The following is a 116,744-nucleotide window of genomic DNA, read 5'->3' on the forward strand; positions in this document are numbered from 1 at the left end:
AATTAGGAGAGCAAAGAGGGGATATGAGAAAGCTCTGGCTGGTAAAAGTAGGGAAAATCCCAAGATATTCTATAATTATATCAATGGGAAGAGGATAATCAGGGAAAGAGTAGGACCCATTAGGGACCAAGGGGGAAATCTGTGTGTGGAGCCAGAGGACATTGGTAGGGTGTTGAACAAATACTTCACATCTGTCTTCACCCAAGAGAATGAGGATGTAGATATGGAACTTAGAGAGACTGTGAGGTTCTTGAGCAAATTGTCATAGGGAATGACAAGGTATTGGAGGTTTTGGAAGGCTTAAAAGTGGGCAAATCTCCAGGTCCGGACGATTTGTGTCCCAGGATGCTGTGGGAGGCGAGGGTGGAGATTGCAGGGGCTCTGACCCAAATTTTTAATTCCTCTCTGGCCACGGGGGAGGTGCCAGAGGACTGGAGAACAGCTAATGTGGTCCCACTATTTAAGAAAGGTTGTAGTGATAAGCCAGGGAACTACAGACCAGTGAGTCTCATGTCAGTGGTAGGGAAACTATTGGAGAAAATTCTGAAGGAGAGAATCTATCTCCACTTGGAGAAGCAAAATTTGATTAGGAATAGTCAGCATGGCTTTGTCAGAGGGAGGTCATGCCTAACAAATTTGATTGAATGTTTAGAGCATGTGACCAGGTGTGTAGATGAGGGTAGTGCAGTTGATGTAGTTTACATGGATTTCAGCAAAGCCTTTGACAAGGTTCCACATGGGAGACTTATCAAGAAAGCAAATGCACATGGGATACAGGGTAACTTGATAAGGTGGATTCAAAATTGGCTTAGCTGTAGGAGACAGAGAGTGATGACAGACGGCTGTTTTAGTGACTGGAAGCCAGTGTCCAGTGGCGTACCACAGGGATCTGTGCTGGGTCCCCTATTGTTTGTCATTTATATAAATGACATAGATGACTATGTGGGGGGTAGGATCAGTATGTTCGTGGATGATGCAAAGATTGGCCGAGTGGTTAACAGTGAGGTTGAGTGTCTTAGGTTACAGGAAGATATAGACGGGACGGTCAAATGGGCAGAAAAGTGGCAGATGGAATTTAATGCTGAAAAGTGTGAGGTGATACACTTTGGAAGGAGTAATGTGACACGGAAGTATTCAATGAATGGCCTGACACTGGGAAGTTCCGAGGAACAAAGGGACCTTGGCGTGTTTGTCCATAGATCTCTGAAGGCAGAAGGGCAGGTTAATAGGGTGGTGAAAAAGGCATATGGGACACTTGCCTTTATGGGCGGCACAGTGGCGCAGTGGTTAGCACCGCAGCCTCACAGCTCCAGGGACCCGGGTTCAATTCTGGGTACTGCCTGTGCGGAATTTACAAGTTCTCCCTGTGACCGCGTGGGTTTTCGTCGGGTGCTCCGGTTTCCTCCCACTGCCAAAGACTTGCAGGTTGATAGGTAAATTGGCCATTGTAAATTGCCCCTAGTGTAGGTAGGTGGTAGGGAATATGGGATTACTGTAGGGTTAGTATAAATGGGTGGTTCTTGGTCGGCACAGGCTCGGTGGGCGGAAGGGCCTGTTTCAGTGCTGTATCTCTCAATAAAATAAAATAAAAATAAATCAAAATCGAGGCGTAGATTACAAAAGCAGGGAGGTCATGTTGGAGTTGTATAGAACTTTGGTAAGGCCACTGCTGGAGTACTGTGTGCAATTCTGGTCGCCACATTATAGAAAGGATGTGATTGCACTGGAGGGGGTGCAGAGGTGATTCACCAGGATGTTGCCTGGGATGGAACATTTAAGCTATGAAGAGAGGTTGGATAGGCTTGGGTTGTTTTCACTGGAGCAGAGAAGACTGAGGGGTGACCTGATCGAGGTGTACAAGATTATGAGGGGCATGGACAGGGTGGATAGGGAGCAGCTGTTCCCCTTAGTTGAAGGGTCAGTTGCGAGGGGACACAAGTTTAAGGTGAGGGGCCGGAGGTTTAAGGGGGATTTGTGGAAGAACTTTTTTACCCAGAGGGTGGTGACGGTCTGGAATGCACTGCCTGGGAGGGTGGTAGAGGCAGGTTGCCTCACATCCTTTAAAAAGTACCTGGATGAGCACTTGGCACGTCATAACATTCAAGGCTATGGGCCAAGTGCTGGCAAATGGGATTTGGTAGACAGGTCAGGTGTCTTTAATGCATCGGTGCAGACTCGATGGGCCGAAGGGCCTCTTCTGCACTGTATTATTCTGTGATTCTGTGACTTCTGCCTCCACCATCGTTCCTGGCAGTGAATTCCAGACACCCACCACCGTCTGGGTGAGAAAGCTTTTCCTCTTGTCCCCTCTAATACTTCCACCAATCACCTTAAATCTGTGCCCCCTGGTAATTGACCTCTCCGCTAGGGGAAACAGGTCCTTCCTGTCTACTCTGTCTAGGCCTCTCATAATTTTGTACACCTCAATTAAGTCACCCCTCAGCCTCCTCCGTTCTGAGGAAAACAACCCCAGCTGATCCAATCTTTCCTCATAGCTGCAACTTTCAAGCCCTGACAACATTCTTGTAAATCTCCTCTGTACTCTCTCTCTCCAGAGAAATTATGTCCTTCCTGTAATGTGGTGACCAGAACTGTACGCAATACTCCAACTGTGGCTTCACCAGCATTTTATACAGTTCCAGCACTACATCCCTGCTTTTGTATTCGATACCTCGGCCTAATTTGACCTAACAATCAGCCTCAAAAAAACGAACATCATGGGACAGGACTTCAGAAATGCTCCATCCATCAATATCAGCGACCACGCTCTGGAAGTGGTTCAAGAGTTCACCTACCTCGGCTCAACTATCACCAGTAACCTGTCTCTAGATGCAGAAATCAACAAGCGCATGGGAAAGGCTTCCACTGCTATGTCCAGACTGGTCAAGAGAGTGTGGGAAAATGGCGCACTGACACGGAACACAAAAGTCCGAGTGTATCAAGCCTGTGTCCTCAGTACCTTGCTCTACAGCAGCGAGGCCTGGATAACATATGTCAGCTAAGAGCGACGTCTCAATTCATTCCATCTTTGCTGCCTTGCCTCCGGAGAATCCTTGGCATCAGGCGGCAGGACCGTATCTCCAACTCAGAAGTCCTCGAAGCAGCCAACATCCCCAGCTTGTACACCCTACTGAGTCAGCGGCGCTTGAGATGGCTTGGCCATGTGAGCCGCATGGAAGATGGCAGGATCCCCAAGGACACATTGTACAGTGAGCTCGCCACTGGTATCAGACCCACCGGCCGTCCATGTCTCCGCTTTAAAGACGTCTGCAAACGCGACATGAAGTCCTGTGACATTGATCACAAGTCGTGGGAGTCAGTTGCCAGTGATTGCCAGAGCTGGCCGGCAGCCATAAAGGCGGGGCTAAAGTGTGGCGAGTCTAAGAGACTTAGCAGTTGGCAGGAAAAAAGACAAGCGCAAGGGGAGAGCCAACTCTGTAACAGCCCCGACAAACAATTTTATCTGCAGCACCTGTGGAAGAGTCTGTCACTCTAGAACTGACCTTTATAGTCACTCCAGGCACTGCTTCACAAATCACTGACCACCTCCAGGCGCTTACCCATTGTCTCTCGAGACAAGGAGGCCAAAGAAGAAGAAGTACCTAGGCCAATAAAGGAAAGCATTCCATATGCCTTCTTCACCACTCTATCTACCTGTCCTCCCACCTTCAGGGACCTGTGGACATGCACTTCAAGGTCTCTCACTTCTTCTACCCCTCTCAATATCCTCCCGTTTATTGTGTATTCCCTCGCTTTATTTGCCTCCCCAAGTGCATTACCTCACACTTCTCCAGATTGAATTCCATTTGCCACTTTTCCGCTCACTCAACTAAACCATTGATATCATTCTGGAGTCTACAGCTATCCTCTTCACTATCAACTACACGACAAATTTTTGTGTCATCAGCAAATTTCCCAATCATGCCTCCCATATTTAAGTCCAAATCATTAATATATACCAAAAACAGCAAAGGGACCCAACACTGAGCCCTGTGGAACACCACTGGAAACTGTTTTCCATTCATAAAAACATCCGTTGACTCCTATCCTTTGTTTCCTGTCACTGAGCCAATTGTGGATCCAACCTGCCACATTCCCCTGTCTCCCATGGTCTTTCACTTTACTGACCATTCTGCCATGTGGGACCTTGTCAAATGCCTTACTAAAATCCATGTAGACCACATCCACTGTACTGCTCATTGATCCTCCTTGTTACTGCCTCAAAAAACTCAATCAAGTTAGTTCGACATGACCTCCCCCTATAAATCCACGCTGACTATCCCTGATTAATCCGTGCCTTTCTAAATGGCAGTTTATCCTGTCTCTCAGAATTGATTCTAATAATTTACTCGTCACCGAGGTCAGACTGACCGGCCTATAATTGTTTGGCCTATCCCTCACACCCTTTTTAAACAATGGTACAACGTTCGCAGACCTCCAATCCTCTGGTACCTTGCCCATATCCAGTGAGGATTTGAAGATGATCCTCGGAGCATCCGCTATTTTCTCCCTGGCTTCCTTTAACAACCTGGTATGCAATCCATCCGGCCCTGGTGATTTATCCACTTTCAAGGATGTCAGACCCTCTAGTACTTCCTCTGTTTGAGTTCTGACTTAAGTTTCTCAAGTTGTCAAGACGAATGTTTTAAGAATGGAGAATGCAAAGGAAGCTTCTGGTAATGATGTATGTGTGTGAGTTTTGATGTGTTTCTTGGCACTTTGAGTTTATAACTTATTAGAGGAATTCACAAGAGTGCAGGGGATATGAAAGTGTGCATGTGATTATTGAGTGTGCCTGTGTCAATTTCAATCTCTATCTATCTATCTTTGGCCTCTCGATGCAGAAATCAACAAGTGCATGGGTAAGGCTTCCGCTGCTATGTCCAGACTGGCCAAGAGAGTGTGGGAAAATGGCGCACTGACACGGAACACAAAAGTCCGAGTGTATCAGGCCTGTGTCCTCAGTACCTTGCTCTATGGCAGCGAGGCCTGGACAACGTATGTCAGCCAAGAGCGACGTCTCAATTCATTCCATCTTCGCTGCCTCTGGAGAATACTTGGCATCAGGTGGCAGGACCGTATCTCCAACACAGAAGTCCTCGAGGCGGCCAACACCCACAGCTTATAAACACTACTGAGTCAGCAGCGCTTGAGATGGCTTGGCCATGTGAGCCGCATGGAAGATGGCAGGATCCCCAAAGACACATTGTACAGCGAGCTCGCCACTGGTATCAGACCCACCGGCCGTCCATGTCTCCGCTATAAAGACGTCTGCAAACGCGACATGAAATCCTGTGACATTGATCACAAGTCGTGGGAGTCAGTTGCCAGGGTTCGCCAGAGTTGGCGGGCAGCCATAAAGACAGGGCTAAAATGTGGCGAGTCGAAGAGACTTAGTAGTTGGCAGGAAAAAAGACAGAGGCGCAAGGGAAGAGCCAACTGTGCAACAGCCCCGACAAACAAATTTCTCTGCAGCACCTGTGGAAAAGCCTGTCACTCTAGAATTGGCCTTTATAGCCACTCCAGGCGCTGCTTCACAAACCACTGACCACCTCCAGGCGCGTATCCATTGTCTCTCGAGATAAGGAGGCCCAAAAGAAAGATAGTTCCCCCACCACCTGCCGCAGACCCAGTCTAGCAGATATGTCCTTTAGGACTCGGCCAGCTCGGTCAGTATTGGTGCTACTGAGCCACTCTTGGTGATGGACATTGAAGTCCCCCACCCAGAGTACATTTTGTGCCCTTGCTACCCTCAGTGCTTCAACCAAATGGTATGTTAGCCTTTGTTGTGAGGGGATATGAGTAGAGGAGTAAAGATGCATTGCTGCAATTGTATAGAGTCTTGGTGAAACAGCACCTGGAGTATTGTGTACAGTTTTGGTCTCCTTATCTAAGGAATGATATACTTGCCATAGAGGCAATGCAATGGAGGTTCACCAGACTAATCCCTGGGATGGTGGGATTGTCCTATGAGGAGAGATTGAGGAAACTGGGTCTGTAATTTCTCGAGTTTAGAAGAATGCGAGGTCATCTCATTGAAGTATACAAACTTCTTGCAGGGCTCGATAGGGTGGATGCAGGAAGGATGTTTCCCCTGGCTGGTGAGTCTAGAACCAGGGAACACAGTCTCAGAATAAGGGGCAGGCCATTTAGGACTAAGATGAGGAGGAATTTCTTCACCCAGAGGGTGGTGGATCTTTGGAATTTTCTCCCCCAGAGGGCTGTGGAGGCTCAATCATTGAGTATGTTCAAGATTGAAATTGATAGATATCTAGTTATTAAAGATATCCAGGGATATGTGGGATAGTACAGTAAAATGACATTGAGGTAGATGATCAGCCATGATCTAGCAGGCTCGAGGGGCCGAATGGCCTACTCCTATTTATTATAACCAGGGGGCATAGATTTAAAGTAAGTGGTAGAAGGATTAAAGGGTATTTGAGGTGGTGGGGACTGGAACTCATTGCCTGAAAGGATGGTAGATACTGTTTTACAATTGGCACAGACACAATGGGCCAACTGTCTCTGTCTGCTGTGTAAATGTTTCTATATTAACTTGTAATCTTACCACCACACTAACGTTCCAAGATTCTCCCCAACTCCTCTCTGCGGAATGCAATCCATGGGCACTGGTCATCATGCCCTGTCTCAGCAACTGGCCTTTCTTCCTAGAATCAGAGAATCATAGAACATTCACGGCACAGAAAGAGGCCACTTGGCCCATCGCGTCTGTGCCGGCCAAAAAAAGCTTCCACACATTCTAATCCCACCTTCCAGCATTTGGTCCGTAGCCCTGCAGATTACAGCATTTGAGGTGCATATCCAGACACCTTTTCAATGAGTTGAGGGTCTCTGCCTCAACTACCCTTTCAGGCAGTGAGTTCCAGACCATCACCACCCTCTGAGTGAAAGGTTTTTCCTCATCTCCCCTCCAATTTTTCTACCAATCACTTTAAATCTATGCCCCCTCATCACTGACCTCTCTGCTAAGGTGAATAGACCCTTCACCTCCACTCTATCCAGGCCCCTCAAAATTTTGTACATTTCAATCAGATCTCTCCTCAGCCTTCTCTGTTCCAAGGAGAACAACCCCAGCCTATCCAATCTTTCCTCATAGCTGCATTTTTCCAGTCCTGGCAACATCCTCGTAAATCTCCTCTGTACCCTCTCTAGTGTAATTACATCCTTTCTGTAATGAGGTGACCAGAACTGGACACAGTACTCAAGTTGTGGCCTAACCAATGATTTATACAGTTCTAGCATAACCTCCCTGCTCTTGTATTCTATACCTCGGCTAATAAAGGAAAGGATTCCATTTGCCTTCTTAACCACATTATCGACCTTCAGGGATCTGTGGACATTCACTCCAAGGTCCCTCACTTCCTCGACACATCTCAGTGTTTTCCCATTAATCGTGTATTCCTTTGCCTTGTTTGATCTCCCCAAATGCATCACCTCACACTTCTCCAGGTTGAATTCCATTTGCCATTTTTCTGCCCAACTGACCAGACATCAATATCTTCCTGCAGCCTACAGCTATCCTCCTCCCTATCTACCTTCGTGGGGAGCCTTGATATTTAACAAGAGGAATCGCAGACGCACTCCCCCTCTCACACAAATACTCTCTCTCTCTCTCATGTTCACTGGATAATGAAGTGTAGGAGCCACTAGCTGATTTTCACTCCTCACCCAATGGTACTGAGGACAACTAGAACAACTCTACCCCCAACTGGACTAAAATCAGCACAGACTGGTATAGCATCCAAACCCCTGAATACCAAAATAAAAGCAAAATACTGCGGATGCTGGAAATCTGAAACAAAAACAAGAAAGGTGGCACAGTGGCGCAGTGGTTAGCACCGCAGCCTCACAGCTCCAGGGACCCGGGTTCGATTCTGGGTACTGCCTGTGTGGAGTTTGCAAGTTCTCCCTGTGTCTGCGTGGGTTTTCGCCGGGTGCTCTGGTTTCCTCCCACAAACCAAAAGACTTGCAGGTTGATAGGTAAATTGGCCATTATAAATTGTCACTAGTATAGGTAGGTGGTAGGGAAATATAGGGACAGGTGGGGATGTTTGGTAGGAATATGGGATTAGTGTAGGGTTAGTATAAATGGGTGGTTGATGTTCGGCACAGACTCGGTGGGCCGAAGGGCCTGTTTCAGTGCTCTATCTCTAAACTAAATGCTGGAATCACTCAGCAGGTCTGGCAGCATCTGTGGAAAGAGAAGCAGAGTTAACGTTTCGGGTCAGTGACCCTTCTTCGGAACTGACAAATATTAGAAAAGTCACAGATTATAAGCAAGTGAGGTGGGGGTGGGGCAAGAGATAACAAAGGAGAAGGTGCAGATTATTGAACAGCAGCAAGTGCAAACCTGAAAAAAACAGTGGGTAAGCCAACTGAACAAACTAAGATGAAATGAAATAAATGCAAAAAAAGATAGTAAAAAATGTAAAAAAGAATGTAAAAAAAAGGAAGAAAAAATAACTAAAAATGAAAGTAAAATGGGGGGCTGTTATGCTCTGAAATTATTGAACTCAATGTTCAGTCCGGCAGGCTGTAGTGTGCCTAATCGGTAGATGAGATGCTGTTCCTCGAGCTTGCGTTGATGTTCACTGGAACACTGCAGCAATCCCAGGACAGAGATGTGAGCATGAGAGCAGGGGGGAGTGTTGAAATGGCAAGCAACCGGAAGCTCAGGGTCCTGCTTGCGGACTGAGCGGAGATGTTCCGCAAAGCGGTCACCCAGTCTGCGCTTGGTCTCCCCAATGTAGAGGAGACCACACTGTGAGCAGCGAATACAGTATACTACATTGAAAGAAGTACAAGTAAATCGCTGCTTCACCTGAAAGGAGTGTTTGGGGCCTGGGATAGTGAGGAGAGAGGAGGTAAATGGGCAGGTATTACACCTCCTGCGATAATCTGCACCTTCTCCTTTGTTATCTCTTGCCCCACCCCCACTTCACTTGTTTACAATCTGTGACTTTTCTAATATTTGTCAGTTCCGAAGAAGGGTCACTGACCCGAAACGTTAACTCTGCTTCTCTTTCCACAGATGCTGCCAGACCTGCTGAGTGATTCCAGCATTTCTTGTTTTTGTCCCTGAATACCAAACTCTACTCCGACCCCAACCCTGATCCCAAACACCACCCGTTTCCCCATCACCGCCAGACCCAACCCTAGACCCAAAAACCGCTCGGACCCCAAACACTGCCCCGACCTGTACACGAGTGGGGGGTGGGGGGCAGGAAATGTACTTGCGCCGGGGGAGGGGGATTATCCTCGGGCGGGGGTGGAGGGTAGAGGGGAAGGGGGAATGTCCTCAGGTGGAGGGGGAAGGGGGAATGTCCTCAGGTGGAAGTGGGAATGTCCTCGGACGGAGGGAGAATAACCTCGGGCGGAGGGGAAGGGGGAATGTCCTCGGACGGAGGGGGAAGGGGGAATGTCCTCGGTTGGAGGGGGAAGGGGGAATGTCCTTGGACGGAGGGGAAGGGGGAATGTCCTCAGGTGGAGGGGGAAGGGGGAATGTCCTTGGACGGAGGGGAAGGGGGAATGTCCTCAGGTGGAGGGGGAAGGGGGAATGTCCTCAGGTGGAGGGGGAAGGGGGAATGTCCTTGGAAGGAGGGGAAGGGGGAATGTCCTCGGAAGGAGGGGAAGGGGGAATGTCCTCAGGTGGAGGGGGAAGGGGGAATGTCCTCGGACGGAGGGGAAGGGGGAATGTCCTCAGGTGGAGGGGGAAGGTGGAATGTCCTCGGACAGAGGGGGAAGGGGGAATGTCCTCGGATGGAGGGGAAGGGGGAATGTCCTCGGATGGAGGGGAAGGGGGAATGTCCTCGGACGGAGGGGGAAGGGGGAATGTCCTCAGGTGGAGGGGGAAGGGGGAATGTCCTCAGGTGGAGGGAGAAGGGGGAATGTCCTCGGACAGAGGGGGAAGGGGGAATGTCCTCAGGTGGAGGGGGAAGGGGGAATGTCCTCGGACGGAGGGGGAAGGGGGAATGTCCTCGGACGGAGGGGAAAGGGGGAATGTCCTCAGGTGGAGGGGGAAGGGGGAATGTCCTCGGACGGAGGGGGAAGGGGGAATGTCCTCGGACGGAGGGGGAATGTCCTCAGGTGGAGGGGGAAATGTCCTCAGGGGGAAGGGGAAAGGGGGAATGTCCTCAGGTGGAGGGGGAAGGGGGAATGTCCTCAGGTGGAGGGGAATGGTCCTCGGACGGAGGGGGAAGGGGGAATGTCCTCGGACAGAGGGGGAAGGGGGAATGTCCTCGGACGGAGGGGGAAGGGGGAATGTCCTCGGACGGAGGGGGAAGGGGGAATGTCCTCGGATGGAGGGGGAATGTCCTCGGACAGAGGGGGAAGGGGGAATGTCCTCAGGTGGAGGGGGAAGGGGGAATGTCCTCGGGCGGAGGGGGAATGTCCTCGGACAGAGGGGGAAGGGGGAATGTCCTCGGATGGAGGGGGAAGGGGGAATGTCCTCAGGTGGAGGGGGATGGGGGAATGTCCTCGGATGGAGGGGGAAGGGGGAATGTCCTCAGGTGGAGGGGGACGTGGGAATGTCCTCGGACAGAGGGGGAAGGGGGAATGTCCTCAGGTGGAGGGGGAAGGGGGAATGTCCTTGGACGGAGGGGAAGGGGGACTGTCCTCAGGTGGAGGGGGAATGTCCTTGGGCGGAGGGGGAAGGGGGAATGTCCTCGGACGGAGGGGAAGGGGGAATGTCCTCAGGTGGAGGGGGACGGGGGAATGTCCTCGGACGGAGGGGAAGGGGGAATGTCCTCAGGTGGAGGGGGAATGTCCTCGGACGGAGGGGGAAGGGGGAATGTCCTCGGGTGGAGGGGGAATGTCTTTGGACGGAGGGGAAGGGGGAATGTCCTCGGGTGGAGGGGGAATGTCCTCGGACAGAGGGGGAAGGGGGAATGTCCTCAGGTGGAGGGGGAAGGGGGAATGTCCGCGGAGGGGGAAGGGGGAATGTCCTCGGACGGAGGGGGAAGGGGGAATGTCCTCGGGTGGAGGGGGAAGGGGGAATGTCTTTGGACGGAGGGGAAGGGGGAATGTCCTCGGGTGGAGGGGGAATGTCCTCGGACAGAGGGGGAAGGGGGAATGTCCTCAGGTGGAGGGGGAAGGGGGAATGTCCGCGGAGGTGGAAGGGGGAATGTCCTCGGACAGAGGGGGAAGGGGGAATGTCCTCAGATGGAGGGGGAAGGGGGAATGTCCTCAGGTGGATGGGGATGGGGGAATGTCCTCGGATGGAGGGGGAAGGGGGAATGTCCTCAGGTGGAGGGGGAAGGGGGAATGTCCTCGGACAGAGGGGGAAGGGGGAATGTCCTCAGGTGGAGGGGGAAGGGGGAATGTCCTTGGACGGAGGGGAAGGGGGAATGTCCTCAGGTGGAGGGGGAAGGGGGAATGTCCTCGGGCGGAGGGGGAAGGGGGAATGTCCTCGGGTGGAGGGGGAAGGGGGAATGTGCTCGGGTGGAGGGGGAAGGGGGAATGTCTTTGGACGGAGGGGAAGGGGGAATGTCCTCGGGTGGAGGGGGAATGTCCTCGGACAGAGGGGGAAGGGGGAATGTCCTCAGGTGGAGGGGGAAGGGGGAATGTCCTCAGGTAGAGGGGGGAAGGGGGAATGTCCTCAAGTAGAGGGGGGAAGGGGGAATGTCCTCAGGTGGAGGGGGAAGGGGGAATGTCCTCGGACGGAGGGGGAAGGGGGAATGTCCTCGGATGGAGGGGGAAGGGGGAATGTCCTCAGGTGGAGGGGGAAGGGGGAATGTCCTTGGATGGAGGGGGAAGGGGGAATGTCCTCGGATGGAGGGGGAAGGGGGAATGTCCTCAGGTGGAGGGGGAAGGGGGAATGTCCTCGGATGGAGGGGGAAGGGGGAATGTCCTCAGGTGGAGGGGGAAGGGGGAATGTCCTCGGATGGAGGGGGAAGGGGGAATGTCCTCAGGTGGAGGGGGAAGGGGGAATTTCCTCGGATGGAGGGGGAAGGGGGAATGTACTCAAGGGGAGGGGGAAGGGGGAATGTACTCAAGGGGAGGGGGAAGGGGGAATGTCCTCGGATGGAGGGGGAAGGGGGAATGTCCTCGGACGGACGGGGAAGGGGGAATGTCCTGGGACGGAGGGGGAAGGGGGAATGTCCTCGGACGGAGGGGGAAGGGAGAATGTCCTCGGACGGAGGGGGAAGGGGGAATGTCCTTGGACGGAGGGGGAAGGGGGAATGTCCTCAGGCGGAAGGTGAGGGAGAATGATTTTGGGCGGAGGGTGAGGCAGAGTGGGAATGTTCCCTTGAAGCTTCCTTGCATCCTCCTCACAAATTACATTCCCACCTAGTTTTATGTCATCAGCAAATTTGGAAACATTACAAATCATTTCTATAAATTGTGAACAGCTGTGACCCAGCACTGATCCTTGCGTTACCCACTAGTAACAGCCTGCCATCCTGAGAATGACCCATTTATTCCTACTCTCTGTTTTCTGTCTGTTAACCAATTCTCAATCCATATCAGTATATTTTCCCCAATTCCATGTGCTCTAATTTTACTTACTAATCTCCTGTGTGGGACCTTATCAAAAGCTTTCTGAAAATCCAAATACACCACATCTACTGGTTCTCCTTTATCTGTGCTACAAGTAACATCCTCAAAAAACCCCAACAGGTTTGTCAAACATGATTTCCCTTTCATAATCCATATTGACTCTGCCCAATCATATAATTATTTTCCAAGTGTCCAGTTATCTCATCCTTTAAAATAGATTCGAACATTTTCTCTACTACTGATGTCAAACTAACAGGTCTGTAGTTCTCCATTCTCCCTCTCCCTCCCTTCTTAAATAGTGGGTTTACATTTGCTACTTTCCAGTCTGCAGGAACCTTTCCAGAATCTGTAGAATTTTGAAAGATAATCACCAATGCATCCACTATCTCTATAGTCACCTCCTTCAATACTCTGGGATGTAGCTCATCTGGTCCAGGGGATTTATCAACTTTCGATCCAATTAATTTTTCGACTACTAACTGTTCAATAATTACTTTCAGTTCCTCATTTTTACAAGTCCCTTTGTTCCCTAGTATTTCTGGCTGTCCATGTCTCTGCTTTAAAGACGTCTGCAAACGCGACATGAAGTCCTGTGACATTGATCACAAGTCGTGGGAGTCAGTTGCCAGCGATTGCCAGAGCTGGTGGGCAGCCATAAAGGCAGGGCTAAAGTGTGGCAAGTCGAAGAGACTTAGCAGTTGGCAGGAAAAAAAGATAGAAGCACAGGGGGAGAGCCAACTGTGTAACAGCCCCGACAACCAATTTTATCTGCAGCACCAGTGGAAGAGTCTGTCACTCTAGTATTGGCCTTTATAGCCACTCCAGGCGCTGCTCCACAAACCACTGACCACCTCCAGGCGCTTATCCTTTGTCTCTCGAGCCAAGGTGGCCAAAGAAGAACAATAATAATTATTTCTGGGAGATTTTCTGTGTTTCCTCCATCAAGACAGACCAAAGTAATTGTTCAGTATAAATTGTTTAGGTGAAGCAGCGATTTACTTGTACTTCTTTCAATGTAGTATACTGTATTCGCTGCTCACAATGTGGTCTCTACATTGGGTGACCGCTTTGCGGAATACCTCCGTTCAGTCCGAAAGCACGACCCCGAGCTTCCGGTTTCTGGCCATTTCAACACCACCCCCTGCCCCTGCTCTATCTCTGTCCTGGGCTTGCTGCAGTGTTCCAGTGAACATCAATGCAAGCTCGAGGAATAGCATCTCATTTACTGATTAGGCACTCTACAGCCTACCGGACTGAACATTGAGTTCAATCATTTCAGAGCATGACAGGCCCATTTTCTTTTTAGTTTTTTTTTCTTTTTTATTTATCTTATTTTAGTTTGTTTCTACTGCGCCTACCCACTGTTTTATTTCACGTTTGTGCTTGGGGCCAGAGCTGTTCAGTTTTCTGTCAATTAACACCCTCTCTGCACTAACGCTTTGTCTTTCAGCACACCATTAACATACCGTTTGCCTTTGCTCCATGACCTTCTGGTCAGTTATTCTCTGTGACCTTGTCCTATCAACACCTCATTCGTTATCTCTTGCCCCATTCCCACTTTACTTGCTTAAAATCTTTTACATTTCTAATATTTGCCAGTTCTGAAGAAGGGTCACTGACCTGAAACGTTAACTCTGCTTCTCTCTCCACAGATGCTGCCAGACCTGCTGAGTATTTCCAGCATTTCTTGTTTTTATTTCAGATTTCTAGCCTCTGCAGTATTTTGCTTTTATATTATAATCATTTAGTTTCTCTGCCATTTCCGTATTCTCCATTATAAATTCTCCTGTCTCCGCCTGTAATGGACCCACATTTGTCCTTGATAATCTTTTCCTTTTCTCATATATAGAGAAGCTTTTACAATCTGCCTTTATGTTTCTCGCTCGCTTGCATTCATAATCTCTTTTCCCTTTATCAGTTTCTTGGTCATCCTTTGCTGAATTCTAAATTACTCCCAATCCTTATGTTTATCACTTTTTCTGGTGACTCTGTAAACCACTTCCTTCTCTCTAATGCAACCTTTAACTTCTTTTGTTCGCCACAGTTGGGTTTTTCTGTCTTAGAGGAATGTATATTTGTTGTAAACTGTGTAATACAAACTGAACACAGTGACTTCAAGACCCCGTCCCCTCCCCTCCTACCATCACTCCCACTCCTTCCCCTCCCCCAACACCCCTTCCCCCCCCACCTCCCCTCCCCCTCCCGCCCCCACCTCCCCTCCCCCTCCCGCCACCCCCACTTCCCCTCCCGCCATCCGTTAACAGGCTGGCTAAGTAAGAAATCTCACTGCCTCTTCGAAGAGTTACTGAGCAGGTTACAGAAAGACACAAGTCAGTCAGTCATTGCATGCAAGGTGTTCAGAATGTAGATTTTATAATGTGTATATAATGCTTACAGTTCACTGAACATCCATCATTTCACTTGTAGTCTGGAATGACATTGGAAGGATGAAATTTACAGGGTGACAAGCTGCAAGATTACCACTTCATTCATTGTGAATATTGAACGTGAATTTCTGCTAACTCCTTCTGTAGCAGTTTGATGATCTGGTGCCCCCTGACCAGACTCGCAGCTATTTACAAAGTCCCTCGGGCTCTGGGGAATGTGTCTAAATTGAGCTGTAGGGAGTGTCACAGGTTCCTGGTGAACTAGCTTGCACCAATGTCCCAATCTCGGACAATGTGATCAGCCCCAGATCCCACTCACATCAACACAAGCTTCAAAACTTTATATTACTCTCTCTCTCTCAATATATATATATTTATATTTATATAATTAAACCTGGATGAACAATTAAGAATTATGTAAATAAATAAAGATTTATTCATTGACACCACAGTCTGAAATCAATAAAAAGCAAACAGGAGGTAAGGAGGGGTGAACAATCACAGTAAGTGTGAACAGTCTTGGCAGCAGTCCCGTCACAGGGCAGCTCAGTGCATCCCACACAGTTTGGCAGTTGCACTCCCAGACTGGTGCTAACCTTTCTCCAGAGGGGAATGGGAAATCAGGAGCAGGCATCATGCTGAGTAGGCACTCACTTCCGATCCCTGAATGTCAGGATGTGTCCAGCTGGTGCCCAGAGACAATGCACGTTTTGTTGGGTGTATGAGGGGGTTGAAGAGCTCCTGATTTTCAGGTTTTAAACTTGCTATCAGAATGTGATTTTACACCAAATCACATCTTCCGTTCTCATAAAAAAATCACTAACTTTTCAGTGTAACTTATACAAAGACAGAACATAATTACACCATCACTCTCACATCAGCTCACTGTACAGTAACATTTACAGACAGTTAACAGCTCCTGTCACGTCACATTACAGAGCAGGGTCAAATCACTGACTGCTGTCACGTCACATTAACCTCCAACATGTGGTTGTCCTGGCTTGGAATGACAAGGATCTGCATGCTGGCACTGGTGTTGAAGACCTGGCCAGTTGAGAACGGTAACAAGCGTGGCATCGGCACCCCCTTGTGCTCACTGCTGCCCGAGGAATGGGTGCTGCCCCGACTCCTCAAACTGCTGCTCTCCACCTGGTCATCGAGGTTCTTGTCCAAGGACAAGCTATCGTTCTCAATCCAACTATCTGCAAGGGGCACAAACAACACAATTAAACACCCAATATCACTGGTAATGGAGAGGGAAACATCACCCCAATAATACCCCAAACCCACCAGTACTGTACCACAGTGTTATATAGTGACAGACCCTGTACCCACCAGTACTGTACCCCAGTGTTATACAGTGACAGACCCATCCCCACCAGTACTGTACCCCAGTGTTATACAGTGACAGACCCATCCCCACCAGTACTGTACCCCGGTGTTATACAGTGACAGACCCATCCCCACCAGTACTGTACCCCGGTGTTATACAGTGACAGACCCATCCCCACCAGTACTGTACCCCGGTGTTATACAGTGACAGACCCATCCCCACCAGTACTGTACCCCAGTGTTATACAGTGACAGACCCATCCCCACCAGTACTGTACCCCAGTGTTATACAGTGACAGACCCATCCCCACCAGTACTGTACCCCGGTGTTATACAGTGACAGACCCATCCCCACCAGTACTGTACCCCGGTGTTATACAGTGACAGACCCATCCCCACCAGTACTGTACCCCGGTGTTATACAGTGACAGACCCATCCCCACCAGTACTGTACCCCGGTGTTATACAGTGACAGACCCATCCCCACCAGTACTGTACCCAGTGTTATACAGTGACAGACCCATCCCCACCAGTACTGTACCCCAGTGTTATACAGTGACAGACCTGTACCCACCAGTACTGTACCCCGGTGTTATACAGTGACAAACCTGTTCCCACCAGTACTGTACCCCAGTGTTATACAGTGACAGACCTGTCCCCACCAGTACTGTACCCCAGTGTTATACAGTGACAGACCCATCCCCACCAGTACTGTACCCCGGTGTTATACAGTGACAGACCTGTACCCACCAGTACTGTACCCCAGTGTTATACAGTGACAGACCCATCCCCACCAGTACTGTACCCCGGTGTTATACAGTGACAAACCTGTTCCCACCAGTACTGTACCCCAGTGTTATACAGTGACAAACCTGTTCCCACCAGTACTGTACCCCGGTGTTATACAGTGACAGACCTGTACCCACCAGTACTGTACCCCGGTGTTATACAGTGACAGACCCATCCCCACCAGTACTGTACCCCGGTGTTATACAGTGACAGACCCATCCCCACCAGTACTGTACACCAGTGTTATACAGTGACAGACCCATCCCCACCAGTACTGTACCCCGGTGTTATACAGTGACAGACCCATCCCCACCAGTACTGTACCCCAGTGTTATACAGACAGACCCATCCCCACCAGTACTGTACCCCAGTGTTATACAGACAGACCCATCCCCACCAGTACTGTACCCCAGTGTTATACAGTGACAGACCTGTACCCACCAGTACTGTACCCCAGTGTTATACAGTGACAGACCCATCCCCACCAGTACTGTACCCCAATGTTATACAGTGACAGACCCATCCCCACCAGTACTGTACCCCGGTGTTATACAGTGACAGACCCACCCCCACCAGTACTGTACCCCGGTGTTATACAGTGACAGACCCACCCCCACCAGTACTGTACCCCGGTGTTATACAGTGACAGACCCACCCCCACCAGTACTGTACCCCAGTGTTATACAGTGACCCTCGTCTCCTGCTGTCCCCTCCATCCTTCCCCTCTCCCACATCAAACCTGCTCTTTGCTTTTATCAATAAAAATCTAGTCTCAGTAATGATGGCCATGAAACTATCGATTGTTGTAAAAACCCATCTTGTTAATAATGTCCTTCAGGGTAGGAAATCTGTTGCCCTTACCTGGTCTGGCCTACATGTGACTCCAGACACAGCAATGTGGTTAATGTTATCTGTCGTCTGAAATGGCCGAGCAAGCCACTCAGTTGTATAAAACCACTACAGAGAAGTTGAAGAATAAAATAGGACAGATCACCTGGCGTCAACTGCGACAACGGCAAACCCAGCCCTGTTGGCCCTGCAAAGTTCTCCTCACTAACAACTGGGGGCTTGTGTCAAAATTGGGAGGGTTATCCCACAGACGAGTCAAGCAATAGCCTGACATTGTTATACACTCAGAAACATATCTTACAGACAATGTCCCAGACATGACCATCACCATCCCCGGGTATGTCCTGTCCCACCAGCAGGACAGACCCACCAGAGGTGGTGGCACAGTGGTATATAGTTGGGAGGGAGTTGCCTTGGGAGTCCTCAACATCGACTCCAGACCCCATGAAGTCTCATAGCAAACATGGGCAAGGAAACCTCCTGCTGATTACCACCTACTGCCCTCCCTCAGCTGATGAATCAGTCCTCCACCATGTTGAACACCAATTGGAAGAAGCACTGAGGGTGGCAAGGATACTCTGGGTGGGGGACTTCAATGTTCTTCACCAAGAGTGGCTCAGTAGAACCACTACTGACCGAGCCCTAAAGGACTGCTAGACTGGGTCTGCGGCAGGTGGTGAGGGAACCAAGAGGGAAAAACATACTTGACCTCGTCCTCACCAATCTGCCTATTGCAGATGCAACATGTTCATGACAGTATTGGTAGGAGTAACCACCGCACAGTCTTTGTGAAAATGAAGTCCCGCCTTCACACTGAGGGTACCCATCATCGTGTTGTGTGGCACTACCACCGTGCTAAACGGGGTAGACTCTCGGTACTACATGCATGCCAAAGAGTGGAAGCAGCATGCGCTAGACAGAGCTAGGCGATCCCACAAACAACAGTTCAGATCTCAGCTCTGCAGTTCCAGCACATGCAGTTGTGAATGGTGGTGGACAATTAAACAACAAACAGGAAGAGAAGGTTCTACAAATATCCCCATCCTCAATGATGGGGGAACCCAGCAAATCAGTGCGAAAGATAAGGCTGAAGCATTTGCAACCATCTTAAGCCAGAAGTGCCGAGTTGATGATCCATCTCGGCCTCCTCCTGAGGACCCCAGCATCACAGATGCCAGACTTCAGCCAATTCGATTCACTCCATGTGACATCAAGAATTATCTGAGTGCACTGGATACTGCAAAAGCTATGGGCCCTGACAATATTCCGGCAATAGTACTGAAGACCTGTGTTCCAGAACTTGCCGCACCCCTAGCCAAGCTGTTCCAGTACAGCTACAACACTGGCATCTACCCTGCAATGTGGAAAATTGGCCAGGTATGTCTTGTACACAAAAAAGGACAAAGTAAAGCTGGCCATTTACCGCCCCATCAGTCTACTCTCCATCATCAGTAAAGCAATGAAAGGTGTTGTCGACAGTGCCATCAAGCAGCACTTGCTTAGCAATAACCTGCTCAGTGATGCTCAGTTTGGGTTCTGCCAGGGCCACTCAGCTCCTGACCTCATTACAGCCTTGGTTCAAACATGGACAAAACAGCTGAACTCAAGAGGTGAGGTGAGAGTTACTGCCCTTGACATCAAAGCAGCATTTGACCGAGTATGGCATCAAGGAGCCCTAGCAAAACTGAGGTCAGGGGGAAAACCCTCCGCTGGCTGGAGTCATACCTAGCGCAAAGGAAGATGGTTGTGGTTTTTGGAGGTCAATCATCTCAGCTCCAGGACATCACTGCAGGAGTTCCTCAGGGTAGTGTCCTGGGCCCAACCATCTTCAGCTGCTTCATCAATGACCTTCCCTCCATCATAAGGTCAGAAGTGGGGATGTTCGCTGATGATTGCGCAATGTTCAGCACCATTCGCAACGACTCAGATACTGAAGCAGTCCGTGTCCATATGCAACAAGACCTGGACAATATCCAGAGTTGGGCTGATAACTGGCAAAGAACCTCCACCAACTAGAAGGACAAAGGCAGCAGATGCATGGGAACACCATCACCTGCAAGTTCCCCTCCATGTCACACACCATCCTGACTTGGAACTATATTGCCGTTCCTTCACTGTCGCTGGGTCAAAATCCTGGAACTCTCTTCCTAACAGCACTGTGGGTGTCCCTGCACCAAATGGACTGCAGCGGTGCAAGGAGGCAGCTCACCACCACCTTCTCAAGGGCGATTAGTGATGGGCAATAAATATCTTGCCTGTGATGCCCCTATCCTGGGAAAGGAATAAAAAAAAAAATGGAGGCCAAAACTGTACACTATGCTGAAGTGTGCTCTTCACAAGGTTTTATAGAAATTCCATCTTGACTTTTGTATTCTCGAACTCTTGCCATAAAACTCAGTATTCCATTAGGTTTGTTTTGACCATTTCCACTCGAGGTGCTGTTTTTAAGTTTTGGTCAATCTGAACCCCTAAATCTCTGTGTGCTTCCACATCACCCAACCTCCCCCTGTTAAAAGTATAATTATTACTTTAATAAAGAAAAGTACCACCCCAAACTAACTGAATTCCATTTGCTCCTTTACTCCCCTATTCCACCATCTTATCAATGTCTCCTTGCAGCTTCCTCTCGCTCTCAGAATTATTTATTCAGCCTGCTAATTTAGTTTTGTCTAATTTAGACCCCGCTCCCTGTGTCCCCAGATCCAAATCAGCAATGTGCACAGTAATCAGAAGCAGTCCCAGGATTGAACCTGTAAGATAGTTACCCACACCCACCCACCCTGAAATACTGCCCTGATCTCCTACTCTGCATTCCTTCCCTTCTAACCAGCTTTTTAAGCCAACTTGGAACCCTCCGCCTAGTTCCACACCCTTTACCCTCTCCAATGGTCTCATGTGTGGAACCTAGTCAAAGGTAGATTGCTCAATCTCTTACCCGTGTCCATTTGCCCAGATTGGCAAGGCTGAAAGGGCAGGTACTTGAAGAGTTTAACGTCAGGGAATGGGAGGAATCCGGCAAACAGAGGCATCACTTCCATGTGCACTTTGTGAGTGGCTCGGGCAGCAACGGGCATGGAAATAACCCCTGAACTCTTGCCACACACCGCCCAGTTACTGCTGTTGTCAACAACTGCAAAGAAAAAACACACCATTTTAAAGCTCTACAAAGCCGCAGGGATCAACACTGCAGGACTGAGGGACCAGGGCAGTGCGGTCTCCTCCAAATCATTTTTAAACAATATTTCTGCTGTAGACTATGTGGCATCAGTGTCAGGGAATGAATCTACATTTGTGTGCCAGCATGAATCATGGGTTAATTACAGAGTAAAGCTCCCTCTACACTGTCCCATCAAACACTCCCCAGACAGGTACAGCACTGGGATTGGCTGCTCTCTGATTTGGGAGCCTGAGTGCATCAACAAGGTGCAGCTGACTGTGGCTGTGTGCACAGGTTGGAGGCTGCAGGCTGTGTGACTGCTGCAAGAGGGAGATTCAAACTGAAACAAAAGTTTGTTCCAAATTTCAACAAAGGAAGGAAGGCAGAGAACTGGAAGAACTGGAAGCTCTTTTGTGAGTTTGTTTTATCCTGAAGTCTTTTTCATTGATTGTTGGGGGTGGGGAAAGAAGAGACCTGAAGACCTTGGGTGGGGCTGCATTGTTCAATAGGGAGCTCCTGTGTTTAACATCTTTGGCTAGGGAGCTCCCTCCCCACCTACTAAGCCTGGGACAGCTGGAGCTGCCCAGGTGAAGAGACTTCTCTTCTCTTTTCTCTTATCTGAACATCGAAGAAGGCGTGTGCCTTGGCAGCTTACAGCTGACCCAGGTGAAGACATCACCCCACCCTCCCAACTGGAAGACCAGCTACAAGACTTCTTTAAAATACCAACAAAGACTGATTCCTCCTGGCCTTCCTCTCCCCCTATGCTACATCCTTTAAATGTTGCTTTTTTGATTTATTGTATTTGCTCTTTTTTTCTCTCAGCAAAGTGCCTGTAACTCTTCTACCCCATGACTTCTCAGTCCTCTCCGGTGGCGGGGCCCTCCTATGCTGCAGCAGCTGCGACTGTGGCCCCGTCACCATTTAAAATCTTAACATCAAAGCATGGGGTGAAGAGTTACACCCATCCTAATATGACTATTGAGGCTTGTGTTAAGGCAATGGCCGTGGTTGTCGGCCCCTCGGCCATTGTTGCAGCCTCAAAGATGTATGGGAAGGCTGTGTTCTTCCTGAAGACCGAGCAGGCTGTGTCCCTCTCCCTAAGTACGGGGCTCACAGTGGGTGGGATTTTCCTGCCAGTGGACCCTCTGGGGCCACTGCACATCGGGTAACCTTGTCGAACGTCCCACCCTTCATTCCTGATGAGCTCCTCTTCCCCCACCTACACCATCTGGGGGAGGTGAGGTCAGGGATCACCCCAGTCCCGCTCGGTCTTCGGGAGCACAGCCTCCGACATGTCTACTCCTTCCGCCGCCAGCGATTCATGCAGCTGGCGCAGGAGGAGGTCTTGGAGGGCCACTTCGGTATAGAGTTTCAGGGGACGGCCTACCGTGTCTTCTGGACCTCGGATGGGGCGCGGTGCCACGTCTGCAAGGGGGTGGGGCATGTTCGTAAGAACTGCCCCAACCTCCCGGCCGCCAGCTCCACCTCGGCGGCCCAGAGTGGTTCCACAGCACCTCCTCCCACTCCCCCCACACATCCAATAGACGCCGCTCAGTCGGTTCCGGAGGCTGTGGTTTTCACAGCCTCCGGCGGGGAGGGGAGCGTCCGTCTGAGCAGAAGGAAGACGCGGGGAAAAAAGAAACATCAGGAGGTGCGTCCCCTGGACACTTTGACTCAACCCGAGCCTGAGCTCAGCCCAAAGCCCATTCCCATGGAATCCACCTGTCCCAGGGCTGGGCTCAGGCCCAGGGTGACTAAAAAGGAAAAAATGGGTTCGGAGGCGGAGGTCTCTGATGAGATGGAGGTCTCTGAGCCTCCGCGCCCTAGTGGGAAAAAGAGGAGAAGGCACCCCTCCACAGAAATAACACAGGGCCCTGAGGTGCAGGGCCCATCTGTTGGGGGAGAGCTGTCTCCTGTTTCTGATCCTCAGGTTCCCCCTACCGCCACCACCAAGGCTGCAAAGTCCGGGCAGGAGCTCCCTATTCCTCAGGATGGAGGGGAGGGGAAGGCCCCGGTACAGGAGGCCCCTCCTGAAGGAGTAAGTGGGGCCCTGCTTGTGGTGGGGGAGCCTGGGGACGCCGCCCATTCTGCCACTGCTACTGGGTCGGGTGCCCTGAATGAAGGGGAGGGCGACGCCCCAGAGGGTCAGCCCTCCCAGCCGGAGTCCACCACCAACCAGGAGACACCCGACCTGGTGAAAACTGAGAATGCTGCCCCATCTGCTGGACCTGTGGGTGCTGGCAGAGCGGGAGATGGCCTCCTCTCTCCGCCTCCGGTCTCGGCTCCGGCTGGATTTCCGGAGTCGGGATCTTATGTCTCCCCTGGACCACTCGTTGGCCTGGAGGTGGAGAAGGGTCCTGGGCTGCTGGCGCCCACAGGCTCCAGTTTTACAATAGAACCCAGAGAGGACTCCTCCGTCATCGATCCTGGGGGTGGGATCGTGACGGAGGCGGGACCAGCTGGCGCGGCCTGGACGTCCGCCCCACAGTGTGTGGTGGATGTGTCGGCCGCTGGCGGTGACGACCCGGAGGAGGATGGGGATTCGCTGTGGGGCACGGAGGATGATCTTGATTCCATCGCCAGTGAGGTGGTGGAGTCCCTCGTGCATCCCACCGAATCTCCTCTCATCCCCACGGCGGAACTCCGGGATTTCCTCGTGGTTTGCAGGGGCTGCCACAATAAAGTTCAGCTGGCCCTCGACCGCTGGTCGAATCTGGCGCTGATCATCCAGTCCGTCCGTGCTGCCCTGAAGATAACGGGCAAGCGCGCGGGCGTGAAACTGGTTGAGAGGCGCCGTTTTAATGTGTTCCTCAATGGGTTGCTGGGGGAGTGGAAGGCCAGGTGCACTTCCACTCCCTCCTCACAGTGAGCTGTTGGTGACGGGTTTTAAGTACCTTTGACATGAAGATAACCATAGCCAGCCTCAACATCAACGGCAGCAGAGGGTCTCACCGCAGATTTCACAATCTCTCAGTCCTTAGGGAAGGGAGATACGCAGTGAGCTTTCTGCAGGAAACCCACACCGTTCCGGGAGACGAAGCCACCTGGCTCCTGGAGTGGCAGGGTGGGGTCTACATGAGTCACCTCACCCCTATTTCTAGTGGGGTGGCTATCTTGTTGGCCCCGACTTTTCAGCCGGAGATCTTGGGGGTCAAGGAGCTAGTGCCGGGCCGCTTGCTCCACCTCGCCGTTCGCCTGGGTAGCGTGCCGCTCCACTTTGTGAACGTGTACGCGCCCAGGCCCGGCGCGTTGCAAGCGCGCTTCTTTGAAGAAGTGTCCGCTCTCTTGAGCTCCATCGATAGCGGCGAGTGCATCATCCTCGGGGGGGATTTTAACTGCACCCTCGAGGTGGGGGATCGCTCCGGTCCCCAGCGCGGCCAAGCGTCGGTGGAGAAGTTGAGGGGACTGATCAGCTCCCTTAACTTGGTGGACGTCTGGCGGAATCTCCATCCCGACTCCAGCGCCTTCACGTGGAGGTCTGGAGGAGGGGGGTCGCGAATCGACCGCCTCTACATTTCGCAGGCGTACGTCTCCCGCGTTTCGGCGGCCTCCATGCGGCTGGTGCCGTGCTCGGACCACCGCCTGGTGTGGCGGAGTTTACTCCGCTCCGCACGCGGGCGGGGTCCGCGTACTGGCACTTTAACAACCGGCTGCTGGAGGACGTGCGATTTCGGGACTCGTTCTGTCGATTCTGGGCCGACTGGAGAAGGAAGCAGGGGGGCTTCCCCTCCTTGAGGCTATGGTGGGATGTGGGCAAGATTCACATCCGCGTCTTCTGTCAGGAGTACGCGAAGGGGTCGACCAAGAGGCGGGAAGCCGAGATCGGGCGCCTTGAGAGGGAGGTGCTCGACTTGGAATCCCGCCTCGGTCTTGCCGTCGTGGACCCGGCCCTGTGGCAGGCGTACAAAGAGAAGAAGGGCGCGCTGAGGAACCTGCAGCTCATAGGGTCCCGAGGCGTGTACGTGAGGTCGCGGATCCAGATCCTGGAAGATTTGGACCGCGCCTCACCCTTCTTCTACTCGCTGGAAAAATGGCGGGGGGTCCGTAAGCAGCTCGTTGAGCTGCTGGCCGACGACGGATCCTCCATCACGGATCCGGAGGGAATGGGCCTCCTGGTCCGGACGTATTACAGTGCGTTGTTCTCTCCGGATCCGTCCAGCGAGGATGCGCGCAGAGTTTTGTGGGAGGACCTGCCGCAGGTCAGCCCGGAGGGCGCCGAAGGATTGGAGGCTCCGCTCACGTTGGCGGAGCTGACTGGCGCCCTCCACCAGCTCTCGAGGGGCAAATCCCCAGGGCTGGATGGGTTGACCGTGGAGCTCCTCAGGGCGTTCTGGGACGTCCTGGGGGACGATTACGCGCGGGTCCTGGGGGAAAGCCTGGCGACCGGGGAGATGCCCCTCTCGTGGCGCAGGGCGGTCATTGTCCTGCTGCCGAAGAGGGGCGATCTCCGCCTGCTTAAAAACTGGTGTCCGGTCTCCCTCCTCAGCACGGATTATAAGATCTTTGCCCGGGCTATGTCTACCCACCTGGGCTCCGTGCTGGCCCACATGATCCACCCCGACCAGTCCTACACGGTCCCGGGCCGGTCCATCCAGGACAACATCCACCTGGTCCGGGACCTGATCCATCTTTCCCAGAGGACTGGTCAGTCGGTCGCCTTTCTCTCCCTCGATCAGGAGAAGGCGTTCGACAGGGTGGATCACGATTACCTTTTCGGGACTCTGCGCGCTTTCGGACTCGGGCCGCATTTTGTGGCCCGGGTCCGACTTTTATACGCCGCCGCAGAGTGTCTAGTCAAAGTTAACGGGTCCTTGACGGCGCCCCTTCGCTTTGGGAGAGGAGTGCGTCAGGGGTGCCCCATGTCCGGCCAATTGTATACCATCTGCGTGGAGCCCTTCCTGTGCCTGCTTCGCAGGAGGTTGACGGGATTGGCTCTGCGCGAGCCGGCCATGCGGGTCGTCCTCTCGGCTTACGCCGACGACGTGCTCCTCGCAATCACAGATCCCGTTGACTTGCGGAGGATGCGCGACTGCCAGCAGACCTTTTCTGCCGCGTCCTCCGCGAGGATCAATTGGGAGAAATGTTCCGGACTCCTGGTTGGTCAGTGGCGGGTGGACTCCCTGCCAGAGGAGATGACACCTTTTGCGTGGAGCACCACGCACCTCCTCTGTCTGGGAGTCCACCTTAGCCCCGCTGAGGAAGCCTGGCCGGCAAACTGGCAGGAGTTGGAGGCGAAAGTCACCGCTCGGCTGGGGCGCTGGACAGGACTGCTCCGAGTGCTTTCCTACAGGGGCCGAGCGTTGGTCATAAACCAACTGGTGGCCTCCATGCTGTGGTACCGGTTGGTCACTTTGGCCCCGCCCCCTGTATTTGCCACCAAGATCCAGAAGAAACTCGTCGATTTCTTCTGGGGCAAGAGGAAACACTGGGTCTCTGCCGCGGTCCTGAGTCTCCCGATCGAGGAGGGCGGTCAGTCGCTGGTGTGCGTCCGCACCCAGGCTGCGACTCTCCGCCTTCGGACCCTGCAGAGATACCTGTACGTCGAGCGTCCTCCCAGATGGTGTGCGCTGGCGACGTATTTTTTCCGCCAGTGTCACTGCCTTCAAGACGACACGCAGCTCCCGGTGGAGTCCGTTAGCCGCGCCTCTCTGAGGGAGTTGCCTGTCTTTTACCGGGATCTTTTCCGAGTCTGGAACATGGTCTCCTCCAGTCAGGGCGCTCCCCCGCCGGCGGAGGAGAGCGCCTCGGCTGTCCGGGCGGCCGACTCCGGGGACGGTCCGGCGGGCGGAGGAGTAGCCGAAACCCCCGGGACGTCCCTCACTGCGGGTGGCGAGGGTGCTCGGGAGTGCGGAGCGATCCCAGCCGAGCTGACCCCCGCTCGGCCGGAACTGCTCATCGGACCCAGGCCCCGAAACCCTCCTCGGGAGCCGGTCCCGCACAACACGAGCCGCCTCTCGGAAATGCCCTCCGTGCCATTCCAATCGGCGCGGAGGGGTTTCCTGTACGGGCTGCTCCTGCACACTCTCCACTTCCTCGCCCTCGTCAGCCGGCCGGACACGCCCTGGCGGTCCGCGTTGCCATCTGGCGGCGAGGGGAAACCCCGATGGAGGTCTCTCTACGCGGGAGTCTCCCCCCTTTACATCGGGGACCTGGGGTGGAGGGTGCTGCACAGAGCAGTCCCGTGCAATAGGCTTTTAAGTAGGTTCACGGACTCCCAGGCCACCTGTACTTTCTGCGGCCTGGACGAGTCCGTGTTCCACATTTATACGGAGTGTGCGAGGTTGCAGCCCCTATTTGAGTATCTGAAGGGGCTGCTCCTCAAATTCTGGCTGCACTTCAGTCCCACGCTCCTGATCTTTGGGCACCCGGTGCGGAGGGGCTTGGGCCGGGAGGAGGATCTCCTCGTCGGTCTGCTCCTGGGCCTGGCCAAGGTGGCAATTCACAGGTCCAGGTTGCGGGCCGTCGGGGGGTCCGTCCTCCCCGATTGCCTGCCCCTCTTCCGCGGTTACGTTCGCGCCCGGGTGTCCCTGGAAAAGGAGCATGCGGTGTCCGCCGGTACGCTTGAGGCCTTCCGCGACCGGTGGGCACCGCAGGGACTGGAGTGCATTGTCGACGCCGAGAATGGCATTTTAATTTGAGTTTTTTGTTTATTTATCTGGTTTTAATAAAGTTATTTTAAAACTGTAAATATGTACATAAAGGGGGCCTGAGGAATAAAGGCCCCCTCGACGTGAAAAATATAAAAGGGGCCTGGGGTATAAAGGTCACCTTATATAAAAAAAAACGGGGGGAAAAAAAAAAACGGGGTTAGATACAGAGTAAAGCTCTCTCTACACTGTCCCATCAAACACTCCCAGGACAGGTACAGCACGGGGTTAGATACAGAGTAAAGCTCCCTCTACACTGTCCTCATCAAACACTCCCAGGACAGGTACAGCACGGGGTTAGATACAGAGTAAAGCTCCCTCTACACTGTCCTCATCAAACACTCCCAGGACAGGTACAGCACGGGGTTAGATACAGAGTAAAGCTCCCTCTGCACTGTCCCCATCAAACACTCCCAGGACAGGTACAGCACAGCGTTAGATAGAGTAAAACTTCCTCGACAATCCCCTTAATTTGAGCTCAGGTACCAGTCCAGAGACCCGTGTCCATAATCTGGTCTGACACTCCTACTGCAGTACTGAAGGAGTACATCATTTTCGGAGGTGCGGCCTTTCAGTTTAGATATTTAACCGATGTCACATCTGCCCTGTCGGCTGGATGTAAAGATCCCATGGCACGAGGTTGGAGAGGAGCAGGGCCGTTCTCACGACCAATAATATTTATCCCTCAATCAACATTACTAAAACAGCTTATAAAAAAAAAGAAAAAAAGAAAAAAAAAACGGGGTCAGATACAGTGTGAAGTTTTTTCTGGAAGGGTGGTCGTGGATGCCTAGGTACAGTAAGGAAAAGGTGTTGTATTAGAATACAAGAATAAGAATCCTGGGGCCAACCATCTTCAGCTGCTTCATCAATGACCTTCCCTCCATCATAAGGTCAGAAGTGGGGATGTTCGCTGATGATTGCACAATGTTCAGCACCATTCGTGACTCCTCAGATACTGAAGCAGTCCGTGTAGAAATGCAGCAAGACCTGGACAATATCCAGTCTTGGGCTGATAAGTGGCAAGTAACATTGGCGCCACACAAATGCCAGGCAATGACCATCTCCAACAAGAGAGAATCTAACCATCTCCCCTTGACATTCAATGGTATTACCATCGCTGAATCCCCCACTATCAACATCCTGGGGTTACCATTGACCAGAAATGGAACTGGACCAGCTACACAGATGCTGTGGCCCCAGTACTGGGGAAAGTGGGGGCTGTACCGTTGGGACGGTCTGGATCTGAACCGTGCTGGGACCAGTGTTCGAGCAAACTTTATAACTAGGGAAGTAGAGAGGGCTTTAAATTAAACAAGGGGGGGTTGAGGGATCAAGCCTGGGTAGATGTAGCAAACCAAGGGGTAGAGTCAAGGCAGGACAGCAGAATTATAACATGGGAAATGAAGATCAGAGAATGGCAGGAAGGGACAGAGACAAAACCTAATAACACACCAACAGTCAAGACTAGATGTTACAAGGATAACAAAAAGACAAACTGATGGCTCTGTATCTGAATGCACATAGCATTCATAACAAAGTAGATGAACTGATAGCGCACATTGAAGTAAATAAATATGATCTGATAGCCATTCCGGAGAGATGACAAGGATTGGGTCCTGAATATTCAGGGGTATATAATATTCAAGAAGAATAGGAAGCTAGGTAAAGGTGGAAGGGTAGCACTGTTAATCTAGGATGGCATTGGTGCAATAGTTAGAGATGATCTTGGTTCAGGAGATCAGGATGTAGAATCGGTTTGGGTGGAGATGAGGAATGGTTGGGGAAAGAAGTCATTAGTGGGAGTGGTCTACAGGCCCCGTAACAGTAACCACAGTGTAGGACTAAGTATACAAGAAATATTGGGTGTCTGTGATAAAGGGACGGCAATAATCATGGGTGATTTTAATCTACATATAAACTGGAAAAAACAGATTGGCAATAGTATCCTGGATGAGGAGTTCATAGAATGCTTTTGAGATAGTTTCTTAGAGCAGCATGTTCTGGAACCAACTCGAGAGCAGGTTATATTAGACTTGGTATTGTGTAATGTGACAGGATTAATTAAGGACCTCAGAGTAAAGGCACCTCTAGGTAGCAGTGACCACAATATGACTGAATTTTAAATCCAGTTTGAAAGAGAGAAGAGCGGGTCTAAGACTAGTATTTTAAACTTAAATAAGGGCAACTATGTGGGCATGAAAGCTGAGCTAGCTGACGTGAACTGGGTTACTAAGCTTGGAGAAAGATCAATAGAGAAGCAGTGACAGGCATTTAAGGGGATATTTCAGAATACTCAGAATAAGTATATTCCTACTATAAAGAAAAACTCTAAGTGGAGGACTCACCATCCATGGTTAACTAAAGAAATTAAAGAAAGCATCAAACTTAAGGAAAAACCATCACATTGCGCAAAGATGAGTGGCAGGTCGGATGATTGGTCAGAATATAAAGAGCAGCAGAGAATGACAAGATTAATCAAGAGAAAGAAATTAGAGTATGAGAATAAGCTAGCTAGAAATGTAAAAATGGATAGCAAGAGTTTCTACAGGTATTTAAAAAGGAAAAGAGTAAGTAAAGTGAGTGTTGGTCCTCTAGAGAGTGAGAATGGGGAGTTAATAGTAGATAATAAGGAAAAGGCAGACGAAATGAAAAAATATTTTGCTTCTGTCTTCACTATAGAGGATACAAAAAACATTCCAGTAATAACTGTAAATCAGGAGGTGGAAGGAAGGGAGGAACTTGGGGAAATTACAATCACCAGGGAAGCGTGACTGAGCAAACTGATGGAGTTGTAGGCTGACAAGTCCCCGGGTCCTGATAGGCTTCATTCTAGGGTCTTAAAAGAGGTGGATAATGAGGTAGTAGATGCATTGGTGTTAATTTTTCAAAATTTGCTGGATTCTGGTAAGGTTCCATCAGATTGGAAAGTAGCAAATATAACCCCTCTATTCAAGAAGATGGGGGGGGGGGGGGGGGGGGGCAAAAAACAGGTAACTACAGGCCAGTTAGCTTGACGTCTGTCATGGGGAAGGTGTTAGAATCGATTATTGAGGCTATAGTTGGGCATTTAGAAAAACTCAAGGTAATTGGGAATAGTCAGCATGGCTTTGTGAAAGGGCAATCATGTTTACCCAATTTATTGGAGTTCTTTGAAGGAGTGATATGCTCTGTGGATAAAGGGGAGCCCGTTGACATACTGTACTTGGATTTCCAGAAGGCATTTGACAAGGTGCCACATAAAAGGTTATTGTGCAAAGTAGGAGCTCATGGTGTAGGGGTAACATATTAACATGAATAGAAGATTGGCTGGATGGCAGAAAACAGAGAGTATGCATAAATGAGTCCTTTTCTGATTGGCAGGATGTGATGAGTGAAGTCCACAGGGGTCTGTGCTGGGGCCTCAACATTTTACAATTTATATCAATGACTTAGATGAGGGGAGTGATGGCATGGTAGCTAAATTTGCAGATAACACAAAGATAGGTAGGAAAGTATATTGTGAAGAGGACATAAGGAGCTTGCAGACTGATATAGATAGGTTGAGTGAGTGGGCAAAAATCTGGCAGATGGAGTATAATGTGGGAAATTGTGAAGTTGTTCACTTTGGCAGGAAGAATAAAAAAGCAGAGTATTACTTAAATGGAGAACGACTTCAGAATTCCGAGGTGCAGAGGGATCTAGGTGTTCTAGTGCATGAGTCACAAAAAGTTAGTATACAGATACAGCAAGTAATAAAGAAGGCTAATGGAATGCTATCCTTTATTACGAGAGGAATTGAAAATAAAAGTAAGGATGTTATGCTTCAGTTATACAGGGCATTGGTGAGACCACATCTCGAATACTGAGTGCAGTTTTGGTCTCCTTATTTAAGGAAGGATGTAAATGCATTAGAGGCAGTTCAGAGGAGGTTTACTAGATTGATATCTGGAATGAGCGGGTTGTCTTATGAGGAAAGGCTGGACAGACTGGGCTTGTTTTCACTGGAGTTTAGAAGAGTGAGGGGAGACTTGATGGAAGTTTATAAGATCCTCAACAGTCTTGACAAGGTGGATGTGGAAAGGATGTTTCCTCTTGTGGTTGAGTCCAGAACCAGGGGGCACTGTTTTAAAATTAGGGGTCGCGCTTTTAGGACCGAGATGAGGAGAAGTTTTTTCTCTGAGGGTTGTGTGACTTTGGAACTCTGCCTCAGAGGGTGGTGGAGGCGGGGTCATTGAATATTTTTAAGGCAGGGGTAGATAGATTCTTGTTAGGCAAAGAATCAAAGATTATCGGGGGTAGATGGGAGTGTGGAATTCGAAACACTAACAGATCAGCCATGATCTTATTGAATGATGGAGCAAGCTCGAGGGGCTGAATGGCCTACTTCTGCTCCTAATTCATATGTAACAGCAGGTCAGAGGTTCGGAATTCTGTGGTGAGTAACTCACCTCCTGTTTCCCCACAGCCTGTCCAGCATCTGTAAGGCAAAAGTCAGGAGTGTGATGGAATACTCTCCACTTGCCTGGATGGGTGCAGCTCCAACAACACTCAAGAAGATCGACACCATTCAGGACAAAGCAGCCCGCTTGATTGGCACCCCATCTGCAAACATTCACTCCCTCCACCACCGACGCACAGTGGCAGCTGTGTGTACCATCTACAAGATGCACTGCAGCAATGCACCAAGGCTCCTTCGACAGCACCTTCCAAACCCACGACCTCTACTAACTAGAAGGACAAGGGCAGCAAATGCATGGGAACACCACCACCTGCAAGTTCCCCTCCAAGTCACACACCATCCTGACTTGGAACTATATCGCCGTTCCTTCACTATCGCTGGGTCAAAATCCTGGAACTCCCTTCCTAACAGCACTGTCTACCCCACACGGTCTGCAACGGTTCAAGAAGGCAGCTCACCACCACCATCTCAAGGACAATTAAAGACGGGCAATAAATGCTGGCCTAGCCAGCAATGCCCACAGCCTCCGACCGAAAAAAAAAGATACAGGGGTAGGAATAAGCCATATTGCATCTCAAGAGATCATGGCCGAACTCCCATATGAACTCTACTTTCCCAACCAATCCTTTGTCTCCCTTAGTGCCCAAAAATCTATCATAGAGTCATAGCGTTATACAGCACAGAAACAGGCCCTTCGGCCCATCGTGTCTGTGCCGGCCATCCTGCACCCAACTATTCTAATCCCATATTCCTGCACTTGGCCATTTCGTCTCAGTCCTGAATATACTCAATAACTGAGCATCCACAACCCTCTGGGGTAGAGAATTCCAAAAGATTCACAGCCCTTTGAGTGAAGAAATGTCTCCTCAGCTCTGTCCTAAATGGCTGAGTCTTATTCTGAGACTGTGCCCAGTACTTTAGATTCCCCAGTCAGCAGAAACAAGCTCTCAGTGCCTACCCTGTCAAGCCCCTGCTGAATCTTATATATTTCAATCAGATCACCTCTCATTCTTCAAAACTCTGGAGAGTACAGACCCAATGTACTCAATGTAGAATTAGAGGGTAACGAGAATTGAGTAGAAGCACAATGTTTGGAACCATTCTTTCCTTTTGCCACTGATACTGGTTAACCATTGAAGCTTGCAGGATAAAATGGGAACTTGGAAATGCAGGTATTAGGAGAGCAGACGGGACAGTGCCCCACGAGTAGTCCTACCTTCATACATCAGTTTCGTGGTACAATACCCGTCGCACTCCACTAACGCTTCATCCTTATCCACCTCGGTGAGGTCAGAGAGACGAACAATAGACACTTCCAGATTGCACAGCGTTCCTGTTTTACACATGTCGGCTCCGAGAGGAGGAAAGATTTCAGCTTTAACATCGTACAGTGTCTGGAGAGAGAGGGCAGCGTTACTGCACAGTACAGGGACAAGGGAAAGGGGGTAAATGTTACTACACAGACAGGGTCTGGGGAAAGGGGGTAAATGTTACTGCACAGTACAGGGACAGGGGAAAGGGGGTAAATGTTACTGCACAGGACAGGGACAAGGGAAAGGGGGTAAATGTTACTACACAGACAGGGTCTGGGGAAAGGGGGTAAATGTTACTACACAGACAGGGTCTGGGGAAAGGGGGTAAATGTTACTACACAGACAGGGTCTGGGGAAAGGGGGTAAATGTACTACACAGACAGGGTCTGGGGAAAGGGGGTAAATGTTACTGCACAGGACAGGGACAAGGGAAAGGGGGTAAATGTTACTGCACAGTACAGGGACAGGGGAAAGGGGGTAAATGTTACTGCACAGACAGGGTCTGGGGAAAGGGGGTAATGTTACTGCACAGTACAGGGACAAGGGAAAGGGGGTAAATGTTACTACACAGACAGGGTCTGGGGAAAGGGGGTAAATGTTACTACACAGACAGGGTCTGGGGAAAGGGGGTAAATGTTACTACACAGACAGGGTCTGGGGAAAGGGGGTAAATGTTACTACACAGACAGGGTCTGGGGAAAGGGGGTAAATGTTACTGCACAGACAGGGTCTGGGGAAAGGTGGTAAATGTTACTGCACAGGACAGGGACAAGGGAAAGGGGGTAAATGTTACTGCACAGTACAGGGACAGGGGAAAGGGGGTAAATGTTACTGCACAGACAGGGTCTGGGGAAAGGGGGTAATGTTACTGCACAGACAGGGTCTGGGGAAAGGGGGTAATGTTACTGCACAGACAGGGTCTGGGGAAAGGGGGTAATGTTACTGCACAGACAGGGTCTGGGGAAAGGGGGTAATGTTACGTCACAGAGTCTGGGGAAAGGGGGTAATGTTACGACACTGACAGGGTCTGGGGAAATGGGGTAATGTTACTGCACAGACAGGGTCTGGGGAAAGGGGGTAATGTTACGTCACAGAGTCTGGGGAAAGGGGGTAATGTTACTGCACAGACAGGGTCTGGGGAAAGGGAGTAATGTTACTGCACAGACAGGGTCTGGGGAAAGGGGGTAATGTTACTGCACAGACAGGGTCTGGGGAAAGGGGGTAATGTGACTGCACAGACAGGGTCTGGGGAAAGGGGGTAATGTTACTACAAGACAGGGTCTGGGGAAAGGGGGTAATGTTACTGCACAGACAGGGTCTGGGGAAAGGGGGTAATGTTACTACAAGACAGGGTCTGTGGGAAGGGGGTAATGTTACTGCACAGACAGGGTCTGGAAAACAGCAGGTACAGTACACACACTGTGCACTGTGAGCAAAGAGGAAGTTAGTGCAATTGGAGCTAAGGAAGGCTTCAAACTCAAATGGAAACATCGGAAAAAGCAGAGAAATAGTTAAGGTACACAAAGAAACTGGACATCACCATTATAGCCACGAGGTGGGCGGCACAGTGGCGCAGTTGTTAGCACCGCAGCCTCACAGCTCCAGTGACCCGGGTTCGATTCTGGGTACTGCCTGTGTGGAGTTTGCAAGTTCTCCCTGTGTCTGCGTGGGTTTCCTCCGGGTGCTCCGGTTTCCTCCCACCTCCAAAAGACTTGCAGGTTGATAGGTAAATTGGCCATTTTAAATTGCCCCTAATGTAGGTAGGTGGTAGGAGAATAGTGGGGATGTGGTAGAGAATATGGGGTCAGTGTCAGGTTAGTATAAATGGGTGGTTGTTGGTCGGCACAGACTCGGTGGGCCGAAGGGCCTGTTTCAGTGCTGTATCTCTAAAAGTATCAATGAGTGATCCATGCAGATCCCGAGTGCACATTGTTCATTCCTTACACAGTTACTTGAAGACTGAGGATTTGTGATTTGTTTCACTTACATAGAAGCTACCCAGTTTGAACTCGTAGGTGTACGGTTTCATCGATCCAAGTTCCTGGCTTGATCGTGGTGTGAAGGCCACACTGAACTGACAGTGCAGAGAGGGTCCCGGCTCCTGGCTCCATGTCAACTCCCACAGGAAGAAGGTGGCCTGCTTGCTGTAGATGTGCTGAGGCAATAAAACAGAGCTCATGAAGATCACATACAAGCAAACATGGCCAATGTTGGCCTCTCCCCAGCTGCTGCCCCCAAAGCTCATGGGTACTGCATTAAAATAGGTTAATGGGACTGAATGCAGATAAACTGTCAGACCCAGATTACTGAGGCAGGGAGGGCAGGAGACAGCAGAGGCACTACCTAGAATTCTACAAATATTATTGCCAAACAGAAGAAACAGCAACAAAAGTAGGCCATGCAATCCTTCGAGCCTGCTCTGCCATTCAGTATGATAATGGCTGAACATCTACCTCCATATTCCCGCCCAATCCCCCATCTCCTGAATCCCTTAGTGCCCAAATATCTATTCATCTCAGTCTTGAATCTGCTCAATGACTGAGCATCCACAGTTCTCCAGGGTACAGAATTCCAAAGATTCACAACCCTCAATGAAGAAATTTGTCATCTCAGTCCTAAATGATAGACTCTTATTCTGAAACTGTGACCCCGTGCTCCAGATTCCTCAGCCAGGGGAAACAACTTCCTGGCATCTACCCCATCAAACCCCCGAAGAATCTTATCCATTTCTATGAGATCACCTCTAATTTTTCTAACCTCCAGAGAGCAGAGGCCCATTGAAATCAACAGGAATTGGGCCAAAGATCAGGAGGGTGAAAACTTTTACAACCCTCTTCAAGGAAAGGGATAAACAGATAACTTCTGTCTGACAGTTCAGTACAGCCCCTTCCCAGTCTCAGGACCTTCATACTGGCCAATGGACCGGGAAAATCCAGGAATGGCTGAGCAGGCCACATCCCTCATTGGAGTAGGAATGCCTGCACCTTGACCTTCACTGTGCAGGGACCTCTCCACTGTGCCGGGGCAGAGCAGAGCAGATTGATTCCCAGTCACCTCTCCAGACTCAGTCGTCCTCAATCCATGGGAAGCCAGCGGGAAGAATCCTGAGAGCGTGCGAGAGTACATTCCGAAAAGTCTGGGGTCTGGGTTTTATACATGGGGGCACAAGGAAGGAGGTTGAATTTGTACAAGCTATTGGTTGGACTGAAGCTGGAGTCTCGTGTGCTGTTCTAGGTACCCCATAGTAGGGAGAATATTAGAGTCATGGGAATGGAACAGTGAAGGTTCACTAAAATGGACCAAGAATGAAAGGATATAATTAGAGAGAGGCTCAAAAAATTAGAGGTTTTCTCATTTGAATAGAGAAAATTAAGGGGTAGTGGGAATTTAAGAGGTTTTCAAAGTAATGAAAGTTAAATTGAGAAGATAAAATAGTGAGATTGTTTTAGTAACTAGCAGCACAGATCGAGGATCATTGGTCAGCGAATCAGTAACTAGCAACACAGATTGAGGGTTATCACTGGTTGGTGAATCAGTAACTAGCAGCACAGATTGAGGGTTATCACTGGTCGGTGAATCAGTAACTAGCAGCACAGATTGAGGGTTATCACTGGTTACTGAGTCAGTAACTAGCAGCACAGATTGAGGGTTATCACTGGTTGGTGAATCAGTAACTAGCAGCACAGATTGAGGGTTATCACTGGTCAATGAATCAATAACTAGCAGTACAGATTGAGGGTTATCACTGGTTAGTGATTCAGTAACTAGCAGCACAGATTGAGGGTTATCACTGGTTGGTGAATCAGTAACTAGCAGCACAGATTGAGGGTTATCACTGGTTAGTGATTCAGTAACTAGCAGCACAGATTGAGGGTTATCACTGGTCGGTGAATCAGTAACTAGCAGTACAGATTGAGGGTTATCACTGGTTAGTGATTCAGTAACTAGCAGCACAGATTGAGGGTTATCACTGGTTGGTGAATCAGTAACTAGCAGCACAGATTGAGGGTTATCACTGGTTAGTGATTCAGTAACTAGCAGCACAGATTGAGGGTTATCACTGGTCGGTGAATCAGTAACTAGCAGTACAGATTGAGGGTTATCACTGGTTGGTGAATCAGTAACTAGCAGCACAGATTGAGGGTTATCACTGGTTGGTGAATCAGTAACTAGCAGCACAGATTGAGGGTTATCACTGGTTAGTGATTCAGTAACACGCAGCACAGATTGAGGGTTATCACTGGTTGGTGAATCAGTAACTAGCAGTACAGATTGAGGGTTATCACTGGTTGGTGAATCAGTAACTAGCAGCACAGATTGAGGGTTATCACTGGTTAGTGATTCAGTAACTAGCAGCACAGATTGAGGGTTATCACTGGTCGGTGAATCAGTAACTAGCAGCACAGATTGAGGGTTATCATTGGTTAGTGATTCAGTAACTAGCAGTACAGATTGAGGGTTATCACTGGTCGATGAATCAGTAACTAGCAGCACAGATTGAGGGTTATCACTGGTTACTGAGTCATTAACTAGCAGTACAGATTGAGGATTATCACTGGTCAGCGAATCAGTAATTTAATTTGGGAGATTTCCTTTCTCTCCAGCTTTTGTTTCAATCCAGTGAGTTCAATACGTAGTCTTTTCTCACTCACACATTTTGTAAAGTGTACTTTGTCCCACAAAAAATGATTATCCACATAACATTCAAGGGTGTCCTATCTTCAGTATGTCCCTTGTTCAGAATTTCACCCAAAATATTTGACAAATAGAACCCATATCCACTGCCTCCACAAGACCCAGTGTTTCTGCAGCTAAAATGCTTATAACAACCTTTTTTATTTTTTTAGCCTCCCAAGCAAAAGGACAACATTTCCCATTTTCACCCATCAGAAATATTATGAAGCCAGCCGCACTCGAATACCCATCAGCAAGATTAGCATGTGAAGCATCACAAAAAATTATTAGCTTCATTTTCTTTGGGTCATCTAAGGATGGGAACTTCAGTACACATTTCTCCAGATTTAGTTTTTTTAATGTTTTATTTGTCCTTAAAGTATTCTCAACTTTTGGATGTTTCATCATCGTGCTTAATTCCAGAACCTCAAAACTATCAGGCCTAGTCTGAGAGCCCAACCAGTTTAATTGACCCACCAGACTTCGCAATTGCTCAATCTCTGTTTTAGATAGATCATCATCTTTCTGTGATGACTGAACAGGATTAACCGGGATGGGAGTAACCCTCTCTAAATAGGATTGTTGATTCAAACTTATTCCAGACTTACTCTGTTTAATATCGAAACCAATATATTTAAGTGCCCCACAAGCCTGACTCCCAAACTTAAATTCTACCCTAATCTTATTAATAACATATTTGAGTATTGCTGAAAATAGAGACATGTTGTCGAAGCTTTTCGCCTGACTGGTGGATCGTATCAAACATGTCCCTTTCTGTTCCCGATGGGCAAGGTACAGGCCGAACCCAACTAGGCCGTGCTTGCAAAACTCAAAACGCAGTGTCCAACATTAGATGTGATTTCTTGATTGGACAACATTTGCTAAATAATCCTCAGTGTGCTAAGAATTACACTGACTACTAATTTAAGATTGTCAGTAGGGCTCGCAGTGTGGCACATTTGTGTGTACTAGAAGCTACATATATTAATGTACAGGGCCTGTTCTTTGCAGACAGAAAGAACATGTACACACATTGTGCCTGCTTCAGCTGAACAAAATAAGTGACAGCCATTCGCTGGTTTATTCCTCAGGGCAATGCCTTGACCAATCAGAGTCAAGCTGCCTGGTTTAAATTTCAAACAAAGCTTGGCAGTTAACTGTCAGTCACCGTAAACTGGTGTGTTCTCCATGGCAATGCCTCTACCAATCAGAGTTCATTTGCCAACCTATCAGCACTCTCTTCTCATGCAGTATAAGTTGTTGTTTTCCCTTACATTGGGTATTCTTGCATATTGTCCTGATGAGTGCAAAACGAAAAGTTTCGACAACATGTCTCTGTTTTCAGCAACTCAAGTTCTGTACAACTAAACAACTATTTAATAACATATTTCTCAAAACCCGCAGTTCCACCTCATAAGAGATCATCAACGTGTATCATGAAGATGTCTGAAAGTTTCCCTTTATATACCAATGAAACATTGCGGGATCTGCTTTTAGTTGAACACAACCAATTTTCAACAAAACAGATCTCGCCGAGAAATAACACACTCTGGAAGCATCATTAAGGCCATAGATACATTTGTTCAGTTTCCTTCTGTATCTGCTGCCTCTTTGGATGGTTTCAGAAACACCTCTCTCTGAAAAGTATCACCCTGCAGCAATGTGGCGTTTATGTCAATTGATCTACACTCCCATGAATATGTGACCAAAACAGCCAAAAAGATTTTGAAGGTTACTTTTCCAGCTGTGGGAGAGTCCACTCTAACTTTGGTTTCACCCAGTCACTCTTCAAAACCGCTCACAACTAGCCTCGCTTTAGCCTTATAAGTTCCATTGGGAAGGGCTTGTTCAGTACAAATTCATCTATGTGACAAGGCTGGCTGTCTCCTATCTGATACCCCAGAATAAACTCCAAACTCTCTAATTTCTTATGCTTTGCTTCTCTCATTAGTTTATCCTCAAGTTTATTGGCGGCCACAAAAACTTCACGATCATGAGGACTTCTGCTTCGAGTTTTACTCTGAGATTGCTCTCTAGTCCTCGTTTCATTGTGGAATCTGTTCAAACCACAGCCTCTGTTAGCACTTTGATATCTTTCGGAACTACTGCTAGAAGATCTCCCTCGTACATTATCGGAGGCTCTTTCTCCTGTACACGATTGCTTCCTTACGCAAGACTCACTATTAGAACTTGCACTGTGCTTTCCTACCCTCCACTCTTTCACCCCATTCTGCCAGTCCATGGACCTTGCTTCTTGGTCATCACCTTGAACATTTAAACTTGCCTGTAGATTTGCCTGCACGTCCCACAATTGTTGCATCCCTCCATCTATTAGACCTCTCTGGAATATATGTTACCCCAGTACCTACTCGGGGCAATTGTCCTTTGGATGCGATAGCTCTTTCCATGACATCATGATTGCTCACATTACTATCCAACTCTTTATCTACTGTATTCTGTTTCTCAGGACATTCATCACAAAACACACAGGTATTTGAGGTACAAGGTGCATTGTTTCCCTCTATCAGCTGCTCAGATTCTGAGATTTTGTAATGAACCCCGATTAATCGCGAGAAATGAACCTTAACAATTTGATTGCTTGATAATCCTGTCTCACCATCCCGACCGATTACCTTACCAAGGGCCTTCCATTCTCTATGACCCTCTATTTTATAATACACCAAATCTCCCGAATTAAATTCTGCCTCAGTTGACCTTATACAATTCCTCAGAGCTCTCCGAATTTTCTCAGAGACCTCAGCCTTGATGAAAGCCCATCTCCCTGCATGTAAAGCATTCAAATGTGCAGAAAAAATATAACTAATTGTAGTATCTTCTAGTGCAGGAGGGCTATCGCCCAGTACAGAAGGCAATTTGGATTCTGCCCATAAACTAATTGATAGGGACTGTATCCCCCAACCATCCGAAGCAAATTCTTCGCGTGAATCGCCCATGCCAGGGCAGTTGTCAACTTGCAGTTTGGCTGGTCAGCTAAGGTTTTATACAGAATTTCATCAACCACTGTGTGATTCCTTTCACAAAGCCCATTGCTGAAAGGACCTTCAGCTGCAGTATTCATAACCAAAATGTTCATGTTTTCACACATGTCTCTGAACTCATCATTGGCAAATTCCTCTCCATTATCAGTCAGAAACTTAGCTGGAGCCCAGGTCCAATCCCTATCCATCTCTCCATAACTTTGACTATAATCACCCTTTCGTCCTTGATATTTATTATTGTAGAAAGACTAAATCTAGTTGCTAAATGTAAAATGAAAATATTCTTGCCTTTGTCCCACACCTTTAAATCCATGGCAACTACCTCGTTAAAGTCACCTGCCAATGGAAGGCTGACATTAGGATGTGATGGTGTCCTCTGATACTTCTGACAAATTTCACACTTTTCACTAATCTCTTCTATTATCCTTTTCCTTTTTGGCCTCCTTGTCTCGAGAGACAATGGGTAAGTGCCTAGAGGTGTCAGTGGTTTGTGGAGCAGCACCTGGAGTGACTATAAAGGCCAATTCTAGAGTGACAGACTCTTCCACAGGCGCTGCAGGTAAAGTTGGTTGTCAGGGCTGTTACACAGTTGGCTCTCCCCTTGCGCTTCTGTCTCTTTTCCTGCCAACAGCCGAGTCTCTTCGACTTGCCTCTCTTCAGCCCCACCTTTATAGCTGTCCTCCAGTTCTGGCGATCGCTGGCAACTGGCTCCCATGATTTGCAGTTAATGTCGCAGGACTTCATATCACGTTTGCAGACGTCTTTAAAGCGGAGACATGGACGGCCGGTGGGTCTGATACCAGTGACGAGCTCGCTGTACAATACGTCCTTGGGGATCCTGCCATCTTCCATGTGGTTCACATGGCCAAGCCATCTCAAGCGCCGCTGGCTCAGTAGGGCATACATGCTGGGGATGTTAGCTGCCTTGAGGACTTCTGCGTTGGAGGTACGGTCCTGCCACCCGATGCCAAGGTTCTCCGGAGGCAGCGAAGATGGAATGTGGTGAGACGTCGCTCTTGGCTGACATACGTTGTCCAGACCTCGCTACCATAGAGCAAGGTACTGAGGACACAGGCTTGATACACTCGAACTTTTGTGTTCCGTGTCAGTGTGCCATTTTCCCACACTCTCTTGGCCAGTCTGGACATAGCAGTGGACGCCTTTCCCATGCATTTGTTGATTTCTGCATCGAAGGACATGTTACTGGTGATGGTTGAGCCTAGGTAGGTGAACTCTTGAACCACTTCCAGGGCGTGGTCGCCGATATTGATGGATGGAGCATTTCTGACGTCCTGTCCCATGATGTTCATTTTCTTGAAACTGATGGTTTGGCCAAATTCATTGCAGGCAGCCGCAAGCCTGTTGATGAGTCTCTGCAGACACTCTTCTGTGTGAGATGTTAATGCAGCATCGTCAGCAAAGAGGAGTTCCCTGATGAGGACTTTCCATACTTTGGTCTTCGCTCTTAGACGGGCAAGGTTGAACAACCTGCCATCTGATCTTGTGTGGAGGAATATTCCTTCTTCTGAAGACTTAAATGCGTGAGAAAGTAGCAGTGAGAAGATGATCCCAAACAGTGTGGGTGCAAGAACACAGCCCTGTTTCACACTACTCAGGATAGGAAAGGGGTCTGATGAGGCACTGCTATGCTGAATTTTGCCTTTCATATTGTCATGGAATGAGGTGATGATACTTAGCTTTGGTGGACATCCGATCTTTGCGGCACAGTAGTTAGCATCGCAGCCTCACAGCTCCAGCGACCCAGGTTCAATTCTGGGTACTGCCTGTGTGGAGTTTGCAAGTTCTCCCTGTGTCTGCGTGGGTTTTCTCCGGGTGCTCCGGTTTCCTCCCACAAGCCAAAAGACTTGCAGGTTGGTAGGTAAATTGGCCATTATAAATTGCCCCTAGTATAGGTAGGTGGTAGGGAAATATAGGGACAGGTGGGGATGTGGTAGGAATATGGAATTAGTGTAGGATTAGTATAAATGGGTGGTTGATGGTCGGCACAGACTCGGTGGGCCGAAGGGCCTGTTTCAGTGCTGTATCACTAAACTAAAAAACTAAACTAAACTAGACCACGTCTGCTGACGAGGTCAAAGGCTTTTGTGAGATCTATGAAAGCGACGTAGAGGGGCATCTGTTGTTCGCAGCATTTCTCCTGTAGCTGGCGAAGGGAGAACAGCATATCAATGGTGGATCTCTCTGCTCGAAATCCTCATATACTCTTCATCGATCACACCTGCATCCTTTAGCAGGGTGTTTAATCCCTGACAAGAAGGATGAGCAAGAGCAGGTCAGAGGCTAGGAATCCTGAGGCGAGTAATTCACCTCCTGACTCCCCAATGCCTGTCCACCATCTCCAAGGCACAAGTCAGGTGTGTGATGGAATACTCTCCACTTGCCTGGATGGGTGCAGCTCCAACAACAATCAAGAAGATCGACACCATCCAGGACAAAGCAGCCCACTTGATTGGCAACCCATTCACAAACATTCACTCCCTTCACCACCGACGCACAGTGGCAGCAGTGTGTACCATCTACAAGATGCACTGCAGCAATGCACCAAGACTGCTTAGACTGCACCTTCCAAACCCGCGACCTCGACCAACTAGAAGGACAAGTGCAGCAGATGCATGGGAACACCACCATCTGCAAGTTCCCCTCCAAGTCACACACCATCCTGATTTGGAACTATATCGCCGTTCCTTCACTGTCGCTGGGTCAAAATCCTGGAACTCCCTTCCTAACAGCACTGTGGGTGTACCTACCCCACAAGGACTGCAGCGGTTCAAAAAGGAAGCTCACCATCACCTTTTCAAGGGCAATTAGGGATGTGCAATAAATGCTGGTCTAGTCAGCAACACCTACATCCTACAAATGAATAAAAAAAAATTGTCTGTGTAACTTTAAGACAATTTGCTTGTTATCGCTCTGATTCTTAACACCTGATGCCATCAACACTTCTCTAACATTGACTAGAAATATCAGGTTTTGTTAAGGGTATACACTAATGCCCTGACTGGGTAAACTGCAAATTCACTGACTTTCCAAAAACAATTGCCTCATCATGCTCCATATCAAGTTCAGTTGTGCCTTTTTCATTGAAGGTTTATTCAAGAGTAAAGGTATCTCACTGGAGACTACATCAGTACTGATAAAGTGACTTACCTCAGCTATTTTACATGGAATTACTACTCTCTTCAGCAACTTCAATGTGTTATCATCACCAAACCTAAAGCTAGTAGTACTTTTATACTCCTTAACCTTGTGTTAATCCTCACTACTGAGTGAATCCAGATAATATTGCAATCAATCAGTTCCACATACTGTCGACGTACAAGCACTATCCAATACAGCACAGTTGAATGAATCTGCAATTAACACATTCATCACAGGACTAAAACTCCTCGTCACTAGTACAATTCTTTCAGATTCATCAGGATCTTCCTCTTCTGCCTCAGAATTCTCTGCGTCTTGTATTAGTTCGAGGACTCTGTCCCTCCTCTTACAGTAGTTCATTGCATAATGATACTTTAAGTCACATCTGAAGCACCTACTAACTGTTCCTTGGGCATTCCTGGGATTCATTCGCCTATGATTGCTGTTCCAATTCTGTCTTCCACCGTAATATTCAGACCTGCTAATGGTGCTTTCATCCTCATTCCTCCTGTCTTTAACATTTCCATTGTACTGATACCTGCTTCCAGTATCTAGATTATTTCAAAATCTAGTAAACATGGAGTTCTCCATTCTTTTTCTCACCACAGAATTCCTTGTTTGTTCTACTAGAGCTGCAGGAAAAGACTGTTTTCCCAAGAAATTCTTTAAGGCAGTGGGGGTCCATAACCATTATCACCGTTTATCGAAGACCTGAGGACAGGAGCGGGATCCACTATGCTGCCCTCCACAGTCAAATATCTTGCCACATACCCTGTCTCAGTTCACACAGGAAGGATGGAGACTTGGCAGATACACCAGAGACTGCTTGGCTCCTGTGGAACCTGCACCCCAGCATTAGACAGCATCTCTGAGGAGGATTGGGAATAAACAACACATGCAACCTCAGTTAAAGACACAATTCTTGTTTAACAGGTCACCCACCCATTGGAACCTTACCTGCTGTTTGATGAAATTCATTGACATAAAATTCAGCTCCGAACTATTGGAAACTTCCCTCAATTGGGGGTCAAACAACTGGAAACCAACGTCAGACAGGTTGCGGACACACACCTGCAGATACTTCCTACACAGCAGGAGAGAGAGGGAGAGAAAGTCAACAATCAGTAAAGCACCACAAGAACAGATCATTAAACATTCAGCAGGCCCAGTGAGACAAACCAGATTCGACTGAGTTTGTGCAATTCCATTAAGCAGCAGCATGACTGTGATCTATACTTTTCAGCGACAGTGACAGAGACGGGCAGACAGAGAGAGCGAGCAACAGACGGGGCGATGGGGGAAACCGGGCAGAGAGACGGAGAGCGAGCGCTGGCGACGGAGGGGCGGCTGACTGACAGTAGGGGGGGGGGGGGACCGACGGACATAGAGGCAGAGGGAGGGAGAGAGAGGGGCCGAGGGAGGGAGACAGCGGGGCCGAGGGAGGGAGACAGAGGGGCCGAGGGAGGGAGACAGAGGGGCCGAGGGAGGGAGACAGAGGGGCCGAGGGAGGGAGACAGAGGGGCCGAGGGAGGGAGACAGAGGGGCCGAGGGAGGGAGACAGAGGGGCCGAGGGAGGGAGACAGAGGGGCCGAGGGAGGGAGACAGAGGGGCCGAGGGACGGAGAGAGAGGGGCCGAGGGACGGAGAGAGAGGGGCCGAGGGACGGAGAGAGAGGGGCCGAGGGACGGAGAGAGAGGGGCCGAGGGACGGAGAGAGAGGGGCCGAGGGACGGAGAGAGAGAGGCCGAGGGACGGAGAGAGAGAGGCCGAGGGACGGAGAGAGAGAGGCCGAGGGACGGAGAGAGAGAGGCCGAGGGACGGAGAGAGAGAGGCCGAGGGACGGAGAGAGAGAGGCCGAGGGACGGAGAGAGAGAGGCCGAGGGACAGAGAGAGAGAGGCCGAGGGACAGAGAGAGAGAGGCCGAGGGACAGAGAGAGAGAGGCCGAGGGACAGAGAGAGAGAGGCCGAGGGACAGAGAGAGAGAGGCCGAGGGACAGAGAGAGAGAGGCAGAGGGACAGAGAGAGAGAGGCAGAGGGACAGAGAGAGGCAGAGGGACAGAGAGAGATAGGCAGAGGGACAGAGAGACAGAGGCAGAGGGACAGAGAGACAGAGGCAGAGGGACAGAGAGACAGAGGCAGAGGGACAGAGAGACAGAGGCAGAGGGACAGAGAGACAGAGGCAGAGGGACAGAGAGACAGAGGCAGAGGGACAGAGGCAGAGGGACATGCAAGATGGTGACTCACTGACCCTCACCCTGCTGAAGAATGAGGCAGAACGTGGTAAACAACTGAAACAGTGAATAGGACAACACAACCTCTCTCACACTGGCACAACTGGCTAAAATAACTCAACAATCGCCCGATCTCCAGCCAAAGGACGCTTCTGGGAAGAGGAAGCACCTGGCTCCTCCGTGGAGGTTATAAAGCAACTCTCCCATTCTCAGTGGGGGGGATTTCCCCCCACTGTGGTTGACAGGGCCCTCAACCGTGTCCGACCCATTCCCCGCACCTCTACCCTCACCCCTTCCCCTCCCTCCCAGAACCGTGACAGGGTTCCCCTTGTCCTCACTTTTCATCCCACCAGCCTCCATATCCAAAGGATCATCCTCCGCCATTTTCGCCACCTCCAGCGTGATGCCACTACCAGTCGCATCTTCCCCTCCCTTCCCCTGTCAGCATTCCGAAGGGATCGTTCCCTCCGCGACACCCTGGTCCACTCCTCCATTACCCCCACCACCTCGTCCCCGTCCCAGGGCACCTTCCCCTGCAATCGCAGGAGGTGTAATACCTGCCCATTTACCTCCTCTCTCCTCACTATCCCAGGCCCCAAACACTCCTTTCAGGTGAAGCAGCGATTTACTTGTACTTCTCTCAATGTAGTATACTGTATTCGCTGCTCACAGTGTGGTCTCCCCAATGTAGAGGACTACAAGCGCAGACTGGGTGACCGCTTTGCGGAACATCTCCGCTCAGTCCGCAAGCAGGACCCTGAGCTTCCGGTTGCTTGCCATTTCAACACTCCCCCCTGCTCTCATGCTCACAGCTCTGTCCTGGGATTGCTGCAGTGTTCCAGTGAACATCAACGCAAGCTCGAGGAACAGCATCTCATCTACCGATTAGGCACACTACAGCCTGCAGGACTGAACATTGAGTTCAATAATTTCAGAGCATGACAGCCCCCCACTTTACTTTCATTTTTAGTCATTTTTAGTTATTTTTTCTTCCCTTTTTTTTTACATTCCTTTTTACATTTTTTACAATCTTTTTTTGCATTTATTTCATTTCATCTTAGTTTGTTCAGTTTGCTTACCCACTGTTTTTTTCAGGTTGTTTTTCTTCAGGTTTGCACTTGCTGCTGTTCAATATTCAGTATATTCACACCTAATCTGTACTAATGCTTTGTCTTTCAACACACCATTAACATATTGTTTGCCTTTGCTCCGTGACCTTTTGGTCAGCTATGTGGCCTGGTCCAATCTGCACCTTCTCCTTTGTTATCTCTTGCCCAACCCCCACCTCACTTGTTTATAATCTGTGACTTTTCTAATATTTGTCAGTTCCGAAGAAGGGTCACTGACCCGAAACGTTAACTCTGCTTCTCTTTCCACAGATGCTGCCAGACCTGCTGAGTGATTCCAGCATTTCTTGTTTTTGTCTCCCATTCTCAGGATGTCCTAAAACTACTTCACAACCCATTCAATTTTTTTTTAGGTGTTTAGATGCTGTTATAATGTATGAATCCAGGCAGCCCATTTGCCCATGGCAAAGTCTCCGGGTAATCTCTTCTCAAAATGTTGGTTGAAGGACAAAGATTGGAGAGGACACAGCAGGGAGCTCCCCTGCTCCTTTTCAGAATAGTACAATGGCAGCCAGGGCCTCAGTTCAAACTTTTATCCACATGATGGCACCTCCGACAGTGCGGCACTCCCTCAGTACTGACCCACCGCCAGTGCAGCGCTACCTCAGTACTGACCCACCGCCAGTGCAGCGCTCCCTCAGTACTGACCCACCGCCAGTGCAGCGCTCCCTCAGTACTGACCCACCGCCAGTGCAGCGCTCCCTCAGTACTGACCCTCCGCCAGTGCAGCGCTCCCTCAGCACTGACCCTCCGCCAGTGCAGCGCTCCCTCAGCACTGACCCTCCGACAGTGCAGCACTCCCTCAGCACTGACCCTCCGACAGTGCAGCACTCCCTCAGCACTGACCCTCCGACAGTGCAGCACTCCCTCAGCACTGACCCTCCGACAGTGCAGCACTCCCTCAGCACTGACCCTCCGACAGTGCAGCACTCCCTCAGCACTGACCCTCCGACAGTGCAGCACTCCCTCAGCACTGACCCTCCGACAGTGCAGCACTCCCTCAGCACTGACCCTCCGACAGTGCAGCACTCCCTCAGCACTGACCCTCCGACAGTGCAGCACTCCCTCAGTGTTGCTCAGGGACTGTCTGCATGCATTACGGCTCAGAGGTGGAACTTGATCCTAAAACATTCTGGCGCAGTTTGTGATAGGGTAAGATGGTGGTGCAGTTGTAATGTCACTTAACTAGTAATCCAGAGGCCCAGGCTAATGTCCTGGGGACATGGGGTCAAACCCCACCATGGCAGCTGGTGGAATTTAAATTCAATTAATTAGAAGTCTGAAATTGAAAGCTCATCTCAGTAATGGTGACCATGAAACTATCATCGATTGTTGTAAAAACCCATCTGGTTCACTAATGTCCTTCAGGGAAGGAAATCTGCTGTCCTTACCTGGTCTGGCCTACATGTGACTCCAGACTCTCAGTAATGTGACTGACTCTGAACTGCCACTCAGTTGTTGAGGGCAATTAGGGATGGGCAACAAATGCTGGTCTTGCCAGCGATGCCCACATCCCGTGAAACAAATAAAAACATTTCAGGAGAAAGGCAGCTGGCAAACGATGGGAAAGCCACCCAGTCCGTCCCCCTCCCCCTCCCCCAGTCTGTCCCCTCCCCCAATCCGTTCTCGCCTCCGCGCCCTCCCCCAGTCCGTCCCCGCTCCCTCCCCCTCCCCCTCCATCATCATGGATCCCCTAATCTGTCCCCATCCCCCTCCATCCGAGTCTGTAATCGCCGCTCATTGACATCTGTACATTTAATGGCATCACACTGAGAACAGCAGGTTGGAGAGTTGGAAAAGGCAGATACGAAGCAGTTTTACCTTATACCTGACGATAGCAACAAGTGCTTGGCGTTGAATGGGATATTGAAGGTCAGGGAAATTAGGGTTGAATAAATGGACCAGGGGCAGTCTATGGAAATCTGCACATAAAACAGAAAAAGCACAGAGCAGTTAAGAACATGTAGACACCTGGGGATCAGACACAACACAGCATCCGACACAAGCTCCTCGTGTCAATCATCAGCTTGCCTGGAACTGGCTGAATGGTGGAGTGAGGGGAGTGAACCAGAGTATCCCTCAGTTACTGAGCACAGCACAGGATCTGCTTCAACTGAAAAGACTCAGAAGGAGCAATGAAATAATTATAGCCGTCCGGACGGAGCGATTCCCGTTACTAACCCCGTCCCCGTCACAGCGATTCCCGTTACTAACCCCGTCCCCGTCACAGCGATTCCCGTTACTAACCCCGTCCTGTCACAGCGATTCCCGTTACTAACCCCGTCCTGACACAGCGATTCCCGTTACTAACCCCGTCCCCGTCACAGCGATTCCCGTTACTAACCCGGTCCTGACACAGCGATTCCCGTTACTAACCCCGTCCTGTCACAGCGATTCCCGTTACTAACCCCGTCCTGACACAGCGATTCCCGTTACTAATCCCGTCCTGTCACAGCGATTCCCGTTACTAACCCCGTCCTGTCACAGCGATTCCCGTTACTAACCCCGTCCTGACACAGCGATTCCCGTTACTAACCCGGTCCCCGTCACAGCGATTCCCGTTACTAACCCCGTCCTGACACAGCGATTCCCGTTACTAACCCCGTCCTGACACAGCGATTCCCGTTACTAACCCCGTCCTGTCACAGCGATTCCCGTTACTAACCCCGTCCTGTCACAGTGATTCCCGTTACTAACCCCGTCCCCGTCACAGCGATTCCCGTTACTAACCCGGTCCTGACACAGCGATTCCCGTTACTAACCCCGTCCCCGTCACAGCGATTCCCGTTACTAACCCGGTCCTGACACAGCGATTCCCGTTACTAACCCCGTCCTGTCACAGCGATTCCCGTTACTAACCCCGTCCTGTCACAGCGATTCCCGTTACTAACCCGGTCCCCGACACAGCAATTCCCGTTACTAACCCCGTCCTGTCACAGCGATTCCTGTTACTAACCCCGTCCTGTCACAGCGATTCCCGTTACTAACCCCGTCCTGACACAGCGATTCCCGTTACTAACCCCGTCCTGTCACAGCGATTCCCGTTACTAACCCCGTCCTGACACAGCGATTCCCGTTACTAACCCCGTCCTGACACAGCGATTCCCGTTACTAACCCCGTCCTGACACAGCGATTCCCGTTACTAACCCGGTCCCCGTCACAGCGATTCCCGTTACTAACCCCGTCCTGACACAGCGATTCCCGTTACTAACCCCGTCCTGACACAGCGATTCCCGTTACTAACCCCGTCCTGACACAGCGATTCCCGTTACTAACCCCGTCCCTGACACAGTGATTCCCGTTACTAACCCCGTCCTGTCACAGCGATTCCCGTTACTAACCCCGTCCTGACACAGCGATTCCCGTTACTAACCCCGTCCTGACACAGCGATTCCCGTTACTAACCCCGTCCCTGACACAGTGATTCCCGTTACTAACCCCGTCCTGTCACAGCGATTCCCGTTACTAACCCCGTCCCTGACACAGTGATTCCCGTTACTAACCCCGTCCTGTCACAGCGATTCCCATTACTAACCCCGTCCTGACACAGCGATTCCCATTACTAACCCCGTCCTGACACAGCGATTCCCGTTACTAACCCCGTCCTGTCACAGCGATTCCCGTTACTAACCCCGTCCTGACACAGCGATTCCCGTTACTAACCCCGTCCTGACACAGTGATTCCCGTTACTAACCCCGTCCTGTCACAGCGATTCCCGTTACTAACCCCGTCCTGACACAGCGATTCCCGTTACTAACCCCGTCCTGACACAGTGATTCCCGTTACTAACCCCGTCCTGTCACAGCGATTCCCGTTACTAACCCTGTCCTGACACAGTGATTCCCGTTACTCTCCCTGCCATGTTACTATCTCCCCTCCTGTCGCTGTGACCTGATACTATCCCCGCCCCGCACAGCAATCTCACTGCACCTTCTGTTCGATGGATGTCATACAAGGTATTTCTGGTTTGGTTTTCTCAAGACCTTTGCGGATTCCCTTTAAATCGGTGCTGGGCCTCTCCGCGTCTGGGGGAGTCGGCAGTGTGGACGGCATGTGGCAGATAACGTGAAGTTCAAACTCAATCACGTGATAAGCAGGAGCCAACGGCAGGGTGATGCTGGTGATCTTTCCAGATGATTGAATGGTTAAGGGAGCCTCAGAGATTTTGTCTATTGAAAATCAAATCATGAAAACTTCATTATAAACTACAGTACTGAAGACATGAACTAGGTGCAGGATTAGGCCACTCGGCCCCTCGAGTCTGCTCCATCATTCAATAAGATCATGGCTGAACTGATTACGCCACATTTCTACCTACCCCCGATAACCTTTCACCCCCTTGCTCATCAGGAATCTATCTACCTCTGCTTTAAAAATATGCAAAGACTCTGCTTCCACCACCTTTTGAGGAAGAGAATTCCAAAGACTCACAGCTCAGAGAACAAATTTCTCCTCATCTCTGTCTTAAATGGGCGACCCCTTATTTTTAAACAGTGACCCCTGGTTCTAGATTCTCCCACAAGGGGAAACATCCTTTTCACATCCACCCTGTCAAGACCCCTCAGGATCTTATATGTTTTAATCAAGTCGCCTCCCACTCTTCTAAATTCCAGCGAATACAAGCCTAGCCTGTCCAATCTTTCCTCGGAAGACAGTCCACCCATTCCAGGTATTAGTCTAGTAAACCTTCTCTGAACTGCTTCCAATGCATTTACATCCTTCCTTAAATAAGGAGACCAATACTGTACACAGTACTCCAGATGTGTCATAGAGTCGTACAGCATAGAAACAGGCCCTTCGGCCCACCGCGTCCATGCCGACCAGAATGCTTAGCTATACTAATCCCACCTGCCTGCATTAATTCCATATCCCTCTATGCCTTGCTCATTCAAGTACCTGTCCAGATGCCTCTTAAATGTCGCTACTGTCCCTGCCTCCACCACCTAGGCGACACAGTGGCGCAATGGTTAGCACCGCAGCCTCACAGCTCCAGCGACCCGGGTTCAATTCTGGGTACTGCCTATGTGGAGTTTGCAAGTTCTCCCTGTGTCTGTGTGGGTTTCCTCCGGGTGCTCCGGTTTCCTCCCACAAGCCAAAAGACTTGCAGGTTGGTAGGTAAATTGGCCATTATAAATTGCCCCTAGTATAGGTAGGTGGTAGGGAAATATAGGGACAGGTGGGGATGTGGTAGGAATATGGGATTAGTGTAGGATTAGTATAAATGGGTGGTTGATGGTCGGCACAGACTCGGTGGGCAGAAGGGCCTGTTTCAGTGCTGTATAACTAAACTAAACTAAACCTCCTCAGGTAGCTCATTCCAGATACCCACTATTCTTTGTGTGAAAGATTTACCCCTTTGATCCACTTTAAACCTCCTCCCTCTCACCTTAAATCTATGCCCTCTAGTTTTACTCACTCCTACCATGGGAAACAGACTCTGGCTATCTACTCTATCTTTGCCTCTCATAATTTTATATACCTCTATCATGTCACCTCTCAGCCTCCTTCGCTCCAGGGAAAACAGACCCAGCCTATCCAATCTCTCTTTATAACTCAAGCCCTCCAAACCAGGCAATATCCTTGTGAATCTTTTCTGCACCCTCTCTAGCTTAATCACATCTTTCCTGTAGTGCGGCGACCAGAACTGCACACAGTACTCCAAATGCGGCCTAACCAACGTTACGTACAACTGTAACATGACGTCCCAACTCTTGTACTCAATGCCTCAGCTGATGAAGGCAAGCATGCCATACGCCTTCTTCACCACCCTGTCTACCTGTGTTGCCATTTTCAGGGAGCTATGTACTTGCACGCTAAGGTCTCTCTGCTCAACAACACTCCCCAGGGCCCTGCCATTCACTGTATATGTCCTGCCCTGGTTTAACTTCCCAAAATGCATCACTTCACACTTGTCTGCGCTAAATTCCATTTGCCACTCCCTTGCCCACTTTCCCAGTTGATCTATATTCTGTTGTAACCTTAGACAACCTTCTTCACTGTCCACTATACCACCAATTTTGGTGTCATCTGCAAACTTACTAATCATGCCCCTTACATTCACATCCAAGTCATTAAAATATATGGCAAACAACAGAGGGCCCAGCACCGATCCCTGCGGCACACCACTGGTCACCGGCCTCCAATCTGAAAAACAACCCTCCACTACCACCCTCTGCCTCCTATCACCAAGCCAATTTTGTATCCAATTTGCTAGCTCACCCTGGATCCCATGTGTTCGAACCTTCTGGACCAGCCTACCATGCGGGACCTTGTCAAAGGCCTTGCTAAAGTCCATGTAGACAATGTCCATCGCCCTGCCCTCGTCAATCCTCTTGGTCACCTCCTCGAAAAACTCAATCAAATTCGTGAGACATGATTTCCCACGCACAAAGCCATGCTGACTATCCCTAATCAGACCATGCCTTTCCAAATGCATATAAATCCTGTCTCTCAGAATCCCTTCCAATAACTTTCCCACCACTGATGTAAGGCTCACCGGCCTGTAGTTCCCTGGTTTATCCCTGCTGCCCTTCTTAAATAAAGGCACAACATTAGCTATCCTCCAGTCTTCCGGTACCTCACCTGTGGCTAACCATGATACAAAAATCTCTGCCAGGGCTCCAGCAATCTTCTCCCTTGCTTCCCATAGCATCCTAGGATACACCTGGTCAGGCCCTGGGGATTTATCCACCTTAATGCGCTTCAAAACCTCCAACACCTCCTCCTTTGTAATGTTGATACGCTCCAGGATATCGGTGTTCCCTCCCATGAACTCACTAACTTCCATGACCTTCTCCACGGTAAATACGGACGAGAAATATTAATTTAAGACCTCGCCCATTTCCCGTGGCTCCACACATAGATTGCCACATTGATCCTTAAGGGGACCTACTCTCTCCCGAGCTACCCTTTTACTCTTAATATACTTATAGAATCTTTTAGGATTCTCCTTTATCTTATCTGCCAAGAATTTCCTTCTTAAGTGTAGTCCTACATCCCCTATACTCCTCGAGGGACTCGCTCGATCCCAGCTGCCTGTTTGATGCCATCAAAATTAGCCTTCCCCCAATTTTGGACTTCAACCTGAGGACCAGTCCTATCCTTTTCCATAACTATCTTGAAGCTAATAGAGTTACGGTCACTGGTCCCAAAGTGCTCCCCCACTGACACATCAACCATCTGCCCATCCTCATTTCCTAAGAGGAGGTCGAGTGTAGCCCCTTCTCTAGTAGGGCCATCCACATATGGCTTCAGAAAACTATCCTGGACACACTTAACAAATTCTTCCCCATCTGATCCCTTAGCACTAAGGCAGTCCCTGTCAATATTAGGGAAGGTAAAATCACCTACTATTACAACCCTATAATTCCTACACCTATCTGTGATTTCCCTACATTTATGCTCCTCCACTTCCCTCTGACTATTGGGGGGCCTATAGTATAATCCCAAAGTGATCACCCCTTTCTTATTTCTAACTTCTAACCATATGGCCTCGCTGGACATTCCCCCCGGGATATCCTCTCTAAGTACTGCCGTGATGTACTGATGTGGTCTCAATATCCTGTACAGCTGAAGCATAACCTCCCTACTTTTGTATTCAATTTCACTTGCGTTAAACGGTAACATTCTATTAGCTTTCCTAATTACTTGCTGTACCTGCATATGAACCTTTTGCGATTCATGCACCAGGACACCCAGATCCCTCTGCAATCTTTCACCATTTAGATAATATGCATCCTTTTTATTCTTCCTGCCAAAGTAGACAATTTCACACTTTCCCACATTATACTCCATTTGTCAGATCTTTGCCACTCACTTCATCTATCTATATCCCTTTGTAGCCCCCTTATGTCCTCTTCACAAGTTTCCAACCTATCTTTGTGTCATCAGCAAATTTAGCAACCATACCTTCAGTCCCTTCATCCCAGTCATTTATACAAATTGTAAAAAGTTGAGGCCCCAGCACTGATCCCTGTGGCACACCACTCGTTATAACTTGCCAACCAGAAAATGACCCATTTATGCCTACTCTGTTTCCTGTTAGCTAGCCAATCTTCTATCCATGCCAATATGTTACCCCCTACACCATGAGCTTTTATTTTCTGCAATAACCTTTGATCAAATGCCTTCTGGAAATCTAAGTACAGTACATCCACTGGTTCCCCTTTATCCACAGCACATGTAACTCCCTCAAAGAACTCCAATAAATTGGTTAAACATGATTTCCCTTTCACAAAACCGTGTTGATTCTGACTGATTACCTCGAATTTTTCAAAGTTCCTTGATATAACGCCTTTAATAATAGCTTCTAACATTTTCCCTATGACAGATGTTAAGCTAACTGGCCTGTAGTTTCCTGCTTTCTGTCTCCCTCCCTTTTTGAATAAAGGAGTTATATTCGCTATTTTCCAATCTAACGGAACCTTCCCCGAATCTAGGGAATTTTGCAAAATTAAAACTAATGCATCAACTATCTCACTAGCCACTTCTTTTAACACCCTAGGATGAAGTCCATCAGAACCCAGGGACTTGTCAGCCCACAGCTCCAACAATTTGTTCAGTACCACTTCCCTGGTGATTGTAATTTTCTTGAGTTCCTCCCTCCCTTCCATTTCCTGACTTACAGCTAATACTGGGATGTTACTTGTATCCTCAAAAGTGAAGACCGATGTAATATACCTGTTCAATTCATCTGCTATCTCCTTATTATCCATTAGAAATTCCCCAGACTCAATTTTTATAGGACCAACGCTCACTTTGTTAACTCTTCTTTTTATCCATAGAAACTCTTACTACATCTGTCTTTATACCTCCTCTCCCACTGCACAATATGTAGCTTGGGTTGTTAATGCTGCATTCCTATATTACAGGACAGGTACAGCACGGGGTAAGATACAGAGTAAAGCTCTGCTCTGCAACTCAATTGGTCCAATCCCTTTCTCCCTCTTTCTTGTTGGTCCCTCTTGAATGTGATCGTTGCACTGATTCACTCACCCCCGCTGTTGGTGGAGACAGTGGCAGTGCTGCTTGCTGAATGCAGGATTGGCAGAGTGTCAGTGATACTCAGCTGCAATGCGTCTCCACTCTTCATGGTATAATGCCCCGTCTGTATAGTGAACTTCACTCTCTGAGAAATACCAGCCAGGAGGCTGTCTGGATAAAACAAACCGGGACAGTTATCAGATTGTTACATGGCAAATGGCACTGAATTCCAGATCACTGCACAAAGACCATGTCAAACAATACAACAAGCTTTTTTTATTCATTCATGGGATGTGAGCGTTGCTGGCCAGGCCAGCATTTATTGCCCATTCCTAATTGCCCTTTAGAAGGTCGTAGCATTCACATTGCGCAGGATTTAGACGCGGCTCAGTGATTAACACTCTCACCCGTGTCAGACGGTTCTGGGTTCAGGTCCCACTACAGAAACTTGAGAATAAAATTCCAGACTGACGCTCCCACAGCAGTACTGAGGGAGTACTGAGGGAGTGCTGCACTGTCGGAGGGTCAGTACTGAGGGAGTGCTGCACTGTCGGAGGGTCAGTACTGAGGGAGTGCTGCACTGTCGGAGGGTCAGTACTGAGGGAGCGCTGCACTGTCGGAGGGTCAGTACTGAGGGAGCGCTGCACTGTCGGAGGGTCAGTACTGAGGGAGCGCTGCACTGTCGGAGGGTCAGTACTGAGGGAGCGTCGCACTGTCGGAGGGTCAGTACTGAGGGAGCGTCGCACTGTCGGAGGGTCAGTACTCAGGGAGCGCCGCACTGTCGGAGGGTCAGTACTCAGGGAGCGCCGCACTGTCGGAGGGTCAGTACTCAGGGAGCGCCGCACTGTCGGAGGGTCAGTACTGAGGGAGCGCCGCACTGTCGGAGGGTCAGTACTGAGGGAGCGCCGCACTGTCGGAGGGTCAGTACTGAGGGAGCGTCGCACTGTCGGAGGGTCAGTACTGAGGGAGCGTCGCACTGTCGGAGGGTCAGTACTGAGGGAGCGTCGCACTGTCGGAGGGTCAGTACTGAGGGAGCGTCGCACTGTTGGAGGGTCAGTACTGAGGGAGCGCTGCACTGTTGGAGGGTCAGTACTGAGGGAGCGCTGCACTGTCGGAGGGTCACCACTGAGGGAGCGCTGCACTGTCGGAGAGTCAGTACTGAGGGAGCGCTGCACTGTCGGAGAGTCAGTACTGAGGGAGCGTCGCACTATCGGAGGGTCAGTACTGAGGCAGCGCTGCACTGTCGGAACAGTGCAGAAATATCTTCACTGACCCTCCCACTCCACCCTCCTCAGGACAGTCTCCCAGACAGTGCTGTTACAGTGAAGCAGATGAATAAACTGCTGTATTTTTAAGTGACCACATTACTCAGCATTGCTCAGTTAATGGTTGATTTTGCAATACATGAAACTCCAAAGGAACTCACCAGTTATTGGCTCCAGTTTGAGCTGAGGCTCCTGCGAGTACACTTCATACTGAATGATGGGATAGATGTGAGGAAGAGTGAACTGTACCCTGCCCACAGAGGCACACAGCTGGCGCAGGGTGTAGATCCCAGCTTCCTTAGCCTGAGCAAAGAAATGACAATTCAAACCGTGGCAACAGGACCAAGGCACCAATATCCTCCCAGTACAGCTGTTCATCACAGCTTGGCTTCCATACCAACCCACACCAAACTCCAAAACGATCCAGGGAATTACTCCACGCATTGCTCTAGGTACCAACTCCCCTTGGGATATGGGCTCCCACACACACTGACTCTCACTGGGATATGGGCTCCCACACACACTGACTCTCACTGGGATACGGGCTCCCACACACACTGACTCTCACTGGGATACGGGCTCCCACACACACGGACTCTCACTGGTGTACGGGCTCCCACACACACGGACTCTCACTGGGGTACGGGCTCCCACACACACTGACTCTCACTGGGGTACGGGCTCCCACACACACTGACTCTCACTGGGGTACGGGCTCCCACACACACTGACTCTCACTGGGGTACGGGCTCCCACACACACTGACTCTCACTGGGGTACGGGCTCCCACACACACTGACTCTCACTGGGGTACGGGCTCCCACACACACTGACTCTCACTGGGGTACGGGTTCCACACACACTGACTCTCACTGGGGTACGGGTTCCACACACACTGACTCTCACTGGGGTACGGGTTCCACACACACTGACTCTCACTGGGGTACGGGTTCCACACACACTGACTCTCACTGGGGTACGGGTTCCACACACACTGACTCTCACTGGGGTACGGGTTCCACACACACTGACTCTCACTGGGGTACGGGTTCCACACACACTGACTCTCACTGGGGTACGGGTTCCACACACACTGACTCTCACTGGGGTACGGGTTCCACACACACTGACTCTCACTGGGGTACGGGTTCCACACACACTGACTCTCACTGGAAAACAGGTTCCACACACACTGACTCTCACTGGGGTACGGATCCCACACACACTGACTCTCACTGGGGTACGGGTTCCACACACACTGACTCTCACTGGGGTACGGGTCCCACACACACTGACTCTCACTGGGGTACGGGTCCCACACACACTGACTCTCACTGGGGTACGGGTTCCACACACACTGACTCTCACTGGGGTACGGGTTCCACACACACTGACTCTCACTGGGGTACGGGTTCCACACACACTGACTCTCACTGGGGTACGGGTTCCACACACACTGACTCTCACTGGGGTACGGGTTCCACACACACTGACTCTCACTGGGGTACGGGTTCCACACACACTGACTCTCACTGGGGTACGGGTTCCACACACACTGACTCTCACTGGGGTACGGGTTCCACACACACTGACTCTCACTGGGGTACGGGTTCCACACACACTGACTCTCACTGGGGTACGGGTTCCACACACACTGACTCTCACTGGGGTACGGGTTCCACACACACTGACTCTCACTGGGGTACGGGTTCCACACACACTGACTCTCACTGGGGTACGGGTTCCACACACACTGGCTCTCACTGGGATACGGGTCCCACACACACTGGCTCTCACTGGGGTACGGGTCCCACACACACTGGCTCTCACTGGGGTACGGGTCCCACACACACTGACTCTCACTGGGGTACGAGTTCCACACACACTGACTCTCACTGGGGTACGGGTTCCACACACACTGACTCTCACTGGGGTACGGGTCCCACACACACTGGCTCTCACTGGGGTACGGGTTTCATGTACATGCCTCCTTTCCTCCACCAGAAGCTGCATCACTCCTGCTCTGTGTAACTCCCTCTCCAAACCCCTCCAATATTCTGCTTCTCTCCCAGCTGACCACACACATTTGCACCTATCTCTGGTTCAATGTTTCCTCTCCCATGTGTCAAGTGCCTGTGAGTATTTTACACTTTGTATAAACATGAGTGGGTTTTTGTTGACACAGACAAAACTACAGAGAGCAGTGGAAAATGTGCCTGGACTGATTATATTGCTTTAAGTTCAGTTGTAAAAGCACTGGCCTCAGTCTTGAAGTGGACGATGTTGATTCCTGGTTGCAGTGGTACACCATTGGTCCGTAACACATGAGCAGCATCTTCTACAGGCAGAGCTGAGGATCTCTCGAGTGAGGTGCTACTCTCCTGCCTCCGCAGCAGTAGGTGCATGTTCTTACAGATGATGCCACTGGAGATTAGTGAGCTGTCCGAGGGACTCCGGTCATGAAGCTCGTACAGCTCGATGAAAGGCTGGCTGCTCCGGGGAAAGGGGTGACCAGTGGCCTCATTCGGGAAGAGGAAGATCCCACTTGCATTCCGACTGCGCCCGGCAAACTCGCTGCTCCTCTTGGATGGGTCTTTGCTCACAGTGAGGTGCAGGTGAATGGAAAGCTGATCCAGGAACACCGGGAGCGGCATGAGGCTATGCACAGTCAGCTCCATGTCCAGGACCCCACCTACATGCACCATTGCATACGCGGGATTAAAGCTTAAACTCTTCAGCTGGGCAAAGCCCTCCATTCCAAGCAGCAACTTGTCATCTAAAAACAGAGAAAAGCAAAGCAGTTTAAACAAGCCTCTCTCCTACCCAATGCCCACGATTGAGCCTGACCCACCCCACCACCATCAGCCACACCCACACCCCATCGACCCCAAGAAAACTCTCTACCCCCAAATTCTGTAATGCTGAGATTGGACAGGATGGTATGAATTCTCTCAGCACATGGGAAATCTATGGTTGCTTTATCTCACCTTGCCTACTGGCAGGTTGCCTGGCCAGGTTCAGTATTTCCTGGCAGAAGTGTATCCGTTCAGTCTCCGTCAGGTGGTCATCGCCAGCCAGCAGGCTACTAGTCTGGAGGTAGCTGGGAAACGGAGTTAAAGGAATGTAACAAAATGAGACCCACATCTGCATTGACCAGTCACAGCACCAGCTCATCCCCTGGGGCTCCCAGACTCAGCACCAGCTCATCCCCTGGGGCTCCCAGACTCAGCACCAGCTCATCCCCTGGGGCTCCCAGTCACTGACCAGTCTTTCACCAACACAATCACATGGAAACCTTAGCAGCATGTCAGAACTTACAGGCAGCTTCAACAAAAATACAGAAATGACAATTGTGGCACCATTTTACTCAACACTACAGTATCAAGTAGATTATTCCTAGATCTACATAGTAGTTACAACACAGAAATAGGCCATTCAACCCATCTCGTCCATGCCAGTGGTATATTCCACATGAGCCTCCTACCACCTTTATCTCACCCTTTCAGCATATCCTTCTATTCCTATCTCCCTCAGGTGTTTATCTGGTTGATCTCAGTTGCTGAAGCAGGTCAGGGGGCTACAATGGCCAACAGTCCCTGGGACTGAGAAGAGGGAGATCAGCCACTTGTTCCCCCCACCACTACCCCACCATCTAGATTGTGCACAGCCCCGCTGGCTCCACACAGGCCATGTTCCTGGGCCAGGAGGCTTTTCCTCTGCAGCCCTAGATTCCAGTGCAATTAATGAAGCAGTGCAACATCCTGGCAGGAGCACACTTCTACAGAACGAGGGGGGGGGGGGGGGGGCGTGCCAGTACAACAACAACTTGCATTTAAATATCACCTTTAATGCAGCCATGATCGTATTGAATGGCGTGCAGGCTCGAAGGGCCGAATGGCCTATTCCTGCTCCTATTTTTCGAAAACATCTCAAGGTTCTTCACAGAAGCATTATCGAGTCATAGGGTCGTACAGCACAGAAACAGGCCCTTCGGCCCACCGCGTCCATGCCGACCATAATGCCTATCTATACTAATCCCACCTGCCTGCATGAATTCCATATCCCTCTATGCCTTGCTCATTCAAGTACCTGTCCCGATGCCTCTTAAATGTTGCTACTGTTCCTGCCTCCACCACCTCCTCAGGCAGCTCATTCCAGATACCCACTGTTCTTTGTGTGAAAAATTTACCCCTTTGATCCCCTTTAAACCTCCTCCCTCTCATTATAAAACAAAATTTGACACTGAACCACATATGGAGATATTAGGGCTTGGTCAAAGAGTTTAAGGAGTGTCTTAAGGAGGGAGAAGTGGAGAGATTTAGGGAGGGACTTCCAGAGCTTGGGGCACAGACAGGTGAAGGCACGGTCAGCGATGGTGAAACAATTAAAATCAGGGATGCTCAAGAGATCAGAATTAGAGGAGAGCAGATAGCTTGGAGGGCTGTAGAGCTGGAGGAGATGACAGAGAGAGGGAGGGACGAGGCCATGGAGGGATTTGAAAACAAGGATGAGAATTTTAAAATCGCAGCACTGCTGAACAAGGAGCCAGTTTACCACAAGCACAGGGGTGATGGGTGATCAGATTTGGTGCAAGTTAAGACATGGGCAGCAGAATTTTGGATGATCTTAAGTTTACGGAGAGCAGGATGTGGGAGTCCAGCCAGGAGTGAACAAAGAACAGTACAGCACAGGAACAGGCCATTCGGCCCTCCAAGCTTGAGCCTATCTTGATGCCTGCCTAAACTAAAACCTTCTGCACTTCCGGGGACCGTATCCCTCTATTCCCATCCTATTCATGTATTTGTCAAGATGCCTCTTAAACGTTGCTATCGTACCTGCTTCCACCCCCTCCCCCGGCAGCAAGTTCCAGGCACTCACCACCCTCTGTGTGAAGAACTTGCCTCGCACATCCCCTCTAAACTTTGCCCCTTGCACCTTAAACCTATGTCCCCGAGTAACTGACTCTTCTACCCTGGGAAAAAGCTTCTGACTATCCACTCTGTCCATGCCGCTCATAACTTTGTAAACCTCTATCATGTCGCCCCTCCACCTCCGTCGTTCCAGTGAAAACAATCAGAGTTTATCCAACCTCTCCTCATAGCTAATGCCCTCCAGACCAGGCAATATCCTGTTAAACCTCTTCTGTACCCTCTCCAAAGCCTCCACGTCCTTCTGGTAGTGTGGCGACTAGAATTGCACGCAATATTCTAAGTGTGGCCTAACTAAAGTTCTGTACAGCTGCAGCATGACTTGCCAATTTTTACACTCTATGCCCCGACCGATGAAGCAAGCATGCCGTATGCCTTCTTGACTACCTTATCCACCTGCGTTGCCACTTTCAGTGACCTGTAGACCTGTATGCCCAGATCTCTCTGTCTGTCAATACTCCTAAGGGTTCTGCCATTTACTGTATACTTCCCACCTGCATTAGATCTTCCAAAATGCATTACCTCACATTTGTCCGGATTAAACTCCATCTGCCATTTCTCCGCCCAAGTCTCCAACCGATCTATATCCTGCTGTATCCTCTGACAATCCTCAACACTGCCCGCAACTCCACCAACCTTTGTGTTGTCCGCAAACTTACTAATCAGACCAGCTACATTTTCCTCCAAATCATTTATATATACTACAAAGAGCAAAGGTCCCAGCACTGATCCTTGCGGAACACCACTAGTCACATCCCTCCATTCAGAAAAGCACCCTACCACTGCTACCTTCTGTCTTCTATGACAGAGCCAGTTCTGTATCCATCTTGCCAGCTCACCTCTGATCCTGTGTGACTTCACCTTTTGTACCAGTCTGCCATGAGGGACCTTGTCAAAGGCTTTAATGAAGTCCATATAGACAACATCCACTGCCCTTCCTTCATCAAACATCTTCGTCACTTCTCAAAAAACTCAATCAAGTTAGTGAGACACAACCTCCCCTTCACAAAACCCATGCTGCCTCTCGCTAATAATAGAATAGTCAAGTCGAGAGGTAACAAAGGCACGAATGAGGGTTTCAGCAGCAGGTGAGCTGAGGAAGGAACAGAATTGGGCAATGTTACAGAAATGGAAATAGATGGTCTGTGTGATGGTGCAAATGTGTAGTCAGGAGCTCATCTTGGGTCAAATATGACACCACGGTTGTAAACAGTCTGGTTCAAACTCAGACAATCGGTAGCTAGTGAGCAGAGTTTTTGACAGAAAAAGCAGACAATGGTTTCAATTTTCCTAAATTTAACTGGAGGAAATGTCTGCTCATTGAGTGCTGGATGTTGGATAGGCAGTCTGATAATTTAGTAACAGTGGAGGAGTTGAGAGAGGTGGTGGTGAGGTAGAGCTGGGTGTCATCAGCATACATATGAAAACTAACGCTGTGCTTTCAGACGATGTCACAGAGATAAAAGCAAAATACTGCGGATGCTGGAAATCTGAAACAAAAACAAGAAATGCTGGAATCACTCAGCAGGTCTGGCAGCATCTGTGGAAAGAGAAGCAGAGTTAACGTTTCGGGTCAGTGACCCTTCTTCGGAACTGACAAATATTAGAAAAGTCACAGATTATAAGCAAGTGAGGTGGGGGTGGGGCAAGAGATAACAAAGGAGAAGGTGCAGATTGGACCAGGCCACATAGCTGACCAAAAGGTCACGGAGCAAAGGCAAACAATATGTTAATGGTGTGTTGAAAGACAAAGCATTAGTACAGATTAGGTGTGAATAAACAGCAGCAAGTGCAAACCTGAAGAAAAACAACCTGAAAAAAACAGTGGGTAAGCAAACTGAACAAACTAAGATGAAATGAAATAAATACAAAAAAAGATTGTAAAAAATGTAAAAAGGAATGTAAAAAAAAAAGGAAGATATTGTTTGCCTTTTCTCCGTGACCTTTTGGTCAGCTATGTGGCCTGGTCCAATCTGCACCTTCTCCTTTGTTATCTCTTGCCCCACCCCCACCTCACTTGTTTATAATCTGTGACTTTTCTAATATTTGTCAGTCCCGAAGAAGGGTCACTGACCCGAAACGTTAACTCTGCTTCTCTTTCCACAGATGTCACAGAGACACCGGTCCAAGGATACTTCTGGGTCTGCTGAAGCCGGTTCTGACACTCAGCCAGTTGTTTCCTGCTGTGGGCAATTAGCAAAGGCCAACCCTCAGCCTGGTATGTCTTCAGTGCATCCTGGAGGTAGGTTTCAGCTTTCTGAGGCTCCCCTTTTCTCCTAAAAGCAAGAAAACAATCAGATTATAGATAATTAAAACAGAGAATACAGGAAATATTCAGCAGGTCAGGTAGCATTCAGCCTGAAACGTTAACTCTGTTTCTCTCTCCACAGATGCTGCCAGACCTGCTGAATATTTCCAGCACTTTCTCTTTTTATTTCAGATTTCCACATTCCGCAGTATTTTGCTTTTGTAGAAGACGACAGATCCGGGTTTAAGAATTCCAGATTCTGTAGTCAAAGTGGAGTGTTGCAAAGGAGGATATAACTGGTCATTAACTGCATTCCCCTGTACAACCAGCACTGTTAGTGTACCTGCACCCCAAGGACTGCAGCGGTTCAAGAAGGCAGGAGTGTGATGGAATACTCTCCACTTGCCTGGACAGGTGCAGCTCCAACAACACTCAAGAAGCTCGACACCATCCAGGACAAAGCAGCCCTCTTGATTGGCACCCCATCCACAAATATTCACTCCCTTCACCACAGACGCACAGTGGCAGCTGTGTGTACCATCTACAAGATGCACTGCAGCAACTCACCAAGGCTCCTTCGACAGCACCTTCCAAACCCGCGAACTCTACCAACTAGAAGGTAGAAGGGCAGCAAATATATGGGAACACCACCACCTGTAAGTTCCCCTCCAAGCCACACACCATCCTGACTTGGAACTATATCACCGTTCATTCACTGTCACTGGGTCAAAATCCTGGAACTCCCTTCCTAACAGCACTGTGGGTGTACCTACCCCACATGGACTGCAGTGGTTCCAGGTGGCAGCTCACCATCAACTTCTCAAGGGCAATTAGGGATGGGCAATAAATGCTGGCCTGGCCAGCGAAGTCCACGTCCCACGAATGAATTAAAGCTGTGTCACTCAACCACCAATGATCATTCTTCATACCCACGAGGGCACAGTGACCAGGCTGGAGCCAGTTACTGTGGGCACCCTGCCCCCGTCCACCCGCCCCCAATAAACCCAGTGCTGGTACAGTTTGTTCTGGAACATTTCATGTACATACATGTAGAAATCGGCCAGATTCTTCCCCAGCAGCTGAGCCGAGCGAATTTGTCCAATCCTTTTGAACATCTCAATAGCAGCCTGTGAAAGGTCCTAGAAAAGGGGTTAAGAAATATATCAATCAGTAACCAGTGAAACCTTGGCTGCCAGAGCCACGAGCTCCCCCGGCACCCATCACCCAGCCTACGCTGCCACCACCCCCCCCCCGCCCCCCGCTGCGCCTCATACAGGGGTGGGAGTGGCCAAATATCAAAAGGTCTGAAAATTAGCCAAGGATAAAAAATTCTGAACATGTATTTTGACCAGGAATCCTGTAATTCTAACACTGTTAATGACCTGTAATGAATGCAAATGTTTCCAGGCCACTTTAAATGTGCAGAAACATTAGTTTTCCCTTTGGTTACCTTAGATTACGGTCAGGACGGGGGACCAGTGACTCATCATTCCAGCATTTAATACTGTTAATAATGAAGGATAAACTAAATTTTAACACCAGAACATGACCTTGAAAACCTATTGGTAAAGCTGTGCTCATTTGTTCGTTGTCACTGTCTCCTCAGAGGGGTCACTGGCATTGTCTTACGACTTCTCTGGCTTTCTTCAAGGCTCCCTCACTCCACATCTCAATGTGATCCACCCACACGATATTGCCTCCTCCTCTTCTGTTTTTTCCCTCAATTTCTCCTTCAATTGTTGCCAAGACAAAGTTGTTGGGTCTTCATATCCAATGTCAATACTTGGCTACCTTTCACCGTCTAACTGCACTTAGCAAGCCTTTAGATTGCTGAACTACTTCTCTTGATCTAACCCACTCATTTGTCTTTTTACCCATCCAGCTGATTCTGAACATCCTCCGCCATAACCCCATTTTATTATCCTCCTCTCATCCTCTTTCTTCAGAGTCCAACTCTTGCATCATAGAGTGCAACACTCTGCACTAGTGACTGTACTATAGGACCTCCTTACTGCTCCTCAAGGGCCTCAATAGAAGACCTTGCTGCTCTAACAGATCCCACCCTCACGCCCTGCTAATCCTGAACTGACCAATCAGTGTTTCAGTCTCTCAGTGTCAGCTGCAGATTCACTTCTCCAGGTCTCAGCTGTAAACTGTAATTGAAGAAGCTGCAGTAGCCGAGCCTGGGAGAGAAAGAATCTGCGATTGGAGGAGTTGTTTTTCCTGTGCCTGCTGCACCTCCAGTCACTGCTCTGCTGTCATGTTCCTGCTCTCAGCAACTGTCAGTTTGACAGTAAACGGTTCTGTTTAAAAAAAAAATGACAGTTGTTGAGTGGGAAAGATGTTTGGCAGCTTTGTGGTTGGCTGACTTTAAAAAAAAACTCTGAACCATCATTTTCACTGACAACTGCTGAGAGTAGTAGCTGCCGCTTCCAAACTGTCAGCTCCGATTTTGTTTTCAAAGCTCGCTGGAAAACCACAAAGCTGCCCAAACGTCAGAAGCAGCAGCTCTTCCTCACAGTAACAGTTGCAATTTTTTTTTAAAGCTGGGCTTTTGGGTCCGAAGGTCGGTAAGGATAAAGCCAAAGGCGGATTTCCGAAATACCAATGTAGGAATTCTACTATTTGGTGGAAATCTCTCATTCCTGCTTACACCCATGAGAGGAGAGCGGTCAGAGAGCATCAAAACAGAGCGAGAGGAGAGCGGTCAGAGAGCATCAAAACAGAGCGAGAGGAGAGCGGTCAGAGAGCTTCAAAACAGAGCGAGAGGAGAGCGGTCAGAGAGCATCAAAACAGAGCGAGAGGAGAGCGGTCCGAGAGCTTCAAAACAGAGCGAGAGGAGAGCGGTCAGACAGCTTCAAAACAGTGCGAGAGGAGAGCGGTCCGAGTGCTTCAAAACAGAGCGAGAGGAGAGCGGTCCGAGAGCTTCAAAACAGAGCGAGAGGAGAGCGGTCCGAGAGCTTCAAAACAGAGCGAGAGGAGAGCGGTCCGAGAGCTTCAAAACAGAGCGAGAGGAGAGCGGTCCGAGAGCTTCAAAACAGAGCGAGAGGAGAGCGGTCCGAGAGCTTCAAAACAGAGCGAGAGGAGAGCGGTCCGAGAGCTTCAAAACAGAGCGAGAGGAGAGCGGTCCCAGAGCTTCAAAACAGAGCGAGAGGAGAGCGGTCCCAGAGCTTCAAAACAGAGCGAGAGGAGAGCGGTCCCAGAGCTTCAAAACAGAGCGAGAGGAGAGCGGTCCCAGAGCTTCAAAACAGAGCGAGAGGATAGCGGTCCGAGAGCATCATAACAGAGCGTGAGGAGAGCAGTCAGAGAGCATCAAAACAGAGCGAGAGGAGAGCGGTCAGAGAGCATCAAAACAGAGCGAGAGGAGAGCGGTCAGAGAGCATCAAAACAGAGCGAGAGGAGAGCGGTCCGAGAGCATCAAAACAGAGCGAGAGGATAGCGGTCCGAGAGCATCAAAACAGAGCGAGAGGAGAGCGGTCAGAGAGCATCAAAACAGAGCGAGAGGAGAGCGGTCAGAGAGTTTCAAATCTGCACGAGAGGAGAGCGGTCCGAGTGCTTCATATCTGCACGAGTGGAGAGCGGTCCGAGAGCTTCAAAACAGAGCGAGAGGAGAGCGGTCCGAGAGCTTCAAAACAGAGCGAGAGGAGAGCGGTCCGAGAGCTTCAAAACAGAGCGAGAGGAGAGCGGTCCGAGTGCTTCAAAACAGAGCGAGAGGAGAGCGGTCCGAGTGCTTCAAAACAGAGCGAGAGGAGAGCGGTCCGAGTGCTTCAAAACAGAGCGAGAGGAGAGCGGTCCGAGTGCTTCAAAACAGAGAGAGAGGAGAGCGGTCCGAGTGCTTCAAAACAGAGAGAGAGGAGAGCGGTCCGAGAGTTTCAAAACAGAGAGAGAGAGAGGAGAGAGGGAGTATCAGTAAATAGCTGGGTTAGTAACTGAAGTAAAGAGAAAGGAAAGGTCTGCAGTATTTTTTGGGAATAAAAGGTACAGAATTGGGGGAAGGCTGATTTCAATATGATAAAACAGGATCTGCCCAAAGTGTACTGGGTGCAGTTACTTGTAGGAAAGTCTACATCAGATCAGTGGGCGTCATTCAAAAAGGAAATAGTGAGGGTTCGGAGCCAACATGTACCCATTAAGGTGAAGGATAGGACCAACAAGTCCAGGGAACCCTGGATGTCAGGGGATATAGAGGATTGGATTAGGGAAAAAAAGGAGGCATATGGCAGATTCAGAGCACTGAAAACTGTGGAGGCATTAGAGGAGTATAGAAAGTGTAGTGGGGGGGGGGGGGTATTTAAAAAAGTAATTAGGAGAGCAAAGAGGGGACATGAAAAAACACTGGCGGGCAAGATAAAGGAAAATTACAAGGCGTTTTATAGCTATATTAAGAGCAAGAGGATAACCAGGGAAAGAGTAGGGCCCATTAGGGACCAAAGTGGCAATGTGTGTGTGGAGCCGGAGGCCATAGGTGAGGTTTTGAAGGATTACTTTTCATCTGTGTTCGCTATGAAAAAGGACGATGTAGGTGTAGAGATCAGGGAGGGAGATTGTGATATACTTGAACATATTAGCATTGAAAGGGAGGAAGTATTAGATGTTTTAGTGGGCTTAAAAGTGGATAAATCCCCAGGCCCAGATGAGATGCTCCCAGGCTGTTATGTGAGGCAAGGGAGGAGATAGCAGAGGCTCTGACACAAATTTTCAAATCCTCTCTGGCCACAGGAGAGATGCCAGAGGACTGGAGGACAGTGAATGTGGTGCCATTATTCAAGAAGGTCTAACATCAGTGGTAGGGAAACTATTGGAAACCATTCTGAGGGAAAGGTAGAAACATTTGAGGAAACAAAGTAAGATAATTCAGGACAGACGGGCAGTTAAATTCATTATGGCTTGTTTTCAGGGAGATAATTGACAGACTGTTCAGCAGATGCCCAAGCCAGGAAACCAGGCGCTGCACCTCACTTCCACAGGCAGCGGCACCAGTAACTATCAGAGCTCTGGTCTTTACTGCATTAAATTACACCAGTGACACGAGCCACATGACTTTCCATTTCCAGCACACAGGGTCCAACTGTGCAGCCCAGGGGGCACGAACCCCCCCCCCCACCCCCCCCAATATGCGCGCGACTCCCCCCACCCGCCCATGTGTGCGCAGCCCAGAGGGCGTGACCCCCTCGGACGTGTCCCAATGGGCGCGATCCCCCTGCGCACGGCCCAGGAGGTCTTACCCGCCCCCCCCACCCGCAGCCGGAGTGTAATAGACACACGCATGCAGCCTCGGTGTGCCAGAACACACTGTGTAAGAGGAGTCTTACCAAGTAGTGTTTCTCAAAGGCTTCTACAGACGACAATGCTTCATTCAGTATCTTATAGGGACTCTGTGGACTGTTGGCTGAAAGGGAACAGAGCAACAGATGTTTGTGTTTAGTGAAGTAAAGAGTAGCTGCATCCAAATGTTCACAGATCTCGAAAACTGAGATAACTGTCCACTGCATCCCCCCAACCCCCTTCACCCACCTGGATGCTGCTCCCTAAGCCCCTGGAATCACCGGCTCCACCATCTCATCCACCTGTCTTTCAGCCATCTCTCTCCTTTATTGAATCAATATCTCTTTTCCTCACAGCTCTGTAGTGACTGGGACAGTCCTTAAATTACATGCACTGTGTGAATGTCCCCTGAGAATCAAGCCCTTCACCATACAGAACAAGTTCAGGGACCTTGTGAACTTCACTCAGTGCTTGAAGGCAGTTTTGCCCCAGTCACATAAAGGGACCTGGAGCATAGATGGAATGTATGTGTAAGAAGCAGAATTGCACTGCCTCTGGGTGTTAAAGTGAAAGACTGCATGTCCAGTGAGACAGGGCTTGTCTATCAGGTGCTCGCTGTCTGTTCAAGAGGTAAAGTGCATCAGGTAGGGCCTGAAAGTTGCTGATTTTTGATTTCCAACCACCCACAAAAGCTGCCTCAATCATGGAAAAGGAGTGCTGCATTACCTAATGCCTCCACAGGAGAGCACTCCAGCACACAGTAAACAGCCCAGCTGCCAGAGCACCTCGCACACACTGGAACAGGTAATTCACAGTAAAGCCTGGCTACCCGACCTGAACCTGACAGGCTGGACTGTACTGTTTTCTTTCCTATTGTTTATGTTTTAGTCTATGATCTTTTTCTGTTTCAAAAATATGTTTGTTATTTTCGGGTCAAATCGGGCATTTAAAAAAAATTAAAGGGCTCGGGCCCGGGTCGGGTTCAGGTTGGCTGTTTTTGGGTCGGGTTTTAATTTTATACCGGAGGCAGGCTTTAATTCACAGGGACTCAGGGTGCACCCCTTCAGTAGAGGAGCAGACTACGCAGCAGCCAGTCTGATTTTAAATAAATCAAGTGATGGGATAGAGACGATATGCAAACAAGCCCAGCATTACAGCTCAGTCAAAGCTATGTGTGTCACCATCAGTTTGGCTAGTCAGCATCACTGGTGAATTCCAGCACATGTTCTCAGTCTGAAACCCCAAAGGTAGGTGGTTACTCCCTTGTCTGATCCAAAGGTCTCCATCATTATGTCAAACTCACCTACTTCCTGTGCACAGTGAAAGTGGGGAGCCAGAGTGGGAGTGGGGAAGGGGAAAAGCAAGAGCGTGGGACAGTGAGAAAAGGCTGCAAGGTGCCATTTACCAGTTTCAGGACGCTCCTCTCCCAGCCCTGCCAAAACATCCACTGTCCTGTTCAGGTCTTCAGAACTTGGTCCCTTCTCTGAGATCAGTCCACACAGGTAACCAAGAGACTTCAGCTGATGGGTTTAGAAAGTGAGGAAAGTTATTGTATATGAGGTGTCAGTGCAATCTCACATATACGCAGGTCATAGAGTTACACAGCACAGAAACAGGCCCTTCGGCCCATCATCTCTGTGCTGGCCATCAAGCACCTATCTATTCTAATTCCATATTCCTGCACTTGGCCCGTAGCCTTGTATGCTATGGCGTTTCAAGTGCACATCTAAATACTTCTTAAATGTGGTGAGGGTTCCTGCCTCTACCACCTCTTCAGGCAGTGCGTTCCAGATTCCAAGCACCCTTTGGGTGAAAATTTTTTTCTTCAAATCCCCTCTAAACTTCCTGCACCTTACCTTAAATCTATGCCCCCTGGTTATTGACCCCTCCGCTTAGGGAAAAAGTTTCTTCCTATCTACCCTGTCAATGCCCCTCATAATTTTGTATACCTCAATCAGGTCCCCCCCTCAGCCTTCTCCGCTCCAAGGTCAAAGCAACCCACTGTACCCCCAAGGCAATATAACTAAACATACCCCAAAAGCTTTTTAACTGAACCCCCTCCCACTCCAAGGAGAGAATAAATGATTATAATCTCCAGCTAGAAGTATAACTCATTACAGCAGACCCCCACTCTCACCCCGATGAGGGGTCAGCAAGTCTGTTTGAACAAACACCAGGTGAAACAGTGGAAAAGCTGAGAGAGATGGTCAACCACCCCAGATCCTTTATACATGACCAGCTGGACAGTGCAATCTGCCTTGGCCACTGACTCACTCAGAAGAGCCCTGGATATTTCGCTAAAGCATCAATTTGGTTCCAAACTAGAAATTCTCAGAGTCCTGTCCTCATAGGGTGCAGCTTTGCTCAGGTAATTTAAAACACTCATTTATAATGGTTGCCTTCCATTGTACCAGCCACACTCACAATACAGCATCCCAACTCTCGTGCTGCTGATCCCTCCTACCCCAATCCAACCCCAACCCTGTCCCATCCCATCCCACGTGGCTGTGTCTCCCCCAATCCTGCACAGCTGCCCCGCCAGGAGAGCCTCTGCGTCCACGGGTCCGTCGGCCTCCACTCCCAACCTGCTTGGAGTGGGTTTCAGGACAGGATGATGTGCTGCTCTTTCTGCCCTGTCGATGGTAACAGGAGAATTTTAGAAGGGGCCAGCTATCTCAGAGACTAGCTGAACGGGCTGAATAAAAGACAATGCTGGGGCTCCAAGTGGGAAATGCCTGAATCAAACTCATTGAGAAAGTGAAGGTATAGTCCACACCCGATCACACTGCATAGTCATGGTCCTGCATTCCATCAACTGTGAGGGATTAAACACAGGCACAGTTTGCATTTTGTCATACTGTGGAGGTGGTAGGGAAGAGAGTGGAGAACGCAGGCAGGGTCCGTGATCCATCACACTGTGGGGGAAACGCATCAGGGTCCACTTTCCATCACACTCCAATGGAAATGCAGGCAAGGTCCGTGTTCCATCACACTGTGGGGGAAACGCAGGCAGGGTCCGTGTTCCATCACACTCCGGTGGAAATGCAGGCATGGTCCGTGTTCCATCACACTCCGGTGGAAACGCAGGCATGGTCCATGTTCCATCACACTGTGGGGGAAACGCAAGCAGGGTCCGTGTTCCATCACACTGTGGGGGAAACGCAGGAAAGGCCCGTGTTCCATCACACTCCAATGGAAACGCAGGCAAGGTCCGTGTTCCATCACACTCTGGTGGAAACGCAGGCAAGGTCCATGTTCCATCACACTCCAATGGAAATGCAGGCAAGGTCAGTGTTCCATCACACTCCAATGGAAATGCAGGCAAGGTCAGTGTTCCATCACACTCTGGTGGAAACGCAGGCAAGGTCCATGTTCCATCACACTCCAATGGAAATGCAGGCAAGGTTAGTGTTCCATCACACTCTGGTGGAAACGCAGGCAGGGTCCATGTTCCATCACACTATGGGGGAAATGCAGACTGGGTTCGTGTTCCATCACACTCTGGTGGAAACGCAGGCAAGGCCAGTGTTCCATCACACACCAATGGAAATGCAGGCAAGGCCCGTGTTCCATCACACTCCAATGGAAATGCAGGCAAGGTCCGTGATCCATCACACTCTGGTGGAAACGCAGGCAGGGTCCATGTTCCATCACACTCCAATGGAAACGCAGGCAAGGTCCGTGTTCCATCACACTCCAATGGAAATGCAGGCAAGGTCCGTGTTCCATCACACTCCAATGGAAATGCAGGCAAGGTCCGTGTTCCATCACACTCTGGTGGAAACGCAGGCAGGGTCCATGTTCCATCACACTCCGGTGGAAACGCAGGCAGGGTCCATGTTCCATCACACTCCAATGGAAACGCAGGCAGGATCCATGTTCCATCACACTCCAATGGAAACGCAGGCAGGATCCATGTTCCATCACACTCCAATGGAAACGCAGGCAGGATCAGTGTTCCATCACACTGTGGGGGAAATGCAGGCAGGGTCCGTGTTCCATCACACTCTGGTGGAAATGCAGACAGGGTCCGTGTTCCATCACACTGTGGGGGAAATGCAGGCAGGGTTCGTGTTCCATCACACTCTGGTGGAAACGCAGGCAGGGTCAGTGTTCCATCACACTCTGGTGGAAATGCAGGCAGGGTCAGTGTTCCATCACACTGTGGGGGAAATGCAGGCAGGGTCCGTGTTCCATCACACTGTGGGGGAAATGCAGGCAGGGTCCGTGTTCCATCACACTGTGGGGGAAATGCAGGCATGGTCCGTGTTCCATCACACTCTGGTGGAAATGCAGGCAGGGTCAGTGTTCCATCACACTGTGGGGGAAATGCAGGCAGGGTTCGTGTTCCATCACACTCTGGTGGAAATGCAGGCAGGGTCAGTGTTCCATCACACTGTGGGGGAAATGCAGGCAGGGTCAGTGTTCCATCACACTCTGGTGGAAATGCAGGCAGGGTCCGTGTTCCATCACACTGTGGGGGAAATGCAGGCATGGTCCGTGTTCCATCACACTCTGGTGGAAATGCAGGCAGGGTCCGTGTTCCATCACACTGTGGGGGAAATGCAGGCATGGTCCGTGTTCCATCACACTGCAGGGGTTGGGGGGAGGGGGAATGCAGTCACGTTCCTGTGTTCCTGGACTTGGGGATATTGTGGATACGCCCTGATAGTGAATGTTTAATGAGAATCAAGGGTTAAAATTAGAAATAATTATTACACTACCTTAAGATTTTTTCAGCACGTCTGCCATGGTAACTACACCCTCAATACTGCGTTCATCTCACTGCTCCAGAGTGAGATCGCGACCACAAAAAGCCAAGAAGCTCTGTTCACAGCTCGAGCTAGCTGACGATTTGCTCAAATACCTTTTCTGTGGCGTAGCTCCAAAGTCCAACAGTGTGGCAGTAATTGTTCTCCAGCTGAGCTTGATCACAACAGCCTTCAATCCTCTGCAGGACCTCAAGACAGCTCAGGAACACCCAGCAATCCAGTGCTCCGACCGGGACTGACACCTGAACAGGAAAATGGACAAGTGATGAGATGTCCAGCTGGACACATGACCAACAGCAATGGGACAGTGTAGAGGGAGCTTTACTCTGTATCTAACCCCATGCTGTACCTGCCCTGGGAATGCTTGATGGGACAGTGTAGAGGGAGCTTTACTCTGTATCTAACCCCATGCTGGACCTGCCCTGGGAGTGTTTGATGGGGGACAGTGTAAAGGGAGCTTTACTCTGTATCTAATCCCCTGCTGGACCTGCCCTGGGAATGTTTGATGGGGACAGTGTAGAGGGAGCTTTACTCTGTATCTAGCCCCGTGCTGTACCTGCCCTGGGATGCATCCAAGGATACTGAGAGAAGTGAGAGTGGAAATCGCAGAGAGCACTGGCCATAATTTTCCAGTCTTTCTTAGACTCAGGGGTGGTGCCAGAGGATTGGAGAATTGCAAATGCAACAAAGGATGTAAAGATAAGCCCAGCAACGACAAACCAATTAGTTTAACTTCACCTCTGCACCCTCTCAAGGACCCTCACATCCTTCCTGAAGTGTGGTGACCAGAACTGGATGCAATACATAGAATCATAGAAAATAGGAGCAGGAGTAGGCCATTCGGCCCTTTGAGCCTACTTCGCCATTCATTATGACCATGGCTAATCATCCAACTCAGTAGCCTGTTCCCACTTTCCCCCCATACCCTTTGATCCCTTTAGACCCAAGAGCTATATCTAACTCCTTCTTGAAAACATACAATGTTTTGGCCTCAACTGCTTTCTGTGGTAGCGAATTCCACAGGTTCACCACTTGCTGGGTGAAGAAATTTCTCCTCATCTCAGTCCTGAAAGGTTTACCCTGTATCCTTAGACTATGATCCCTGGTTCTGGACTCCCCCACCATCGGGAACAGCCTTCCTGCATCTACCCTGTCAAGTCATGTTAGAATTTTATAGGTTTATGAGATCCCCCCTCACTCTTCTGAACTCCAGCGAATATAATCCTAACCGACTCAATCTCTCCTCATACGTCAGTCTCATCATCCCAGGAATCAGTCTGGTAAACCTTCGCTGCACTCCCTCTACAGCAAGAGCATCCTTCCTCAGATAAGGAGATCAAAATTGCACACAATATTCCAGGTGTGGCCTCACCAAGGCCCTGTATAATTGCAGCAAGATATCCCTAATCCTCTCGCTATGAAGGCCAACATACCATTTGCCTTTTTTACCGCCTGTTGCACTTACATGCTTACTTTCAGTGACTGGTGTACGAGAACACCCAGGTCTCACTGCATATTCCCCTCTCTCAGTTTATAGACATTCAGATAATAATCTGCATCCTGTTTTTGCTACCAAAGTGGATAACCTCACATTTATCCACATTATACTGCATCTGCCATGCATTAGCCCACTCACTCAACTTGTCCAAATCACCCTGAAGCCTCTCTGCATCCTCCTCACAACTCACCCTCCCACCCAGTTTTGTGTCATCTTCAAATTTGGAGACATTACATTTAGTTCCCTCATCTAAATCATTAATAGAGAAGTTAGACAAGGAAAAGCTGTTCCCATTAACTGACGGCACAAGGACTAGGGGACACAGATTGAAGGTTTTGAGCAAGAGATGCAGGGGGAATATGAGGAAGAACATTTTTACACAGCCGGTGGTAATGACCTGGAACTCGCTGCCCACAAGGGTGGTGGAAGTGGAGATCAATGACTTCAAAAGGAAATTTGATGGGCACTTGAGAGAAAGAGAGTTGCAGGGCGATGAGGATTGAGTGGGGGAGTGGGACTGACTAGATGGCTCTATGGAGAGGCAGCATGGACTTGATGAACCGAATGGCCTCCTTTTGTCCTGTAAATGACTGACTAAAAGACAAACATCATGGATAGGTACCTGCAGCCTGTTGTTTGCAAATCCTGCACCATGTGGGAACTTCAGGACACTTCATGTGTCTTGGGCGACCATGTGTGTAGGAAGTTAGGAAGTGTCTCCAGTTGCTTCAGCTTGAGTTCAGGATTTCCGAGCTTGAGGGGCAGCTGAAGTCACTGAGGAGCATCAGGGATCAGGAGTGTTTCCTGGATCGTATGTCCAGGAGGTGGTCACCCCAAAGGCAGTAGGAGTTCAGGATAGCCGGTGGGTGGCCATCGGGAAGAGTAGGAATAGGTAGGAACTGCAGGAATCTTCGGGGTGTGTGCCACTCTCAAACAGGTACTCAGCTTTGGAGACTGTTGAGAGTGACGACATCCTGAAGGAGTGCAGTCCAGACCATGGTACCAATGGACACTGGACTGTACAGGAAGGAGCAGCAAAGTGCAGAAATGCAGTTGTTATCGGTGATTCCATAGTCAGGGGGACAGATAGGCATTTCTGTAACTGTTATTGTGAGTCCTGCATGGTGTGTTGTCTCCCTGGTGCCAGGGTAAAGGACATCATGGAGAGGGTGCAGGATATTGTGAAGGGAGTGAGCAGAAGCTGTGGTACACATTGGTACCAATGACATGGCAAGGACAGGTATTGAGGTCCAATGGTCGGATTTTCAAGAGCTAGGGAGGAAGTTAAAGAGTAGGACCTCGAAGGTAGTGATCTCTTGATTACTCCCAGTGCCTCGCGCTAGCAAGAGGAGAATTGGAAGATAGGGAGGATCAATGCATTTCTTGAAGCATGGTGCAAGAAGAAAGACTTCAGATTTATGGGGCACTGGGAGCAGTTCTGGGGCAGGAGGCACCGATTCACAAGGGACAGGTTGCACCTCAACAGGACTAGGAGCAAAGTCCTCATAGGGAGATTCACTTGTGTGGTTGGGAAGGGTTTAAACAAAATTGGCAGGGCGATGGACACCAGCAAACAGAAGCAGAAAAGAGGAATAAGTTGCATAATGAGAGAGTACTGGACAGTACCACAGAAGGAAGTAGTAGCATATTAGATAGCAGCAGACTAAGAAGGCCCATGAGGAATACAAAGACAGGATTACAATGCATGTGTGTAAACACACAAAGTGTGGTGAATAAGGTTGGTGAGCTACAAGCACAAATAGCAGAATGGGAATATGATGTAGTGGCAGTAATGGAAACGTGACTTAAAATGGTGAGGACTGGGCACTTAATAGACAAGGATATACAAGGTACAAGGGCGGCACAGTGGCGCAGTGGTTAGCACCGCAGCCTCACAGCTCCAGCGACCCGGGTTCAATTCTGAGTACTGCCTGTGCGGAGTTTGCAAGTTCTCCCTGTGACCGCGTGGGTTTTCGCCTGGTGCTCAGGTTTCCTCCCACAGCCAAAGACTTGCAGGTTGATAGGTAAATTGGCCATTATAAATTGCCACTTGTATAGGTAGGTGGTAGGGGAATTGAGGGAAGGTGGGGATGGGGTAGGAATATGGGATTAATGTAGGATTAGTATAAATGGGTGGTTGTTGGTCGGCACAGACTCGGTGGGCCAAAGGGCCTGTTTCAGTGCTGTATCTCTAAATAAAATCAAATAAAAATAAAATAAAGTGTTCAGAAAAGATAGAGAAGGAAAACAAGGAAGTGGTGTGACTGTATTGATTAGGGAAGACATTGTAGCATTGAAAGGGAGGATGCCCTTGAGGGGGCAAGTACAGAATCAATTTGGTTAGAGTTGAGAAGCAAACAGGGGATGATCACATTGCTAAGGATATTCTCTAGGCCTCCAAATAGTGACAGAGAGAGATAGAGGAGAAAATCTCTTGGGAAATCATAAGAACTGTGCCAGATCTATAGAGTGGTGATATTGGAGGTCTTTATTTACCAAATATCAATTGGGATAATTTTAGAGGAAAGGGTAAGGAGGGGGAAGAATTTCTGAAATGTGTTCAGGAGAACTTCCTTGATCAGTTTGTCCTCAACCCAACTAGAAAGGAGGCATTGCTGGATCTGGTGCTGGGAAATGAGGTGGGCCGAGTGGACCAAGTATCTGTGGGGGAGCACCTGGGTAAGAGTGATCATCATATCATTAGGTTTAGATTAGTAATGCAGAAAAGCAAGGAAGGAAATAAGGTAGAAAATAAGACTGACAGGAAGAGCTGTATCAGAACAATGGGTTACCTTTAAGGAAGAGATGCTTCAGGTACAGGCTAGGAACATTCCAACAAGGATGAAAGGTAAGGGAACAAAAAAACAGGGCTCTTTGGATGATGAGGGTGATAGAGATTACGATGAAACAAAAAAAGAGGGTGCTTGATGCATGTCAGGTGAATTCTTCAAGTGAACCAGGCCAAATACTATAACTTGAGAGGGGAGGTGAAGAGGAAAATAGGACTGGCAAAGAGAGAATATGATAACAGAACGGCAGTCAACAGAAAAGGGAACCCAAAGATAGTAAGCGAGCAGCAAGAGGTGGAGTGGGGCCTATTAGGGACAGAGAGGGTGATATATGCCGAAAGGCGCAGGGCAAGGCTAATATACTTAATGAGTACTTTGTATCAGTGTTAGAGTCATAGAGTCAGGAACCTGACAAAATATCTGAAGAAGCGGAGTGAGTAGAGGCAATGGTTCGAGTAAAATATGAGAGGGAGGTGGAAAGGCTGGCTATGCTTAGGGTAGATAAGTCACCTGGTCCGGATGGCTTGCATCCCAGGTTGGTAAAGTGGGGATGGAGATAGCGGAAGGGCTTGTCATAATCTTCCAATCTTCCCTAGATACAGGGGAGGTGCCAGAGGATTGGAGAGTGGCAAATGTGACACCTTTATTCAAGAAAGGGTGTAAGGACAGTCCTTGTAACTACAGGCCAGTTAGTTTCACATCAGTGATGGGTAAGGTTTTAGAAATAATAATCAGGGAAAACATCAATAGGTACCTAGGGAGGTTTGAGTTAAATAAGGATAGCCAGCATGGATTTATAAAAGAGAGATCATGCTTGACTAATTAAATTTTTGATGAACAAACAGTGAAGTTTGATGAAGGGAATGCGGTGGATGTTGTCTATGGAGTTTAAGAAAGCATTTGATAAAGTGCCACATAAAAGGCTGGTCAACAAAACTGAGGCTCATGGAAGAGGAGGGTCAGTGTCTAATTGGATATAAAGTTGGCTTAAGGACAGAAAACAGTGAGTCGTAGTAAATGGTTGTTTTTCAGACTGGAGCATGGTAGACAGTGATGTTCCCCAAGGGTCAGTGCTGGGACCACTGCTTTTTTTGCTACATATAAATGATTTGGATCTTGGAATACAGAAAATCTCAAAATTTGCCAATGACACCAAACGTGGAGGTGTGGCAAACAGTGAGGATGATTTAAGTTGCCTGCAACAGGACATAGATAAGCTAGCAGAATGGGCAGAGAGGTGGCAGATAGAATTTAATACTGACAAGTGTGAGGTGATGCATTTTGGCAGACGGAATAGGGAGAGGCAATATATACTTAATCACACAGTTCTAAAGAGTGTGCGGGAACAGAGAGACCTGGGGGGTGCATGTATATTGATCTTTGAAGGTGGCAGGGCATATTGAGAGAGTGATTAGTAAAGCATATGGAATCTTGGGTTTCATAAATAGAGACATTGAGTACAAAAGCAGGGAAGTTATGGAAGTTAGGCCCCAACTGGAGTATTGATTCTAGTTCTGGTCACCACACTTCAGGAAGGATGTGAGGGTCCTTGAAAGGGTGCAGAGGAGATTTACCAGAATGGTTCCAGGGATGGAGGATTTTAGTTACAAGGTTAGGTTTGAAAAGCTGGGTTTGTTCTCCTTAGAACAAAGGAGACTGAGGGGAGATTTGATAAAGGTGTACAAGATTATGACAGACTTAGATAAGTTAGACAAGGAAAGACTGTTCCCATTAACTAATGTTACAAAGACTAGGGGAAACAGACAAGGTTTTGGGTAAGAAATGCAGGGGGAATATGAGGAAGAACTTTCTTTTTAGGCAGTGGGGTAGTAATGACCTGGAACTCTCTGCCCACAGGTGTGGTGGAAGCAGCGACAATCACTGACTTCAAGAGGAAGTTGGATGGTCACTTGAAGGAAATAAACTTGTAGGGATATCAGAATCGAGCGGGGGAGTGGGACTGAAGGGATTACTCTGTGGAGAGCCGGCATGGACTAGATGGGTCGAATGGTCACCTTCTGTGCTGTAAATGCCTCTAAGTGGATGAAATATGTGGACTAATTAATTAAATAAAGCAAGACTATATACAGACGGCAGTACAGGTAGTTTGTCACATCTGCAGCATGTGGGAGTTTGCGAAGACCATTGCAATCCTGCACAATCACATCACAGTGTCTGCATCTCAAGAACTTCAGCTCAGAGTTGTTGAGTGAGAGTCTGAGGTGCAGACATTGCACGGCATCAGGGAGGGGAAGAGTTACCTGGACACTTTGATCCAGGAGGGTGTGACTGCAGCCAGGCAGGTAAGGAGACCCCAGGAGCCTTGCTGGAGGAGCCTCGGCCTTTGTCCTTATCCAACAAGAGTTTGTTGCTGCCAATCTCTGCCCTCTAACCAACCACCCCTCCACATTCCCACAACTACAGAGGGCAAAGGCTGTGGGCTGGATGATCAAACTGACTGTGGCACCATGGTACAGGAGGCTATGCAAGTGGGAGGAGTGAAAAGGAACATGGTTGTGAACAGGGACAGTATAGTCAGGGGGACAGATACTGTTCTCTGCAGCTGCAACCCGGAGTTCTGAAGGTTGTGTTGCCTGCCCAGTGCCAGGGTTAAAGATATCGCACGACTAGAGATGGACTTGGAGTGGGAAGGGAAGGATCCAGTTGTCATGGTCCACGTCGGAACCAACAACAAAGGCCAAACTAGGAATGATGTTCTGCTGAAAGTGTTTGGGGAGTTGGGGTCTAAATTAAAATGCAGAACCTCAAAGGTCATCATCTCTGGATTATTACTTGACCCATGCGCAAATTGGCACAGGGATAAGCAGATTAGAAGGTTAAATGTGTGGCTCAAAGAGCAGTGTGGGAGAAAGGGATTTCAATTCATGAGGCACTGACACCAGTACTGGGGTAACAGGGTGCTGTTCTTGGGGATGGGCTCCACTCAATCTAGGCTGGGACCAGTGACCCAGCGATCGATTAACTAGGACAGTCAAAAGGAGTTTAAACTAATGAAAGGGGTGGGGGGGGGGGGGGGAGAATTTCGGTAACAGTAAATTCAAATGCACTAAGAGAAATATCAAGGCTCTGGAACAGAGATGAGACTTGGGTAAAATCAAGCAGAGTGGGTCAGGAAGGGACAGGGAGCTTAACAAAGGTAATAAGACATTAGTGACTAGGGTAACATCAGGGAAAAATAGAAAGAAGTTAAAGCTAAAGATATTATATTGTATTATACAGTAGTGGAGAAACTAATGGGAATAAAAGTCAACAAATCCTCTGGACTTGACGACCTGGATCCTCAGGTTCTATAGAGATATTGGATGCATTAGTTTTGATCTATTCCAGAACAGTCCCCATGGTTGCAAAGTAGCAACAATGGAGGGACAGAAAAAACGGGAACTGCAGGTCAGTCAGGGAAAATACTGAAATCTATTATTAGGGAGGTGGTCATAAGAAACTTAGAAAATCATATGATTCAGCAGAAGCATCACAGATTTAGGAAAGGATGTGTTTGACAAATCTGTTAAGAGATTTTTGAGGGTGTAACTAGCAGGATAGATAAGGGGGAACATCTGGATGCAATGTATTTGGATTTTCAAATGGCATTTGACAAGGACTCACGGGACTGGGGGTAACATATTAGCATGGGTTGAGGATTGGTTATTGGACAGAGTAGGATTAGATTAGATTAGAGATAGAGCACTGAAACAGGCCCTTCGGCCCACCGAGTCTGTGCCGAACATCAACCACCCATTTAATACTAATCCTACACTAATCCCATATTCCTACCAAACATCCCCACCTGTCCCTATATTTCCCTACCACCTACCTATACTAGGGGCAATTTATAATGGCCAATTTACCTATCAACCTGCAAGTCTTTTGGCTTGTGGGAGGAAACCGGAGCACCCGGAGAAAACCCACGCAGACACAGGGAGAACTTGCAAACTCCACACAGGCAGTACCCAGAATCGAACCCGGGTCGCTGGAGCTGTGAGGCTGCAGTGCTAACCACTGCGCCACTGTGCCACCCTTTTTCAGGTTGGTAGGCTATAACTAACAGAGCACCCCAACAAGCAGTGCTTGGGCCTCAGCTATTTACAATCTATATCAATGACTTAGATGAGGGAACCGAGTGCAATGTATCCAAGTTTGCTGATGGTATAAAGTTTGGTGGGAAAGTAAGGGGTGAGGAGGACGCAAATGGCTGCAGAGGGATATAGACAGGTTGGGCGAGTGAGCAAGAACATAGCAAATGGAATAAAATGTGGGGAAGTGTGAAGTTATTCATTTTAAAAGGGAAAAATAGAAAAGCAAAATATATTTTAAATGGTGAGAGACTGGGAAATGTCGGTATTCAGAGGGACCTGGGTATCCTTGTATACAAATCTCAAAGTTAACATGCAGGTTCAGCAAGCAATTAGGAAGGCGACTGGTATGTTGGCCTTTATTGCAAGAGGATGAGTACGGGAGTAAAGATGTCTTGCTGCAATTGTATAGAGCCTTGGTCAGACTGCACCTGGAGTATTGAGAGGTGATCTAATTGAAATTAAAAAATTGTGAAGGGGTTTGACAGGGAAGGTGCTGGAGGGATGTTTCTCCTGGTTGAGTTGGGGGTGGGCGGGGCGGGGAGGGGGAGGGGGACAGCTAGAACACAGGGTCACAGTCAGTTAGAACTGGGACGAGGAGAGACTCCTTCACTGAGAGGGTTGTGAATCTTTGGAATTTTCGACTTTAGAGAGCTGTCACTGAGCATATTCAAGTAAGAGGTTGATCGATTTTTGGGTACTAAGGGAATTAAGGGATATGCGGATAGTGTAGCAAAGCGGAGTTGAGGTAGATGATCAGCCATGATTTTATTGACCCATGTGCCCTGCTGTCGGGAGCTGCAGTGTAACCCAGTGCCGAGGTTTGATAGACAGGGGAGGAGTCTTGTATAACCACACAACACAAACAGACCCCCCTCTCTAACATTATTTCCCATTCGCTTGTTCAATCCAGCAGTGTTACAGGAGAATGAGGAAATTCTGATATCTCAGCAGCTCCTTTATTAAAGGATGGTTTCCCTGATGGCTCAGAGAGGAGTTTGAGAGACTAAGTGAAGCCTCGTATGCACTACCTCCAACAGCTTCAGCTCCTGGACACAGTTGTGCAGCAGCTCGAGGGCGCGCTGTGCCACCTCCCAGGGCCTCTGCAGGAAGACAAGCAACGTGCACTGCCTGGAGAACAGGTAGCTCCGCAGATCCAGCAGCGTGGCCTTGTTGTTCTGGATCAGGTCCCTCTTCTCCATGTCGATGGGTTTGCGAAGGACCAGCCCGTTCCAGTTCCGAACCGGCTGGCAGAAGGAGGTCAGCCAATTGGCTCCGTCTGAAATACAAGGGAGCAGGATCAAACATCAGATGGGCAAAGATTCAGGCAGCTTTAACTTTCAGCGGAATAACCCCAGGGGAGGGGGGGGGGGGGGGGGGAGGAATGAAGGAACCAGGGTTTTTTGGGGGGGGAAGTGGGGATAGAGAGGACAATCCACAAGGCACTCAATTTGGGAAATGTGGAGGTGATATTTAGCTGTAGAGGACACCCTGGATTCACCTGATACACATGCGCACACACTCACACTCAGGTTTTTCCCAATTTTACCCTCCCTTGCGCAACAGTGGAGCTGATTTTGTGTCCCTTTTCCTGTTGGGGAGAGTTCCACATAGAACAGGTGCTGTTGGTGGATTAACTGGGGAAAGCCAGGCTAACACTTACCGCCAGCACCATAGTTGACAACGTACTGTGTGAAGAGAGCATCAAGCTCATCATACTGTACAAGCGCATCTTCAAACTGCTGCAGCATCTCAAACACAAAGGCCAGTTCCTCCTTCAATAACAGAAGAGACAAAAACAATGTCAGGACACTGGAAAATACACACAGCAAACACCAACTGCACCATTGCTGGAACAGAGGGAATCTAGATGGAGGCCTGTGACAGTGTGCTGGGTACAATGGTCAACAACCCCCTCACAACAAATCAACTTAGAGTGGCCTCACACAACATCCAAGAGACAGCATCAATCAATCTGCAGTATTGTTGCCGCCACTACACTTAGCACTGGGTTACACTGCAGCTCCCGGCAGCAGGGCACTGGGTTACACTGCAGCTCCCGGCAGCAGGGCACTGGGTTACACTGCAGCTCCAGGTCCCGGCAGCAGGGCACTGGGTTACACTGCAGCTCCCGGCAGCAGGGCACTGGGTTACACTGCAGCTCCCGGCAGCAGGGCACTGGGTTACACTGCAGCTCCCGGCAGCAGGGCACTGGGTTACACTGCAGCTCCCGCTCCCGGCAGCAGGGCACTGGGTTACACTGCAGCTCCTGGCAGCAGGGCACTGGGTTACACTGCAGCTCCCGCTCCCGGCAGCAGGGCACTGGGTTACACTGCAGCTCCCGCTCCCAGCAGCAGGGCACTGGGTTAGGTCAGCCCTACCTGAACCATGAAGTATTCACAGAAACTCCAGCCAGCCTCCGTCCTCTTCTCCCTCATGGTTCTCATTTCATCCTCAAACTTTCCCAAGTTCTTGGTAAACGACATAAGCAGCAAAGTCCTGAGCTTGGAGAAGAATGTATTCCAGGATTCCTGAGCACGGGAAGAATCCTTCAGGGGATCTGTCAGCACCACACACCTGGAAGAGAGAGAGAATGACAAGTCATAAAAAGACACTTCATCTGTTCTGTAAATTCAGACGGACCCTCCCATCAGACAACACGGTCAACTCAGCAAGTCGCAGTGTTAAAGCCACAGCCCTGAACTCTCTCAATGGTTCAGTTTGAAACCCCCATCAGGGGGAACAGACCGAGAAATCATCCCCGATAACGGGGAACAGACCGAGAAATAATCTCCGATCGGGGTAACAGACCGAGAAATCATCTCCGATCGGGGTAACAGACCGAGAAATCATCTCCGATCGGGGTAACAGACCGAGAAATCATCTCCGATCGGGGTAACAGACCGAGAAATCATCTCCGATCGGGGTAACAGACCGAGAAATCATCTCCGATCGGGGTAACAGACCGAGAAATCATCTCCGATCGGGGTAACAGACCGAGAAATCATCTCCGATCGGGGTAACAGACCGAGAAATCATCTCCGATCGGGGTAACAGACCGAGAAATCATCTCCGATCGGGGTAACAGACCGAGAAATCATCTCCGATCGGGGTAACAGACGGAGAAATCATCTCCGATCGGGGTAACAGACCGAGAAATCATCTCCGATCGGGGTAACAGACCGAGAAATCATCTCCGATCGGGGTAACAGACGGAGAAATCATCTCCGATCGGGGTAACAGACCGAGAAATCATCTCCGATCGGGGTAACAGACGGAGAAATCATCTCCGATCGGGGTAACAGACGGAGAAATCATCTCCGATCGGGGTAACAGACGGAGAAATCATCTCCGATCGGGGTAACAGACGGAGAAATCATCTCCGATCGGGGTAACAGACGGAGAAATCATCTCCGATCGGGGTAACAGACCGAGAAATCATCTCCGATCGGGGTAACAGACCGAGAAATCATCTCCGATCGGGGTAACAGACCGAGAAATCATCTCCGATCGGGGTAACAGACCGAGAAATCATCTCCGATCGGGGTAACAGACCGAGAAATCATCTCCGATCGGGGTAACAGACCGAGAAATCATCTCCGATCGGGGTAACAGACGGAGAAATCATCTCCGATCGGGGTAACAGACGGAGAAATCATCTCCGATCGGGGTAACAGACCGAGAAATCATCTCCGATCGGGGTAACAGACCGAGAAATCATCTCCGATCGGGGTAACAGACCGAGAAATCATCTCCGATCGGGGTAACAGACCGAGAAATCATCTCCGATCGGGGTAACAGACCGAGAAATCATCTCCGATCGGGGTAACAGACCGAGAAATCATCTCCGATCGGGGTAACAGACCGAGAAATCATCTCCGATCGGGGTAACAGACCGAGAAATCATCTCCGATCGGGGTAACAGACCGAGAAATCATCTCCGATCGGGGTAACAGACCGAGAAATCATCTCCGATCGGGGTAACAGACCGAGAAATCATCTCCGATCGGGGTAACAGACCGAGAAATCATCTCCGATCGGGGTAACAGACCGAGAAATCATCTCCGATCGGGGTAACAGACCGAGAAATCATCTCCGATCGGGGTAACAGACCGAGAAATCATCTCCGATCGGGGTAACAGACCGAGAAATCATCTCCGATCGGGGTAACAGACCGAGAAATCATCTCCGATCGGGGTAACAGACCGAGAAATCATCCCCGATCGGGGTAACAGACCGAGAAATCATCCCCGATCGGGGGAAGAGACCGAGAAATCATCCCCGATCGGGGGATGAGACCGAGAAATCATCCCCGATCAGGGGGATGAGACCGAGAAATCATCCCCGATCAGGGGGATGAGACCGAAAAATCATCCCCGATCAGGGGGATGAGACCGAGAAATCATCCCCGATCAGGGGGATGAGACCGAAAAATCATCCCCGATCAGGGGGATGAGACCGAAAAATCATCCCTGATCAGGGGGATGAGACCGAAAAATCATCCCCGATCAGGGGGATGAGACCGAAAAATCATCCCCGATCAGGGGGATGAGACTGAAAAATCATCCCCGATCAGGGGGATGAGACTGAAAAATCATCCCCGATCAGGGGGATGAGACTGAAAAATCATCCCCGATCAGGGGGATGAGACTGAAAAATCATCCCCGATCAGGGGGATGAGACTGAAAAATCATCCCCGATCAGGGGGATGAGACTGAAAAATCATCCCCGATCAGGGGGATGAGACTGAAAAATCATCCCCGATCAGGGGGATGAGACTGAAAAATCATCCCCAATCAGGGGGAACAGACTGAAAAATCATCCCCAATCGGGGGAGCAGAGGGAGAAATCATCACCCATTGGGGGGAGCAGAGGGAGAAATCATTCCTGATCTGGGGGGAGCAGACTGAGAAACCATCCCCGATTAGAAACACAGAAAAATAGGAGTAGGCCATTCGGCCCTTCGAGCCTACACCGCCATTCAATACTATCATGGCTGATCATCCAAACTCAGTACCCTGTTCCCACTTTCTCCCCGTATCCCTTGATCCCACTAACCCGAAGAACTATATCCAACACTTTCTTGAATATATTTAATGATTTGGCCTCAACAGCTTTCTGTGGTAGAGAATTCCAGAGGTTCACCACTCTCTGGGTGAAGAAATCCCTCCTCATCTCAGTCCTAAATGGCTTAACCCCTTATCCTTAGATTGTGACCCCTAGTCCTGGACTCCTCTGCCATCGGGAACATCCTTCCTGCATCTAGTCTGTCCAGTCCTGTTTGAATTTTGTAGGTTTCGATGAGATCCCCACTCATTCTTCTAAACTCGAGCGATTGGAGGGAGTAAACTGAGAAATCATCCCCAAATCGGGGGGAACAGAAAGAGAAATCATCCCCAATCGGGGGGAACAGAAGGAGAAATCATCCCCAATCGGGGGGAACAGAAGGAGAAATCATCCCCAATCGGGGAACAGACTGAGAAACAGTGGACTTCCCGTACCTGTCACTTTGTTTGTTGCAGAAGTCATTTCTGATCTTGTCAACAATAGATGTTCTGGGGAGAATGTTGGTTTTGTTCTTTTTTTTGGCATCACTCTCCACGACAACAATCAGCCAATCAGTGCTGCTGTAAGCTTTTAAAATGTTCTGCCATTTTGTTATCTCGTCCTTTGCTGTTGCTTTGTAAACCTCGGTGTCCTAGAAAATTCAAAGGGAAACCATGTTTCAATGGACCACAGGGAAACAAGGCATAGGCACAGACAGTCTCCACCCCGGGATCATCCCCTTGCTCGGCACAGGGGACTGGACACAGCAGAGCCATCCCTCGCACACATCGCTCTCTGACAGAGCAGGAGGTCACATGATCATGCACTGCAAGGTCAGGTTGCGGCAGAGAGAGGGAGCAGATGGTGACACCTCGTCACCCAAGGAAAAGGACGTGTAAAAGAAAACTGCTTCCCTCACACACCTCTCCCAATATTTGGGTCTGAGACCATGAACCTGTGGCCTGACTGGTGATGCAGCAAGTCTAAAGAGGGAGAGCGGGAAAAATACATTGACTTGAACAACCCTCCAGAGACTGCACTTGCAAATCCCTCCTCAGAAATCACCACGCCAACAAGCTCATTAATGGTTATGAGTGAGTGAGTTAGTCTTTATGCAGAATGTACCCTCTCTCAGACCAGAGATGCTGATCCTCATGGTATAAACTGCTAGATTTTGGAGGGGGAAGATGTTCATGAAGAGCAGACAGCCTGTCATGGAGCCAGAGAGAAGATCTTGGCATCAGGTGGAAGGGGCAATTCCACAGAGAATCTACACATGCCGCCATACTCACACAGCAGTCCGTCCAGAATATGTGCAGGAATGGAAAGGTTAAAAGGGCTCGATTACCCTCCTTGGGTATCAGTTCTTCCTTAAACTGAACAAAATTCGCTTCAAGGTGGATCAGCTTTGGCGGTCGCCCATAGGACCTGGAACACACGAGGGAAACAACATTCAACATTCTACCATCCTTCTCTCTGGCCAACACCTGGCTACTCAGTAAAGTACTGCCAGATCATCGAGGGCAATGGGTACGGAGGCCGACACCGCCTCCCATCGAGGGCAATGGGTACGGAGGCCGACACCGCCTCCCATCGAGGGCAATGGGTACGGAGGCCGACACCGCCTCCCATCGAGGGCAATGGGTACGGAGGCCGACACCGCCTCCCATCGAGGGCAATGGGTACGGAGGCCGACACCGCCTCCCATCGAGGGCAATGGGTACGGAGGCCGACACCGCCTCCCATCGAGGGCAATGGGTACGGAGGCCGAGACTGTCTCCCATCGAGGGCAATGGGTACGGAGGCCGACACCGCCTCCCATCGAGGGCAATGGGTACGGAGGCCGACACCGCCTCCCATCGAGGGCAATGGGTACGGAGGCCGACACCGCCTCCCATCGAGGGCAATGGGTACGGAGGCCGACACCGCCTCCCATCGAGGGCAATGGGTACGGAGGCCGAGACCGCCTCCCATCGAGGGCAATGGGTACGGAGGCCGAGACCGCCTCCCATCGAGGGCAATGGGTACGGAGGCCGAGACCGCCTCCCATCGAGGGCAATGGGTACGGAGGCCGAGACCGTCTCCCATCAGGGCAATGGGTACGGAGGCCGAGACTGTCTCCCATCGAGGGCAATGGGTACGGAGGCCGAGACTGTCTCCCATCAGGGCAATGGGTACGGAGGCAGAGACAGTCTCCCATCGAGGGCAATGGGTACGGAGGCCCAGACTGTCTCCAATCGAGGGCAATGGGTATGGAGGCCGAGACTGTCTCCAATCGAGAGCAATGGGCACGGAGGCCGAGACTGTCTCCAATCGAGAGCAATGGGCACGGAGGCCGAGACTGTCTCCAATCGAGAGCAATGGGCACGGAGGCCGAGACGGTCTCCAATTGAGGGCAATGGGTACGGAGGCCGAGACGGTCTCCCATCGAGGGCAATGGGTACGGAGGCCGAGACCGCCTCCCATTGCGGGCAAAGGGCACAGAGGAAGAGACCATCTCCTATAGAGTGCAAAGGGCACGGGGCTGAGACTGTCTCCCATCGAGGGCAATGGGCAGGGGGCCGAGACCGTCTCCCATGTCACTGTGGTGGTGTGGCTCTTATCACCAGATCACACCTTGGCCTGACCCCCTTACTCCGCTGGCACGTTCTCCTCCTTGTTCCATCCCTTTCAGCTCTCATTTAAAATCCTCATTCTCTACCGCCCTCCCAACTAAGAGGCTAATTTTCTCTGAGATACCTTCACTGCTTTGCTGTCTCAGCCTTTGCATCAGCAACCTCTCACCCTCAGTGAATTCAATCTCCGTCTCAACTCATCATGCTCTCTCTCCTCTGAGTTCACTGCTGTCTTATCCCCCTTAATCTCACCCTCCATGTAAACTCCCCAAACCATATTCACAGCCACCACCTTGAGCTTGCCATCTCACGTGGCCTCGCTACTCCCATCGTATAAAACAAAGATAAGGTCACCTCCGATCACCCACAGGCCCCTTCCACGCCCCAACACTACCTCATTCTGTATTCATCCCTGGAAAACACTACCCCCAACTCACTTTCAAAATCCCAACACTCGAGCCCATGGCCCTTCATTCACCACAACATTTCTGCAGCTACTGATGTGCTCACCTGCAGCCTCACTTCCACCTTGAGTTCCGAAGAAGGGTCACTGACCCGAAACGTTAACTCTGCTTCTCTTTTCACAGATGATGCCAGACCTGCTGAGTGGTTCCAGGATTTCTTGTTTTTATTTCACTTCCACCTTTGATGCCCTAATTCCCAATACAATCATTACTCTCTCTCACTCTGAACATTGCCCCCAGTACAGCCCTCATCTCCATTCCCTTAAGTCCAAGGGACAGACTTGAACAGATATGGTGGACAAGTGGTTTAGTCATTCACCGTCAGATATAGCTGGATCAGATAAAATACTATCAGGTCCTGCTGTCATCTGCTAAAACCGCTCACTATTCCAGGATCATCCTGAAATGCAAAGAAACCACACCCCCCCCCCACCCGCTTTTCTCTACTGCAAACCGTTTTCTTCAACCCCTCTCCCCTGTCTCCTCTACCTCTCACAAGGAGCTTATGGACTTGTCACGAAGATCGAGACTATCCAATCAGTTGTCTCTGCCACATCCCTCCCGTCCACTAGCTCACAGTGCTAAGCTTACTCTAAAGTACCCAGCTGCCCTAGCTCTGAACTCGTATCTTTCTTTAGATTCTCTCCAATCTCACCTCGCGCCCTCTCCAAGCTTATCTTGTCCATGAGACCCACCTCCTGTTCACACGATCCTATTCCCACTAAACTGACCACACAACTTCCCCTCCAGATCCCCATGTTAGCCGATATTACCAGTTCTCTCTCTCCAGGCGTTGTCCCTCACTCCTTTAAATCCGCCGTCGTCACCCCCTCCTCAAAAAAAAACCCTTGGCCTCACCGACCTTGCAAACTACAGCTCCACCTCCAACCTCCCTTTCCTATCCAAGATCCTTGAATGCGTTGTCACTCCAAAATCCATGCCAATCTTTCCCAAAACTCCATGTTTGAATGCCTCCAATCAGGTTTCAGACCCCGTCACAGTTTTGAAACAGCTCTCACAAATGGCCAACAATGTGACTGTAATAAAAGTAAACAATCCCCTCCTCATCCTCAGCCTTTGACACAGCTGACCACAGTCCCCACTTCAACTAGAGCATTGCTACCCAACCCGAACCCGACAGGACCCCATGACATGTGTCGGGTTCGGGTCAGGTCGCTCTTCCAGGTCCGGCATTCGGGGTCGGACCGGGTTGGACACAGTGACAGCCAGGACGTCACGGCGGGAAACACGCCACACTAGTCTGCAGTGAGCGACTCCATCAAAGGTAGAGCACAACCTCTTTATTGTAATCAACTTTATTCCGGTGGTCAGGTTGGGTGCGGGAAAAAATGAAAGGGCTCAGATCGGATGTGGTTCGGTCAGGCTCGGGTCGGGTTTCATTTGCAGACCCGAGCAGGCCTTTAACTTCAACTCTGTTCCCTACCTACCGACTCCATCCCTCTACCTGGCAACTGTCCGAGACTAAACCAGACTGTTTGCAATCAGTGTCATATTTGACCCCGAGATGAGCTTCCGACATCATATTCATACCATCACTAAGACAGCCTATTCCTACCTCTGTAATATTGCCCAACTCTGTCTGTCTCATCTTATTTGCTGCCGAAACCCTCATTCATGCCTTCATTACCTCCAGACGTGACTATTCCAACATATTCCTGGCTGGTCTCCCACATTCTGCTCTCCATAAACTTGAGGTCATCCAAATCTCCTCCAGCCCCACAACCCTCCGAGATTTCTGCACTCATCTAATTCCAGCCTCTTAAGCATCCATGATTTTAATCACTCCACCACTGGGGGCCGTGCCTTCAGCTGCTGATGTCCAAAGCTCTGCAATTCCCTCACTACACCTCTCAGTCTCTTTACCGGTGTAGGTCAGTGATCACAGGGGGTTGGGGGTTGGGTAAATGGGACTTGGTGAGAGTTACTCTCACTACACCTCTCAGTCTCTTTATCTCTCTTTCCTGCTTTAAGCCACTCTTTGACCAAGCTTTTGGTCAACGGTGTCATATTTTCTTTTATAATGCCTCTCAAAGCACCTTGGATGTTTTATTACATTAAAGATGCTGTTACAGACGCTGTATAAATATGTTGCTGTTTGAACGCAATGGACACAGAGCTGAGACCATCTTCCATCGAGATCCATGTGGAGCCAAGCATTGATACTAACCCGGGGGCTGGAAGCTCCACTGGAAGACAAAGAGGTTTCAGTAACAGATCACCAGCTAGCTGCCTAACTTGGCCAGAGGACAGAATCGGGTATTTAGATACCACTTTAGAGCAAAATAGCTTCACCTACAATGATTTATTTTTTGAACTAATTTATGGGACATGGGCAAGGTCAGCAACATCCCCAATTAGAGTCATAGAGTTATACAGCACAGAAACAGGCCCTTCGGTCCATCATGTCTGTGCCAGCCATCAAGCACCTAACTATTCTAATCCCATTTTCCAGCACTTGGCCCGTAGCCTTGTATGCTATGACGTTTCAAGTGTTCATCTAAATACTTCTTAAATGTTGTGAGGGTTCCTGCCTCTACCACCTCTTCAGGCAACTGTCTGGAGAAGTGGTGATACATGAGGGCCAGTCGTGATGGTATGGGACTGGAGTCACATATAGGCCATGCCGGTTAAGGACAGCTTTCCTTCCCTAAACTGAATTCAAATTCTCATGGTGGGATTTGAATTCATGTTCTCCGGATTGTTACTCCAGCCAATGATTCCAGTAACATAACCACTAGACTACCCAACCCTTTCTGAGACTGACTGCCCCATCAGCACACAGTCGACACTCAGTCAGTGAGAAAACTGCTGCAAAATTAAAACTCGAACAATAGTCACTGATATCAGCTGTGTGGTGTGGGCTGGGCAGAAATGGATCCAACTCTGTCCCCAAGATTGTGCCAGTTAGGAATCTCTCCCCACAAGGAAATTCTGGGAAATAGGAGGAAAAGTGCCCCCAATTTAACTCAACCATCAATTGAAGCAGGTCAAGGAAAACCACCAATCTTGGGAGAAAGCAAATTCTCACATCCTCCCAGGACTCCACTCTGAGGTTCAGGGAGGTGGGGGGGTTCAGGGAGGTGGGGGGGGGGGTGGTGGGGCGACGGGGTTGGGGGTGAAGGCATCAACAAGCCATGGGCAATATCTGAGGCAAGAACAGCCACTGGCTGCGAGAGACAAACAGATCAATGGTTGTGGGAATGGTGGGGTCCCTTAGGTCTGAGATCTACAGCATCTAGCAATCTAATCAGAGCCCGAGAGAGCAAAAACAAATCCAGACACTGTTACCTTCTCCATTCCATAGGCTCACGTGGAAGTTGCTGCATGAGTATCGAATAAACGGAGGAGAAGAGTGCCTGATCTCCCGCACCTGGAGAGAAAATAACACGGACTGAGTCCTGGGTCACAACCTCTGCATGGTCAGATACTGTCTCACTGGAACCACCAGCTATAACCCCGCCACCTGGTAAAACAGCCAGCTCCCCCTCACATCACAGAGCTCAGCTCCAACAGGGGGAGGACTGCACACAGCTCACTCTGATAAACTCCAGCAGCGTCACCACAGGCTGCAATTGAGGTTATTGACCAGCCAACACCCATTTACCCATCCACAAGACTGGATACAGACAGGAATACTGACACTTTCTCCTTCCACTCCCCAAAAGGTGCCGCGTCCATCAGATACGCAACCCAGTGAGCACCATTGAGATATTCAACTAATGAGGGTATCACTGCCTGAAACTCACTCTCAGGTATCTGTTATTCTAAAGATAAACCCCGAGTCCCTCGATTAGAGTCCAGCCTGCAACTCAGTCCTGGGTGGCAGTGCGGAAAGGTTTAGAAAGGGAATTCTAGCTGACTGAAGTCAGATAGACAGGGGAATTGCCTAAGACATCTGAACTAAATGCCTTCAGTCTTCCCATATCTGTAGATGATATTGCTGAGGTGCAGCGTGTAGATGAGGAACACGAGATAACGATGTGCGAGTGGGAAGAGAAGCCATTGCTCCAGCTACAGTGGAGATGGAACCAAGAAAGAGTAGAAGGATGTTGCAGTCAAGGAAGAGGACTTTTGTGACCTTGCTTTAGCAGTGTTTCAGTGCTGTGGGAGTGGCTGAAACTTGATAGATGGGACTCTAATATGGTGTTAAAGGAAAGATGGACACAGATTTGGGTGGTCATAACACACTGCAGGACTTGAGAGGGCAGAGAGGTTTAGCGATGGGGCAGTAGCTTGCAAGGACAACAGGGTCAAGGGTAGGTTTTCTGAGAGTAGTAAGGATGGCAATTTTGAAAGGAAAGGGGGCCAGGAGCTGAAGATAGCGAACTATTTACAATGACAATAGCATTTGATATAGCCAAGGCATGGATGGCTAAACGAACTGTGCGTCAGAAAAACCCCAGTCTTGGGGGTTATACCTGGGAGAAGGATGAGGATTACAGAGGGTAAGGGAGGTGAAGGAGTGGTTGTGCAGATCATTGATGTAGAAATGACATGGGAGGTGGCAAGGTCGAGAGGCTGGCTGTGAAGATGGGTAGGAAGAGTTTATATGGCTGTAGAGGCTACCACCACCTGCAAATTTCCCTCCAAGTCACACACCATCCTGACTTGGAACTATATCGCCGTTCCTTCACTGTCGCTGGGTCAAAATCCTGGAACTCCCTTCCTAACAGCACTGTGGGTGTACCTACCCCAAATGGACTGCAGCGTTTCAAGAAGGCAGCTCACCACCATCTTCTCAAGTTCAATTAGGGATGGGCAATAAATGCTGGCCTGGCCAGCGACGCCCACATCCCATGAATGAATAAAAAAAGTAATTAACTGAGTGATAAGGGGTGCAGAGATGGGAATGAAATCCCTGAAGTTGAATGTTGCTCACTGCAGTGGCTGAGGGAGGAAAGAAGGGTGAACATCTCAGGGGAAACTTGGCAGAGGCTTGGGGAGATAACGAGGATCATAAAGGAGGTGAGGGAGAAGCTGGGTTCCATTCTCTGCAGAAGAGGTCAAGGGGTAAACTGACTGAGGTGTTTAAAACAATGAAGAGAACTGACAGTGGATCATGATTGATTCCAGCCTTCAGAACCAGGGGCGGCAATCTGAGAATACAAATTAATACGAATAAAATTAAATCCACATAGACGTCTTCACACAAAGGACCATGAGAATAGAGAACACAGTACTCCATGGAGGACCAAGTAGCAAAATCAACTGAGGGGTTTAAAAGGGACACAAGATTCTTCTGAAGTACAGATAATGAGATTACTAAGAGACTGAAATTGAACCCAAATGCAATTGGCCAAATGACCAGCTCCAGTGGCTGTGACATCACAAATCGGTGTTGAAATGGTATCTGCTGCCAATAGCAACCCATTGTGAACTTGAAATGATGCAATTATATCACAGGTACAGGGAAAGCAGCCAATCTAAAGGAGACTAAAATCAAAGCAGGAGAATTATCCATCGATAGCTGCACAGTAAGTAATCTTCAAACAAGATTTAGTGACCTTGCGGAAAAACAAAATACTGCAGATGCTGGAAATCTGAAATAAAAACAGAAAGTGCTGGAAATACTCAGCAGGTCTGGCAGCATCTGTGGAGAGAGAAACAGAGTTAACGTTTCAGGTCTGTGACCTTTTCCCAGTTCTGATGAAAGGTCATCAGCCTGAAACGTTAACTCTGCTTCCCTCTTCGGGACAGGATTTACTCCCATTTGGAAACAAACGAACTTATTAGCGAGAGACAGCATGGTTTCGTGAAGGGGAGGTCGTGTCTCACTAATTTGATTGAGTTTTTTGAGGAAGTGACAAAGATGATTGATGAAGGAAGGGCAGTGGATGTTGTCTATATGGACTTCAGTAAAGCCTTTGACAAGGTCCCTCATGGCAGACTGGTACAAAAGATGAAGTCACACGGGATCAGAGGTGAGCTGGCAAGATGGATACAGAACTGGCTCGATCATAGAAGACAGAGGGTATCAGTGGAAGGGTGCTTTTCTGAATGGAGGGATGTGACTAGTGGTGTTCCGCAGGGATCAGTGCTGGGACCTTTTCTGTTTGTAGTATATATAAATGATTTGGAGGAAAATGTAGCTGGTCTGATAAGTAAGTTTGCGGACGACACAAAGGTTGGTGGAGTTGTGGATAGTGATGAGGATTGTCAGAGGATACAGCAGGATATAGATCGGTTGGTGACTTGGGTGGAGAAATGGCAGATGGAGTTTAATCTGGACAAATGTGAGGTAATGCATTTTGGAAAGTCTAATGCAGGTGGGAAGTATACAGTAAATGGCAGAACCCTTAGGAGTATTGACAGGCAGAGAGATCTGGGCGTACAGGTCCACAGGTCACTGAAAGTGGCAACGCAGGTGGATAAGGTAGTCAAGAAGGCATACGGCATGCTTTTCTTCATCGGTCGGGGGATAGAGTATAAAAATTGGCAAGTCATGCTGCAGCTGTACAGAACTTTAGTTAGGCCACACTTAGAATATTGCGTGCAACTCTGGTCGCCACACTACCAGAAGGACGTGGAGGCTTTGGAGAGGGTACAGAAGAGGTTTACCAGGATGTTGCCTGGTCTGGAGGGCATTGGCTATGAGGAGAGGTTGGATAAACTCTGATTGTTTTCGCTGGAACGACGGAGGTGGAGGGGCGACATGATAGAGGTTTACAAAGTTATGAGCGGCATGGACAGAGTGGATAGTCAGAAGCTTTTTCCCAGGGTGGAAGAGTCAGTTACTAGGGGACATAGGTTTAAGGTGAGAGGGGATGTGCGAGGCAAGTTCTTTACACAGAGGGTGGTGAGTGCCTGGAACTTGCTGCCGGGGGAGGTGGTGGAAGCAGGTACGATAATGACGTTTAAGAGGCATCTTGACAAATACATGAATAGGATGGGAATAGAGGGATACAGTCCCCGGAAGTGCAGAAGGTTTTAGTTTAGGCAGGCATCAAGATCGGGGCAGGCTTGGAGGGCCGAATGGCCTGTTCCTGTGCTGTACTGTTCTTTGTTTGTGCCTGCTACGCCATAAACAGTAAAATGATATGTTGCTGATGACCAAAAACATCATGAACCAGTTCCAATGGACATAGAACAATGCCAGAGTGGGGGATAGTCAGAGCGGGCGGAAGAGAGAGGGAGGAAGGGATGGACAAAGGGAGAGGGAAGGGGAAGAGAGCAATGAATAGCGAGGAAGGGATAGGGAATTTTGTGCGAGCTAGAAAATAATAGCCCATGAGGCTATGAACGTGCAAAATGCGGATTGTACGGCTACTGAAGCTCACCCTCGATGAGGATTTGCAGCAACATGGAAGTAGTTTAATGCAGCCGGCTGCAAAGTGATTCCATGCAGGAGAGCTGGAGTGGGACCACCAGTGAGGGCAGTACGAGAGCTGGAGTGGGACCACCAGTGAGGGCAGTACGAGAGCTGGAGTGGGACCACCAGTGAGGACAGTACGAGAGCTGGAGTGGGACCACCAGTGAGGGCAGTACGAGAGCTGGAGTGGGACCACCAGTGAGGACAGTACGAGAGCTGGAGTGGGACCACCAGTGAGGGCAGTACGAGAGCTGGAGTGGGACCACCAGTGAGGGCAGTACGAGAGCTGGAGTGGGACCACCAGTGAGGACAGTACGAGAGCTGGAGTGGGACCACCAGTGAGGGCAGTACGAGAGCTGGAGTGGGACCACCAGTGAGGGCAGTACGAGAGCTGGAGTGGGACCACCAGTGAGGGCAGTACGAGAGCTGGAGTGGGACCACCAGTGAGGGCAGTACGAGAGCTGGAGTGGGACCACCAGTGAGGGCAGTACGAGAGCTGGAGTGGGACCACCAGTGAGGGCAGTACGAGAGCTGGAGTGGGACCACCAGTGAGGGCAGTACGAGAGCTGGAGTGGGACCACCAGTGAGGGCAGTACGAGAGCTGGAGTGGGACCACCAGTGAGGGCAGTACGAGAGCTGGAGTGGGACCACCAGTGAGGGCAGTACGAGAGCTGGAGTGGGACCACCAGTGAGGGCAGTACGAGAGCTGGAGTGGGACCACCAGTGAGGGCAGTACGAGAGCTGGAGTGGGACCACCAGTGAGGGCAGTACGAGAGCTGGAGTGGGACCACCAGTGAGGACAGTACGAGAGCTGGAGTGGGACCACCAGTGAGGACAGTACGAGAGCTGGAGTGGGACCACCAGTGAGGACAGTACGAGAGCTGGAGTGGGACCACCAGTGAGGACAGTACGAGAGCTGGAGTGGGACCACCAGTGAGGACAGTACGAGAGCTGGAGTGGGACCACCAGTGAGGACAGTACGAGAGCTGGAGTGGGACCACCAGTGAGGACAGTACGAGAGCTGGAGTGGGACCACCAGTGAGGACAGTACGAGAGCTGGAGTGGGACCACCAGTGAGGACAGTACGAGAGCTGGAGTGGGACCACCAGTGAGGACAGTACGAGAGCTGGAGTGGGACCACCAGTGAGGACAGTACGAGAGCTGGAGTGGGACCACCAGTGAGGACAGTACGAGAGCTGGAGTGGGACCACCAGTGAGGACAGTACGAGAGCTGGAGTGGGACCACCAGTGAGGACAGTACGAGAGCTGGAGTGGGACCACCAGTGAGGACAGTACGAGAGCTGGAGTGGGACCACCAGTGAGGGCAGTACGAGAGCTGGAGTGGGACCACCAGTGAGGACAGTACGAGAGCTGGAGTGGGACCACCAGTGAGGACAGTACGAGAGCTGGAGTGGGACCACCAGTGAGGACAGTACGAGAACTGGAGTGGGACCACCAGTGAGGACAGTATGAAGGCACATCTGAGTGATGTGCATCTCCACTTAATGAAAGCAAATGACAGAATATCAATTGCCATTAAGCACAACATCCTTTTATTCCACTCATTCCGTCAACTGCACCCTTATCTCCCCAGGCTACAGTTCCCAGAAGGGCTGTCAGAAAACCAATTATGCTCAGACTCCTAAATCATCTCCGGTAATGGGTTCTTGCAACAGAATGCAAAAAGCAGAGAAGGTTAGCAATTCAGAGTGGCAGAAGGTGGGAAGTGGGCCCCACTGGGTCACCATGTTGAGACAAATGTTGTTCACAAATCAAAAGCACAATTTTTAAATTTGCAGATGGCACCAGATTGGGCAGAGGATGGTGGGGGGGGATATTGGAGGTGGTGGAAGTATGAAAGTCAATACTGAGCAGCACTGTAACAAATTACATTATTATTATTACACATTATTAACATCTCACACTGAAGAGTGTCTGCAGAGTCTCATCGACAGGATTGCGGCTGCCTGCAATGAATTTGGCCTAACCATCAGCCTCAAGAAAACGAACATCATGGGACAGGATGTCAGAAATGCTCCATCCATCAATATTGGCGACCACACTCTGGAAGTGGTAAAGAGTTCACCTACCTAGGCTCAACTATCATCAGTAACCTGTCTCTCGATGCAGAATTAAACAAGTGCATGAGAAAGGCTTCCACTGCTATGTCCAGACGGGCCAAGAGAGTGTGGGAAAATGGCACACTGACACGGAACGCAAAAGTCCGAGCGTATCAAGCCTGTGTCCTCAGTAGATTGCTCGATGGCAGCGAGGCCTGGACAACGTATGTCAGCCAAGAGCGATGTCTCAATTCATTCCATCTTCGCTGCCTCCGGAGAATCCTTGGCATCAGGTGGCAGGACCGTATCTCCAACACAGAAGTCCTCGAGGCAGCCAACATCCCCAGTTTATACACACTACTGAGTCAGCGGTGCTTGAGATGGCTTGGCCATGTGAGCCGCATGGAAGATGGCCGGATCCCCAAAGACACATTGTACAGCGAGCTCGCCACTGGTATCAGACCCACCGGCCGTCCATGTCTCCGCTTTAAAGACGTCTGCAAACGCGACATGAAATCCTGTGACATTGATCACAAGTCGTGGGAGTCAGTTGCCAGTGATCACCAGAGCTGGCGGGCAGCCATAAAGGCGGGGCTAAAGTGTGGCGAGTCGAAGAGACTTAGTAGTTGGCAGGAAAAAAGACAAAAGCGCAAGGGGAGAGCCAACTGTGTAACAGTCCCGAAAACCAATTTCTCTGCAGCACCTGTGGAAGAGTCTGTCATTCTAGAATTGGCCTTTATAGCCACTCCAGGCGCTGCTTCACAAACCACTGACCACCTCCAGGCGCTTACCCATTGTCTCTCGAGATAAGGAGGCCAAAGAAGAAGAAGAATGGCCGTATAGTTAGCAAGTGATTGCAACATATTTTTCTTACTGAAACAGAATACTAAGGAGGTCACCTATTACTTGGAAAATAAGGATCAAAAAAACAAGCAGCAGACTGGGACCAGAAAGCAGCGGGACCGGAGCCGCCGCGGGAAGCAGAGCGGGACCGGAGCCGCCGCGGGAAGCAGAGCGGGACCGGAGCCGCCGCGGGAAGCAGAGCGGGACCGGAGCCGCCGCGGGAAGCAGAGCGGGACCGGAGCCGCCGCGGGAAGCAGAGCGGGACCGGAGCCGCCGCGGGAAGCAGAGCGGGACCGGAGCCGCCGCGGGAAGCAGAGCGGGACCGGAGCCGCGGCGGGAAGCAGAGCGGGACCGGAGCCGCCGCGGGAAGCAGAGCGGGACCGGAGCCGCCGCGGGAAGCAGAGCGGGACCGGAGCCGCCGCGGGAAGCAGAGTGGGACCGGAGCCGCGGCGGAATGCAGAGCGGGACCGGAGCCGCGGCGGAATGCAGAGCGGGACCGGAGCCGCGGCGGAATGCAGAGCGGGACCGGAGCCGCGGAATGCAGAGCGGGACCGGAGCGGCGGGAAGCAGAGCGGGATCGGAGCAGCGGGAAGCCGGTGGAGAGTGAATGGGGCTGTGATCTGAGTCTGAAACAAACAGGAGGAAAAAGAAAAAGTGAAGTGACATAGAAGGAGCAGGAGTTACCTTGGTGATAAATTACTCAACACTAAAGTAACTTGATCAATTAATTAGTACAAAAACTTAAAACTAAAGCCAATTTGATAATTTATCCTCATTAAAATCAGTGCTGAATCAGTTAAAGTTAAAATTAAATAATCGGGGAGAGTAAAACTAAACCAAATTGAAATCTAAGTTTTGAAGGTAAGAAAAGTAAAAACATTTCAGTGAACTTCCTTGTAAAATAAAGTGATGTCGACTCAGGAGAAGTAGCTGATTGGTCAGTAGCTGGTGAGTCTTTTTTTAAATTTCAGTTGTAAGTCCAATAAATACAGGCACCTCGGTCCCATGGAGTGAGGCAGAGAGTAAATGGGTGACCACCAGGTAGTCAAAAAGACTAGGCAGGTAATACAAGAGTCCCCTGAGTGTCTCTCACTCTCCAACCAGTACTCCTCTCTGAATACTGGTGATGGATCCTCTGGGTTGTGCAGCCAAAGCCGAGTCCATGGCACCACAGTTCGCTCAGATGTATTTGGTGGGGGGAGGGCTGCAGGAGGAAGATTGGAAAAGCAATAGTGAGAGGGGATTCAATAGTCAGGGGAAGAGACAAGCGTTTCTGCGACCGCAAATGTGACTCTAGGATGGTGTGTTGCCTCCCTGGTGCCAGGGTCAAGGATGTCACTGAGCGGCTGCAAAGAAACCTGAGGGGGAGGGTGAACAGCCAGCAGTCGTGGTCCACATTGGAACCAATGATATAGGTTGTAAGAGGGATGAAGTAATGAACAGAGTGTTTAGGGAGCTAGGTATGAAACTGGAAAGCAGGACTGCACAAGGTAGTAATCTCCAGATTACTCCCGGTACCATGTGATAGTAGGAACAGATTTAGGAGGAAAGAGCAGATGAATACATGGCTGAAGAGATGGTGCAGGAGGGAGGGCTTAAGATTCCTGTGACATTGGGACCGGAGCTGGGGGAGATGTGACCTGCACCGGCTAAACAGCTGGCACCTGAACAGAGTCGGGACCAATGGTCCTTGTGGGGTGATTTGCTCGTGCTATTGGGAAGGGCAGAAACCAACGTGATAACCAGGAAGTGACATGAGAGAGGAAAAGGAAGGTGCACAGAGAATTGGGATAGACAGATGGCACCAAATTAGGAAACCGTAATGTGATAGATGAGGAAAGTTTAACAGGGAATGCAAGATGACCGAAACTGGTCTACTGTGCATGCATGTATATGTGAAACTGCGGAGTGCGGTAAATATAATTAGTAAACTGCGGGCATTGATAGCCATGCAGAAATGAGATGCTGTGGCAAAAAGAGACTTGACCCCACCAGTACTGTACCCCAATGTTATACAGTGACAGACCCACCCCCACCAGTACTGTACCCCAGTGTTATACAGTGACTGACCTGTCCCCACCAGTACTGTACCCCAGTGTTATACAGTGACTGACCTGTCCCCACCAGTACTGTACCCCAGTGTTATACAGTGACTGACCTGTCCCCACCAGTACTGTACCCCAGTGTTATACAGTGACAGACCTGTACCCACCAATACTGTACCCCAGTGCTATACAGTGACTGACCTGTCCCCACCAGTACTGTACCCCAGTGTTATACAGTGACTGACCTGTCCCCACCAGTACTGTACCCCAGTGTTATACAGTGACTGACCTGTCCCCACCAGTACTGTACCCCAGTGTTATACAGTGACTGACCTGACCTCACCAGTACTGTACCCCAGTGTTATACAGTGACAGACCTGACCTCACCAGTACTGTACCCCAGTGTTATACAGTGACTGACCTGACCTCACCAGTACTGTACCCCAGTGTTATACAGTGACAGACCTGACCTCACCAGTACTGTACCCCAGTGTTATACAGTGACAGACCTGACCTCACCAGTACTGTACCCCAGTGTTATACAGTGACTGACCTGTCCCCACCAATACTGTACCCCAGTGTTATACAGTGACAGACCTGACCTCACCAGTACTGTACCCCAGTGTTATACAGTGACTGACCTGTCCCCACCAATACTGTACCCCAGTGTTATACAGTGACAGACCTGACCTCACCAGTACTGTACCCCAGTGTTATACAGTGACTGACCTGTCCCCACCAATACTGTACCCCAGTGTTATACAGTGACAGACCTGTCCCCACCAATACTGTACCCCAATGTTATACAGTGACAGACCTGTGCCCACCAATACTGTACCCCAATTTTATACAGTGACTGACCTGTACCCACCAATACTGTACCCCAGTGTTATATAGTGACAGACCTGTCCCCACCAATACTGTACCCCAATGTTATACAGTGACAGACCTGTGCCCACCAATACTGTACCCCAATTTTATACAGTGACTGACCTGTACCCACCAATACTGTACCCCAATGTTATACAGTGACAGACCTGTCCCCACCAATACTGTACCCATGTTATACAGCGACAGACCTGTGCCCACCAATACTGTACCCCAATTTTATACAGTGACAGACCTATACACACCAGTACTGTACCCCAGTGTTATACAGTGACAGACCTGTCCCCAAGAATACTGTACCCCAATTTTATAGTGACAGACCTGTACCCACCAGTACTGTACCCCAGTGTTATACAGTGACAGACCTGTACCCACCAGTACTGTACCCCAGTGTTATACAGTGACAGACCTGTACCCACCAGTACTGTACCCCAGTGTTATACAGTGACAGACCTGTCCCCACCATAACTGTACCCCAGTGTTATACAGTGACAGACCTGACCTCACATGTACTGTACCCCAGTGTTATACAGTGACAGACCTGCACCCACCAGTACTGTACCCCAGTGTTATAGTGACAGACCTGTCCCCACCAATACTGTACCCCAGTGTTATACAGTGACAGACCTGTGCCCACCAATACAGTACCCCAATTTTATACAGTGACAGACCTGTACCCACCAGTACTGTACCCCAGTGTTATACAGTGACAGACCTGTCCCCAAGAATACTGTACCCCAATTTTATACAGTGACAGACCTGTACCCACCAGTACTGTACCCCAATGTTAGACAGTGACAGACCTGTACCCACCAGTACTGTGCCCCCAGTATTAGACAGTGACAGACCTGACTTCACCAGTACTGTGCCCCCAGTATTAGACAGTGACAGACCTGACTTCACCAGTACTGTACCCCAGTGTTATACAGTGACAGACCTGTACCCACCAGTACTGTACCCCAGTGTGAAACAGTGACAGACCTGTACCCACCAATACTGTACCTCAATGTTATACAGTGACAGACCTGTCCCCACCAGTACTGCACCCGTGTTATACAGTGACAGACCTTTACCCACCAGTACTGTACCCCAGTGTTATACAGAGACATACCTGTACCCACCAGTACTGTACCCCAGTGTTATACAGTGACAGACCTGTACCCACCAGTACTGTACCCCAGTGTTATACAGTGACAGACCTTTACCCACCAGTACTGTACCCCAGTGTTAGAGGGACAGACCTGTCCCCACCAGTACTGTACCCCAGTGTTATACAGTGACAGACCTGACCTCACCAGTACTGTACCCCAGTGTTATACAGTGACTGACCTGTCCCCACCAATACTGTACCCCAGTGTTATACAGTGACAGACCTGACCTCACCAGTACTGTACCCCAGTGTTATACAGTGACTGACCTGTCCCCACCAATACTGTACCCCAGTGTTATACAGTGACAGACCTGACCTCACCAGTACTGTACCCCAGTGTTATACAGTGACTGACCTGTCCCCACCAATACTGTACCCCAGTGTTATACAGTGACAGACCTGTCCCCACCAATACTGTACCCCAATGTTATACAGTGACAGACCTGTGCCCACCAATACTGTACCCCAATTTTATACAGTGACTGACCTGTACCCACCAATACTGTACCCCAGTGTTATATAGTGACAGACCTGTCCCCACCAATACTGTACCCCAATGTTATACAGTGACAGACCTGTGCCCACCAATACTGTACCCCAATTTTATACAGTGACTGACCTGTACCCAACAATACTGTACCCCAATGTTATACAGTGACAGACCTGTCCCCACCAATACTGTACCCGTGTTATACAGCGACAGACCTGTGCCCACCAATACTGTACCCCAATTTTATACAGTGACAGACCTGTACACACCAGTACTGTACCCCAGTGTTATACAGTGACAGACCTGTCCCCAAGAATACTGTACCCCAATTTTATACAGTGACAGACCTGTACCCACCAGTACTGTACCCCAGTGTTATACAGTGACAGACCTGTACCCACCAGTACTGTACCCCAGTGTTATACAGTGACAGACCTGTACCCACCAGTACTGTACCCCAGTGTTATACAGTGACAGACCTGTCCCCACCATAACTGTACCCCAGTGTTATACAGTGACAGACCTGACCTCACATGTACTGTACCCCAGTGTTATACAGTGACAGACCTGCACCAACCAGTACTGTACCCCAGTGTTATAGTGACAGACCTGTCCCCACCAATACTGTACCCCAGTGTTATACAGTGACAGACCTGTGCCCACCAATACAGTACCCCAATTTTATACAGTGACAGACCTGTACCCACCAGTACTGTACCCCAGTGTTATACAGTGACAGACCTGTCCCCAAGAATACTGTACCCCAATTTTATACAGTGACAGACCTGTACCCACCAGTACTGTACCCCAATGTTAGACAGTGACAGACCTGTACCCACCAGTACTGTGCCCCCAGTATTAGACAGTGACAGACCTGACTTCACCAGTACTGTACCCCAGTGTTATACAGTGACAGACCTGTACCCACCAGTACTGTACCCCAGTGTGAAACAGTGACAGACCTGTACCCACCAATACTGTACCTCAATGTTATACAGTGACAGACCTGTCCCCACCAGTACTGTACCCCAGTGTTATACAGTGACAGACCTGTACCCACCAGTACTGTACCCCAATGTTACACAGTGACAGACCTGTACCCACCAGTACTGTACCCCAGTGTGATACAGTGACAGACCTGTACCCACCAATACTGTACCCCAATGTTATACAGTGACAGACCTGTCCCCACCAGTACTGCACCCGTGTTATACAGTGACAGACCTTTACCCACCAGTACTGTACCCCAGTGTTATACAGAGACATACCTGTACCCACCAGTACTGTACCCCAGTGTTATACAGTGACAGACCTGTACCCACCAGTACTGTACCCCAGTGTTATACAGTGACAGATCTTTACCCAAAAGTACTGTACCCCAGTGTTAGAGGGACAGACCTGTCCCCACCAGTACTGTACCCCAGTGTTATACAGTGACAGACCTGTCCCCACCAGTACTGTACCCCAATGTTATACTGTGACAGACCTGTCCCCACCAGTACTGTACCCCAATGTTATACAGTGACAGACCTGTCCCCACCAGTACTGTACCCCAATGTTACACAGTGACAGACCTGTCCCCACCAGCACTGTACCCCAGTGTTATACAGTGACAGACCTGTCCCCACCAATACTGTACCCCAGTGTTATACAGTGACAGACCCGTCCCCACCAGTACTGTACCCCAGTGTATTACAGTGACAGACCTGTACCCACCAGTACTGTACCCCGGTGTTATACAGTGACAGACCCATCCCCACCAGTACTGTACCCCAGTGTTATACAGTGACAGACCCATCCCCACCAGTACTGTACCCCGGTGTTATACAGTGACAGACCTGGACCCACCAGTACTGTACCCCGGTGTTATACAGTGACAGACCCATCCCCACCAGTACTGTACCCCAGTGTTATACAGTGACAGACCCATTCCCACCAGTACTGTACCCCGGTGTTATACACTGAAAGACCCATCCCCACCAGTACTGTACCCCAGTGTTATACAGTGACAGACCCATCCCCACCAGTACTGTACCCCGGTGTTATACAGTGACAGACCCATCCCCACCAGTACTGTACTCCGGTGTTATACAGTGACAGACCTGTACCCACCAGTACTGTACCCCAGTGTATTAGTGACAGACCTTTACCCACCAGTACTGTACCCCAGTGTATTAGTGACAGAACTTTACCCACCAGTCCTGTACCCCAGTGTTATACAGTGACAGACCTGTACCCACCAGTACTGTACCCCAGTGTTATACAGTGACAGACCTGTACCCACCAGTACTGTACCCCAGTGTATTAGTGACAGACCTTTACCCACCAGTACTGTAACCCAATGTTATACAGTGACAGACCTGTCCCCACCAGTACTGTACCCCAGTGTATTGCAGTGACAGACCTGTCCCCACCAGTACTGTACCCCAGTGTGATACAGTGACAGACCTGTCCCCACCAGTACTGTACCCCAGTGTTACACAGTGACAGACCTGTCCCCACCAGTACTGTACCCCAGTGTTATACAGTGACAGACCTGTCCCCACCAGTACTGTACCCCAGTGTTATACAGTGACAGACCTTTACCCACCAGTACTGTACCCCAGTGTTATACAGTGACAGACCTTTACCCACCAGTACTGTACCCCAGTGTTATACAGTGACAGACCTGTCCCCACCAGTACTGTACCCCAGTGTTATACAGTGACAGACCTTTACCCACCAGTACTGTACCCCAGTGTTATACAGTGACAGACCTTTACCCACCAGTACTGTACCCCAGTGTTATACAGTGACAGACCTGTCCCCACCAGTACTGTACCCCAGTGTCATACAGTGACAGACCTGTACCCACCAGTACTGTACCCCAGTGTTATAGTGACAGACCTTTACCCACCAGTACTGTACCCCAGTGTTATACAGTGACAGACCTGGACCCACCAGTACTGTACCCGTGTTATACAGTGACAGACCTGTACCCACCAGTACTGTACCCCAGTGTATTACAGTGACAGACCTGTACCCACCAGTACTGTACCCCAGTGTTATACAGTGACAGACCTGTACCCACCAGTACTGTACCCCAGTGTTGTACAGTGACAGACCTGTACCCACCAGTACTGTACCCTAGTGTTGTACAGTGACAGACCTGTACCCACCAGTACTGTACCCCAGTGTTATACAGTGACAGACCTGTACCCACCAGTACTGTACCACAGTGTATTAGTGACAGACCTTTACCCACCAGTACTGTACCCCAGTGTTATGCAGTGACAGACCTGTACCCACCAGCACTGTACCCCAGTGTTATACAGTGACAGACCTGTACCCACCAGTACTGTACCCCAGTGTTATAGTGACAGACCTGTACCCACCAGTACTGTACCCCACTGTTATACAGTGACAGACCTGTACCCACCAGTACTGTACCCCACTGTTGTACAGTGACAGACCTGTACCCACCAGTACTGTACCCCAGTGTTTTACAGTGACAGACCCGTCCCCACCAGCACTGTACCCCAGTGTTATACAGTGACAGACCCATCCCCACCAGTACTGTACCCCAGTGTTATACAGTGACAGACCTTTACCCACCAGTACTGTCCCCCAGTGTTACACAGTGATAGACCTGTACCCACCAGTACTGTACCCCAGTGTTATACAGTGACAGACCTTTACCCACCAGTACTGTACCCGTGTTATACAGTGACAGACCTGTACCCACCAGTACTGTACCCCAGTGTTATACAGCGACAGACCCATCCCCACCAGTACTGTCCCCCAGTGTTATACAGCGACAGACCTGTACCCACCAGTACTGTACCCCACTGTTATAGTGACAGACCAGTACCGACCAGTACTGTACCCCAGTGTTATACAGTGACAGACCCATACCCACCAGTACTGTACCCCAGTGTTATAGAGTGACAGACCCTTACCCACCAGTACTGTACCCCAATGTTATACAGTGACAGACCTGTCCCCACCAGTACTGTACCCCAGTGTTATACAGTGACAGACCTGTACCCACCAGTACTGTACCCCAGTGTTATACAGTGACAGACCTGTACCCACCAGTACTGTACCCCAGTGTTATACAGTGACAGACCTGTACCCACTAGTACTGTACCCCAGTGTATTAGTGACAGACCTTTACCCACCAGTACTGTACCCCAGTGTTATACAGTGACAGACCTTTACCCATCAGTACTGTACCCCAATGTTAGACAGTGACAGACCTGTCCCCACCAGTACTGTACCCCCAGTGTTATACAGTGACAGACCTGTCCCCACCAGTACTGTACCCCAGTGTATTACAGTGACAGACCCATCCCCACCAGTACTGTACCCCAGTGTATTACAGTGACAGACCTGTCCCCACCAGTACTGTACCCCAATGTTATACAGTGACAGACCTGTACCCACCAGTACTGTACCCCAGTGTTATACAGTGACAGACCTGTCCCCACCAGTACTGTACCCCAGTGTTAGACAGTGACAGACCTGTCCCCACCAGTACTGTACCCCCAGTGTTATACAGTGACAGACCTGTCCCCACCAGTACTGTACCCCAATGTTATACAGTGACAGACCTGTACCCACCAGTTCTGTACCCCAGTGTTATACAGTGACAGACCTGTCCCCACCAGTACTGTACCCCCAGTGTTATACAGTGACAGACCTGTCCCCACCAGTACTGTACCACCAGTGTTATACAGTGACAGACCTGTCCCCACCAGTACTGTACCCCCAGTGTTATACAGTGACAGACCTATACCCACCAGTACTGTACCCCAGTGTTATACAGTGACAGACCTGTCCCCACCAGTACTGTACCCCAGTGTTATACAGTGACAGACCTGTCCCCACCAGTACTGTACCCCAGTGTATTACAGTGACAGACCTGTCCTCACCAGTACTGTACCCCAGTGTATTACAGTGACAGACCTGTACCCACCAGTACTGTACCCCAGTGTTATACAGTGACAGACCTGTACCCACCAGTACTGTACCCCAATGTTATACAGTGACAGACCTGTACCCACCAGTACTGTACCCCAGTGTTATGCTGTGACAGACCTGTCCCCACCAGTACTGTACCCCCAGTGTTATACAGTGACAGACCTGTCCCCACCAGTACTGTACCCCCAGTGTTATACAGTGACAGACCTGTCCCCACCAGTACTGTACCCCCAGTGTTATACAGTGACAGACCTGTCCCCACCAGTACTGTACCCCAGTGTTATACAGTGACAGACCTGTCCCCACCAGTACTGTACCCCGGTGTTATACAGTGACAGACCTGTACCCACCAGTACTGTACCCCAGTGTTATACAGTGACAGACCTGTCCCCACCAGTACTGTACCCCAGTGTATTACAGTGACAGACCTGTACCCACCAGTACTGTACCCCAGTGTTATACAGTGACAGACTTGTCCCCACCAGTACTGTTCCCCAGTGTTATACAGTGACAGACTTGTCCCCACCAGTACTGTACCCCAGTGTTATACAGTGACAGACTTGTCCCCACCAGTACTGTACCCCAGTGTATTACAGTGACAGACCTGTACCCACCAGTACTGTACCCCAGTGTTATACAGTGACAGACCTGTACCCACCAGTACTGTACCCCAGTGTTATACAGTGACAGACTTGTCCCCACCAGTACTGTACCCCAGTGTTATACAGTGACAGACTTGTCCCCACCAGTACAGTACCCCAGTGTACTACAGTGACAGACCTGTACCCACCAGTACTGTACCCCGGTGTTATACAGTGACAGACCTGTCCCCACCAGTACTGTACCCCAGTGTATTACAGTGACAGACCTGTACCCACCAGTACTGTACCCCGGTGTTATACAGTGACAGACCTGTCCCCACCAGTACTGTACCCCAGTGTATTACAGTGACAGACCTGTACCCACCAGTACTGTACCCCGGTGTTATACAGTGACAGACCTGTACCCACCAGTACTGTACCCCAGTGTATTACAGTGACAGACCTGTACCCACCAGTACTGTACCCCAGTGTTATACAGTGACAGACCTGTCCCCACCAGTACTGTACCCCAGTGTATTACAGTGACAGACCTGTACCCACCAGTACTGTACCCCAGTGTTATGCTGTGACAGACCTGTCCCCACCAGTACTGTACCCCCAGAGTTATACAGTGACAGACATGGCCCCACCAGTACTGTACCCCCAGTGTTATACAGTGACAGACCTGTCCCCACCAGTACTGTACCCCAATGTTATACAGTGACAGACCTGTACCCACCAGTTCTGTACCCCAGTGTTATACAGTGACAGACCTGTCCCCACCAGTACTGTAACCCCAGTGTTATACAGTGACAGACCTGTCCCCACCAGTACTGTACCCCCAATGTTATACAGTGACAGACCTGTCCCCACCAGTACTGTACCCTAGTGTTATACAGTGACAGACCTGCGCCCACCAGTACTGTACCCCAGTGTATTACAGTGACAGACCTGCACCCACCAGTACTGTACCCCAATGTTATACAGTGACAGACCTGTACCCACCAGTACTGTACCCCAGTGTTATACAGTGACAGACCTGTACCCACCAGTACTGTACCCCAGTGTTATACAGTGACAGACCTGTCCCCACCAGTACTGTACCCCAGTGTTATACAGTGACAGACCTGTCCCCACCAGTACTGTACCCCGGTGTTATACAGTGACAGACCTGTACCCACCAGTACTGTACCCCAGTGTTATACAGTGACAGACCTGTCCCCACCAGTACTGTACCCCAGTGTTATACAGTGACAGACCTGTCCCCACCAGTACTGTACCCCAGTGTATTACAGTGACAGACCTGTACCCACCAGTACTGTACCCCAGTGTTATACAGTGACAGACTTGTCCCCACCAGTACTGTTCCCCAGTGTTATACAGTGACAGACCTGTACCCACCAGTTCTGTACCCCAGTGTATTACAGTGACAGACTTGTCCCCACCAGTACTGTACCCCAGTGTTATACAGTGACAGACCTGTACCCACCAGTACTGTACCCCAGTGTTATACAGTGACAGACCTGTACCCACCAGTACTGTACCCCAGTGTATTACAGTGACAGACCTGTACCCACCAGTACTGTACCCCAGTGAATTACAGTGACAGACCTGTCCCCACCAGTACTGTAACCGTGTATTACAGTGACAGACCTGTGCCCACCAGTACTGTACCCCAGTGTTATACAGTGACAGACTTGTCCCCACCAGTACTGTACCCCAGTGTTATAGTGACAGACCTGTCCCCACCAGAACTGTACCCCAGTGTTATAGTGACAGACCTGTCCCCACCAGTACTGTACCCCAGTGTTATACAGTGACAGACCTGTCCCCACCAGTACTGTACCCCAGTGTATTAGTGACAGACCTGTACCCACCAGTACTGTACCCCAGTGTTATACAGTGACAGACCTGTCCCCACCAGTACTGTACCCCAGTGTTATATAGTGACAGACCTGTACCCACCAGTACTGTACCCCAGTGTTATACAGTGACAGACTTGTCCCCACCAGTACTGTACCCCAGTGTTATACAGTGACAGACCTGTCCCCACCAGTACTGTACCCCAGTGTTATACAGTGACAGACCTGTCCCCACCAGTACTGTACCCCAGTGTTATACAGTGACAGACCTGTCCCCACCAGTACTGTACCCCAGTGTTATACAGTGACAGACCTGTCCCCACCAGTACTGTACCCCAGTGTATTACAGTGACAGACCTGTCCCCACCAGTACTGTACCCCAGTGTTATACAGTGACAGACCTGTCCCCACCAGTACTGTACCCCAGTGTTATACAGTGACAGACCTGTCCCCACCAGTACTGTACCCCAGTGTTATACAGTGACAGACCTGTCCCCACCAGTACTGTACCCCAGTGTTATACAGTGACAGACCTGTCCCCACCAGTACTGTACCCCAGTGTTATACAGTGACAGACCTGTCCCCACCAGTACTGTACCCCAGTGTTATACAGTGACAGACCTGTCCTCACCAGTACTGTACCCCAGTGTTATACAGTGACAGACCTGTCCTCACCAGTACTGTACCCCAGTGTTATACAGTGACAGACCTGTCCTCACCAGTACTATACCCCAGTGTTAAACAGTGACAGACCTGTCTCCAACAGTACTATACCCCAGTGTTATACAGTGACAGACCTGTCCCCACCAGTACTGTACCCCAGTGTTATAGTGACAGACCTGTCCCCACCAGTACTGTACCCCAGTGTTATAAAGTGACAGACCTGTCCCCACCAGTACTGTACCCCAGTGTTGTAAAGTGACAGACCTGTCCCCACCAGTACTGTACCCCAGTTATAGTGACAGACCTGTCCTCACCAGTACTGTACCCCAGTGTTATACAGTGACAGACCTGTCCTCACCAGTACTGTACCCCAGTGTTATACAGTGACAGACCTGTCCTCACCAGTACTATACCCCAGTGTTATACAGTGACAGACCTGTCTCCAACAGTACTGTACCCCAGTGTTATACAGTGACAGACCTGTCCCCACCAGTACTGTACCCCAGTGTTATACAGTGACAGACCTGTCCCCACCAGTACTGTACCCCAGTGTTATACAGTGACAGACCTGTCCCCACCAGTACTGTACCCCAGTGTTATACAGTGACAGACCTGTCCTCACCAGTACTGTACCCCAGTGTTATACAGTGACAGACCTGTCCTCACCAGTACTGTACCCCAGTGTTATACAGTGACAGACCTGTCCTCACCAGTACTGTACCCCAGTGTTATACAGTGACAGACCTGTCCCCACCAGTACTGTACCCCAGTGTTATACAGTGACAGACCTGTCCCCACCAGTACTGTACCCCAGTGTTATACAGTGACAGACCTGTCCCCACCAGTACTGTACCCCAGTGTTATACAGTGACAGACCTGTCCTCACCAGTACTGTACCCCAGTGTTATACAGTGACAGACCAGTCCCCACCAGTACTGTACCCCAGTGTTATACAGTGACAGACCTGTCCCCACCAGTACTGTACCCCAGTGTTATACAGTGACAGACCTGTACCCACCAGTACTGTACCACAGTGTATTACAGTGACAGACCTGTCCCCACCAGTACTGTACCCCAGTGTTATACAGTGACAGACCTGTACCCACCAGTACTGTACCACAGTGTATTACAGTGACAGACCTGTCCTCACCAGTACTGTACCCCAGTGTTATACAGTGACAGACCTGTACCCACCAGTACTGTACCACAGTGTATTACAGTGACAGACCTGTCCCCACCAGTACTGTACCCCAGTGTTATACAGTGACAGACCTGTACCCACCAGTACTGTACCCCAGTGTTATACAGTGACAGACCTGTACCCACCAGTACTGTACCCCAGTGTTATACAGTGACAGACCTGTCCCCACCAGTACTGTACCCCAGTGTTATACAGTGACAGACCTGTCCCCACCAGTACTGTACCCCAGTGTTATACAGTGACAGACCTGTACCCACCAGTACTGTACCCCAGTGTTATACAGTGACAACCCTGTCCCCACCAGTACTGTACCCCAGTGTTATTCAGTGACAGACCTGTCCCCACCAGTACTGTACCCCAGTGTTATACAGTGACAGACCTGTACCCACCAGTACTGTACCCCTGTGTTATACAGTGACAGACCTGTCCCCACCAGTACTGTACCCCAGTGTTATACAGTGACAGACCTGTACCCACCAGTACTGTACCCCAGTGTTATACAGTGACAGACCTGTCCCCACCAGTACTGTACCACAGTGTATTACAGTGACAGACCTGTCCTCACCTGTACTGTACCCCAGTGTTATACAGTGACAGACCTGTACCCACCAGTACTGTACACAGTGTATTACAGTGACAGACCTGTCCCCACCAGTACTGTACCCCAGTGTTATACAGTGACAGACCTGTCCCCACCAGTACTGTACCCCAGTGTATTACAGTGACAGACCTGTCCTCACCAGTACTGTACCCCAGTGTTATACAGTGACAGACCTGTCCCCACCAGTACTGTACCCCAGTGTTATACAGTGACAGACTTGTCCCCACCAGTACTGTACCCCAGTGTTATACAGTGACAGACCTGTCCCCACCAGTACTGTACCCCAGTGTATTACAGTGACAGACCTGTACCCACCAGTACTGTACCCCAGTGTTATACAGTGACAGACCTGTCCCCACCAGTACTGTACCCCAGTGTTATACAGTGACAGACCTGTCCTCACCAGTACTGTACCCCAGTGTATTACAGTGACAGACCTGTCTCCACCAGTACTGTACCCCAGTGTATTACAGTGACA

At 49.7% G+C, this 116,744-nt stretch overlaps 2 protein-coding genes across 3 annotated transcripts in view; both read right to left on the reverse strand.

Moving 5' to 3' along the window:
* The window catches only part of pwp2h (PWP2 small subunit processome component), a 72,869-nt gene extending 66,049 nt beyond the window's left edge, over positions 1-6,820 (reverse strand). The window contains exons 1-3 of the mRNA XM_068040032.1: positions 6,771-6,820; positions 6,569-6,668; positions 2,598-2,687 (exon numbers count right to left, since the gene is read on the reverse strand). Coding sequence (XP_067896133.1) covers positions 2,598-2,687; positions 6,569-6,668; positions 6,771-6,820 — 240 coding nt within the window. The remainder of the gene's footprint in view (positions 1-2,597; positions 2,688-6,568; positions 6,669-6,770) is intronic.
* Positions 6,821-14,875: 8,055 nt separating this feature from the next.
* Positions 14,876-94,976, reverse strand: trappc10 (trafficking protein particle complex subunit 10). Of its 2 annotated transcripts, XM_068041304.1 has the most exons (22): positions 94,900-94,976; positions 89,804-89,939; positions 88,967-89,163; positions 85,847-86,042; positions 85,129-85,240; positions 84,497-84,744; positions 75,183-75,329; positions 71,721-71,835; positions 70,363-70,439; positions 66,098-66,189; positions 64,938-65,078; positions 60,862-60,974; positions 60,136-60,650; positions 58,036-58,177; positions 56,622-56,780; positions 51,558-51,796; positions 49,447-49,547; positions 45,227-45,353; positions 35,425-35,592; positions 33,341-33,518; positions 20,812-21,006; positions 14,876-16,108 (listed from the first exon to the last, which is right to left on the reverse strand). In XM_068041304.1, exons 1-22 carry the CDS (start codon positions 94,935-94,937, stop codon positions 15,870-15,872), a joined length of 3,675 nt encoding a protein of 1,224 aa, XP_067897405.1. In that variant the 5' UTR covers positions 94,938-94,976; the 3' UTR covers positions 14,876-15,869. The 2 variants fall into 2 exon arrangements, with proteins under 2 accessions (XP_067897405.1, XP_067897407.1); XM_068041306.1 differs by lacking the exons at positions 70,363-70,439; positions 71,721-71,835; positions 75,183-75,329; ... (4 more) ...; positions 89,804-89,939; positions 94,900-94,976 and adding an exon at positions 67,141-67,280.
* Between the last annotated feature and the right edge of the window lie 21,768 nt (positions 94,977-116,744).

This window comes from Heterodontus francisci, chromosome 10 (assembly GCF_036365525.1).
Source record: "Heterodontus francisci isolate sHetFra1 chromosome 10, sHetFra1.hap1, whole genome shotgun sequence".
NCBI lineage: Eukaryota > Metazoa > Chordata > Chondrichthyes > Heterodontiformes > Heterodontidae > Heterodontus > Heterodontus francisci.

Bases quoted from the DNA above. Each gene is read 5' to 3' on its own strand.
- trappc10 (XM_068041304.1), bottom strand. From the start codon at position 94,937: ATGCAGCAACTTCCACGTGAGCCTATGGAATGGAGAAG. The intron at 70,440-71,720 runs GTAAATGGCACC...GTTCCCTTTCAG, and splicing joins AGAGGAGCGTCCTGAAACTG to CCAACAGTCCACAGAGTCCC. The intron at 21,007-33,340 runs GTAGGACTACTC...TTTTCTTTGCAG, and splicing joins CACGAAACTGATGTATGAAG to TTGTTGACAACAGCAGTAAC.